General features: G+C 36.6%; 3 protein-coding genes and 1 pseudogene across 13 annotated transcripts; 2 read left to right on the top strand and 2 right to left on the bottom strand.

Moving 5' to 3' along the window:
• Nucleotides 1-10,870: 10,870 nt before the first annotated feature.
• Nucleotides 10,871-11,160, bottom strand: LOC308499354 (guanine nucleotide-binding protein G(I)/G(S)/G(O) subunit gamma-5-like; annotated as a pseudogene). The gene has a single exon. The product of its transcript is annotated as a guanine nucleotide-binding protein G(I)/G(S)/G(O) subunit gamma-5-like (transcript).
• Nucleotides 11,161-19,502: 8,342 nt separating this feature from the next.
• ABRAXAS1 (abraxas 1, BRCA1 A complex subunit) lies at nucleotides 19,503-35,702 on the top strand. 2 transcript variants are annotated; one of them, XM_081062230.1, is made up of 9 exons: nucleotides 19,503-19,615; nucleotides 21,526-21,616; nucleotides 23,625-23,661; nucleotides 26,128-26,194; nucleotides 27,485-27,678; nucleotides 28,434-28,553; nucleotides 29,300-29,384; nucleotides 31,643-31,757; nucleotides 32,139-35,702. In XM_081062230.1, exons 1-9 carry the CDS (start codon nucleotides 19,529-19,531, stop codon nucleotides 32,570-32,572), a joined length of 1,230 nt encoding a protein of 409 aa, XP_080918356.1. In that variant the 5' UTR covers nucleotides 19,503-19,528; the 3' UTR covers nucleotides 32,573-35,702. The 2 variants fall into 2 exon arrangements, with proteins under 2 accessions (XP_080918356.1, XP_080918357.1); XM_081062231.1 differs by having other exon boundaries at nucleotides 19,505-19,615; nucleotides 21,530-21,616; nucleotides 32,139-35,698.
• MRPS18C (mitochondrial ribosomal protein S18C) lies at nucleotides 34,679-39,292 on the bottom strand. Of its 4 annotated transcripts, none has more exons than XM_081062257.1 (6): nucleotides 38,419-39,292; nucleotides 38,255-38,286; nucleotides 36,556-36,639; nucleotides 35,468-35,525; nucleotides 34,890-34,949; nucleotides 34,679-34,805 (listed from the first exon to the last, which is right to left on the bottom strand). In XM_081062257.1, the coding sequence occupies exons 1-6, from the start codon at nucleotides 38,519-38,521 to the stop codon at nucleotides 34,729-34,731; spliced, it is 414 nt and encodes a 137-aa protein (XP_080918383.1). In that variant the 5' UTR covers nucleotides 38,522-39,292; the 3' UTR covers nucleotides 34,679-34,728. The 4 variants fall into 4 exon arrangements, with proteins under 4 accessions (XP_080918383.1, XP_080918382.1, XP_080918385.1 ...); XM_081062256.1 differs by having other exon boundaries at nucleotides 38,234-38,286; nucleotides 38,419-39,257; XM_081062259.1 differs by having other exon boundaries at nucleotides 38,234-38,286; nucleotides 39,116-39,236.
• A 118-nt stretch (nucleotides 39,293-39,410) lies between these two features.
• On the top strand, nucleotides 39,411-83,710 carry HELQ (helicase, POLQ like). 6 transcript variants are annotated; one of them, XR_013992026.1, is made up of 18 exons: nucleotides 39,411-39,814; nucleotides 40,870-41,584; nucleotides 43,078-43,256; nucleotides 43,808-44,008; nucleotides 44,426-44,498; nucleotides 47,800-47,897; nucleotides 49,033-49,131; nucleotides 50,379-50,524; nucleotides 53,788-54,027; nucleotides 57,234-57,375; nucleotides 57,732-57,836; nucleotides 65,146-65,277; nucleotides 66,509-66,666; nucleotides 67,637-67,735; nucleotides 75,595-75,768; nucleotides 77,894-78,007; nucleotides 79,249-79,383; nucleotides 83,137-83,355. XR_013992026.1 is itself a non-coding variant. In XM_081029376.1 (18 exons), the coding sequence occupies exons 1-18, from the start codon at nucleotides 39,428-39,430 to the stop codon at nucleotides 83,242-83,244; spliced, it is 3,432 nt and encodes a 1,143-aa protein (XP_080885502.1). In that variant the 5' UTR covers nucleotides 39,413-39,427; the 3' UTR covers nucleotides 83,245-83,710. The 6 variants fall into 6 exon arrangements, 4 of the variants coding, with proteins under 4 accessions (XP_080885502.1, XP_080885504.1, XP_080885503.1 ...); XR_013992027.1 differs by having other exon boundaries at nucleotides 53,775-54,027; nucleotides 65,019-65,277; nucleotides 83,137-83,352; XM_081029376.1 differs by having other exon boundaries at nucleotides 39,413-39,814; nucleotides 65,019-65,277; nucleotides 83,137-83,710.
• The last annotated feature ends 25,020 nt before the right edge of the window (nucleotides 83,711-108,730 follow it).

Raw genomic sequence — 108,730 nt, 5'->3', positions numbered from 1 at the left:
GAAGCTTTCCTTGCTTCTTCCAGCTTCTAGTGGTTCCAGCATTCCTTGGCCTGGGCCTGCATAACTATATCACTGCCTCACTCTTCACATATGGCCTTCTTCCTGCATCTTTTCTTACCTTCTTTTTAAAGACATTTACCTTTTTTGATTTAGCGCCCTCCCTAATCCAGGATGATCTCATTTTGAGATTTTGCTTACTCTGAAAAAAACTTTTTTCCAAATTTGGTTACAGTCACAGGTACAAGCATTAGTATTTGGGCATATCTTTTGGGAGGCTCCAATTCAACCCACTACACTTACCATCTCTGTAAACTGGGATTACATAACATACTACCTGGAGAGGTTGTTATTTGAGTTGGAGATTCTATCTTTAAAATGTAGCTTGTCATAAATGTTCAATAATGAGGTTTTTCAGTACAATCCTGTTTTTCACCTGTTGTCCTTCCATATACTTTAATAACACTTCCTTTCACTCTCAAAAATGTCCTGGTTTGAGTGGTAAATCACATGGTTCCTTTATGCCTATATAATTTCTAAGATCCCTTCCAGTCCTAAAATATTAGATTATTTGACAAAACTTACTGTCAAGTCCATGCATGACCCCTTGTCAATATCTGAGGCCAAATGTACTTGTATTGAAGAATGAAGAAAACGGATTAGCGTCTAGTCCAGAGTTTCTCAAACTTTACTGTGGGTAGGAATCCCTGGGGCTTTTGTTAAAACAGAGGTTCTTAGTCAGTAGGGCTGGGAGGGGGCCTGAGAGTCTGCATTTCAGTGAGCTCCCAGGTGATGCTGATGTATTAGTCTACCGACCACACCTAGAGTAGCAAGCCCTTAACTATGGCCAAAGAGCGGAGAGTTATATTTAACTGATAACAAAAGGCCCTGAGGTCCAGGTAAGTCTCTGGGAGCCAAGGTAAAAAAGAATTGATTCTGAAGAGCCAGCCCTTACCTGAGTACTTATATTATTTGTATCTTCATACCCTTGCTTTGAAAGCAATTGTAGGTAATGGGAACAGAGGAGATCAGGCTACAAAGCTCTGAGTAAATATCAATACTCTCATGAATAGATATCTATGGTAAATAAGATGTCATAGTTGGAGCCCAATGACAAATACTGATTCAATTTAAGAGGTAGGGTAGAACGGAGAAATCTGGCGGTAAAGCAGATTGCTGAAGCATTTTATTAAACAGACAAGCTTTGCATTTCTTGTCTCCAGTCCCTGAGACCTCTCTTTTCGCTGATTTCACACCTTTCTTGGGCCTTCATCGTATCCTACCTTGACTTGTATATTTGCTTCATTGTCCCACTGTAAAGTGCTTAATATCAGCACCCACATATTCATCTGTAATCCATGTCCATTATTCTACCCTTTCTCCACCAGCACAGAATTTTACTTCATGCCATACATTAGTTCAAAGCCAGCAGAGACTCCCCTAAATAGTCACAAATTGAAGTCCAAGTATTGAACATCTTAGGTTAAATTCTCGAAGCACTGCAACTTTAACTTCCATCCCATTCCAGCAAAACCTTTCTCACCTTCCCCTGGTTTCTGCAGGATTTCTTCTTCTCTGCGTCTCTGATCACATCACAATGTTCTCCCCGTACTTCCCGTACACCTCTCTCCTGATCTCTCATCCAAATATTACTCACTACACAGGTTAGGAATCCAACATGGGGATCCTGCCAGTTGCTGAACATGTCTATTCTAATTATGCATTCCAGAACTGGGGAAATAACCACAGGGTGGATTCAGGGCCTCATTGGGCCCACCGTTAAGTGGACCTGAGCTAAAACTTGATTGTTCACCATAAGTTCCTATTTTCACTGGTAGATCAGAGTGACATTTTGGGCCTCTAGGAGTTAGTGTCAGTTCAGAAACAATGTCCATTGATTGGTCCCTGAAAAGTTTGATTATCTCCCTTTCTTCAGTGTACAGTCATGCTGGCAAATGGCTATAGGTCCCTTTAAGGAAGACTAGGAGACAGATTAACAGTATAAAACTTTGGCAGTCCTCATAGGGACCCAGCCTCCCCTTCTTCCAAGTGGTTCCAGGTCTGTAAACTGGCTCAAGTTTGGCAATTAATTGAGGGACTGTGACTATCTGTTTTGTAATTCAAGTTAGATTTCTGCTGACTAAACCTAGACCTCTTCTATTTCTACAGAATACAAATGAGAATTCAATAGACTGCCATCTATTTCTTTTGACCACCTCATGGACACCATAGGTTTCTTTGAGTCAGACCATTTTGATTACTTCTTTGACTCTGCTGTCCATTACAGTCATCATACTCACCTTGTCTTTGGCAGTTACGTACAGCCACTTGGCACCTGCTTTCCTGGAGGCTCATTATCCCGACTACATTTAGGGATCCCAGTTCAATGGTTCAATGGTAGCAATTCCCACTATAAATTCTTACCTACAGAGAATAGCAACCACAGAGCTCTTCAAGGATGCTTGGGGTCTCCTCACAAATTTATTTCTCACAGATGAGGTAAAAGGTATGTCTTTGGACCTTCCCAGGTTGGTGATCGAGTCTTTCATGACATGTATATCCACTCTATCATTCCAATAGCCCTAAGCCTTTGGCTGTTTTCCTCTACAGTAAACCAAAGCTGTTCTGGCCTTCCAACTATTTAGTGTAGATCCATGTTTCAGACAACAAATCAAACTATTAGAGGCCTTTCTAATCCCGTGAGCTAAAACACCAAATCCAGGATTTCGGCTTAGTGTGTTCATCTCAATAAATTTCACCTTATCCAACTTTATATCCTTCCACCATTTTTACATCCTTAATATCCATCCTCACACATATTCCCCAGATTTCTCCCTGTAGAAATTGGAAAAATCATGCAGTTTTTTTGGAGCCTAGCATACCTCCTCATGGGTCACACTTTGTACCTCACCTTTCGAAGTCTGCTGGGACTTAAATTTAGTTACAGGTCTAGAAGCAAAGAGTGGTGGACACAGGGCAAGTACCTCAGGGGAGGCCATTGCAGGTTCTTCAGGCAGAGGTAGAAAGCTGCTTCTATTGGCAAAGAGGACTCAGCAGAATTTAGGGGTTCAACGTCCTCAGTTTCTTCAAAAACTGTCCATATGTCCCCATGACAATGTTCAGGATCCTGTTCCTTCCCAATCAATGCACTCATTTTTGTGTTGTAATTCGGCCATACACAGGTTGAAGCTCTAGGTTTGGTTTTCAGAAATCTTGGTCCATGGCTATAGAAGATAAGGGTTTATTGCAAAGCAGATATAGAAGCTTTCAGATCATTTATGTGGAGCTCAACCTGAGAATCTGAAGCCCTGAGTTTACCCTTTCCTTTCCCTACTACTGAAGTGCAGTAAAGGCAACCAGCCAACCTTATTATAGTTCTCAGTTTGACTAAAACATTCTAAAATAGCAAATACATGGTCACCCAGAAACTTGCCTTCTATTGATATTGATTAGGAGTATCCAATGGCCATATTTTGCATATCTCTTACCACCTCATGACATGGACTACCAGTGCCCTCTTTGTCACTGAAAATAAAGGCATTGGTGCCTTTAAGTCTAATCAGATTAGAACACCAACTCCAAAAATCGCATCCTTAAGATTCTGTTCCTCTATAACCACTTCTGCTACCACAATCTCTGTCAGGGTTAAGCCAGAGAAGCAGAGCAGCGAAAGATATATATTAAGAGATTAACTGCAAGGAATCATTTATGCACTTGTATCTGAAATCCACAGGGCAAGATATGAGGAAGGGTAGGCTGAAACTCTCAGGCACAAGAAGCGACGTCCACAGGTGCAATTTCTTCTTCAGAGAAGCCTCTCAGCTCTGCTTTTAAGGCTTTTGGGAACTCATTGACTCAGGTCCATGCAGGTTATCTAGAATAATCTCCCTTACTTAAAGTCAACGGACTGTGGACTTTAATCACATCTATAAAAGAACTTCACAGCAACACCTAGATTAGTGTTTGATTGAGTAACTGAGTACTGTAGTCTTTTCAGGGGCACACATCAGAAAGACCATCAATCACGTGTGAGAGAATAAGGGTAGAAAAGGAAAAGAAAAACTTAGTATTATTATAAAATGAGTTGCAAAGTCATGCACCCTCTGAAAGGGTCTCAAGACCTCCAGGAGTCCCTGTACTTTGAGAACAACTGACCTGTATAAAAGGTCCGCGTAAAAGTATTTGTCAAAAAATAATAATAATAATAGTGCATGGAGGCACATTATTTATGGTAGTTGCCTAATAGCTCGTGCTTCATACCTCATGCCTCATTTAACTTACATGAACTAATTATATAACTAAAAAAATAAAAAGAGCAAAAATGAAATGGTGGCCATTCCACTCAGGTAACATTTTGAGATGGGGAACAGAAATCTGCTTTTCCTTCTAGAGGTCTCAGTTGTTTTTATAGAAAATTTAATAGATTGCCCACATATTAAATATCCACACTAAAATTAGAATTTCTGGATTCTCTTATAATCAGGCAGAACTGAGCTCACATTCCTATAGGATATAACCTCTCCAGTGTAGTCTATCTCTCTCCATCTCTCTTGTGGTCTTTTGTCATCACTATAGCATTGATGTATTTTTTATAGGAGAATAGTTACGAGGAAAATGACATGTACTTTGTACTTAAGTACTTATCAAAACTTTTCTTAATCCCAACCTGCTTCCTCATTTTTATTACCTGCCCATACTCTTTCAATAATATTTGGCTGTGAATGTAGATAAACCTCAGCAAGCCCCAGTTAGTCAGAATTTCTTCTACCAGAAATTCTGTTACCCCATTACCACCAAAACTTTAGATTTTCAGTATTCCTGAGAACTGGACTTTATGAAAACGTAAGTTTTCTTTTTTCTTTTCTTTCTCCCCTTCCTTTCTTCCTTCCTTCCTTCCTTCCTTTACTTTTTATTTTTGTTAAAAAGATTAGAGTAGGAGTCTGATGGCCAAGTTCCCTGTGTTGCCAGGACAGTGCTAAGACAACAGATCCCACCGTACAGTTTGGCACCTCTAGGGAAGGAGAGAGAGAAGATGACAAAGGAGAATCAATTGGAGGATAACAAAAATGTTGGCAAAAATGTTCATTAGGGAACTGCTCACTTAGGAAGGGTCTTCTTCCTAGGTAGTGGCAATCACTTTATCCCCAGTAATGTCTACTTTTACATAATTTACCAATCTTCCCAAAATATTTCTCCAATTTTGGAATAACCTTTACATTATTATAATAACCCTAAAACCTTTAACAGATTATTTAAATTGACTTTATATTCAAATTTTCTGGATAATAGCAACATTTTGCTCAGATGCTGATACTGTATCTAGCCTTCTGAGCTTATCTGAAAGTGAGCAAAGTCTTTATCTCTCTAGTGAAAGGAATGCACAAATCTACACAAACACACACACACATGTGCGCATCTATATAAGTCTTGGTGGTTTATGATTCCAGGCATGATTTCATCATTTATAATTCTCTAATGGTATAATCAATCACACACCAAAATTCATTCATGATTGGAAAACTTGTCATAGAGAATGATTTTCTGTCTACTGTCCTTAAAATATTCACTTTTCAGGGAAAATAAAAAAAACTTTTAAAAATAAAAAATTTTAAAGACCAAATGCAGCTCTGAATCGTATATTAGGACAAGTGGCAATAAGTGGAAACTGGGATTTTAAATATTATTTAGGGGCATACCTTCCCTTCAGTAAAGCAGAATAAAAATAAGAAGATTAATAGTTAAAGAGAACAGTCAAATTTATCCCAGGATTAGTCTTGAACTCTTTCATTCTGCAAGTTCATAAGTTAAAAACCTTTCCAAGTCAGGAGACTTGCCTTTATTTAATGGATTGCTGTCACCACCCTGTAATATATAGTGCTAAAGTTCACTTCATTTTGAGCAGAGAGCAAGTAGCTGACAACAATTAAAAAGAAAACAATCTGCTGACTAATTAGTAGCTTCAATGTACTCTGGCCTCTGTAAAAAATAAAATCTCTTCAACTACAATGATGACTATTATAGCACATTCCTATTATTCTTTATTTGTCCCCTCCCAGTAACTCCTCCCTGGAGTCCTGAGGAAAAACACTCCCTTCCTTAAACCAAGGTTTAGCTGAACAAAGCTTGAAATATGTAATAGTGTCAAGTACTTCTCAGAGTGATTTTTAGGCTTCAGTTATTTCCACTATTCTTTTTGTTTTTTTTGACAAACAAAAATTTTCCTGTTTTACTTACATTGAAATCCATCAGGTATTGTTCTCAGTAGAAGAAAGCCAACAACATTTTGGGCGGAACCTCAACATAAATGCAAAGAAAACTGGTAACCCAACCTTGTCCATGAATAAACAGTCAGGTCCCTGGAACCACAGGGGCCACAGATATGTTTTTGGGATCCATAAGTCCTCTGTGAGTAAGAACACTCTTTAAATTCATTACTTAAGTTAGAGTATTTAGATTTCTTAAGTTAGAGTAGAGTACATCTCTTTAGAAATCTAAGAATTCTCTGGGTTGAGCATCCGAGGAAGTTGGTGATATGGTTCAGAATCTGAGGAACTTTAAGCTAGAGGAAATGATCTTTGGAGCCAGGAAAATCCCAGGCTGAGTCTGTCATTGAAGACCTTAGAAAACAGATGGTTCACCTACATATGTGCATTGAAAGAACATCAACTTGCTTACTGTCGACTTAAGTCTCAGCCTCTTAGATTTTCCTATTGACCTACCTTTACAAAAGTGTGTCTGGAGGACCTTTTCTCTGTGACCCCCTCCCTGGAAAACACTATGATCCAGTGTCCCCAGCATTCCGAAAGCCAAAGTCATGCTGGTGACTCCACAGCAGAGATTCTGCGAGATTACCTAGGAATGAGCTACCCTAACGAGGCAGATTCCGCCTATAAAATTCCTACGGGTTTAGACAGGGTGAGACAGAATATAAAAAAGAATGGGAACCCACTATTTTCTTAGTGTGATCATCACCATTTGAGATAGCTAACATGGCCCTTGCTTTTAAGATCAAAAAACTGGATTTGGTCAAGTTTTGTGGCCAGTTTATGCTAAGCTAATTTACAGAAGACTGAGCTATAAATCAAAATGCCACATGCTATATGTGATATTGTATATATTTTTCTAGTGACCAGAACATCTTCAAAATATTGTACCTCCTCCTTCACTGTGCCTAAGGAATCGAAGGCCAAATTCACAATCAAAGGATATTAGAGAGCAAGATAGCTGTACAGTGTGAAGGTTTCTTTCATCCAGGGCCAGGAGAAAGCTGGAGCAGGATGTGTGGCTGTGTGGCTGAAGGGTTAGTGGCCACCATATGATAGCCGCCCAGGTCAGTCTCTCTGCCTTCTCTCTTTTCCCTGATTCTTCCTGGAATCCCTGCCTTCCTTCTTTAAACAGGTTTCTACATAGTCTGTGTGATCACAGGTTCCTTTTGTGTTAATCATATTCTGGACATTCTGGGAAATTTACTCTAGTCACCTTCGTGGGTATTTTTTACCTCTCTTCAGTACACACATTAACTAGTCGTTTTGCTGATGGGGTTTTTTCACTAAAAATGACTCATTATGCAGTTTCATTCATCCCCTTAAGTCATTTTGGGAAAAATGTGTGAAGAAGTTATTAAGAAAAAAAAATGATGAGCAATGAAATAAATATATACATTATTCTAATTCTCCAAGGATGTTCTTATTTCCAAATTCTGGTGACTCGGGAATGTCTTACTCCATACTCTATATAATGTAATACTCAATAAGCAAATATATACGACATACTATGTATATGCCAGATATTTTGATAAATTTTGGGGATTGAAAGAAGAATAAAATTATGCAGTGCATGTGAAGAAATTAACTAAAGAAGCCCATAAATTCAGAATAACCTAGAATGAATCCACTTTTGCCCCTTCCAATCCATTTTCCACTCTGCTATTGGAGGAATCATTTTGAAAGCAAGCATCGGTGCATTTTGGTGTATTCAGCCGTATAGTCATGTGTAAGATCTCAACAATCCAGGATAGATTGGGGTGTGTCAAGCCCAATCTCATTTCTCGTTACTGTCTCTTCTAGAAAGGTGAAGATTCTGTGTGCTCAGCTCTGGGAAAAACCTCTGGGACAAGGAATTCTTGAATAAGTCCACACTGACCTCCCCAAGGGTAAGCCTCTTTTGCTGTACCATGCACTCCAGGATTAAATAAACTCAAGAAATATTTCTCACCACAGAAGCTAATGAGTCTCAGTGGGTAGTAATGATTCAACTGTACACAACTATTTAGAGTCCAAACATAGCACTGATTAAGACTTATGTCAAAAACACCTACATTCTTGTTTTTCTTTCAGTTTTCTCCTAAAAACAAAGGGTAAGTAAATACTTGCTTCACATTTGTGTAATTTAAAGGGTCCCTTTAGGTGACTTCCCAGAACAAAGAAACAATTCACACTTGACTCAAAATAAGATTCCAAAATATATTTTCGTTTTGTCTCTCAGCTCAAGTAACCCCTATCCCAAGTTTTGGTCAGAGATTCCAGACAATGTGTTCCTTTGGCTGGGCATTCTTACTTTCCCCACCACTTTTCTTCTCAAGCATTTAGGTCTTTGAGAAGACTTTCCCTGATCCCAACACTAGGGGGAGTAAGTACCTTAGTTATCCTTGCTTCTAGCTTTTTATATTTTTCCTACAAGGCATTTATCAGAATTGTAATTGTCATTATAGAAGAGATTATGTCGTTAATGTTTCTGTTTCCAACTAGATTATAAATTCCATCAGAGGAGACATTATATCTGTTTTGTTATTCAATGTACCTTCAGTAGCTAGCATGGTACCTGAATTAAAGCAGATATTCAATAGTTGTGAATTCATGAATACAAGGAAAATATAAAGCAGGATTCCTGCCCGCCAAGAACTCAGTCTTCCTAAGGAAATGAAAAAAGAAAAAAAACTCCAAGAAACACCTAATTATGCCCAGTAGTCAATAATTTAAAACCAAAAAGTATTCATTCCACAAATATTTACTGGATGTCAACTTTGATCTAGGCTCTCTTCTAGGAATTGAAAATAAAATGGGGGGGGGGGACAGATAAGCAATCTCTACTCATATGAAGCTCACATTCTGGCAAATTGGTTAATATTAGTGGGTTTTTTTTTTCATTCTACAGGAATAAAAGTAACTGTCTACAATCGAGAAGGATTCAAAGTGAGACAGGAACTCTTAATAGGTGGGATGGGGAGAAAAGACATGAAAGGAATTGCACTGGTCTGAGTATTTATGTGCCCCCCCACCACAAAATTTATATTTTGAAATTCTAATCCCCAGCTGATGGTATAAGAGGTGGGGCCTTTGTGAGTTTATTAAGTCATGAGAGCACAGACCTCAAGATTGGGAATAGCACCCTTATAAAACAGATTCCAGAAAGTCAGGTAACCCTTCCATGTGAGTTTATGGTAAGAAGAAACCCTCATCATACATCACATCTGCCAGAGTCGTGATCCTCGGTTTTTCAGCATCTAAAACTATGAGGAATGAATGTTTATTGTTAATAAGCCACCTTGTTTATGGTAGTTTTGTTATGGCAACCTGAACACACTAAAACAGAGATATGAAAAAATAAAGTTCAGTAGAGAAAGAGCATAATCTTGGTGGGAAGTGGAGAAAAGTTTAGGGCAGTGGATTAGACAAGAAGGCTTTTTTTTTTGACAATTATAATTTATTTATTGCCTTCTATGTTAGGGATGCTATCTCCTTGTATTCTTTTTACAATCTTCTTAGGTAGCCATTACTACTCATACTTCCAAAATAATAATTAAAAAAATTAATAGTGAACAACATAAAATAACCTGTCCAAAGTCAGATAACCAATACATGACAATTTGAGTATTTCCTGAAAGGTCTCACAGGTTGATTCTAAATGTTCTAAAATACTCTGAAAGAAAATGACAATGTCCCTATAACTTCCCATTCTTTAATTGTCATGGGACACTTCAGAAATGATTGAAGTGTTCCATTTGTTGTTGTTGTTTTAGTTTCAGGTGTACAAAGCAACATAATAGTTAGATATTTACACCCCTCATAAAGTGATAACCCACCCCCCCAGCTACTACCCCTCTGACAACTTACATAGCTGTTACAATACCATTGATTATCTTCCCTACGTTGTACTCCACATCCCGTGACTATATATACCTATATATTTCACATTCCATATTATAGTTGACATTCAATGTTATTCTACTTCAGCTTCAGGTGTGTAGCGCAGTGGTCAGGCGTCTACACCGTCTATGACGTGATCCCCCTGATAAGTCCAGTGCCCATCTGGCACCACACATGACCTTTATAACATTGTTGATGACAAGGGGGCTTTTAAGCAGCAAAGTAGTCTGTTTGTTTTTAGAAAATGTACTGAATTGCTAGGACTGCCTCAACAAAGTACCGCAGTTCTGGAGCCTGGAAGTCCAAACTCAGCAGGGCAGGGCTTGTTCTTTCTGAGGGACCTGAGGGAAAATCTGTTCTGGGCCTCTTTTCTAGCTCTTGGTAGTTTGTCTGCAGCCTGGCATTCCTTGGCTTGTAGCTGCATCACCCCATTTCTGCTTTCATGTTCTGGTGGTATTCTCCCTCTGTGCATGTCTTTTTTTTTTTTTAATACTAAGTAATTTATTCTATGCTGCTACCAGTGTATATAAAATAATTTCCCTTATGAAATAGAAATTCATGAAAATTCAGAGCGATAGATGTTAAGGAGTGACAAAAGCAGAAGTTTGTATACAGCATGGCTCATGTTATAGGCAGAAGCTTTTTGTACAGGCAAAAGATGTAACTCTCCTTTCAGTTTTCACTGGTTCATGAAAAGTGATTTAGAAAACCTCCAAAGATTAGTTTCACTACAAAAAGGAACAGTCTTTCTGGGGTCGGAAGGGATTTGTACTTGAAGATACACCAGTCAGCAGAGTCATGTTGAGATTTCTGCAGACAGAATTGTTTCAAATCTGCAGCTGCCTGGAAATCCTTCACGCGGTGGAACCCGCAGCTGCTGAACCACTTTCCTCACAGCGGTGACGCTGGAGGAACCAGACACGCGCACGCGAGAGCCTGGCAGGTTAGTCGGTTTGTGGGTCGGCAGGTTCTGGGTCCGCGGGGCCAGACGGCGGGGCAGCGAGGCGAGGCTGTGCATGTCTCTTTACATGGCATTCTTTTATAAGAATACCAGTCAAACTGGAGTAGGGGCCCACCCTATGAGGTAACTTCACTTTCCTCATCTCTAAAGATTGGGTAATGAAAGCACTTATTTTATAATCTCCTGTAAAGCAGTGGATTCCAAGAATACTATGAGAACCACCTTTTTCAAACATGCCAATGTTTGGGCCTCGTCTCTGATGATTTTGATTCATTAGCTCTGTCTTGAGGCCTGGGAAGCAGTTTTAAAAAGGTACTCCAGAGGTGCTGGGGGACAGAGATGGTAAGGAGACATGTTACTGTATACCTACCTGATAAAATTTGTATCATATGATGGTATACATTATTTTAAAATAGTAAACCAAATCTAAATGAAATAAATATAAACTTTAAGTGATTTATAAGATTGCAGTTTGGGAACCAGTGATGTGGGAACCTCTTGGCAGTGTGCCTCTCACACAATAAGCGCTGTAAAACATCTATGGTTATGAATTATATATTTTATTTAATTAATCCATTTTTATAAAAATAAATATTTGCATTTGTTTTCTCCCTACTTCATTTACTCATCAGTTTTGGTATATCTGTAGTATGAAATGGGTTCCCAGGAATGGAATTTGAATTTATGACATTCCATCTCTAACAAATAAGGATTGGAGAACTGCAAAAACTCTCAGCATGAACACTACATTCAAATTCCTGCCATAGGAAACTTGACTCAGCTTTTAACACAGCTTCTAGCAGCCTAAGGCGTGTCCCTGGGAACCTCCTGCACCCTATTGAGTTACTGTCTAGAAAAGCTCAGGGCTGTCCAAAGAATTTACTGTTTGTTCTAACAATCCCTGATAATAGGCCCCTGACTTCTCTTTCCTAGACCATTTCCTAAAAAAAGACCTGTAAATCCTTCCTCTGTCCCTTTGAGATGTTTGTGTATTTCCTACAATTTAGGAATGTCTTTCTTTAGAATCTGAAGGCCATTCCTTTGAAATGTAATCATTGGGAAGGATAGGCCTCTATTTCCCAGTCTCTGTGGGAGGGTAGAAACCTAACTTCAGATAATTCCAAACTAGCAGACACAGCTGGCCTGGTATACATTCACCAACGTGTGAGTGTAATTTTTTTTACACTCACCAACCTTTTGTAATTTTTCACTTCCCTGGCTTTAATTGAGCCACCCTCCCTATACCCTCCTTTTCCCTTTAAAGCCCCCAGTGAGCTCTGCACAAATTAGAATGCAACTCAACTCTTTCCACTGTCAATAGTTACTGAATAAAATCTATTATCACTGTTTTAATTAATGTCTGGCTTTATTTATCTCTGATACCTTGACCATGAAGAACTAATTAAGTTAGAAGTCAAAGGTTAAATGTATATCATGAATTAAAACAACTAGTGTTACTAATGTAAAATAGGGTAGGTTCTGATGAAGCCTGATCTGTCCAGGCCTACTTAAGCTCCCCAGGGATTGCACTTAAACTCTTAACTCTCTTGGTGGATCTAAGTTCTGACCAGCCTTCCTAGCATTTCCGAGGCTTTTCCAATGCCTGATATATTTCCCGTGTAATAGGCAACTTCTCTCTCAGTCACCTCTTTATTCTTTTTGTCTTAATAGAAAGGGCATGGCGCTGGGAGTCAGGACCCCAGAGTTTCTGTTCTGACCATGCTTTAAATTAGTATTTACAGTTCATTTCAGCATCATTAGTCAAGATATAGAAATACCCTAAATGTCCATCAAAGGATGAATAAATAAAATGTGAGCCCCCACCACACACAGAGGAATATTATTCAGCCTTAAAAAAGAAGGAAATCCTGCCATTTGTGACAACATGGATAAAAAACTGGAGGACATTATGGTAAGTAAAGTAAGCCCGATATAGAAAGACAAATATTGTAATGATCCATATAGTTGAACTCATAGATGCACAGAGTAGAATGGTGACTGACAAGAATTTGGGAGTGGAGAAAATGGGAAGATGTTAGTCAAAGGATATAAATATAGTTATGCAAGGTGAATAAGTTCTGGAGATCTAATGTGCAACATGGTGACCATAGTTAATAATATTGTATTGTATACTTGACATTTCCATAGAAGGTAGATTTTAAGTATTCTCAACACACACACACAAAGGTAACTATGTGGGATGATGGATATTTTAACTAGCTTGATTGTGATGATCATTGCACAATGCATTCATACATCAGAACTTCAAGTTATATACTATAAATATATACAATTATACATTGCTACTTGTCAATCATATCCTCAATAAAGCTGAAAAAGAAGACAAAAAAATTGATGGATCTAAATAAATATTGAGTATATAAAATAATATTTTAAAAATTACTACTTACAAACTTGGATGGTTTAATTAATTGCTCTGGGCTTCAGTTTCTCTGTCAGTAAAATGAGAAGAATTGACCAAATGATGTCTAAGATTCCCTTTGACTCATATTGCTTGATGCCTGCAACAAGGAGAAATGTTTAGTAAATCTATTTTTAGCATAAAATAAATAAGTTCAAAGGCTTCAGAACAAACCACCCCCAAATATGCTGCTTTGGCACATTGATTATTTTGAGCTGAAGACATTTGAAAAACAGCAGAGACAGGAAGAACATTCTGACTTCCCTCTTTCTACCAAAAAGCAGATAATAAAATTTCCCATGAGAAAGATGCCCTCTCTGTACCAGGAAGAGAACCAACTTTTAGTTCTATTGACTTTGCTCTATTGTTTTTCTGTTTTCTGTTTCATTTATTTGTGCTTTAATCTTTATGATTTCCTTCTTTCTACCAGCATTGGGTTTAACACATTCTTCTTTCTCTAGTTCCCTAAATTATAAAGTTAGGTTGTTGATTTCAGATCTTTCTTGGTTTGTTTGTTTGTTTTGTTGTTGTTTTTTTGTAATGGAACTGTTTATAGCTATAAATTTCTCCCTTAGCTCCACTTTCAAAGTGTCCCATAAGTTTTGTTATGTTGTGTTTTCATTTTCATTCGTCTCTAAGTGATTTCCTTTGTGATTTATTCTTTGATCCATTGGTTGTTTAAAAGTATGTCGTTTAATTTCCACAGTTTTGTGAATTTTTCCTGCTTTCCTGGTTACTGATTGCTAACTGCATACCACTGTGGTTAGGGAAGATATTTGCATGATATCTATCTTTTTAAATCTATTGAATTAATAGGGAAGATACTTTGCATGATATCTATTTTTTTAAATCTATTGAGACTTAATTGTAGCCTAACATATGGCCTATCCTGGAAAATGTCCCATGTGAACTTGAGAATGTATTTTCTGTTGTTATTGGGTAGAGGGTTGTGTATGTCTGTTAGATCTAGTTGGTTTATTGTGTTAAGCCCTGTATTTCCTTACTTATATTCTGTCTAATTGTTTCATCTGTTATTGTGAGTGAGGTATTGAAGTCTCCAGCTATTACTGTAGCACTATCTATTTCTGCCTTCAATTCTGTCAGTTTTTGTTTCATGTATTTTAATGGTCTGTCATTAAGTGTGTAAATGTTTATAATTGTTATATCTTCTTGCTGTGTTGAACATTTTATTAATATATAAGGCCCGTTGTTTCTTATGACCTTTTTTTGAAATAAAGTCTATTTTGGCTGATTTTTGTACAGCCACCTCTGCTCTCTTTTGTTTACTATTTGCATGTACTATCTTTTTCCATCCTGGCTCCTGTAAACTGTGTGCAAGCTACTCCAAGCACATCTGGCTGCCACTGGGCTAGAAACAGGGATGGGTAGCCGCTACTGTACTAAGAGCTGAAATTGACTGAAATTAACTCCAGATAGATAGTGTCAGAACTAAACTGAATTGTAGGACACCCAGCTGGTATCAGAGAATTGCTTGATATGTGGAAAACCCACACATCTGGTGACAGAAGTATTGTGTAGTAACAATATAAAAGGAGAAACACATAAGAAGAGAGTGTTTTGTCTATATATGTAAATATTATGGGCTGAATTGTGTCCCTCAAATTCATATGTTAAATTCCTAACCTCCAGTACATCACAATGTGACTGTATTTAGAGAGTGGTAATTGAAGTTAAGTGAAGTCATTAGGATAGACCCTAATCTAATATGACTGGTGTCCTTATAAGAAGAAGAAACTAGAACACAGATACACACACAGATGAAGCACAATGTAAAGAAATAGGAAGAAGACAGCCATTTTAAGCCAAGGAGAGAGGCCTCAGAAAAAAAACAATTCTGCTGATACCTTGATCTTGGACTTCTAGCCTCTAGAATGGTGAGAAATAAATTTCTATTGTTTAAACCACGCAGTCTGTGGTATTTTGTTATGACAGCCTTAGCAAACTAATACAGCTAGAAAGCATCTTCCCACAAGAGAATGTGTTTGAGCTTAAGAAATGTATTTAAGACCTGAAATGTTTCATTCTAGTGTGTTCTAAGGCTGACTTCTATTGGTGTCTCTTCTTACATCTCCTGGTGGTATGTCAAGGAAGGGTATGTCTGGTAATGTTCCTTTTGGAAATGTATCTCATACCTGTTGAACATTTACTGTGAAAATGATATTTTGAAAATACTTGACAATATTTGAATGTGCCAAAGAGGAATCTGTCATAGTAGGTATCAAAGCTTCATGAGCCTTCCTATAAAAATTTCACGTGGTGGGAGTTTATGGGGACTTTGAGGTAGAGACTGTGTTATCATTACACTGGGGTAGAACTGTAGGTGAAGGGAGATTATGCTTTTTAGAAAATTTAGACTTTTTAATTTTATAATAAATAATCTCATTTATCTTTTGAGAACTTGGGGAATGATATGGAGAGTAACATTTCTGATTCATGAAATTATCTTGCATAGTTCCTTGAGTATTTCACGTGTAAAATGCGGGTTTGTTTGTTTTTTTACATAGATCATATTAAAGAGATTCCTGAGGTTGGAAAAACAAAATCCACACTTTTTTTAAAGTAAAATTTAGAGCATGACAAGGAAAAGTTTCAATCTGACCAGAAAACTTACAAATTATTATTCAAACATATTCAAAGCTTTGCAATTTGGGTAACTGAGGGAAATCTATTTATAAATTTTTAAAGTACTTCTTGAAGTGGAGATTCCAGAGTTGCTTTATTTTTCAGGTTTTTCTGAGTTATATACTAATTATAGATAGATAAGGCAGAGTAAAAACGGGTAAAATTCTTTTCATCAATACTTCAGCATTATTTGAACCAATTTGTCCCTATCATTGTGGGTTATTCTACGCAGCATTTAGTTGTCCTGTTTCTTAAGTTTCCTTTCATTTAGAATAGTTCCTCAGTCTCTATGTTTCATGACATTGACATTCATGGAGTACAGGGCAGTTATTTTATAAAATGACCGTTAGTTTGAGTTTGTCTAAAGTTTCCTCATAGAAAATTCAGCTTATGCAAGAATATTACAGAACTAATGTTGTGGTCTTCTCAGAGCACTATATCAGGAGGAATCTGATGCCCACTTGTTTCTTCACTGGTGACGTTAACCTTCATTATACGGTTAAGGTGGTGTTTATAAAGTTATTTTTCCTCCTGTCATTCATAAATATCTTTTGGGGAGATACTTGGAGACTACATAAATAGCCTGTTACTAAAACTTTACACACTAGTTTTAGCATCCATTGCCTGTATTGATTATTATGATAATAATGATAGTTACTAAAAGAGATTTTCTAATTTCATGATTTCTTCTACATTTATTAGTTGATATTCTACTGTAAGGAGTAGTTTTCTCTTACCCCATTTACTCATTTATTCATGCATTTATATCAGTATGGACTCAAAGATTCCTATTTTATTCAATGGGACAAAATCCATTACTACTGTTATTTATTTGATACTTAGATTGCCTAAGATTTGGTCAGTATCAGCCCCTTCCATGTCAAGTTGATATGTTTACATCATTCTTTGAACCCATCTTTACTTTCTGGCACCACAAAATTATTTCTAAAAAGTCTTCTTAAAACAATTCTGTTGTTTGTATGGATCCAGTATTCAGGCTTTTGGTAATCAATCTCTGTTAGTGTTGCATTCAGCCAATGCCATTAGTCCACTAGTCTTAATTAGTAATTGCCTCCTATTCAAGAATAATGGTTATTATTGTAAAACAGGGAAGTCTTCCTAAACATGATACCTTAGACAGAAAGATTAAGGACATGAATAAAAGTTTTAAATACAAAGTTTTAAAGCTTCTGTATTAAAAATAATTGCCTTAAACACAATTAAAAGTTAAAAACAATCTAGGAAGAAAAAAACACTTTCAACATTTGACAGACAAAAGGTTAACACTTTTGATATATACTTTTAAATCAATAAGGCATAAAAGGGGAAAATATATAAATTGAGGTAATTCACAAGAGAATAAATATAAATGACCAAAAAACATGTCTCAGCTTCATGAACAAGCAAAGTAGTACCAATTACATCAAATGAAATTATCCCAGAGAAAATTTGTGATCCATAACATTGGCAAAGATTCTGTTTAATGACACTTCAGTTTTTCAAGGCACACATTTCTTATGGAATTGTAAATTAGAACAACTTTACTATAGGACAATTAGATGACATAAATTAAAAGCTTTTGTAGGTTTTGGTTTTATGGTACGTTTTAGATAGAGGAGATGTCCCCTAGTCAGATATAAAATCTATTCTCTTAAAGCATTCAGATAAAGGAGACACAACCTTTTCACCTAAAGCCTGTTTAAACATTACAAATTTCATTAAACTTTTACCTTAATCCTATTATCAACGCTTACACATTTCTATGGTCATGCAAACAGGTGTTGGTACAGTGCATGAGGCTCCTCTGTCAAGGAATCTCAGAAACTTCTCTTCTTTCTCCTCTTACCACTTTACCCACTCCTGTGCATTAGGTTTGGGGTCCTCACCCAGAGAACCAGGGCCCTTTTGTCAGTTCTTTATCTCAATTAATCTCACTATTGCTCTAGAGCAGGGGTGTCCAAACTTTTTTCAACATTTTTTACCAAGGGCCATATGCGGTAAAATACACAAACAGCCGGGCCACTCATTCGAGGTGAAATATTATTGCCTCACCTGGTTTATTTAAGTAAACTAAATATATTTTTGTAATTTGTTGAGGGCCAATTAACAATGGATTGTGGAGAGCAGTTGGCCAAAGGGCCGTGGTTTTGACACCCCTGCAACAATCCCAGGTTAGATCTCTCATTGTATTCTTTACTTTCCAGTTTTTAAAATTCCTCCAAACTGGGGTCAATAAAGCAGGACTTGTTTGAAGCATTTTAACGTTGGAGGACGAGTAAAAGGTCCATTGGCCCTCCCAAGCTTTGACAGTGCTGTATTAAGAGAATTTTTCAACCCCATCAATATTTGTTTTATTCATCACTTAAGCGAGGCTAAGCTACGAAGTTTCGAAAGGTCGGTATATTAAATGCATTTTTGCCCTAACATATTTTCAAGTTACAACGGTTTTATCTGGATGTAACTCCATCGTTAAGTCGAGGAGCATCTGCAGTCTGATATTTTGCTGTCTTTCAATCATTTAAAAACCATAGCTTTGCATATCATGTATGGATAATTGTCAAGCTCTGGTTTTCCCACTCTTACCATTTACATCAAGTGATACCTTTCATTAAACTGTTAGAACAATGTTTAAAATCTATGTATTCTTTAAATTAATCTGAACCCTGAATTTTCTAAAAGCAAACACTCAAAGAAACCCAACTCCTCTCCTGCTCCCCCCACCACCATGGAATATCGCTGGAGAGTTCTAGAAGAGAATCGCTGAAACTGCTATAACTAGTATGCTAGTAGTTTCAATGGGTAAAAGGCAGCATCATCCAGTTTGAAAACCATATTACAATGTCACTAAGCCATACTTCTGTCAGCAATGTTCATTTTTGAGTTTTGCACTTATGCTACGGATCCCATAGCAGCCAGCTGGCCATCAAAGCGCGCTCCTTGCCCTCCGCAGACGTGCCCAACACCGAGTGTAATTTAGAGCCAAGTGGTCAGGGAAGTCAGGGAGGCAACGGGAAAACGAAGCCGCCAGACACACGGCCAGACCCGGCCGACACAGCCACCTAGACGCGCCCATCCCAACAGAGAGGTCCAGTACCTCCGCGGCCTGTGCGCTGGCGCGGGCCCCGCCTCCTCGCTCGGCCCCGCCTCCTCGCTCGGCCCCGCCTCCTCGCTCGGCCCCGCCTCCTCGCGCGGCCCCGCCTCCTCGCGCGGCCCCGCCTCCTCGCGCGGCCCCGCCTCCTCGCGCGGCCCCGCCTCCTCGCGCGGCCCCGCCTCCTCGCGCGGCCCCGCCTTTGCGGGTGAAAGCTTGGGATCCTGCACGTCCCGCCCCGCCCCCTCGTGCGTCGCAGCGGCGGCCAAAGAATGGAGGGTGAGAGTACGTCGGCGGTGCTCTCGGGCTTTGTGCTCGGCGCGCTGTCCTTCCAGCACCTCAATACGGACTCGGACACGGTGAGCCGAGGGGCGGGGCGGGATCCGGCTTCGCCTTGAAAGAGGCCCGGCGTCGGTTACCTCCCCGCCGCGGCTGCCCGGGACCCCGCCTGCGAGCTCCGCGCCGCAGCGCCGGCCTCAGCCCTCCGGGCTCTGCCTGCTCCTGCCCCTGGACGACAGGAGATGTGCCTCCCTCCCGCCAAATCTCTTCCAGGATTAGCCCTCCCTCTTCTGACCAGTGTTTATTTACGTGTCCCTACCCGGCTATCCCACTCTCCCCCATTTCTTTCAACAGTCCCCCTTTTTTTCTGGTTCAACTTGACTGTGAAAGGATGGAAAGTTCACCCAGCGTTCTCCCGCTGTCGCTATAAAGTTAGCGAGTTAACTTTCCGTTTTTCCTAACTACCGACAGACGGTTTTAAAGACAACTGAATTTTGTATACAGACCAGCTACTGTGCACGTTTGTTGAAATGGTGGGGTGTCGGGGAATAAGAGATGTTGCACCCAGTGGCTATTTTCTGGGAAATCTTTGTGAATGAAAAAGCTTAATTTGGTCTCAGATATCTGACTTGTTTGCATTGGTATTAAATTGTACGGTCTCACCTAGTTCCTTTTCTGATGCTTTTTCAGTTATAATTTTCCTCAAATATTAGATACTTAAATGCTTATTTCATATTAATTGCCTAGGTTTAACACCTCTGGATGAAGTAGTGAAATAGTTTTTTTAAATACAGTGCCAATTTTATACTTTTATTTTTATGAAATTTAAAAAAAACACTGTAAAACTTTGAGCCCAAGTAATGTCTTAGAGTAAATGCTTAGTAACTTGCTAATATAGTTTAGAGAATACCGTACTGAACAAAGTCTAGTAATTTAACCTTGTAGATTAACACCTAGCAAAGAGCAAATATATGACAATTTAAAATGTATGTAGCTGTGGAAATTATTTTGCAGTGTCTTAGTGTAAATAGAAACAGAATGGGACCTTAAGTCCTCTGTAGCTTAAAATGTTAGCCCTTGGAAAGTACCTACTTACTGTTAGGCCCTTGTTTCTTAGATCTTTTTCCTAAGGTCTTTAAAGGGTGATTTTCTGAATAGTTTTACTTGCATTGTCCCTGCTTCCTTTCTCAGGGTTTGTCTAGAACACGACAGTGTAGAGTTCTGGATTGTTCCTCCTTGATTCCAATAAAGACATTGTGAAAACATTCCTTTTGTGCTCCTCTTTTAATGAAATGGAAAAAAAGTTCTTAATTATAGAGATGACAAGATCTTCATTGTCTGTCAAGCACAATGGGTCTTTAAATGTGCCAAGAGAAATAACTGAATTCTCCACAATTCAAAGAAATCACCACTGTTGTGGCAAAATGCATGTACTTTTAAAAGAATCGGGGCTCACAGCTCCCCTTTTGGAAAGCAGGCTCTGACACTGAATTCCAAATCTTTAATATTTTGCACAATTTTTAATCTAAAAACATCGATCATTGTGTCATTTCATAGCTCAGAAGCCTCCACTGGCTCCCAGAAGTACATGTCATTAATTCAGAGTCCTTGGCTAGTCACTCAGGATGTTCCATTATTGATGTTATTCCTACCTGTCTGTGATTTTCTTACAAAAGGGAGCCTTTAGTTCCAAGACAAACTGTTCTGCTCCTGGTTCCTCAAGCGTCAGGAGCTCATTTCTGGCTTTAAGCCTCTTATGCTTCCAGGTGTGCTAAAATCACAGTGATATTTCCAATCTCTTTTACTCAGTTTTATTTAACTGTTCATTGTTTCCCACCTAACATGGTAGTGCACCTGGTCTTTTCTGTGCCCCCAGTTGGTAGCATATACTGTATACATTGTAAAATACTTGGGAACTATTGGTTAGTTAAATTACTAAATGTAATTCTACCAGTGTATTCCATATACTTACTGCTGCTTTTATCCATAGGAAGGTTTTCTCCTTGGGGAAGTGAAAGGTGAAGCCAAGAATAGCATTACTGATTCCCAAATGGATGATGTTGAAGTTATTTATACAATTGGTGAGTCACTTATTTCTATGTCTCCTATTTTTGATGGTTTATGCTGAAAGGGATCAGCATAAGTTACTTTTAAAACGTTAGAAAAAGAAAATACAAATTTTTTTTTTTTTTTAATACAAATTTTTTAAAAGATTTTCAAATTCTCAAAATTGTGCCCATGGCGTAGTCTAAAGCAGGAAACAGCATGGGACATAAGCAGGTAAGATTATTGTGGGGAAATAAGGATGAAACAGTTCCTACATGTATTCAAATGGCAGGAAGATGACCCAACAAAAGGAGAAGGAACCAATAAGAAGGAACCAAAACCAAGAAAAAAAGATAAAAGTTTGGACAAAAACATTGAATGCTGCAGAAAATCAGAAAATGAGAACTGAAAAAACTTAGTGATTACATAATTAAAAATCTTATCAGTGGCTCAGGCAATTAGAGCTCCATGCTCCTAACTCCAAAGGCTGCGGGTTCGATTCCCACATGGGCCAGTGGGCTCTCAACCACAAGGTTGCCAGTTCAATTCCTCAACTCCTCCAAGGGATGGTGGGCTGCGCCCCTGCAACTAGCAACGGCAACTGGACCTGGAGCTGAGCTGCGCCCTCCACAACTAAGATTGAAAGGACAACAACTTGACTTGGAAAAAAAGTCCTGGAAGTACACACTGTTCCCCAATAAAGTCCTGTTCCCCTTACCCCAATAAAATCTTTAAAAAAAAAAAAAAAATCTTATGTAATTTCTGGAGTGTATGGAGAAAAGACCAGACTGCAAGGGTTTAAGGAATGTGTGGTGAAGCAGCTATAGCTGGTGGCAGCTGTTCTTTCAGGCGAAAAAAAGGAAAAGGGAGCTTTAAAATATAGGGAGTTTTCTGATTAACATATACAATTCTTTATACGCGTATTTTTACAAAATTAGTGGTGTACTTTATTAAAATTTGGCATCATGACATATTGTAACATGACCATTTTCCCATGTCAAATAATTCTCTAAATATCCATTTTTACCTTTATGGCTTTACTTAATCTTATGGCTCTATGTAATTTCAGCTGTCCTTTAAGTAAATCATAATCAGATTTATTTCCAATATTTCATTATATAAGTTATACTACAGTGAACATCCTTGTGCGTAAATATTTTTCTACATCTATTACAGAAATTTTCCTGGGAATGGTATTACAATGTCAAAGGGTATGAACATTTTTAAGGTTCTTGATCTGTAGGGCAAATTGTTTTCCAGAAAGATTATACCAGTTTATACTCACACTATTTATATGCCATTTTTTGTTTGCCACTTTAAAAGGTTAAAAATGAAAGTACATGTGTATGTGTGTATATATATAAATGTATATACGTATATACATTTATGTATATAAATTACATATATACATAGATGTATACATATATACATTTATATACATATAAATGTAAGATATATGTGTAAATATGTAAACTTACTGATTAGTCTCCTGCTGCAACCACTTTTGGTTTCATGAGTACTATTTTTACTCATTTACAATGTCTAAAGAGGATGATTGATCACTCACAAGAGAATAAAACTGACCTCTTAAAAGATGTTGGGGATTTCTTCCTTGATAGTCTGTAGTGAACATTGACAAATCCTTTGTGAAACTACTTAGAATAACAAGAGGATCCAATTAACAGTTCTTTTAATCAACTGAGTGACATTAGAGCACCACCTTTTTAGAACTCAATGAAAATATAGCAACTTTGAATTTATCTTTTGTGTTGTCTTTATTAGACCTTTAGAAAGAATATAGCATTCTAGTTAAGAGTGAGGATCTGGGTTTGAATAATGGCCCTATGGCTGGCTTGGGGATAACCACTTATTCTCTGTGCCTGTTACCTCATCATTAAAATGGAAGGAATGATAACATCTGTCTCATAGGTTTGCTGTGAGGATTAAATGAGATTATGGTAAAGTACTTCCTGGCATGAAGTGCTCAGTATGTTACTCAAATGGCAATTAATGTAATCATAACTAAAAATTCTTTTCTTCCAGACATTCAGAAATATATTCCATGCTATCAGCTTTTCAGGTGAGTAGTAGAGCAAGTAAATGATACACTGTGAACATTATTCTCTGTAAGTGAAGTAACTTTTAAAACTAACAAAATATCTTAGTTACCAGTTATACATGATGGTACTGATTAAAATGAAAAGACTGTTATTTAAATATATGAAAATTCATTTGTTCGTTTTAACTCTAATAATTCTTTTTCTGTAAATAAATACTTGCTTTAGTTGATCTCCACAGCCTTTCCCAGGTACCAGTTATCTTGAGGATTGTTTCCTTCTCACACCCACTCACCTCGTTGCTTACTATAAACTCAGTGACACATTCTCATATATCCATAGCAGCTCTTTTTCCTACCCTTTATTCCAGCTTATCATGTTTCCTCACTTACCATATTTTTTAATGTTGTCTTTTGCCTATTAACTGGTTAGATTCTTTAACCTGCTTCCTATTGCTTTTCTAGGATGAAAATTTGTGCTCTTAGTCCTACAGCTAGTAGTAGTACTGTTAGCCCTAATATAAGCTTTGCTACTTTAAAAAACTTTTTATTGAGGTATTTAAAAACTATTTATTATTACATACATACGGAAAAGTACACAAATACATGAAGTTTCATAAGTAAACACCTGTAATCACAACAATGTGGTTTTAATGAAATAGCTTTATGATTTACATAAACTGTACAGTAAAAGTCAGATTATCGTACAGTCACATTGTATGTACACATCACTAAGGTTGTGTAAGTTGCAGTGGAGCAAATGGTTAGGGTGAGAAAGATCTGTGGTAAGGGATGATAGAAATAAAGGTTGTGTAGTCTTAAACTGTTGTACCAAGAGGTACAGCTCCTATAGTGCCTATATACAATGGACATACAAAATATTTGTTGATGATTAAGGGATTCTTGGTGGAGACTCATAAAAAGTACTTCCTTGAAGGGACTCTGGACTAGCAAAGAATTAAGAGAAAGTCAAAAAAAAAAAAGTGATTCAATGTCTTCTGATAACTACCTTAAATAATTAGACCAATTTAATGGAATCTTAAAGCTGAGGAAATGATCTGACCCAGTGATGAGAACCCATGCCTCAGCCTTTTACCTTTATAAAATTAAAGGGTTGGGAGGTGGTCATAAGGAGAACCACCTGAAATGGCTCTTTCAAAAAGTTTTTTACATACTTCATTTTCCCTTAACAACAAAATAATAGGCCGGAAAAGTTCATGATGTAACCAATGCCACAGAACTGGTTAATGGTAGAGCTAGTTTAGAAGAATCAGGACTTCTTGTGTTCTAATCCAATAGCATATCACATTGTTTTTTCTGTTTTAAAGTAACATAGGTGAACATGTTAAAAACAGAGCCTTGTAATACCATACTTCTTGGAGTCCAAGCTGGATAAGTTTTAATATCCAGTTTTATGTTCTAATACAGAGGGTGACAAAGTATGGCCCTATGGCCTGTTTTTATATGGCACATAGCACTCTATCTATGAATAGTTAATACAATTTTTAATGGTTGTAAAAAAAGAAAAGGAATATGCAACAGAGACTATGAGTCCCGGAAAGACTAAAATATTTACTTTCTGGCCCTTTGCAGAAAAAGTTTGCCAACCCTACTGTAATATATTGCTTCTGTTTTCCACAAAAATACACTGGCTTACCTCAGGAAGTTCCTGGAAAACAGTCCATTGAAGCCTAAAACTTAAAGCCACTTTAAAAAATGCAATTTAACATGAATTCTATTGCACAATATATCTACTTCTATATTAAAATGCCTCTTCTTCCAGAAACCTCATGTTTATCTCAGTTAATGTTAAAGGAGGAAAATATTGCTTGCAATCCTTGTTATTGGAAGGCAAAAAAGGGGCAGTAAACACTTCAGAATCTTTTGAATTATCTTTCCATTCTCACTAAGTCTTTTGACATTCCAACTACAGAACAAAGACCACTAAACTAAATCAATACCTATTTCTTGCTCCTCCACCCTCTGCACACAAAAAACCCCAAACCAACCAACTCCTAAAACACTTCTCTTCATGTGATGCAAGTATGGCTTTTGGATAAACTGTGTTTTTATTATTATGCTTCATTTCATATATTATTTTGTATGTAGCAGTATTTTTTTAAAAGTTTTACTAAGTAAATTGTGAATGAATTGTGAACTGGCTATGTACCTGTATTTAATGAGTAGTTTTTGTTTTAGGTTTTGAAAAAATGTGATCCCAAATTTATCCCTTTAAGCTTCTTCACTCTTTTTCCTTTTTCACTCCTTATGGACCTCATAAGGACCTTATGGACCTCATATGGACCTTTCTGCCACTCTTAACTCAGTTAATTTGAGAACTTTCTCTATTTATTTTAGAACTTCATCTGACAGGCAAGTAGGTATACAGGTTTTGGTTGGGTAGTTGGGTTAGTGACTAAAATTAAAGGTGCTGATAAAATCCTTAATATTTTAGCTTATTTGAAATGCCTTTAATTTTGGCTTTTACAGCTTTTACAATTCTTCTGGTGAGTTAAATGAGCAAGCACTGACGAAAATACTATCAAGTGTCAAAAAGGTATTCCCTGATTAACTTTGTCTTTTATTTTCTTGGTATTGTAAGTATTACTTTCAGTTTCTAAAAATATATTTTGACAGGACTTTTAAGCAGCATTTATCCTATAAAGCAGACGAGGAAAGGCTTGTTCTTTCCAGAAATTCAAAGGGTTACTCTGAAAGCAAATTAGTCATTAAAAGTATTAATCTCATTCCTTCTTTTGACTGTCCTAATTGATCTCTTCCTCTTCTACAGTCCCACCATACCCTTTCCCAGAACCATTTATTCTAGCACTTAGTCCCTGACTGTTTTTACATAGCCAGTTACAAGTTTTTATAATGCAGGGACGGTGTCCTATACCAACACCTAATTTGGATCCTCCATAGCATACTTGCTGTTTAGTTAAAATTTGTTGAATGATCAAAATAGATTTTTTTTTTCTTCACAAAATACAAAATATTTTCTGGGTATTTTCTTTCCTCTTAAAACTTTTTGATCTCTGAGTTGACAAGTGAATTCAGTAAAAGAATTTTCTTTCAAAAAAAAATCCTTTGTTGAAAATGCTTGAGCTTTTCCCCTAATTATATTTGGGTATTTTAAAATGTACCTGCAAAATGTTTTGGTTTTAAAAAGAAGTAATTTTAATTTCCTCAAATTAAATGAGCAAATATAAAACTTACTTGCTGAAACTGTCACAGACAGATCTTTAAGCATATTTTTCTCTTTTTTATACTTACTAAGTTTTCAGCAAATGAGGTTTATTTTTCCAGTTTAAAAAGTAAAGGTTTAGTAATACAACACATTTGGTTAGCATGTTAACAGTTTACAAAACCCTTTCACATAATCTTATTCAATATTGAAACCAACTCTGGGGGGTAAGTGATACTCCCATTTAAATATCAAATTTGAAGGCTATTGGGTTCAGCTTACTTATTTTCAAACCAAGTATCCATGCAGGAAATTAACTTGTTTTCATTGATATTTTCATTTACATTTTTACTAAAGATTAAGACTTTAAGATAGCAAATGTCATAAAGAAACTAAAGTTAGTTAAAAATCTTTTTCTCTCTAATCTATACTGAATAAAATTGTTCCCCTGTAACTGAGTAGAAAACAATTTAACTATGTCAGTTTTCATACTTTACAAAAATGTAAAGTATACATTTAAGTGTATGCTTTGTTTATATATGCCTAAAATCTTGCTAAATACTAAGAAAGCCATTTTTTAAGGCTGTCAATTTTATTGACAGTAAAACAATAATTATAACCATTAAGGTATACACCTGACATTTTTTCTGCATTTTCTTTCAGGATGTGGTTGGTTGGTATAAATTCCGACGTCATTCAGACCAGATCATGACATTTAGAGAGAGACTGCTTCACAAAAACTTACAGAAACATCTTTCAAGCCAGGAACTTGTATTTCTGCTGTTAACACCGAGTATAACAACAGAAAGCTGCTCTACTCATCGGCTGGAGCATGCCTTATATAAACCTCAGAAAGGGTAAATGTTGACCAGACACTGGCTATCTTCAGCTAATAGAAAAATTATACCCAGTATTTTTATAGTACTTTTTGCAGCTTATCAAGTATTTTCATATATTGTTGCATTAGATTGTCATATCAATGCTCTGAAGTCTGTCTTACCATCTGTTCTTGATTGATGGGAAAATGAAGGTCAGATAAGGAAATTAGAAGCCCAGTATGGAATGTTGACTTGTTTCTGGCACTGAGGATTTCCTATTATTTACCATAAGGTGGAAAAAAATGTGTGCTTTAGATATTAATTGCTAACGGATATAATGTAGAACTTAAGCCTGGATATTTGAACAGCTTTTCTATAACGTCTGCAAGGAAGCAAGGTAGTTCTTAATGATCTACCAACCTGAGTTAACAGGACTCCCCAAAGTTTGTATCAACATTTTCATGGAATATGAGAATTAAGTTAAAAGAGTACCAACTAAGGTTAATTTTATTATTTATGGAAGATAGGATAAATCTCAACAGGCTTATTTTTATATGTGCCAATCAGTTAAAATAGCCATTAAAGTTTTTTCCCCCCCACATAATTATCTTACACGATGTACATTTCACAACTTTTAAAAGCTATTTTCCTCAAGTCAGTAAATTCTATCTTGGGTAAGTAGTAAGGAATGGATTGTTTTTTCATCTTGTAAGGGAAAGGTAGTCTATACTAATAAGTAGATACTAATTTTTCACTTTATTCTAAGTCCATGTTTTCAAATTTTATTTCTTCAGACTTTTTCATAGGATACCTTTAGTGGTGGCCAATCTGGGCATGTCTGAACAACTGGGTTATAAAACTGTATCAGGTTCCTGTATGTCCGCTGGTTTTAGCCGAGCAGTAAAAACACACAGGTGAGATTCCTCAGTTGCTTCCCCACTAAACTTAATCCTATTCAGTTTTTGAAATTAATTTTTTTGTTATACAACAGAAAAAAAAGGAAAATTGACTAATGACCACATCACTCAAATAAACCAGACTGTTTCTACTTTCTCCATTTTTCCTTCTAGCACTTGTCCATTTATAAAAAGTAAAAAGGGGGTTGTTGCATATCCTGCATATTTTAACATATTTTATAAGAATAAAGCTAGCCCCAAAATGATTTTCTAAGGCAGAAGTTCAGATTAAAGGAATGAAATTCACTGGATATTAAATAAAGACAAAAAATGTCTTTAGATAAGACACACATACTATAAACTGCTAATGTTTTTGTGGTCGTTAAAGGGAATAATATCAGAAATAACATTGGTTCTACAGGATACTTACTAGCGTGTGAACTTTATGAGAAAAGCAACTAGATTTTATTTAGTTTTGTGTTCCCATAGTACTTAACAGTGTCTTACAGTATTTTAATACCACATTTCATTGATTTTAAAATGCAGTTTTAAATTGATCTCAAATTGGGATGTTTTACAAACCAGAATGCCTTAGCATTCTTTCATGGAATATAAAATAATATTGCCTCTTTCAATCAATGGTGACTTAAAATCAATGAAATATGATGTATGATTCTTCTCTTGCTCAACCACAAAGGAGTTTTTCATCGTATCATTAAATGAGTTCTCTATACTTGCCTGAGGAAGTTGTAATTTTTTTACAGCGCTGAATTTTTTGAAGAAGATGGATCTTTAAAGGAGGTACACAAGATAAATGAGATGTATGCTTCTTTACAAGAGGAGTTAAAGGTAAGGTAACTTATCCAATACTTAAAGACCACTTCCAGAGTTCATACCAAGTTGATAACTGAAATATTTTAGGGATAACATATGATTAGATTTGTATTTTAGTTTATTTTAGCTTCAGTAAAAAGACTTCAATCTCAGTGGCCTGTAAATACAAGTTTAGTCTCACATTATATCTTGGCTGCAGCTCTGCTGCTGTTCTACACGTTGTCTTTATTCTAGGATCCAGACTGAAGGAGCAGCCCTTATGTAGGATATGCTCTTCTCGCAACAAAGGGAAAAAAGAACAAGAAAGCTAATGAAAATTCACAATAGCCCCTAACTTTGCTCAGCTGGAATGTTACTTCCACTCGTATTTCACTGGCCGAAGGACATCACATGACATTAGGCAAGGATATGTAATCCTCTTACAAGATGTAAAGAGAAGCAAATATTTTGGAACAAAACAATCTACCACAGTACCCCGTTCTTTCTTACTGGGAAAGGTCAGGTCCATTGAGAAGTAGACATCAAGATAAGGATTAGACAAGTAAGAGATTAGGCCTGAGAAGAATAAAGGGGAAGGAGCACCTGAAAAAGGAGACCGGGAAGGGAAGATGATTGGATATGTAGGAAATGCTTTAGACTGCAGGGCCAGAAAAGTTTCAGCCAGACTGATGGTAAGTCTTGGAGCAAAGCTGTCCAATAGAAATGTACCTGTAATAATAACCTCCAATGTGCTCACTGACTTAAGAGCAGCCTAGGGGAAGCCTGGCCTACACACAGACACAGTAGTGGACCCCAGAAGATGGCAGCTGGGGCTGTCAGTCAACTCTGCTTCCTTCCTTCAAACGGGGATCTGAGTAGTATATGCCTATGGTCACCATACTTACCAGTGTAGCACACTGAGAAATGAGGTTAATAGTTTTTACATGCTACTAATATGAATACAGGAATTTTAGAAAATAAAACATCCAGAATCCCACCATTGTAACATAACCATTTGCACTTTGCCATATTCTCCAGTTTTCCCTAATGTATATGTCCTTTGACATAGTTGACAGTGATGGGGACATATAAATTTGTGCCATTTTAATTTGATATTATCATTAAACATATTTCATGTTGTTACATATTCTTTTGTTCTTTTTAACAGCAGTGTATATCAGAGTAGTATATTAGAACTCTTGTTTTAAAAGTACCAACTTGGGCTAAAATAGAAAATGTAGGGGTATGTTACAGGAACTGTCAGTAGAAGGCAGCTAAGCTCCAGGAAGGAATTGGAACCAGGACTGGAGTGCCATCAGAATTCTTTTTCCCTTTGTGTCTGTGTATTGGTTTCCTTCATAGTATCTATAGATCTTTCTGTTTATTCATCCACTGGCCAATGAGAGAATGGCCAGCCCACAGTTCGTGCATTTAGATCTCTATTCAAGAGCTTCGGATTTGCCAATTTTCTGTGTAGTATGTCTGCTTTGGTCAGCTAAGGTGAAGTTGGTGAAGGGATTACTGGTAAACTCTTATGACAGAGTGAACAATAGAAATGGGCTTAGCAGACATCCTAAAAAGTATCCACTATAACTGGCTTTAACAACCTACCATGTTTCCCCGAAAATAAGACCTAGCCAGACAATCAGCTCTACGGCATCTTTTGCTCCAAAATACTAATTTTTGCTTGAAAAGATGCATTAGAGCTGCTTGTCCAGCTAGGTCTTATTTTCGGGAAAACATGGTATTACCCTATAATTAGTTACTTTTGATTTGATGTACTAAGAAACATCATCCTATATAAATAGTTTTGATACATACCCAAAGTGAAATCACTGAGTACTTCAAACTGATGACACGAGGCTAGTCTGCTTTTCAAAAGTAGTTTCTTTTACAGGAATTAAATGAAATTCCTGTATGAAAATTCTTTCATAACAGTAAAATGTAGTCACTTTTTTATAATATTCAATGTTTGCAGTTACTATGCACCTCTCAAAATAGTACAGTATTCTTTGTTTCAAAGTGAGTTAAATATTTGTTATCAAGAAAATAACTGGTATGGTAAAGCTATGTATAATGTACAGTTAATATATCTGGAAAGCATTTTATAACCTATAAGCCACCTATAAGGTGCTTGTTGAGGTTGAGTTCCTCCAAAAATAGCAAAATTAAAATTTTTATAAAGGCAATATTTGATATTACGTACCATAAAGAATTTTGTATTATTTGTGAACCTAGACTGTAGTACACAACTTGGAATTTTATCTATGCTCTTAAATTATTTTATTTTGCAGAGTATATGCAAAAAAGTAGAACACAGTGAGCAAGCAGTAGAGAAACTGCTAAAGGATGTAAACAGATTAAAACAAGAAATTAAAAAAAGAAAACATGCACAGATTCAAGCAGCACGTAAGTAAAAAATTCATACATCACTACTTTCTTTGCTTAAAAAATTCTGATTTGAATTATAGATGAGCTAGCTGCACTAGCTGATGAATTTGTCCACTTTAAAATTAAAAGTAATTGTTTTATTAATACTGTTAAATCCCACTGAACAAAGAACATGGTACTATTATAGCTATACTATATTGTTGATATTAAAGAATACAACTTTTAATTTTCTCAGAATGTTGTGGTGTATGAGTTGGAATTTGGGATTATGCATGTCATTTTTCTCACTTTAGATAATTTGTTAAAATTGTTAGTGTTTTTTACTCAACTTTACTAATAGATTATAAAAGCTTTGTTGAACAAATATTATATGTTGAACTGTTATTTTATTTTGTTTAGGAGAGAAGAATGTCCAGAAAGACCCTCAGGAGAACATTTTTCTTTGCCAAGCTTTACAGACCTTTTTTCCAGACTGTGAATTTCTTCATTCATGTGTTATCTCCTTGAAAAACAGGCATATTTCTAAAAGTAGGTGTAATACCAACCACCACCTCAATGTGGTAGACAACCTGACCTTAATGATAGAATACACCGACATTCCTGAAGCGAGTCCAGCTAGTAGTGCACTGCAGATGCTGAAGCGTAAAGCTTTAGATACAGATGACAGGTGGCAATTCAAGAAGTCACGGCTGTTAGAGACACAAAACAAGCCATCTAAAACAGATATTGATAGTAGTAACCAAGAAAAAGCATCCACGAGCAGCCCAGAAACAGATGAAGAGACTGAAACAATGAAGGGTTCTGGTGAATATCCACAGTCTCCAACATTTTGATCCTTTTAGTCCCAAAGATTTTTGATTCGCTGAAGGGTAAAAACCATTGTTTTTGCTATGTTCAGCCTACATAAAAAAATTCTAGTACATTTATTTTGTAAAGTACTTTTAAAAATATCAGATGCTTTTATTTTAAAACCAAAACCTTTTTTTGCTCCTTTTACTAAACTGTTGAAGGAAAAGCTTAACTAGATATTTTAAACTTGTACAGCATTCTTTAGAATTGGGAGAGACTAGCCTTATTTTCACAAAAGAAAGAAGTCTAAAGTTAGTATGAAAATGTACTTAATTTTTTCTGAGTCATTACAATTTTTACTCCTTAAGTTATGATAAATAGTACATTATGGCTAGGGTTGCCAGATAAAATGCTAAACACCATAAACCTCCCACTCCCAAACTTATTCAGTTGTCCTAACCACACCTAATTTAACAACTAATTTTTTAAAGCTATTTTTGTTGTCATTCCAAAGCATTTAGTTTTTATTGCAACAGGAACTTTCTTTTTAATGATTTTTCTTCATCAATGCAATAACAAATATAACTAACAGGTTAGGGTACAAAATAGCTGGCAATGCAGAGCTCAACAGGTACGAGAGTCACGGGCTTCAGTACAATTTTTAGGAAGGATGTAAAACCCATTTAATCCAGGGAGTTGGTTAAGTGGAGGTTGGCTAAAAGAGCTTTTGCTGTATTTCTTGTATTTGTCTTTTCTGTAATAGAATTTTCCATGAAGTGTACACATGACATGAAACCTTCATATTTCACTCACTGGATGAAATGCTGAACACACACTTTGACCATTGCTCTTCCATCTGTTATTTCCTAAGTGATAGAGCAAATTCATAGCCAGCATCAAACTATCATGTGTGTGAACATGCCTTAGTTACACAATGGGGTGCATACGAATCCCACATAATACCAGGGATGATTTGTGCAAATAATGAGTTTCTGCAGGGATTTTTACTAGTTACATAAGAAGCACTGTGGTATTACAAAGAGCAGAAGGAGAGGAAATAGGTTGTCAGTCTAAACCCTAATTTTCAAATAACCACAAACATCACCAGAGCACATAGAATTTACTACATAATGACTAAATGTAACCAACAAACGAAAACTGGGTACACAGGCTAAACTAGGAATGGCAGAAGCAATAAGCAGCCAACATATGCAAATGTCTTCTCTACATAATAGCTTGAGATTTTTCAAAGATGCTTACTTACTCAAACTGAAGTCATGCCTTCCATACAAAGTTCAATTTGCTAAAATGCTATAGAGGTACAAAAATATTTAGCTCATACTTTAGCATAATGATCCATCTTCTTTGAAGAAATCAATACTAAACTTTCAGTTATAGGAAGGTTGTTCAGGTTATTAGTACACAGCTGAACTTCCATGATTGAGTTTGATGCCCAACTTTCAGGTATTCAATAAAAAGGAGGAAAAGAGTCCTTATAGGACATTTCCCCCAGTTTCCATCTTTTGGCAGTTTTATCACTGGAGTAAGATAAGATGACATAATAGATTGCCTATGGATCAGTTTAAAGTATATTACCAGTTTCAGAACAGATTAGGTCCTGTGCCAGCACCACTCTCCATCCAATGTAACATTTCTACAAAGGGAAGACCCACAGTCCTAGCCAGGAATACCTTATTTGCTAGTTAGAAAATCTGCCTGAGCAGTTTCAAGTCCATAGCCTGTCTCGTGGATTTTACATTATACAAGCACTCCACTTTCCTGCATCCATGTCCCTAAAATACCATTTATAGAACAGTCTGGACCTAAAGTTAAATCACAATATAAGTCTCCCCATATTTCATATCCCTCTATCAGTGGTCTATTATTGTATGACCTATTAGTGGACCAGATGTAAGTGACAATCCTACAGTACCAAGTTTTAAATTCATCTATGTAAAACGTAATGAGTGTCAACATTTCAAATAATCTGCTTTTATTTCATGAACATTCAGTGGTATGGATAAGAAACACTACTTTTTCACTCCTGAAACACTCTCTTCATAAGATTTCATATTAAGAATTAAAAACTTTATGGTTTGATAATATTTAGTCTATTAATTTTTTAAAGATTGTTAAATCGTATAATTTGAGTCAGCAACCATTTATTGTAAAAATAAGTTTATTGATAACATTAGATAATTTACTCCCGATATCTGATGTTACAAACTTTAGGGTCTTTGAGATACACAGGATCCTTGTATGTAACTGGCATAAAACCTGTAAAGAGATAATTAAAGTTCTTAACAAAAGATAATGAGCAAAATTTTGATTAGCCCAGATCAGTTTTTCATATGCTCTTACCCATTATTTGAGCTCTCTTAATCGCTTTTGTGATTTCTTTTTGTTTCTTCCCACAAAGACCTATAAAAGAAAAGGCTTTCTTATTCATAAAAAGTGTATTTAAAATGCGTAACAGTTGTCTAAGTCAAGGAACAGATGGCAAACCTGTAAAGAGCCAGACAGTAAATATTTTAAGCTTTGCAGGCCATATAGTTTTCACAACTTCTCCACCGTTTTAGCTCACAAAGCAACCAACCATAGACGCTAGCTACGTAAACTATTTGCAAAAGTAAGGGGCAGATCCAATTTGGCCTATGGGAAACAGGCCCCTGTTTAAATAACAGTCTAGGTATGATTACAGTATACTCCAAAATAGCAACACAATTTTTTTAAGGCCAACTTTTGTACATGTCATCTTATAGTTAGTTACCTCTAAGTATAAGACATGCAAAATAAATACCCCTTTTGGCCTAAGATCCTTTCGTAAATACTAAGCTTTCTAACAGTGATTTATAGCACAATTTGAAAATTTGCCAGTAAATAACAGATTTACATAATTCTTATCTATGTTTAAGTTGCTATAAGGGAGAACACAATACCTGTTAGGTGCCTTCCATAAATGCATCCAGTAAATGGAGAAATAAACTGGGACAAAAGCTGAGTTTTATTTGGAGAGGAAAAAAAATTTGTATGAATTTGTTATTCAATCTTGACTGGGTAAATTTCAAAAAAAGCATACCTTATATTGTCACCTTCAAGTTATGTAAAGGTTTATTAATGAATTTCAGACAAACTTCATAAAATATGAATAAAAATACTGAACTATGTTCATCTTATTAATAGGTCATCTTTTTTAAATAACTAATTACTAGAGTTAACATCTCTTATCCAGAGCATTCAAAAAGTCTATACAACAGATTAATGAGCATATTCTTTCAGTGCTAAAGCTATTTTCTTAACTTTTTCAGAGGTACTTTTCTAAAATACTGCTGCTTACAAGGTACTAAACATTTCATCTATCATGATAGGCTATCATATAATACCAGACTACACTGAGGTCCTCAAGAGGTACAAGTACATCGGGCCATTTGCTATAATTTATGCTTTATTAATTTAAATTCTTTAGCATTTTCCAGGTGCCAGGCAGTGTTCTTGGCACTATGCATAATCCTAATATGTTACATTTTAAAATTTCTTGGTTTTTCTCCCTCTATGGCAGTTATCACTTTATACTATTGTCAAATACTTAACTCCAACATCATTCTCTACCCCAGATTTGCCACTTAATTCACTGAGTGCTGGACAACCAATAAAATTACATTTGAAGCAATGATACTGGTGAATTACAGCGATCAACTTCACCAGAGGTGCTTTTCCAAACTACTCAACTCCAGCAACTGAGAATTATAGCCATAGTGAGCTACTGTTAAAGACAGTGGAGCAGAGAGAAAAGAGGAAGAAATGCTGAGCTGAAATAATAGTAAATGAGGGACAACCAAGGGGCTCTGATTAGAATAGAGATGCCTTATACAAGGAAGTATAACCAGCTTTGAAATTATTAAGTTGCTCAAACAGTTGCCCCTACACAAAACCTGTTATAAAACTGACTTGATTATCTTTATTTAGGACTACTAACGAAGCAGAATCCTAAAATCAAGTATCACAGTGAAGTAAAACCAGATCTCACCTGCACATTCTTATAATCTACACGTTTTCCGCATAAGATACACTTTTTAAGAGGTTCCTTATAAGGATTTTCCATTGGAGTGGGCTAGAATAAAGTTTAAAAAAATGTGATAATATAGTTTAATGTGTTAATTTTGAATTAAAAATTAAATCCTAGATTTAAACATTTAAATCTATCCCAAGAATTAATACCTTTCTTACTGTGAAAAGGAATAAACACAAAAATCCCTTGGCTTTTCCTTGGCTTATAAAGGAAAAATCAAGTAATTCTGAAAAGGATTCACCATTATAAAGATTTCAGTGTGCTTGTCCATATTTTGTATGAGTTCTTTGTTTTAGTTTGACTAGGGAGGAATTAAGTCACGGAGGATTCTGGGATAAAATACAATTTTTAGAGAAAAAAGGGTTTATGGGAGAACAACATTCAAATCTGCAATAGATGATTCTCTCCTCAAATGTTTTGTGCAGACTGTAGGTGACTAAAAATTCTTCACTTAGATTTAAATTAAGAAAAACTTATAGCACAACAGATATCATATGTAATGCTTAAATTAATATAATCCCTAAATCCACCCCCATATTCTCTCAAATGTTTTACCACTATTTAGACAGTAAGACAATGCCCCAATGGCTTACTGTAAATACATGGTGCTTTGACTATAATTTTATAGCTCCCAGACTGCTTTATAAGTTTGTGTCAGCCTTTTTGTTTTTTCTTTCTTCACTACTGCCTCTAATGCTTCTGTCACAATGCCTTCCTCCTACAATTAATATAAGCATTTCCAGTCTAGAGAGTCTTCATGTAGAAATGGCTTTGAAGTCCTTGAACCCTTATAGTTGTATGTAAAATTTCCAATGAGTGGAACTGTATCCTTTTTCTGAGAGTGCCCAAAGTTTTCATTAGAGTCTCAGTGGGGTTTATGACCTAAAAAGGCACACACACAGTTCCTTTACTCTCTTGAACTATGGTGTGAATTAGATGACCAAGATAGATGGCTCAGAGGGACTAGTTCTTTTGTTTTTTCCAACTATTCAAAGTTTCTTTATCCAATTTACATTCAGCTCACATGTAATGACTATATTCCTTCCCTATACTTGACTAAGAAGTGCTTTGTATGGTCTGACTGGTGTCAAATTATCTTTGCAATGTAGCAAGAAAACCTATACTGCCTAAGTCCAATGCTGGTACTTAAAACCCATTAAAAACACATCTACAGGTGAGAAGAAACTATGTTTAATGTCTTGGTATAAAACTTTCATTTTAATCCCTCATTTATTAAGACAGTCTCCCCTACCTCCCCCCCCCCCACAAAAAAATGATGAATGAGACAAAGAATTTGAAATGGGGAAAAGAGCCAACCTATGGAGGTAAGCTTTGTTGGATTATCTGCAATTATTCCATCCACCTTAACTACCTGTTTAAATTCCCAAAGCACATATCCTTCAATTTAAGATCTAGGAAGAAAAACATGGTATTATAGGAGCTATGCTTCTTGCTAGGAATCTAGGAATGCTCTTACTTCAAAACTCAAGTAACTAATCAATGAATTATAATTTTCAAACTCAGACTAATGATTATTGTTTTGTCCTCCAGTTGAACTGTATTCAAATAGATAAAATATAAGAATTTGGTCATATTTGCTCATGCCTTATAAAAAGGAAGAAAAACAAATTCTTACCAGGTCCTCATTGCTGGTTACCTGTTTATGTTGTGAACAACTTCTCCACAGCACTGCAATTAAACAGAAACAGCAACAAGCCAATTCTTTTTGTTAGGTACTCGAGTAGCTGAAGAAATTGTTTTTATGGCGGCAAGACGAATCAAGGGACACAATATAAAAGACAAATTTTATATTATACTCACATTGACTGGATAAAAACTTTTCGATTTGAGACAGAGTTAGACTTAATATTGATGTTCCTTCCAGGGCTTTGGGGAAAGGGGCACATACACTTTCCTCACCCATACAACCTTTCACCCCCCACCCCCTTCTCCGAAATTTATTTTCCCTTCACTCCGTGGTTAGAGACATTTTTAATTTTTAGTGACTACTTAGGGGAGAAGCAACAGAAAGGCATTCGTTGTACCAACGGGAAAATGAGTAACAGAACCCCTACAGAGACTAGTTATCGACAGAGAAGCACACAGAAGATAAAGATGCAGAAATGATAAATTTGAGGGCCTACGTCACAATTTCGCCCAGCTTTGGGACCTCAGACATCTGGAATTCAACGGTGGATGACTCTGCAAATGTCCCTTTCTTACCAAGTTTACCCGGACGGAGATCGTAGGCAAATAAGTCCCTGCCTCTTTTTGATAATCACCCCGTTACTCTACTCGTATATTAAAAAAAAAAAAAATACTGGGGAAAAAAATCTCACGTCCCGTTCAGCTTTAAAATACTAGTCACGGGCCATTACAGATTCCCCTCTATCTTGAAGACACACTTAAATCGCCTAGAAACCGGAGTCGTTTCGTTAACTTGGCGATTCCACCAACCTATGACGGTTAAGGCAACGGCTGCAATGCTAAAACGGAGCATAGGATACGGAGACTTTACCCGCGTGATTTCCGGGATTTGGGATGCAGACAGTAGCCCTTACGAAGAGGGACAACTTTTTCCTCCCTAGACCACTGCCAACAGCAACCACAGCGGCCATGGTTCTTCGCTCCTTTTCCTTCCCTTTTCCTAAGTCGTCCTCACAGGTCCCTTCCGGTTCTCCTCCCCGGTTCGCCCGAGTGCTCCCGTCAAAGGTTCCGCAAGCCAACCCTGGGGACTGGGGCGGCTCGTGTGGGTGGGGTTGTCAGTGCCTGCGCAGCACGTCACGTGCTCACCCTCAGTCCGCCGCCAGCCCGCGACACCTAGGATTGGATGAGAAGAAGGCGGGCTCTGCGCCTGGTCTCCGCTTCCGGTCCGAGAGCAATTAGTTGGGTCTCTCCCAAAGGTGGATGGAGAGGCGAGCGATTTTTCCTCCTTTTGCTGCTGGCGCCCTGTCCTCCACTCACCCCTCCACTGGGGTTTGGCGGCTGGGTCCCGGGGGACGGCTTTCGGGCAGGGCCCTGGGCCCCTGCCATGGAGGAAGGTGGTTCCCGCATCCGCCGGCGAGTGTGTGTCCACAAAAGGAACCGTCTTAGTCTAGGGATCATTTTTGCCGCCCCCACCGCGGCCGAGCTCACGCCGCGCGAGGAGGAGGAGGAGGAGGAGGAGACGGTGGCTGGCAGCCCGCGGCGGAAAACGGGGGGCGTGCAGCCAGTCGAGGTACAGCCCCATCAGCTCTCAAGTTCCCCCGAGTTCCCGGTTCCACTTCCCACCTTGGGGCGATGTGCAAACCCAGGTCCCCTATTGCGCGTGGCCACTGAAAGTGGGAGACCTAGCTATAGAAGGCATGGTACTTGAAACTACAAATTTTGGGCATTTCGCTTCTCGGGTGTAAACAGTTTGCCGATTACCTAATAGTCTTCATGTGCTCATCCTGGCTTTGTTATGGCTGTGAATTCTCACGTGAGGGGTATTGTTTGGTTCTCCTCGTTTTTATATACGTGTGAAACGTAGAACCCGAGACATGAAAGTTGTACGTGCAGCAAGGAAGTGGCATGACTGAGACGCAAAGTTAGAGCTCGGAGTTATTGCTGCTTCTGTTGTACTAATAACATCTGCCATTTACGTATTGCACACGCATTATAGGCTGGGTACTTGAAGCTATTTACATTATCTAGATTTTACAACTAAGTGAAATCTCAGGTCCTACGTAGTCAAGAAACTACACTTTTCACTCCACATCTTGTGTTTTTAATCACTGCACTATACTGCTATCTCCAAATTTACAACCATTCTGTTTAGCAGACCACCCTGTCAGTGTGCAGATTCCCTCTCAAGTCCAAATTCCTCGGAACAGAAGCTCTTTGGAGTGCCCAGTAGTACAAGCATGTTTTTGTCACCGGCCACTCTGTAGGATGGAGTCTGGGAGGGGAAGGATAGGGCAGTTATCAGAACTTATAGTGAGATGGCATCCCAATAGCTGCCCATCAGTCTTGCTACTGCTTTAAGGATTTAGCACTAGCTTAAGAATTAGGATCCCAGCATCACCATACACGAGCAGTGTAATTTTAGGCAAATCACAGTATTACCCTCTCTGAGCCTCCATTTCTTCATCTGAAAATGCGGATAATAGTATCTATTTCATAGGATGATTTACATTTAGGTTTGTGATCTATATGTGGCCATTTAATTATATGCCCGGTATAGTTCTAGGCTGAAACTTTTATCCTTAATGAAGCTATAATTGACCATAAATATTTTTGTTTTCTTTCCAGAATAATGATAGTGAAGAGGACATGTTTGGTGACTATGATAGTTTTGCTGAAAACTCGTTTTTAGCTCAAGTTGATGACCTGGAACAAAAATATATGCAACTTCCTGAAAACAGGAAACATGATACAGACTTTGCCGCTGATAATCTTTGCTCAGAAAGCAGCGAACAGAAACTCAGCATTACTACTGTGGGCAGCTTTACTGAGTTAAAAACAGATGAGCACACAAAGAACCAGAGCGGGCATGAAGATGTCTCTATTGAACGTGGAGCCGATCTTTTGTACGAATTCCCTTCTTCACAGGTTTTATACTTTGAAAATTTACAGAACTCTTCAAAGGATTTTGGGGATCAGTCTGCTAAAGAGAGGGATTGGAACACATCCTCTCACAAGACGGTGAATGAGGAATTGCCCCATCATAGCATAGAGCAATTCCAGCAAACTGATCAGGCGTCTTCTCAAGTCAGAACTAGTTCAGATGTGAATAGGAGAAAAAGTCTTAAAGATCATCTAAAACGTACAATGACTGGAAATGCCAAGGCCCAAACACCAATATTTTCTAGGACTAAACAGCTCAAAGAGACTCTCCTATCTGAAGAAATTAATGTTGCTAAGAAAACAATTGAGTCATCATCAGATGACCTTGGTCCTTTTTATTCATTACCCAGCAAAGTGAGAGACCTTTATGTTCAGTTCAAGGGAATTGAAAAATTATATGGTAATGCTTTTTGCTGTAATTAAAAAAACTTTACCATCATTAACATAGTATTAGTGCAAATCAATAGGAAGCACATACTTCCATGGTCATGCATCTCATCTTAAAAACAAATTAAAATGTCAGTCCTCTCTCCCCCATCCCTATCCTGTTACCACTGAACCTCTTTCCTTCCCTTTGTGGTCACACTTCTCAAACCTGTTATCCTTCCTATCTCCCTTTTCTCACTCAAACAATTCCCAGCCCACTCCAATGCTGGGTTCTGTGCTCTCAGTTACGATTAAATGACTGGAGTGTCTAAACCCAATGATGCTTTTAGTTCTAATCATCTTACCTGATTTCTCAGTAGCTTATCTGGCAGAATTGACCAGACCCATTTTGAAATACTTGTTTCTTAACTTCCTGATGTTTTTCTCAGATTGTCTAGCTGCTCCTCAGTTTCTTAGCTGGTGTTTCCTTGGCTGGCTCTGTCTTCTCTACCGAAACTTAGTTGTTCAAATTCCTTTGATTGCGAGACATCTGGAGTGAAATACGTCAGTATTACTAATACCATTGATTAAAACTAAACATTTAAAGACAGCTGAAGTTAAGATTTAAGTACAAAGAATACTGGTAATGTATTGTGTAAGGTTTTTTAAAAATCCTGGGTTCTTGCATATATTTCAAATATGTGTCATTTTGGACAAAGAAAGGACAGTTTTTGCCACTCTGGAGGATCAGCCTATCAACCAATCACTTCATAAGTATTTCTGAAATTCGTTTGTTAGTATTTTATGAACCATATGAAAACATGGGTTCTCATCTCAGGGAAAGGACAATCAGGTTAGAGAAGTAGGACTACAGGAAACAAAGTCTAATATAAGACTACAAGGGATTAATTCTAAATTGTGAGGTTTATAGTTTAAGAACTAATGAATGGTGTGGATTGCTCTTGAAGTAGATGTTAACTTTCTGCCCCGTGCTTTTCTCCTAGCACCTTGTTCTTTGTTTAATCTTCATCTCCTACCAGAATGAGTACCCTGAGGGCAGGGCTCTAACTCATTTTTTATCTGTAACTAGTGCTATGCCTGGTACACTGGTATGTTCTCAATGACTGGAGGTTGTCGGCCTACTTATGAATTCTGGCCTTGTCACTTAAACACAAGTTTAGCACTCTGAGCCTTTGTTCCTGATTTATTAAAAAGGAATGATGCTAACAGTAATAATAATAGTTGTTTTGCAAACTATATTCTGTGTCAAGGACATGCCAAATTATACTTTAGTAGTAATTAGTAGCTTTGAAGCATCAACTTTGGTAAATAACAATTTTTTAAATTTTTACCTGTAAATCTGGCTTAATGACATGATGTGTGCTACTTTTCATTGAGCTAAAGCAGTGGTTCTCAAAGTGCAGTTCTTGGACTTTGAAGGATTTTTCCTTCTTAGAAAACTTTCTTGAGATTGAAATTGTAGAAGGGGAAAATAATGTTTGTTGTTTTTTTTTTTTTATTCTACAGAATGGCAGCATACTTGCTTAACATTGAATTCTGTGCAAGAAAGAAAAAATTTAATATATTCCTTGCCAACGAGTGGTGGAAAAACCCTCGTAGCTGAAATTTTAATGCTACAAGAACTGCTTTGCCGGCACAAAGATGTTTTAATGATCCTACCATATGTGGCAATTGTCCAAGAAAAGGTGTGATTGTTTTTTTTTAACAAGTGGTATTTGCTGTTATTTTGACGTTAAGATATAAAAAGTAGGATAAATATAACAACTTTATTGACTGAAAAGGTACCTCTGTTAATGATGCAGAATTAATATGTTTAGAATGTACAAAAGCAGTATGGAGGTACGTAACTGAAAATTTCTTCTGATACTGATGACCTATTGCAGAAAAATGTATTTTTTTCCCTAAACTGGTAGATTAAACTCCATTATAAATGTTCTATTGATATTTAGTTTGGTTTCAATTATTTCATCAAAGTAAATGAGTTACTCTGATTTTTTTCACATCTGAGGAGACAGTTGAAATTTATTTTCTCATTATGTAGTTTAGAAGTTGTATTCATTTTTCAGAGATCAACACATTAGTTCTGGAATTTCTTAGATATATATGTCTTATTTGTGATCTTGTTCCCACTGATTGGTGTTAAACAGTTTTAGATTTTTTGCATTCCTGTGTGCACTTAATATTTAGAGTTCTTATTTATCTGGGATATTTTTGTTTGTTTCAACTAATATTCTAGATTTCAGGTTTGTCAAGCTTTGGTATAGAACTGGGTTTCTTTGTTGAAGAATATGCTGGAAGCAAAGGCAAATTTCCTCCAATTAAAAGGAGGGAAAAGAAATCACTGTATATTGCCACTATTGAAAAAGGACACGGTCTGGTCAACTCGTTGATTGAAACGGGAAGGATTAGCAGTCTAGGTCTGGTTGTTGTGGATGAGGTGGGTTGCTACCTTTATAACTTATCAGCATTTTTATTATACTAACATTATGTGGATCTGCTTAATACCTCTGTGAGAATAAATCATATATATTAATACATAGACAGTACAGATGAAAACATTTCATGCTTGGTAATCTTAAAGTCAGTTTTGTGTCAAGTTTTTTTTGAGTAGTAAATATGTGTGTGTATTCAATTTTATAACAGTATTTATGAATTTCAGATGTGTCAAGATATTGCCCCCAAAATCTCATTAACTTAAAATATAAGTGAAATAATGCATATATATTCTAGCTGCTATATCCAAAGTACTTAAGAGTTACAAAGTAAAGATTACTTCATTTCATAAAATTTATGCGTGTTTGATATAGGCAATGTATGCAGATTTACTTTTTTTCCTTTTTTTTAAAATCTGAAGTTGCACATGATTGGTGAAGGAAGCCGTGGGGCTGTACTGGAAATGACCCTGGCAAAAATACTCTACACTAGTAGTAAGTATTTTTTTTTTTAACATGGTCACTAATTGATTTATAATCAAGAAAACTATAAAAGACTTAATTCTATCACTAGCTAGATTTTGTAACCTAGAGTAAGATATTTAAACTTTCTGCCTTAGATTTTTTATTTCTAAGGTAAGCTGATAAATTTTTGTTAGAAGAATGAAAGAATGAGGATAATTGTGAAGCTAAATGAAATTAACACTCGACGACATCCCTGTCATTATCCTTTACTTACTAGGTATGTGTGCTTAGGCAGGTGACTCAACCTCTCTGTTTCTTCATCTGTAAAATGGTCCTGACTTGATGGGATTGTTGTGAGGATTTTATGAATTAACTCATGAGAAGCATTCAGTAGTGCCTGGTACATGGCACTGAATAAGAGTTTGTTGCTACTGCCACCGTCAATATCATCATCAGCATACCAATCATGCGGGATATTCAAATAGTCACTTTAAGGAACTATTTTTTGACATCAGACATTCTTTAAAAGTACATGAAATACTCTAAATGTTTTCTCTACTATTTAATGACATACTATTACGATAACTTAGCTTATATGTGCAAAAACTATTTAAAGGTCAAATCGTAAGAATGATTTAAAAATTTTTAATAGCAAAGGCACTTAGACATATTTTAGCACTTTATAATCATTCATTCAAAAAATATTTACTTAGGAAGCAGCTGGTAACCACAAGATGGCCTCAGGGTTTTTTGAAAATTAATTTGGGGAACTTATTCAATAATGTTGTAAAGATTTTGTTGGGTATCCGATGGACATGCATCCTATTTGGGAGACCACCTCAGAGATACTGTAGATGCCTGATCATGGCATTGTACACCAGAAGCTAAACATTAATGAATGCCAACTATAATTTTATATATATAATGTGATGGCTCGGTGTGAGGTCGGAGGGATAGTGGATGGGGGGCGGGGGGTTCACAGTGTGAGGGATATAAATGATGAACGTCTAAGTATTACCTTGTCTTATACACCTGAAACTAATAAATAAAAAAAAAAAGATTAAAAAAAATATTTACTGAGTATGTGCCAGGCACTACTTTAAGTGCCAGGATGCAGCAGTGAATAAAACAAAGTGACTGTCTTCATCAAACATTTTAGTGAAAGTGAACAGACAATAAGCAGATAAACAAGAAGACTATGATGTATCAGATGGTGACAAGTTCTTTGGAAAAATACAAAGCAGGGATAGAGAGGAGAATGATCACCTTGTAAAATTTAGTGTGTGCTGACTGTTCTTATCTCAACTTTTCTTCAGCCTTTGTTTATCATTCTTTTGCCCTTCGGGTGCTGCAACATTATTCTATCTTGGTTTCCCTATTATCTCTGTAAGGGGGATCATGTGTTAGCATGGAAAAATAGCGTAGCATAATGGCTGAGGATAGACTGTGGAAGTAGATTCAAATGCTGGCTCACTTTTAACTATGTACATTATCTTGGGCAAGTTATCATAACTGCTTCTTTCCTTATGTCTCAAAAATGGATGATAGTAGTAGAACCTTCCTCACTGAATTGCTGTGAAGATGGCATGAGTTAATCTATGTCAAGAATCTAGCATAGTACCTACACGTAGTGGACATGTGTTTGCTGTTGCTGTATACTTCTTTTTTTCTTACTATCACCAGTACCTTACACTTAATAGATATTTAAATGAAATGAATCTCTCTAGTTTTTCCTTCTTGTCTCCTTTGTGACACTTTGTTCTAAGCATGCTCATTATGTACATTGTTGTTACCATAGATTCATCTTAGCCTCTTCTCTGGTTTCCTACTTCATACAGTTTCTGCTAATTCTCATCCACACTCATGACTTCAAGTGTTTCCTGTGTGCAGATGGCTCCCAGTCTCTATTTCCAGCTTACAGTTCTCTTCTGAGTAATATCATCTGCAAATTGGACATTCAACTTGAATATCCTGTGAACAGCTCAGATTCACCATGTCTAAGTCTAACTCTTTTCCTTCAAACTCATTCTTCAGTCTGAATTCCCTGCCACCATTTGCCAGCCAGCCAGCCAAGCCAGAATCTTACAATCTTCACTCTTGCATTCTGTCGGCAACCAAATCCTATCTGGGCTACCTCATAAATACATTTTTAAATTCTCTCCCTCCTGTCCCTTTTTAACTACTAAATCTTGAGCTCAGTACCTCATCCTTTCTTACCTAGATCACCACAGAAATGATGAAATAAACAAGGTCTTTCATCTACCTTCACTCGTGATCACTGCCCTCTCTCCGACCAAGTCTATCTTACCTACTGCAGTTAGAATATTTCCCAAATGCAAATTCCATTACCGTGTTTCCCCGAAAATAAGACCTAGCCAGATAATCAGCTCTAATGCGTCTTTTGGAGCGAAAATTAATATAAGACCTGGTATTATATTATATTACATTTTACCCAGTCTTGTAGTAAAATAAGACCGGGTCTTATATTAATTTTTGCTCCAAAAGACGCATTAGAGCTGATTGTCCAGCTAGATCTTATTCCTGGGGGAAACAGTAGTTTATTTTACTATTTACAGTCCTTTCACAGCTTCCCTCTGTTTCTGCATAAATTCCACATGTCTAAGGACAGCCTTTCTTTGTTTGGCCCTATGCTCACCTCTTCAGCTTTAGTCTACCCTTATGGAGTGGGAAGGGACAACACTTACTTCTCTTTCAGATAATACCTTGAGTGATAAAAGACAAAAGACAGCAACAATGAAGAAGCATTTGTTAAGAAGGCTTCTTTGTTCTTTCATTCAATAGCTAAGTCTGTAGAAAGCAGCAATTATGTATTTTGCCTAAGAAGTCAGGCAACTTCATGAATTTTACTCCACCTTTATTTTAAAATAAAGAAAAATTAACCTGATAGCAAGATCCCATAAAGGAGTTTTCATGTGGCAAGAGCTCAGGACCCATTCAGCCCTGCATCCGACACTGTACGTCTCTATATAACTGTACCTGTGGAACCTGTTGTAACTCTTCATAACGATGGAGAGCAACAAGCATATTTATACTCATTGTTTAGAAATCTTAATAAAGATGCTATTTCTTGCCAAGTTTGAAATTTTATATAATTCTAAATAGTAATTTTCAGGATATAAGAAAGTTTTCATTCTTTGATTGCTAGATTAATGCTCTCATAATATTCTTGCATTTTTCTTACCTCCTCCTTCCACCTTTCTCAAATCACTCAGGAGGAGTGTTTTAGAACACAAAAAGGTTGCTAAAATTTCTATCATGATATACTAAGTAACAAATTTTTCTCAATACTTTGGGTTTTTTTTTCTTTTAGAAACAACTCAAATTATTGGTATGAGTGCAACATTAAACAATGTTGAAGACCTACAGAAGTTCCTTCAAGCAGAATATTACACCGATCAATTCAGACCAGTATGTACCTGAGGTTTGCACTGTATTGATTTGTTATGTATCATTTTACTTAGAAACAAAAGTAGCAATGTACCATGTAAAAAAATTCTATAGAGTGGTGAAGGGCCATAATTCCACTCACCACCGTGGCTATATGCTAATAAGAGGCTGTGTATATAGAATGTAAACTCTGTGGGGTCAGGGATCTTGTCTTGGGTCACAAATGTATCTGTAGCACCTAGAACAGTGCCTGGCCCATGGGCCTTCAGTGAATGTTTATTGAATGAAATTTTCCAAACCCACTCTATTTTTCCACTTCTTATTTTCTGAGGTGAAATTTTCCATTCAGTCAAAATTTAGTGACTTACGTTTTGAGTTGTTGGCACATTAAAAAAGTTATCTTAAAGTTAAAATATTTATGTTTTGGTAATTGTAATGCTTTTAAAATAAGTTTAGACTTCATGTGGATTTAAATTTAAACTCCCCAATGATAGCATTCCCAAAATTCTCAAAGAAAATAAATAAATGTATCTGTCTACAGTATTAATATGCATGTTCTCTCTGTAAATGTATTTGTAGAAATGATTTTTGAGAATCACCAAATTTTAATTTGAAAGTTAATGTTTTTACATTTATGTCAAATATGAAAATTTTAAAGGATACTTTCTAACCTTAATTGTCAAATTAGACACTTCTTTTAACAATATGAATTATATTTACAAACACTTTTCTGTCTACAGATACTTAAATTAAAAATAGTATGGTGGTACTTAGAATGAAAACTGATGACTAATAAAACAGTTTTAGGTCTCGAATAATACAGATAACTCAATAAAAGATAAAGAGTGTAAATACTTAACTCATTTGTACTTCCTGTGAAAAATAAGAAAGTATATGGCTTCCATTTAGATATTATGGCTATTCAATTCAAAAGTACTTTTTTTAAGGATATTAATCTCTGTTTTCATTTAAGGGAGAAAAGAGATTTTAAAAAAAAGAAATGGTAAAGAAAATACTTTTAATTAAAGCATGTTTACATACCTTACAAAAGCTAAAATTTTTGTGTAGGTGTCCTTTTTTACATTTTATAAAATTTATAACTCTGGATAAAGGAATTTATATGTGTTATTAATTGCAAATGTCCTTTTAATTCAAGGTTGAATTAAAAGAGTATTTGAAAATAAATGATGCAATATATGAGGTTGACAGCAAAGCTGAGAATGGCATAACTTTTTCACGTCTCCTTAATTATAAGGTAACAATAATAACACTTGAACCCGAGGTTCCCAGACTTTGTGCCCAAGTGTCTTGGGGCACATAGAAAATTCACATGGGTGCCATGGAATTGTTTAGATTTTTGAGAGAAACCTCTGATGCTTGACATCTGTTGGACACCACACAAACTACTGGTTCATGGGAGTTTCCAGTTCAACTACATTCCTTTCTATGACATAATATCTTTATGAAGTAGGGGTGTTTTTTTGCTGTAACTGTAAGCAAATATCATGTGAAAATCAATGTGGGACAGGAAATGAGGGTAGCTATGTCCTGTCTTAATTCCAAGGTTTGAAAGACTTCAGTGCCCAGCTATGCATACATCCCATTAGTGGGCTGTTGTGGTTATTTAAGAATGAAATAAAAATATTTTTCATTCAATTGATGTATATTACTTATGCAGACAGCTACTTAGTTATGAGGAAATATGCACTTATTAAATTGTTTAGACCTAACTCCCCAATAAAACTGTTAGTTCTTTTGGCCTTGGGGCTCCATGAACCAAGAAAATTTTGGGACCTCTCCCTTAAATGTTATTCGTTTGTCAAGAACAGCAAAAACAAACATTTGTGGACTGTGTAATTCAGATATTGGTGTGTGCAAATGTTAATGTCTACTATGTTAATATTCTGTGACACGGAAGATATTAAAAAGTACAGAAAGAGGTTTTACAACACTTTTAGAATTCTACGAATTCTAATTCATAGTTTCAGAAAGTTGGAGGAAGTGAGATTTTAAATAACTACATTTTTCTTCATGTTCTTTGAGTTCCTTGTGTCTGCTTGGTAAGTATATTTCTTATTTTTGAAATTATGTCCTGTAGTATGATTGAATCTATGTTTTTTAAAACTATTAGTGATAGTCAAAGGTATATCTTATTTACACAGCCCTTTGACTATTATTAGGATCAATCTGTGTTTCTCTCTGTGGTCTTTTTTGTACTGCTTTGGTGGAGATGGGCATGTAATGAAGTTATTAATAACATTATGTATTTTCACTTCTTTAATTTAAAGCTAAATATACCTAATGAAATCCTAATAACCTAATAGAACAGTAGGACGTAACATTTTGATGTTTAGTATAGGTTTCATTTTTTTTTTTAATGATCAGGTGCATTAAATCAGAAATTTTAAATTATGGATGATTTGCTTACTTTTCAAAGCACACTGGTTAAACAACAGGCTCTTATGGTTGCTAACTACCTTGTTGCTACATCTTGTTGTGCAGTATTCTGATACTCTGAAAAAGATGGATCCTGATCGCTTGGTAGCATTGGTGACAGAAGTTATTCCCAACTATTCCTGCTTAGTTTTTTGTCCCACTAAGAAGAACTGTGAAAACGTAGCAGAAATGATATGCAAATTTTTAAGCAAGTATGTTTATCTTTTAAAAGTATTCTGCTCTACTTTTGTCATGATATCCATGCTGTGTATTCTGTTTATTTAACAAGCACTAATTACTTCTTGCAGAGCATTGTTACGTTGTTATACTAGATTCCCAAGGCCTTAACCTTGAAGAAAGTTTAACAGTGAAATTCACACATGTGAAATAGCCAGAGAAACTTTCTAAGGCTACATGTAAGAAAGTGCTAATATAATGACTTAGATCAATGGTTCTCCACATTGGCTGCACAGTGAATCCGGGCTTTTAAAAATGCCAGTGCCCAAGCTACATCCTAGACAAATAGGAATCTGTGGGGTGGGAGCCAGGCTTCATTCTGTGAAGCTCCTTAGGCAAGTCCAAGGTGAACCACTGGCTTAGATGGTCAAAGGACTAATCACTGCGGGTAAATCATATCTTCAGCTTAATTTTCTATTAAATATTGTTGCCGTACAACACTTAAGTTGTATGCACATTTGAATTGAATTTCCTAAGTAATTTAGAAATATACTGGTTTGTAATTTTATACTATTTTAATATCGGTTCAGATAAGTATAACATTATTTTAAGTATGAACAGTTCAGTTTTTCCTGCACCTGTTTGTCCCATGTATAGTTTTATCGTTTTTTTCATACTTCATTTTGCCCCGTTAGCCAGTCCTATGTCACTATTCATAGACCATTACCCTGGATTCTAATCTAGTCATCCGCCACCTCCCCCCAATTCTACTGTCGTGGATTGATCTAAAATAGACTTAAATTAGTGTCTAACTGTTACATTGTTTTGTACACCTGAAACTAATAAAAAAATAATAAAATAGAGTTAAATTTATTGAATTAGCATAACGACACAGATATTTGGGATAAAGTGTAGGAGTTTCCCATTTTGGTAACTAATAGTGTACCTTTACAGTGATGATGTTGATTCTAAAAGCCTAAGGAAATTAAATTATCACTGAAGTAGTCTCAGTAAATTGCTCATTTTTTTTAGAATAATTTAAGATAATATAACACTCTTTAAGTTATATGGAAATTTTCAGACTAACAGTTGACTGGAAGAGATGAGATTTATAAGTTATACCCTTGATTTATTTTGCTTTTTGATTATACTGTGTTTCCCCGAAAATAAGACCTAGCCAGACCATCATCAGCTCTAATGCGTCTTTTGGAGCAAAAATTAATATAAGACCCGGTCTTATATTATGTTAGATAAAACCCAGTCTTATAGTAAAATAAGACAAGGTATTATACTAATTTTTGCTCCAAAAGACACATTAGAGCTGATGGTCTGGCTAGGTCTTATTTTCGGGGAAACATGATAATAGTTTATTTGGGTCTTAAATGTTTGTGTTTAATATTGAAGCATTTAAAAATGTTGTTCTGCAGAGCCCTTAGTTAATAAATTGTAATGGATACTTAATACTTTTTTAAAGAGATAGGAGTTAATACTTTCCAAAGGAAATTTTTCTCTAAGATATATTTTCCATATTACTTGCTGCTTTTGTAAGCTGAATGTTCTGAGTATCGTGTAGTCCCTATTTTGTGACTGTTGACTAAAATGTTGAGTCATATTTAGAGAACACTTTTTTTATATTATTCTGTAATTTAGATGTAAATGAGTAAAATCTAGAGCTAAATGGGTTCTAATGTCAGTGGCTTTAAAACATGATTTTTTGAAAGTGCTGGGATATCAGCTTGTATCTTAATTATTTTGCCTCATCATAAATGTTGTGGGAAGCAAGTACAATAAAATCACATGGGAAGTAGAATATGGCTTTATGTCTATTTAAATACAAAGACGGAAGCAGATTTTTCTGAAGTGATTGTATCAGTCTCAAGAATATTATCTTTTTTGTAGCTGTTACTCCCTTTGATTTTTAGTCAAGAATTTCTTTTAAACACTATTTGCTGACAACTGCCAAAGTTCTGGTCATACCACTTTCCTAAAAATCTCCCTAAAAATGTTACCTTAGTGCTTCTTAGCCTAGAATTCAGGCTCATATATGACTTAGCTTACTTTTCCATCCTTATTTCTTCTACTCTTCATTCACCCTGTGATGCATCCAATCTGAACTCCTTCTCTTCTTTGTGCCTTGGACTTCCCATTTTTGTGCTTTAGGTCATGCTTTACCCTCCACCAAGATATACTGCCCTGAACCTTCATTGTCACCTCTCTAACACCTGTTCTTCAAGACCAGCTTAGATCTCAAGTTCTCCCACCAAAACCCGTCTCCATACAACCATATCTTATCTTGTCACTTCTAAATAATGTCTCCCTTCTCCAAAATTCTGTGGTGATTATCCGTATTCCCATTGCATATAAGATTTAATTCCTTGAGAAGGGTTCATCCTACATGGGTACATCCTTTTCAGGACCTTGTACACTGGCTGGGAAAAAGGAACAGAAAGTCTACTGCTCCCCTACTCAGCTGTCAGTTCTAATTCTTGCACTGATGAGTTTTGACCACTTTCTTCCCAATTCGTCATTGTTCTTTTGTCTTCTTGACTCCCATTTCTCAACTTCTTATGAAATTCCTGGCCTTTGGTGAACACCAGCCAGAGCTCTATTCTTTCCATGAAGTCGACCAAAACAACGTAAGGCTGTGTATATTATATCTTGGACGATGTTTGTTTGCTCCTGGTATTCAGAAGTTGTTGCTTTACACTCAATTGGTAATTAGTTATAGTCTTTCTTTTTTTTCTAAATAGAATTTAAAATAGGTGCTTCTTGATACAGAGACAGAATATTATTGAGGCTTCTAAATTACTAGTGTTTAGACAGTCTTTTACAGATAATCCATATGATTTAATAATATGTATGTTTCTATCTTAAGAGAAGAACATTTCTGATTTAAAATAAATCATCTTCAATAAAGATATATGATCTAGTAAAAAAAATAATCATAACATCTAGAATGGGGGTCTAAACCTGGTGTCCATGGATTCATAGGAAGTACAGGAATGAACTTTGGGAAATCCACAGACCCTCTGAAATTAAAGCGTTTATTTATGTGAGTATTTGTTTCTTATCCTGAGCTTTAATCAGATTTTCAGTGCTCTGTGATCCACAGAAAGGTTGAGAGAGACTCCCTAATAGTTAATGAAATCAGAATCAAAATTCTAAGGACATTTTATGTACTTATATCGATAACATTAATACATTTTTTAAAAGAATGTTTACATGCATGTACTAAAAATGATATTCACTTTGCTATTATAAGATCAGGGTTCGTAATTCTAACAGATCTTTTTCCTAGGGAATATCTGAAACACAGGGAGAAAGAAAAGCAGGAGTTGATTAAGAACTTGAGGAATATCAACAGTGGCAACTTGTGTCCTATTTTAAAGCGCACGATCCCACTAGGAATTGCTTATCACCATAGTGGTTTGACAAGTGATGAAAAGAAGCTCTTGGAGGAGGCCTATTCCACGGGAGTTCTCTGCCTTTTAACCTGCACATCTACCCTAGCAGCAGGTGTTAACCTACCAGCTCGACGGTGAGATGAGATATAAGTAACTGTTGGCCAGGTTCAAAACCTCAATTTCTAGCTTGCAAGGAGTTTTGTTGATTTATTCTTTCTCAGTAGTGGGTGAGAATATATCATTTTTTTTTTTTTCAGTATTTGCTGAGTTGATTGTTTGGTTTATTTCCTTGATATTATGAAAAATAACAGTAGATTTCCTGGTATTAGAATCCCTTCTTTATTGTATGTTCTCTCTATTTGGTTTTCATGTCAGGGTTTATTACCTAACTTGTATAGAAACAGTTAGGAAGCTTTCCACCTTTATAAAAATCATCTGAAACAGTGTATTTAACTAGGGCTTTCCTTGAAAATTTAAAGAACTCATCCAGAAAGACTTTTGAGTCTAGTATCATTTTTTTGAATAATAGATCCTGGATTATCTTCTCAGTTGTTACCAAAGCCATAAGCCTGCATAACTGATTTCTGTTCTTTATAATTTGTGGCAGTTTTTCAAATAAATGATCAATTTTTATAAATCATCCAAGAGTGTTAAAAAAAGTCATGTATTTTCTGTTTGGTATGCAGTTTTCTGTGTCTCAATGAGATCACTGTTATTAATCATGTCATCAGCTCCTATTTTCTTATTACTTGTGATTCCTTGATCTGTCAATTTCAGAGAGGTGTTAGTCCCCCACTACAATTATGGAGTTGTCAGTTTCTCTTTTTTGCATTTCTAGACGTTTTTGCTCTGTATTTCAAAACTAGGTATACAAAGGTTTACTCCAAATATTGCTGAATTATATCTTCTATCAATATAATAAGTCCTTGTTTTTCTACTTTAGTGATTTTACTTGGAATACTAGGACATTTTTTTGTCAAATACATCTTTTTCCATTCTTTTACTTTCAGCCTCTGTCACTGATTAATTTTCCATTTTTCAGACAATTGGAGGGGGAGAAATAGGAAGTTATATATCCTATTTCTCTTATTCCAATTGTTACTCTTAAATTTTTTGTTGTTTAAATGGACACTTTTTTATATCCATAGGTGATAAAATCCCATAGCTTTTCCAGGACCCATCAGCTCCAAGTCAAGTAGTTGTTTTAATCTAGTTGTGGAGAGCCCCAGCTCACAGTGGCCCATGTGGGGATCAAACCGGCAACTTAGGTCACCTGTGCTCTAACCTTAGAGCACCTGTGCTGTAACCAATTGAGCTAACCTGGCCGCCCCACTATTAAAATTTTAAAAATTGTAACCAAACATGTTTTTTATCGTTGTAGAATTAATCAATAATTATATTCTCTCCTGAATATAAGAGTCTTAGCATTTGCATATCCTCCTACATTGCCTCATATATATATGTTGCAATTACCTAGAATCTTAGTTCCAGGTTTTTAATTTTCTTTCATCTTATAATCAATAACTGTTTAACCTGTGTATTATACTTGTGTATTGTTTTTTTTTGCTTACCCACTACCTCTTGTATCACACATCTTCTGTGATTCATTTTTTATTTTGCATTCTTGAGTAATTATTGTTTAAATGCTGCATTAGGGGTAAAAATTTTTTGAGTCTTTGCATAGCTGAAGATGTCTTTATTTTCACCTCATATCTTAACACCTTGCTAGGAAAATAATTCAGTTTTTTTTTTCCTTTGGGGACTTGGTAGTATTGTTTCATGTCTTTTAAGAGCCAGTGTTGCTCAGTTTTGTTTTTGCATAGGTTTGCTGTTTTTTCTTCTCCAGAAGCTTTTAGACTTTTCTCTTCAACCTTAAAATGTCATCATAGTGTATAATAGTAATTGCAGCTATTACACTCCCTCCCCCATGTCATAACAGCTTTACATGCATTGGCTTAATAGAACCTCACAACAACTTTGTAAGGAAGGTCATATTTTATTAACCACATTTTATAGAAGGGAAAACTGAGACGCTGAACAATGAAAATAACTTGCCCAACTTCGCACCCAACAAATGAGTTTCAAAGCCAAGGTTTGAACCTGGGAAACTAATTCTACAATCCCAACTGTTCCAGTTTAGCTAGTTTTCATACATAGGGCTTAACACTTGGGTATTAAGTTTCAATTTCAAGTTTTATGCCTTTCTTCATCTTAAAGTATTTGTTTGGGTTATTTCTTTTATTATTTCTTTCCTGCCATTACCTCTGTTCTCTGCTTTTGTAACTTCATGTAGACAGAGTTGGAACTTCTTAGATTGAACTTTGGTATCTCTTTTCTTACACATTTTTCAGTCTCTGAGCTATGTGATTTCTTCAACTATACCTTTCATATAACAAAATCAGTTTTCAGTTGTATCCCATTGATTGTGTTCATTCATTATTCAATTCTTCTGTTGAATTTTTGAAATGAATTTAAGTTTTTTTCTTAATTTCGAAGAACTCTCTTCTTTTGTTGCTTTTTTTTATAGTCTGCTCTCATATTGTGAATACAATACCATTTAGAATTTTCTGTGATACTAATTAGAATTTTTTTAAGTTCATTTCTGTTCCCTGTGTTATCTGTTTCTGTCAGACATTTATTTTTTTATGTTCTTGTTGTTTTTCTGTTATGTCATTGGTTATCTTCAAGTCTTTGGTGATCTTGGCTGTCCAGTGAAATTTATAAATAAAGGAATAGGTTGATCGGTGTAGGTAAATGACAGTTTTTTTTTTTCTCACCTTTGAACAGGAAAATTGGATACAGACTTCTATATACATAAGCAGGATTGAAATCACCATATTCGTTGGTCAAAAACACTTGAAATCTGCAATTTTATATAATGGACAATAATACAAATACGAGTACATAAACAAATAGACATATGTTGGTGGTGCATGATTAGATGTTTCATTTGTGGAATATAAAATCAGAAATCTCTGGAAACTATTGGTATAGTGGATTGGTCCTAAACTTTGCAGCTAGGCAGACTTAAGTTCAAATCATGGTGCTGGTAATTACTAATTTTATGAGTTGAGATGAGCCACTCGTCTGTTCTTTAGTTAGCCTCTTTGTAAAAAACTAAAATTTAATTTAAGAGAATATTATTACAAAGAGTTTTGTAAGAATTATAGATAATGTACATAGAGAACGTACATCATAGATTCTTGGTGAATATAGCTACCTATTATTTTAAGTTACTATGTCATTAAATTTAATATTACATAGATATAATGAAATTAGGAATTTAAAAAATAGGTGCTGTTGTTATAATCACTTTTAATTAATTTTATCAATTCCATAGAGTTATTTTGAGAGCCCCCTATGTTGCTAAGGAATTTTTAAAGAGGAATCAATATAAACAGATGATTGGTAGAGCTGGCCGTGCTGGAATAGACTCTACTGGGGAGAGTATCCTTATATTGCAAGAAAAAGACAAGCAACAGGTAACACTCAATCTGGTTGTTGTTTGGTGGTTTTGTCTTCTTTCCTAGGTCTTTGGTTTATCCCTTTTATGAGCTCATCTTTAAAAAATTTATTCTTAATATGCCTTTAAATAATATTTCCTTCTCTATAATTAAGAAATAGAAAGAATAGTTTGAATACTTTTGTATTTCAGCCAATGAAAAGTGTTACCCTGTTTATCTTCCATTTTCACAAACACGTTTGCTAAATTCCTTTTTTTTGTCTTTGTGTTTGTCTCCCTCTGCCTACACAAGATCTATGCAAAATACAAAATTTTATATAAAACACCATTTTTTTTATAACAACACAAAACATAATACTGCTTTAACTTTTATAGGTATTGGAATTAATAAGCAGACCGTTGGAAAGCTGTTATAGCCATCTTGTTCAAGAATCCTCCAAAGGAATCCAAACTTTGTTTCTCTCTTTGATTGGTTTAAAGGTATTTTTTAGTATTTTTAAATCTTATTACTGTTACCTGAGATAACAGAGGTTAAAAAATTGTGAAAACTAAAAAATTGTTAAAAAATTGTAAATGTTAATTTCTAATCTAATATGGAAAAGAAGAGTCTGACATAAATCTGAATCTGGATTTATATGTGCATTTTTAATCTTCGAGTTATAAGGAGTATGAGAAATCATCAAACCATAACTGGGCATCATTTAGAAGAAAGAGACTTTGGTGGATACCATGGGAATACAAGGAGCTGTAAAGACGTGGTTCTGATGTGTAATGATCCATAATCTCTGCCCTTGATGAAGAATAAGATTCACCTATCCTCCTGTGAACATTCTAGGATATTATAAATGTGAGATCAGTGTAGCTTTTATCAGGCAGAAAATTAAAAAAAAAAAACACACAACAGGAAAACTTGCTTTTTTCTAAGATTAGAAATTAGCTCTCTTTTTTAGGTTACGCTTGAGTTAAACTTCTTTTTTAAGATTATTCTTAAGTAAAATTTAACTTTGTGCCCAAGGTCACCCTGCCACAAAGTGGCAAAGCCAGTTTGAATTCAGCTTTGTCTAACTACAAAACCAGTGCTCTTAACCTTTCATACAGCCTACCTTCATTAACCCGAACAGTTTAAGTGAAAACACAAAAGGTGATTGATAAAGATATCATGAGAAAAGTTTTGATTACCTTGCAAATGAATGATTTATAATATCCCCTAGCAATTTGGAAGACTGAAAGGCTATGAGGAAGCAGAGGAATTAGTGTTGGGTATTGATGGTGACAGAGGTTTTAGATAAGCAGAGGGAAGGAATAAGTCATTCCAGGTGCTGCAAATAGAATGAAAGATGTGTCCCGGCCCCAGCTCTGTCTCTTATTACCCAGGGTAAGTTACTAACTCTGTCTTCAACCTCACTCAGTTGCCTGATCTGGAAAATGGGGATAACAGCATGCAAAAGTATTGCAATTGTGGTAATCCATGTGTAATGTAATAAAGACCTACAATAGGAGGGTTGCTAAGGAATTAATGAAGGAGGGAGAGAGATCATGAAGATCCCAGTCTTCCACATTTATGTATTGGATAAAGTAACAGACTCAGAGAATTAGTGATAAGTTTAAGGTCGTTCAGTGAGTTATGGTTTAGATGAGACTATAATTCAGTTTCTTGCCTTGTCGGCCTAGATTGTTTCCGGTGTGTCCTTGTGTATGTGGAACATTCACCAAGTGCAGATGAAACTTCAACAAAGTAGACCATATTCTGAGCCATAAAACGAGTCTGAATAAATTTAGAAGGATTGAAATCATGTATAGAGGATGGTATCTAAGACAACAGAATTATAGTACATCAATAATGTATAAGAGAAATACCCAAATATTTGGAAACTAAATAGCGTACTTTGATGTGGTCAAAGTGAAAATCACAAGGGACATTACAAAATATATTGAGTGTAATAAAAATGGAAATAAATATATCAAAATTAGTGGCATGTGGCTGAAGAACTGCTTAAGGGGACATTTACAGGCTTTAAATACTTACTAGAATATAAGAAATATCCAAAGTCAGTGATCTAAGTTTCACCTTAGGAAGCTAAAAAAAAAAAAGAAAAGAAAACAGAACCCCAAAGTAAGTAGAAAGAAGGAAATAGTACAAATAAAAGCAGAAATCAATGAAATAAAAAATAGACAAATGAGAAAAAAATTAAACCACAAGCTAGTTCTTTGAAAAGGTCAGTAAGATTGTTGGTTGAATTGATCAGAAGGAAAAGAGAGAACACATAAATTACCAATATCTGGAATGAAAGGAGGGTCATTACTAAAGATCCTAGAGATAATAATAGGATAGTAAGTGATTATCCTTGAATAACTGTTCTTGAAAACTAAAATGTGAATTCAACAATTTAGATGAAATGGGGAGAATTCTTGAAGGACACAGTTCCCAAATTGACTGAAATAGAAAATCTAAAAAATCCTGTATCAAAGAAATTGAATTTGTAATTAAAACCTTCCCGCAAAGAAAACTCCAGGTTCAACTGACTTCACTGGTGATTTCTGTCAAATATTTAAGGAAGAAATAATACCAATCATACACATATTCTTCCAGAAATTAGAGGACAAGGGAAGGAGCACTGTTCATCTTATGAGACCAGCATAATTACTCTGATAACAAAACCGGGCAAAGATATTGCAAGAATTTCTCTGGTAAACGTAGATGCAAAAATCGTTATCAAAGTATTAGTAATCCAGCAATACATTATAAAAACAATTTATCATGATCAATCTGAGTTTATTTCAGTCATGCAAAACCATGCAAAGTTGGTTTAACATTCAAAATTCAATCAGTGTAATTACCCAGAATTCAACATTCATTCATGATGAAAACTCAGCATACTAGGAGTAGAAGAGAACTTCTTCAACCTGATAAAGAGTATTTATTTAAAAAACAACAACAAAAAAAACCTACAGGTAACATCACATTTAATGGTGAAAGGCTACATATTTTACCCCTAAGATCAGGAAAAGAAAAGATGTCTGCTGTCACCTAACTAGTCAACATATGTTAGAAGCTGTGGCCAGTACAATATGAAAAGGAAGAAAAATAAAGACATACAGATAGGAAAGGAAGAAGTAAAGCTATCTTATTTGCTATAATAACATTAAGTTCAAGCAAAATCCAAAAGAATGTACAGAAAAACTGGAGTATAATTAGCAGTGTCACAGGACACAGGGTCAATGTACCAAACGCAACTGTATTTCTATAAACTCACTACAATATAATTGGAAAAACATTTCTATTTATAATACCATCAAAAAACATGGAACACTTAGGGATATATTTAACTAATATGTGTCAGATCTGCACACTGAAAACTATAAAACACTGCTAAGAGAAATTAAAGAGGACTTAAATGGAGAGAGACACTGTGTTCATGAGTTGGAGCCCTCAGTTTTGTTCAGATGTACTTCTTGCCAAATTGGTCTATAAATTCAGTGCAATCACAATAAAAATCTCAACAAGAGTAGAAATTGCAGGCCAACACTAGAATTTATTTGGATATTCAAAGGAATAGAATAACCAAAAATAATTTTGTAAATGAAGAACAAAATTAGAGATTTCACGCTACTTGGCTGTAAAACTTACTGTAAAATTTCAATCATCAAGACATCGTGATATTGATGCAAGAATAGACATACAGACCAATAGATCAGTGAGTCTAGAATTAGACCCACATATGTATGATCAATTAATTTTCAACAAAGGTACCAAGATATTTAAAAGAGAAAAAGGATAATTTGAAACCGTGCAAAATCTGGCACTCCTCCTACATCCCTGCATGGTGTGCAATGCCTCTCCTCTCTAAGGGGAACTGTGAGTACTTTGAGCATTTTTGTTGTTTTGTTTTGTTTTGTTTTTGGAGGCATTGACCTCTGTATTGCTATTCAGTCGCCTTTATAAATTAAGACTCAGGCTTAGCCAAGTGTTAGCATTTCTGAACTCAGCCAAGTCTGAAGACAACAGATTTTTATTATGTTTTCCAAGAATTTGATCATTTCACTTATAAAAGGCGTACCCATGCAATTTCTAGTGCATATCCTGGTGACATTTCTCATGGATAAGATGACGTTATTTTTGCCAGAAAAATTAATAACATATCTAAAGGACGAATCAACAACATACATAAAACCCACGTGTACCTATATGATTGAAATTATTCTTATGTTTCTAATGAGAATGATTGCTGCTGCTATGCAAAAATGCTTCATTGTGAACACTGAAGAAACTGCATATTTCTTTAACAAGGAGCAGCTTCGTGAACCAATGTGTGCAGATACGGTTTAAGGAAATTAAATACCTATAATTACATTTCGCTACACTGGAAATGATCAACTTAATTATCACCATAAGTTGAAAATATCCATACTTCTGCAACAATCTACTAAGGTAACATCAATGGCTGTTGATGGAGGATGAAATATGAAAATAAATAAACATTTAACCCCTCCCACCCCAAAAAAGAAAAAGGACAATATTTTTTCAATAAATGGTGCTGGCACAACAAGCTAACCATATGGAACAGAAAAATTAACCTCTACTCTTTTACTGTCCAAAAAAATTCAAAGTGGATCACTGACTTAAATGCTGAAAAAAAAGCTTCTAGAAGAAAATATAGGAGAAGAAATTGTGTTACCTTGGGTTAGCCAAATATTTCTTACATGGGAAACAAAAAACATGAACCATGGAAGAAAAATAAATAGGCTTCATCATAATTTAAAAAAACTCTCTTCAAAAAACTGATAAAATTAGTGAAAAGGCTGGGAAAATATTCATAATGCATACATCTGACATATATATATATATATCTGTACATATATATATCTCGTGAGTTAGGACTGAGCTAAAGGCAATGGAATTGAGACGGAGTGGGGACTTCACTTAAAACCAGATCATAACAGAGAGACTGTGGGAACTAGACCACACAGGTTTGGTTTTTATGAGCCTGGAAACTCATAAAATGCAAGATTGCAGAGCACAACAGTTTCATTTAAATTCTGTTTTAACAATTGGTGTACAGTAGCAAGAAGTCCAGGTAGCAGTCGGATCAGATGAGCAGGTAGGCAGCTGTTTCAAGCCTGTCCATAGGAGACAACTCAAGCTCCTGGGCCCAGTCCTGAGGAGATCAAGCCATCAGGGTTTCTTCTACAGCTCGGGGTGAGGATTCACACCAGGGCTGTGGTTGTGGAAGGAGGCTGGAATATAGATAGGGTAGAGAACCACGAACATCTGCAGTTAGAGTTGAAGCAGAAGCCAAGTCCTTTGGACAGAAACAACAGGTAGAATAGAAGTGAGGGGCAAGCAAAGCAAGATCTGTGATTTGGGCAATGTGAGGTCAGGAGGCAGAAAGGTAGAAGTGAGCATCCCTGGAAGGCTAGGTCCATGCTTTGGTGGAAGAGAAAGAAATTCCAAGAATTAATAAAACAACTGCCTTTGGGGCCATAGCATTCAGGGAGCATCCAATTTTCGTTTATCACAGTGGTGTTTCAGACACCCTGCTAGACACTTTATATGTTTTATCTCTGACCCTCGCATACCTTTGAATTAAGTAATAGAACTCTCCTTTTAGAAAAAAAGAATCTCAGGCAACGAGAGGCAGGTTGTGCAGTCTGCTTTCAACCCTGTCTGCACTTGCACACGCTGGTCCATGCTTCTGCTATCCCGTGCCCGGATCAGTTACTGTCTCCAGCCAGGTCTCCTTGCATTCACTCTGCCCTGCCTTCCCACATCCCCTCCAAGTAATTCTTCTCGTAGATCTTCTCCGACTCAAATCTGCATGTGTGACCCCTTTCTGCTTAATATTTGTCAGCGGTTGTTTCCCATTGCTTTTAGGATTAAGCCCAAATTCCTCCTCATGATCTACCACAATAGATTTGGCCTCTGCCTGTTTCTCCGTCCTTATCTCTCCTCAGCCTTCTCACACCCTGCCCTGCAGACATACTGACTTTCTGTTTTCATTTCTCAAACATACTATGCCCTCTCCTACCCCAGGGCTCCCTATCCCTGGGACCCTCCCGTGTTACCTCTCCATCTCCAGTTTCACTCTCCCCCACAACTTCATCTAGTTAACTCCCACTGAACCTTCAGATTTTCACTGAACGATCACTTCCTCAGGGAACTCTCCCTATGCCTCTGAATCTATTCAGTCTATTGTTGTGTGCTTTGTAGAACCACTCCTTTAATAACACCTATCAATTTGTAATTGTATTCTTGTTAGTACAATTATTTGGCCAATAACTAGCTCACTGGAATGTAAGCTCTGAAAGCAGGGTCCACACATATTTTCCTTTATCACTGAATCCCAGTGCCTGGCATGTGGTTGGCATTCAGTATATACTTGAATTAATTAATGGATTAGCTTTGGAGTTGGGCATGGGTGAACTTGCAGGTTGGGGCCATGGTGGAGAATCCAGCTTTGAGAAGCTCTGGTGGCCCGAGGCAGAGTCTGGGCCAGTGGGTTTAAATCACTGTCTAAAAGTTTTTCACAGAGCGGGCAGAAGAGTAACATCATAGTAGCTAGAAGGATGAAGTAAATGTTTGTTTTTACTTCCCAGTGTTAACTGTAATTAACCAAGTAGAAAACAATATAAAAACTAATTACATTGATAATTTACAAACTGAATATCAGTTCTTGAATATCTAAAAAGTGAAATTTTAGCCCAATAGCATACTATATTAAAGAATGATTTGTATTAAAAGGAGAAGCAGTAGGAAATGTGTACACTCCATAATATTTTTTGTTATCCATTATGTTGATTTAATATGAAATGACTACTTAAGTTTTCCAGTTAAAATATCACAATTGTGAGAGAGAGAAATATGCTTACCGATTGGCTGTATTTTAGTGTACTGATGATTTCATTGAAATTGGCTAATATGAAACTATTCTAATTCAGTCAACTCTACATATGTATACCAAATGGAAAAAGAATAAAAAAGAGAATAAACAAAAAAAGAAAGAAAAAGAATACCAAATGGAGGGGTAATTATTACTTATGATTGCCATTATATGTTTTAAATAGTAAATGAGGGGAAGAAAAAAAGGCATAAAAGCAGGAAACAGAAATGGGAATGAAAGAGACAGAGAGGTAGAAAACTGCTATTTTTAGGTAATATATTGGGGAAAATATTGCCTGATCCTGTTTCAGTGGAGACTTTCAATTGTGTTTTCCATGTGTTTTGTTTTTCTTTAATACAATTTTTAGAACTAAAGAATGTTATCACCGGTGGCTGGAAAGGGGTGAAGGGGAGATTTCTGAAGGAGGCATAGTGGGAATTAGTGATAATTGGTTAAGGAGTAAGTAGTGCACAGCTTTGGAGATACTGTGAAAAATTGTTCAAAAACCTAAGGAATTTTTAAATGAAAAATGTGTAGATGTTTTCACAAAAAGTATGAATACGATAACTGTGATAACTGTCTTCCCCGTTAAAATGTTTTTTTCTTCATTTGAAAATGCTGTTATCAAATTGCGTTTATATGTGCAACTATGTAGATTTTATACTAACTTTTTTGTTTAAATAGCTTTGAGGTATAGAAAAGAATCATCATCTTGATTAATGTACATTCGAAATGATGTCTTGAATTAAGGAAAATGCTCCAATCATGTCCTGAATTGTTTCAGATTGCAACAAATCTTGGTGACATACATCGCTTTATGAGTGGTACATTTTTGGGTGTTCAGCAAAAGATTTTGTTGAAAGAAAAAAGTCTCCGGGAAATAACTGTTGAATCACTTCAATACTTGACAGATAAAGGACTCCTACAAAAAGACACTATTTTGACAGAAAATGGACTTATACAAAAAGATGTTATTTATAAATCTGAAGAAGAGTTCCAATATAGTTTTCGTATTACAAAGTTGGGAAAAGCTTCTTTCAAGGGTAAGAGTTTACCTAATTGTCACTATTTGTCTGAGGAAATGCACTGGAAAAAATAGAAATTACATTATTCTGTTACTTTAAATTGGATTTGTATTTTGTATTAATAACATTAATCTTATAAACTCTAGACTACTTCAACTTTAAAAAGATGAAAAATGTTTTTAATTACAAATAATTTAGAATACTGCAGAAGTATGTAGAGAAAAAGATGTTCATCCCTCCTTCACACTCCCCTCCCTCAGCAATCACACAAAGGTTAATATCCTACCAAGAATAGCAGTTTGGTTTATATCTTTCCAGATATTTTCTGTACATTTCATTTCATTGCATAACACATACATATAGAGAGGTTTAAGATTTTTTTTCTAAGCTTTTTTTTTAAACATTTTTTTTATTAGTTTCAGGTGCACAAAGCAATGTAATAGTTAGACATTTATCATCTAGGCTTTTGTTTTTAAATAATCATTTATATTATTCTTGAATTTGCTTTTCTTTTTTTTTGCTTAATAAATCATAATAGAGATTGCTCCATCACAGGGAATAGTTTCTTTCTTAATGGCTACATCATCATTTATTTAATGAAAAATAATACATGTCTGTTGCTAAAAAAAATTCTTAGATCTCAGAATTACGTAAAGGAGAATCCAGTACTCCTGTCCCGTTTCCACTTTCCCAGGAGCTACCACTGTTAACAATTTGATATAGTAGTAATATATATCCTTCCATATATTTGTGTGTGCATATGCACATAGTTTATCATTTTAAATGGAATCATAGCATAAGTATGTTTTAGCAGCTTGCTCTTCTCATGTGTAAAATATCATGAACATCTTAACCTCTCAATCTCTTTACATCTATTTCATTTTCTCTAGTACTTCAGTCATCCATAATATGGGTACCTTATTTTATTTAACCATTCCCCTATTAGTGGGCATTTGCACTGTCTCTGATTATTCTCCAGTATAAACAAGGCTCCATGAGCATCTCTATTTATGTATTTTTGGACATGTGTGGAAATGTTTCCCTGGATTAACTTCTCCAAAATAGAGTAGTTGGGTCAGAAGGTAAATGTTGATATTCTCAAAATGACCTACAAAATAGCTAAATTACATAATAAAAGATTTTGAAGACTTTTTGCTATATTTAGGTAACTTATAAACAAGACTTTCTTTAAAATCACCTCTTTCCCCCTTTGGTAATTATGAAAAATGGAATTATATCTTTCTTTTAGGAACTATAGATTTGGCTTATTGTGACATTCTCTACAAAGACTTGAAGAAAGGTCTTGAAGGCCTTGTGCTTGAAAGCCTTCTTCATCTAATTTACCTAACCACTCCCTATGATATGGCTTCTCAGTGTGACCCTGATTGGATGATATACTTCAGACAGGTGAGAATATAAGATTCTTCAGTACAGGCTACTTAGTCTATTAATGATGGTGTGATTTTTGTCAAGTGATTATTTACTTTTTTTCCTGTTAAAATATAGTGTTTGAAATTGGGCCTTTAGTTCTTTCCATTTTTAAAATAATAATATGACAATAGCGTTTTTGGTTTGTTTAACTTAAATATTACTTTTCCATTAAGTATAAACATGTTCATTATCAAAAAACATAAAGGTACAAAAAAGAAAAATGGGATCCTTGGTTCCATTCCCCCAAAGATAGTTACCGTTCTGATTTTTGTAACCACTACATTTTGTAGTACCTAGAATATAAAGAAAACTGTAAAGGCCATCTCTGATGATTGGGAGTTTAATTACATAAAAGCTCTGTCAGAGCCAAGCATGATGATACACCAAATCTAGTAATATTAATACCTGAAAAGGAATATCAGTTGTATTGCCCGTAGCAGGGTGGAACTGGCCCTTCTTGTTATAAAAGCAAGTGGTAGAGTTCAGTCTACTATGATTTTACTGTGAACGGGGTAGATGCATGAACACATAGTAGGCAAAAGCAGTGTGCAGCTTTTAATTGCAGGAAATTAACTTTCTTTTAAATATCATTTTTAAATTATTACTGTAAGTTTTCTTACATAATACTGTATAATGCAGTTACTTTCAGAAGCTTTCTCTCTTCTCCCTCCCCACAGACATCTCCAATATTAAACATAATCACAGTCAATGGAAACCATACTCTATGGTCACTGTGACCATATCTTTGAGTAATTCTACTAAAGTATGTTATATTTTAGTAATATTTTTTAAGTTCTCAATATTTGTAAATAAAATTTGTTGTTTTTTCATATCCTTTAAAATCATGAAAATGTGATATCACAGGAAATACTAGATTTGGTTCATATGGCCGATTTTTTAAAGTTACTATTTGATTTTTCTGTATATTTATTATTTTTCTATATAGTTTAACCAGCTCAGCCCAGCAGAACAAAATGCTGCTAATCTTATTGGAGTCTCGGAAAACTATATTGGGAAAAAAGCATCAGGTCAAGCTATCAAGAAGGTACCATAGTTTTGTTTTCCTTCCTGAATAACTAAGTTCACTTAACAGAATTAATGCTGTTGTATCATCTCCTTTGTTGACCTTTTTTGTTTAATTTTTTCTTTAAATCACATTTTACTACTTAAAACATCTGAGGACCAGAAATTTGGGATTTTTTTAAAAACAGTGTTGATTTCTGGGTGGTGTGATGGCTTTTTTTTTTGTATCTTTGTACTTCTGAAATATTCTGTCATGCACATCTAAGGCTTTCATTGTAGGAAGAGATAAACCTTATTAATCTATTTTCCTTCTGCTACTTATGATGTACATTATAAAAATTGTAAAATGTTTCATCATATTATGTAATCCTGAAATAAGTTCAATTCAAGGGAGAAATTAAAGTTTATTGGGGTGACAATTGTTAGTAAAGTTACATAGATTTCAGGTATATAATTATGTAATACATCATCTATATATCACATTGTGTGTTCACCACCCAGAGTCAGTCAGTTCTCTTTCCATCACCATGTATTGGATCCCCTTTACCTTCATCCCCCTCCCCTTACCCTCTGGTAACCACTAACTATTGTCTGTGTCTGTGAGTTTTTGTTTCTCATTTGCTTGTCTTGTTCTTTTGTTGTTTTTGGTTTATACACCACATATCAGTGAAATCATATGGTTCTCTACTTTTTCTGTCTGACTTATTTCGCTTAGCATTCTAATCTAAAGATTCATCCATGTTGTCACAAATGGTCCTATTTCATATTTTTACCACTGAATAATATTCCATTGTGTATATGTACCACAACTTCTATTTCTTTTTAAAATATCTTATAGTTTTCAGTATATAGGTCTTCTATGTCCTATGTCTATGTCCTTAAGTTTATTCCCAGGTATTTTGTTCTTTCTGTTGCAATTGCAAAAGCAATTGTGTTTTTGATTTCTTTTTCTGAGATTTCATTGTTAGTATATAGGAATGCAATAGACTTTTGTATGTTGATTTTGTAGCGGCAACTTTACTGTATTTGTTTATTGTTTCTAGTAGCTTTTTTGGAGTCTTTAGGGTTTTCTATATATAGCATCATGTCATCTACAAAGAGTGACAATTTAACTTCTTCATTCCAATTTGGATGCCTTTTATTTCTTTCTCTTGCCTGATTGCTCTGGCGAGGACTTCCAGTACTATGTTGAAAAGCAGAGGGATAGGGGACAGCCCTGTCCTGTTCCTGAACGTCCAGCAAAGGGCTTCAGTTTTTTACTGTTAATTATGATACTAGCTGAGGGGTTTGTCATATATGGCCTTTATTATGTTAAGGTATTTTCTCTCTATACCTATTTTATTATATATTTTAATCATAAATGGATGTTGTATGTTGTCAAATGCTTTTTCTGCATCTGTTGATGTAATCATACAATTTTTGTCCTTTGTTTTGTTTACATGGTATCACATTGATGGATTTGTGTATGTTGAACCATCCTTGTTCCCCTGGAATGAATCCCACTTGGTTATGGTGTATGATATTTTTAATGCATTGTTGCATTTGATTTGCTAGAATTTTGTGTAGGATTTTTGCATTTGTATTAATCAGAAGTGTTGGTCTGTAATTTTCTTTTTTTGTGTTATCCATACTTGTTTTGGTATCACGGTAATGTTGGCCTTGTAAAATGAGTTAGGGAGTATTGTCTCTTCTTCAGTTTTTTGAAAGAGTTTGAGCAGGACCGATATTTGATCCTCTTTGAAGGTTTGGTAGAATTCACTAGTGAAGCCATCTGGTCCCAGACTTTTGCTTTTGGGAAGGTTTTGGATGACTGATTCAATTTCCTTACTGGTGATCAGTCCATTTAGATTTTCCAGTTCTTCGTGATTCAGCCTAGGAAGGCTATATGTTTCTAAGAACTTGTCCATTTCTTCTAGGTTATTGCATTTGGTGGCATATAGTCCTTCATAGTATTCTTGGATGATCCTTTGTATTTCTGTGGCATCCATGGTAATTTCCCCTTTTTCATTTCTGATTTTGCTTATTTGTGCCTTTTCTCTTTTTATCTCAGTAAGTGTAGCCAAGGGTTTGTCAATTTTATTAATCTTTTCGAAGAGTCAGCTCTTTGTCACATTAATTTTTTCTATTGTCTTTTTGTTTTCTATTTCATTTAGTTCTGCCTGATTTTTATTATTTCCTTTCTTCTGCTGACCTTGGGTTTCAGTTGTTCTTCTTTTTCTAGTTCTTTAAGGTGTAACATGAGGTTATTTATTTGGGATTTTTCGTTTCTTGAGATAGGCCTGTAATGATATAAATTTTCCTCTTAAAACTGCTTTTGCTGCATCCCAAAAATTTTGGTAGGATGTATTTTCATTCTCATTTGTTTCTATGTATGTTTTGATCTCCCCTCTTACTTGTTCTTTGACCCAGTCATTCTTTAAAAGTATGTTATTTAATATCCACATATTTTTGGTTTTCCTGCTTTCTTTTTGCAGTTGCTATCCAGTGTCTAAGCCTTGTGATCAGAGAATATGCTTGGTATGATTTCAATCTTCTTAAAGTTACTGAGGCTACTTTTATATCCCAATATATAGTCTATTCTTGTACACTAGAAAAGAATCTGTAGTCTGGTGTTCTAGGATGAAGTGCTCTATTAATGTCAATTATGTCTATTTCATCTAATGTATCATTTAGGGCTGCTATTTCTTTATTTATTTTCTGTTTGGATGATCTATACATAGCTGTCAATGATGTAGGTCCCAGACCTACATCAATTGTGTTTTGGTCAATTGTTCCCTTTAGTTCTGTTAGTAGTTACTTGGTATATTTCAGTGCTCCCTGATTGGGGACATAAATATTGATGACTGTTATGTCTTCTTGTTGTATAATCCCCTTTATCATTATGAAATGTCCATCTTTGTCTCTTGTTACCTTTTTTATCCCGAAGACTGTTTCATCTGATATCAGTATAGCTATATCTGATTTTCTCTGGGTGCCATTTGCTTGGAGTGTCAATTTCCACCCTTTCACTTTGAGTCTATATTTGTCCTTATACCTGAGATGTGTCTCTTGGACGCAGCATTTGGTTGGATTTAGTTTTTTGATCCAATTTGCTACTCTGTGCCTTTTTATTGGTGAGTTCAGTCCATTTACATTTAGGGTGATTATTGATATATAAGGATTTCCTATCGTGCTATCTTTGGTTTTCTGGTAGGACTGTGTCTCCATTGTTTCTTTGTCTCTTTGTTGTTGTCTGTTATTTCTTTGTGGTGGTATTCTATGATTTTCCCCTCTGTTTCTTCTTTTATTATGTTATATATTTCAGTTCTCGATGTTTTTTGAGTGGTACCATCAAGTTTATGTAAAAGAAAGTTTCGTATTTGGAGTATTCCATTTTCTTCAGCATGCTTACCTTCTCCTTTCGCTTATGCCAGTTCAGACCTTTACTCTCCCCCCTTTTATGTTTTTGTTGTGACAAATTATCTCTATTTATGCTGGTTGAATAGCCTCTTTCAGTATTTCTTGTAGTGCAGGTCGTGTGTTAGAAAATTCCCTCAGCTTCTGTATGTCTGGAAAGGTCTTCATGCCTCCTTCAAATCTAAAGGATATCTTTGATGGATATATTATTTTTGGCTCATAATTTCTCTCTTTCAGTAGTTTGAATGTTTGAGTCCTCTCCCTCCTGGCTTTAGAGTTTCTGCTGAAAAATCTGATGATAACCTAATGGGCTTTCCTTTGTAGGTTACCGTCTTCTTTTCCCTGGCTGCCTTGAGGATTCTTTCTTTGTCATTAATTTTAGACAGCTTCAATACAATGTGCCTTGGAGAAGGCCTGTTGGTATTGAGGTAATTAGGTGTTCTATCTGCTTCTTGGATTCGAGGATCCAGTTCGTTCCACAAGTTTGGGAAGTTCTCGTCGACTCTTTGTTTGAATATACTCTGTGTTCTCTTCTCCCTTTCTTCTCCTTCTGGTATGCACATTATTCTTATATTGCTCTTTCTGATAAGTCAGAAAGTTTTTCTAGAGTTCTTTCGTTTCTTTCAACTCTTTAAGTCTCTCTCTTCTTTGATCTGTGTCATTTCCAGATTTCTATCTTCGGTATCACTAATTCTTTCCTCTATCTGGTCAAATCTATTACCTACGTTGGCTATTTCATTCTCCATTTCTTTTATTGAGGTCATAATCTCCAGAAATTCTATTTGGTTCTTTTTAAAAACTTCAATCTCTTTGGTAAAATGTTCATTTTGTTTTTTGATTGTGTTTCTGAGTTCATTAAATTGCCTGTCTGTGTTTTCTTGCATCTCATTGAGTTTTTTCAGAACTGTAATCTTGAATTATCTGTCATTTAAGTCACATGTTTCTATGTCTTTAAGTTCATTTTCTGGAGACTTTTTTTTTTTTCTGACTTTTCTTGTTACCTTGGTTATTCATGACAATTAGTGAATTATTATTTCTCTTCCTAGGCACCTACAGGAGTGGGTTCTGCAACAGGTTGGTAGGAAGAGGTCTTTCCTCTGCTTTCCAGTAGGTGTTGGTAGAATGTTTATTTTCTTTCCCACTGCAGCCTTTTATTCTCTCTCACACTGTAGTGTTATATTTTCACTGCACTGTTCTGGCTTCTTACTGTTCTTACTGGCTTCTTACTTGCACTGTTCTGGATTCCCTGGAAGGTGGTCTTCTCCTCTGTGAGTAGGTTGCCTGTGTCTCAGCACCACCTCCACAGGGAGATGTGGAGAGCTTCTGAAGTTTTAAAGCTCTTTCTGTACCAGATTCAGGTCTGTGTGTTTCAGTGTCTCTATTTACTCCTGCAGGGATCCACCCAGATAGGTAGGGGTGGTGGCGGAGTGGATTGTGAGAGGTGGCACAGAGCAATGGAGGCGACCACCACCACAGCCGGTCCTGCACCCAAGGCTTCCTCCCCTTCGCAGGAACTAGTTGGGCTGCAAGTCCGTGTCTGCAGACCACAGTTCTCAGAACTGCAAATATTCTGTCCTTTTGATCTGACACTGCTACTGTTCCACTTCTAGCACTGGGCATGTGGGGGCGGGGCGAGCTCTGGGAGGGTGGGAGTACCCAGCTATGCTCCATGCCTAAGCCTTCTATCCTCTGCTTGGCAGTGAGGGCTTAAACTGCCATTTTCACCCTTCTTCCCTCAGTCTTTGCTCCAAGGTCTCTGCCATGAGCGTTGGGTTCAGCCTATTATATGCTGATCCCTCGGGCCGGACTGTGGGCCATAAGGGGAGCGCTAGCAGTCCAAATTGTTCCCTCTTCCGCAACTGCTGTAGCTCCGGAATGCAGGGACCTCCGAGCTCCAGTCTGCGTCCTCCACCCTCAAGGCCCATGTATCCATACTTCCCGCTTCCCTCCTCCCCTGCTTGCCCAATTTGCCCACCTTTAGATGATTTCAGTTGCACTGCTCTTAGTCTTGCCCGTCTGCTGCACAGGGAGTCCTTTGTGGAATTATAGCTGTTCAATTTGTTGTAAATTCCAGGGGAGAGTTCAAGAGGCTCAACTCACGCTGCCATTTCTATTACATCTCCAAAAATTTTTTCTAGAAACTTTTTATTAGGCGTTCTGCTTGGTATCAGGGATTCTAAGATAGGATGGGTTTGGGGGTTTTATTGTTGCTGTTTGTTGTCCTCAAAGAACTCCCAGTCTAATAGTTGACATACACAAAGCATTCTAGAAGGTTGAAGTGGATAAGTTAATACTCTTTTGTGTGATATCTTATATTTTGGTTTTTTAACGTTCAGTCAATAAGCATGAAGCAAGTGTCTAATGCATACACTAACTTTAAGAGAAGTGGACATAATTCTTTGGTTAACATGCCTTAAAATTTGTTAAGTTAATATCATTTTCCTCCTCATAATTCTCTTTTTCATTTTTAATTTTCTTTGGTAATCTAATCTTCATTGAAACCTAATTATCTTACCTACTATTTCCCTCTATACCTTTTAAACTTGCATACATATTACTGATTCCATTTTGAAAAATGAAGATAGTGTTTACTTTCATTTGAATTTGAGTGGTGCAACTGTCCTATGCATTGATATATCATAAAGTTATCAATATCTATATTCAGCATTCATGTTATCTAAATATACAATATTTAGAATAGGTCTTTTACCTCAGAAATGGCTATGCTGTTTAGGCCTTCAAAATGCTGAATAAAAATTTCTTAAAACAAACTTTTTATATCAAACTCTAAAATATAAAATATAACCAAAATCATATTTTTAAAAAAATCATATTAATTTGGAACTCATTACGAAATACTAAACATTTATAAAATCTTATTAGAATAATGCGTCTTTTTAAACTTGAATCAGAATTTATTTTTGTTACATTTTGTGAAATATAGTCAATAAATGTTTGTTCAGTTGATAAATATTTAAAATAGTATGGTCATGAATTTATCTTAACTACAAATGTTACTAATTTAATGTTTGGAAGTATCTTTCTTTGTAATTCTAGAGAACATGATATTTACTTAAAATCTAATTGATTTCTCCACATTGAAAATGACCCCACCTTTTCTTTAAACATTTCATGTAAAAGATCTTGAAATTGGCATAAAGCATCTTATCTTACCATGTAATGTAATTATGTCATTTTTCTTGGCTTAGGAAATACATTCTAAACAAAGTCTACCTTGACTCAATAATTAAGGTACACTAAAATGGGGAAATTTAAAGTGATATTTCCTGCTTGTTATTCAACTACCATGCTGTTTAGCTTAATGCTTTTTAAAAGGTAAATCTTAACATGCAGTATCAACATGCAGAAGGATGTAATTCATACATCTTTCAATATGTCAAAGTTCACAAACATTCTTTTATGGTAGTAGAGGATATAATTGTATATTTTATATCTACTTTTTCTCTTTCAAGTTCATCCTTTTCTCCCCCTGATTTTAAGCATGAGTACTGAGTTTTTAGTTAGCTTTATATTAACTATGAAATACTTTACATAAAAGTAGTCACTAGATATCACAGGGAAAAGCAGGTATACATGATAGAAATTGTCAACTACAGGAAGCGTTTTCTCTTTCAGTGTTTTAACTTTGGAAACATTGAACATTATTATGATCATGTGGAAATCACAGAATCTAATATTTACTCTTTGTTTACAATATAGACAAGCTTATTAACAAATTTATCTGAATAAATACATTTGTCTAATTTATAATCACATTCATATCACATTCATATGTGTAGAAACTATAAATACCACAGGAAATGTAAAGGTCTCCCAACTCCTTCCCTTCCTGTATTCTTTTCCTAGGGCTGCGGTCACAAATTACAACAAGCTGGGTGTTTTAAAACAGCAGAAATTTATTTTCTCACAGTTCAGGAGACCAGAAGTCTGCAATCAAGATGCTGGCAGGGTTGGTTCCTTCTAGAGGCTCTGAGGAAGAACCATCTTGCCTCTCACCTAGCTTTCAGTGGTTGCTGAAATCCTTGGTTTTCTTTTGCTTGTAAATGCCTCCATCTTCACATTGCCTTCTCATCTGTGTCACTCTTTGCCCTCTCCTTAACTAATTACATCTGCAAAGATCCTGTCCCTAAATAAGGTCACATTCACGGGTACCGGGGTTAGGACTTGAACGTACCTTTTTCGGGAAGGACACAATTCAACCGTCAACACTCTCTGATAGAAAGAAGTTTAATTTAAACTTCTTTAAACAATTTGTCATATTTCTTTCTTATATTTTGAAAAATGATAATCAATATGAATTAATCTAAGGTATTTATGTTAGAACATAGTTTTATTTCTCTGGAATCATTCTCTCCTTGCTCTCCTGTAGTACAACTTCATTCACTTTACCTTTTGTCCAATTTGAATATAATGTACATTTTTAGCAGGTTCAATACATAAATTTATTTTATTGTATCTTTCTAGAAGGTGGACAAGGAGATTATCAACAGACTCTACCTGTCCTTTGTTCTTTATACCTTGCTCAAAGAGACCAACATTTGGAGTGTGTCTGAAAAATTTAATATGCCTCGAGGATATATACAGAATCTTCTCACTGCAGCTGCCACATTCTCATCTTGTGTGTTACATTTCTGTGAGGTAATTTCATTAAATAGATGATATATGCTTTGTGCATTAATTTTAACTGTTTCTAAACTCATAAACAAGTTGGTATTTTCTCATTATTGATTTATTACATTATTATAAACCACTCAAAATTTATTTAAAATATATTTTTGTTTTTATCCACTTACAAAAATATTATATACATACTTATGGTAAAGGTACAAAAATGACAGAATCAACTAAAATATTCAGTGAACAAGTAAAAAGCACCTAGTTATCCCTACTTCTTAGAATCACCATTAATAGTTTCAAATATTTGGAATAAATGCTTAAAATGGCATTTCTCCATTGATGTAAATTCTATGTGAGGGTCTTTCTCATCAGTGATAACCATGTGAAGTGTTTGGTTAGTATGTTACCAATATCCAACAGCTACTTTGTAACTACTTAGCACCATGTTTTTTTGATTGTCTCAGTAATTTACCATTTTTGCTTCCAGTGTTAAGCAGCTACTTTAGGTTTCTATAACAAATGTTCGTTTTGTAAAATAATTCAAGGAGAAAACTTTATTTTGACCATATGCATTTGGGCATATGGCAAACAAAATTTGTTTGTTTGCGACTTTATGAAAAGAAGCTTTCAGAATTTCCTTAAATAACACAACAAAGCTTACCAGACTTTTCTACTCATATAATGTTTTGATAAATGTATAAGCTATTTTTGCTGCATTTAAATTTATTATTGGATGACAATGTAATCCTTTCCATATTTGCTTCAATACTCAATATTTTAAAAACTTTTTCCCCATGAATTCTATTTTTAAACTTAAAATCTATTTCATTTCCCTATCTTAAATCTCCGTATTCTGTGTATGTATATAGCAATTAATTCTGTCATATGTACTAATGAGTAAATAATCCAAAATACTTGATTTTAGATTAAATGATAATTATTTTAGCAAATTTACCTTTCTAAATATCTCCTATTTCTACTGATTTTCTAACATTAACTTACATTCCTTAATCATACACTAGCTAAGCAGTAGACAAAAATTATGAGTAATAAGAAGGTAGCCTTTACAGTGTATTTTCTTAAGTTTTTTGTTTATTGCTCTTCATATTTAAAGGTGCTTTCCCCAATATTCTGTGCTTTTGTTTTAATTAAGGTTATAAGGACTTCAGCCTTGTGTAATAGTTCAAGTAAAAGAATCTCTATGTTGAACTTAAAAAACAACTACTATAATTTAATGTTTGATCCTAGGAAAAAAATCTATCTGACAACTTGTGCTTTCATGAATGTACTACTTTCAGTATTATGAAGTGTTCTTTCTCTTTAAATATTTTCTAAGTGGTATAAAATAGTACACAGTCATATTAAGATGCTTTTAACTACAAGTGACAACAAAACAAGATGTTTAAACAATAGGAAAAAAGATGCTTACGTAGCAGGAGACCTAGAGCCAACGCAGTTCCAGGGGTGATTGATTCAGTAGTTGTATTCAGGGTTATCATCTTTTCACTCTGCTGCTTTTAGTGCGTGCACTACTTTCCTAGCAGCCACAAAATGGCTAACTAATGGTATCCCATGCATCACATAGTCTCACAATGATACTGAAAGTTTAGAAAGGGGCTTAAAAAAAAAAACTATTATAGAAAATTTCAAACGTATATAAAAGAAGACAAAATAATATAACGAATACCCATTCACCCTCCCAACTTTAACAATTACTGACTCTTGGCTTCCCGTGTTTCTTTTAAATATTGTTCGGAGCATCATCTTGCACTTGTATCCTTCCATATTTAATATTTTGTCTTCTGGATAAATTCCCAGAGAAAGGAATTGTGTTCAGGCATTTGGGAAAGAAAAACTACGTATTCACTTGCTGGTGTTTTGATAAAAATGAATAGAACTCTTCCTATTGACTTTAGTTTTCAGTTTTCAATCTATTTCCTCATCTCAAAACCACTTCATCAAATTCATCAGAGTCGCTGCCATGTTTCCTCATAATAATTCTGCTTGGAATTATTGTTCAGCGCTGGCTTAACCAAAATCCCAGAACTTACATACGGGAACATCGTCTCTGAGCCCCCACCACGCAAACTAAACTTTGAAATAACGTACCAGATTTAATTTCTGTATATTTCTTTGTGTTCTGCAGGAACTTGAGGAGTTTTGGGTTTACAAAGCCCTTTTGGTAGAACTTACCAAGAAGCTGACTTACTGTGTGAAGGCAGAGCTAATTCCTCTCATGGAAGTGACTGGAGTTTTAGAGGTTAGTAGCTTCCCAGTTTCCCAACTGAGATGATTTCAATTAACTGAAGTCTTGTTGCAGGGTAAGTGACAAAGCAGTTTTATTGCTTATTTGTTATGGCAGTCTTTTTTTTAAAAAAAAATAATAAATTGCTGCCCTAGCCTCCTAAAAATCCCATCTTAATCCAGAAGCACAAATATGAAAAAAAATAACAGTGATGACTGTGGGGACAGAGCCCCAGAAAGCAGTTTCCAGGCTCTCGGCCTCACATAGAAAGGTGCTAAGAAAGTAAATGGCCATTAACTGTGATCAGGTGGCCATCAGCTGTGGCTAGTTGGCCGTCAGCTGTAACCCGTAAGCCATTGGCCACTAATATACCTGCCGTGGCTATGCTAGCAGAAAAAAATGGGGGCCAGCAAGGAGATGGTGGCTGAGCCAACAAGAGCGGGTTACAGAGGCGGATGCCACCAGCGAGAATATATTGGTTTGACTCCCCTATCTATGGCTCCGTGGGTGTTCCTTTTTGGCCTCACCATGTCCTGTGTTCTTATGTGGGGGGCGCGACCAGAGACCCTGCAGGCCGCCCCTCACGATATGACACTTACCAAGTATGTGGTGCTGCCATTCATCCCTAGTGTCTCTTCCTTCGTCCACAGTTTAGACAATACTTGTTTAAGGCATTGGTGATTTGATGGTAAGACAGCTTCTTTACATTTTTTAAGAGTGAGAAGAAAGTGTCTTCACCTGGTTTTTCAGCTTTCCGTTCTGATCAACCCTTAAGTTAATTCTCTGTTATTCAGTTCTTGAATTTAAAGGAGTTCTGCTTGGGAACACACATGCTCTTCTCTCTCTCTGTACCCACCCCCACCCCAGTAGATGGTGAGAACATTTTAAGGATATTGGTCTAGAACTTTTTGAGATGAATAATGCACCTAGCTTAAGTGCCTTAATGGATTTCTCATTGCTGCTTGCAACACACAGTTGACTTAAGCTGCACCAAAGGCTATTTTTGCAGTCAGATTGGAACCACCCAAATGCCTCTTTTAGAATTCCTCAGGATTCTGATGTGTATCTCTTCACTTTTACTTTATTTTAGTTTATTCTTCTCTTTTGCATGTGAAATTTGTAATTAAGATTAAGATATTTAATTTACTTAAGATGTTTAATGTAAAAAATAAGATATTTAATTTTTAAAAAAGGTATTTAGTTATTTTTTCCTAATCCCAAATTCTGATCCTACTGATTTTTGTAATACTTTTCAGGGTCGAGCAAAACAGTTATACAATGCAGGTTATAAAAGTCTAACGCACTTAGCTAATGCAAATCCTGAAGTGCTAATAAAAACAATTGATCATTTATCAAGACGGCAGGCCAAGCAAATTGTTTCATCAGCAAAGGTAAGCAAACCATTTTTTAACCTTTATGATATTTTGTAGTGTGATCTCCTTATACCTTAGACATAAAAACAAAAGCATTTAATCATAGACACAAAAGATACAATATGTGGATAAAAATAGTGCATCTCTTCTGATATAAGGCTTGCTAAAAAGAGAAAAAGGACCTCCTAAAAATAGATAATTTCAAGAATTTATTGAAGTAGAGAACTCTGAAACTCATTCTCCCTCCTCACATCCTCTTCACAAAAGGCATCTCCAACATCTGGTCTTCCCACCTTTGCACACCTTCATTGACAGGAGCTTACAACCTCAAAAATTAGGTAGTTCTACTTTTGGATGCTCTTAGTACTACAAAAAGCATCCCAATACAATGAAACTCAATTTTGCCTTCTTCAAATGTTGACCATTACATGGTAGTACTACCTTCTGGAACTATTCTGTCCCTTTGTTCATCATGGTAGTTTTTCACATATTTGAAAAACGGCTCTCATTGCCTCCAAGGGTTTCTCTTTTCTGTTTCTTTCATCCATGTTAAATCATCTGTCATTGTCCTACTTACCGTTTGCTAGATGCTATCCTGTTGTCCTTACCCTCCTGCTCCATGTGGGTGAAGCCATTATGCAGCAGTTTGGGATTATTTCCTTCTGGGTTTCAACTATAGTTCCATTTTTGTAGCCTGAAATTGCTTAGCATTTTTAAAAATTTCATTGTTAAGTATTGTCATACACAGATCGGCATTAGCTAAAAAGTAAATTTCCACCTTATTTTTTTGGATAGTGCTCACATTGTTTATATTACCTTCACTGATCTGTACAACAATCTTGGGCAGTGGTATGCTTTAACTATTCTAAAATTATTTTCAATGTATTCTAGAATTCAACAAAATAGATAAATATATTGATGGAAATAGGAGTCAGGTTTTGTTTACAGCTCTTTGTCTTTAGTCGAGTACATATAATTGAAAATGTGTTCAATTGTTACTTTTTTAAAAATCTGCTTCAGTGTGGTTATGTTATTCATCTGACACACAGATTCTGTTTGTTTTCAACTTCAGTTCTCTACCCCAATCTTCATGGGTTAGGGTTTTTTGTTGTTGTTTTTGAGTATGTAAAACATGCACCTATTTTTCTTTTTAATTTAAATTTATTTATTGGGGTGATAATTGTTAATGAAATTACATAATTTCAGGTGTACAATTCTGTATTACATCAACTATAAATCTGTGTTCACCACCCAGAGTCAGTTCTCCTTCCATCACCATATATTTGATCCCCCTTACCCTCATCTCCCTCCCCCCACCCTCCTTACCCTCTAGTAACCACTAAACTATTGTCTGTGTCTATGAGTTTTTGTTTCTCATTTGTTTGTCTTGTTTTTGGTTTATATACCACATATCAGTGAAATCATAGGGTTCTCTGCTTTTTCTGTCTGACTTATTTCGCTTAGCATTATACTCTCAAGATCCATCCATGTTGTCACAAATGTTCCTATATCATCTTTGCTTAACGCCAAATAGTATTCCATTGTGTATATATACCACAACTTCTTTATCCATTCGTCTTTCGAAGGACATTTTGGTTGTTTCCATGTCTTGGCCACCGTAAACAAAGCTGCAATGAACATTGGAGTACACGTGTCTCTATAGAGAAATGCTTTCAAATTTTTTGGGTAGATACCCGCACCTATTTTCTTTAGCTTTAAATTCAAATAGTTTTACTAGGATATATCTTCATTTTCTTTTAGTTCTAAATAACCTAAGTTTCCTTAGGTTATAGTTTTAAATATTACCTCTGACCTTTTGCTTGATTTTTCTTTTTTAGCAACTCGTTATGTGAATGTTGGATTTTCTTTGCCCATCTTCCATTTCAATTTCTCTGACTCTTTTTACTTCTTTCTTTATCTCAGTTTCATTATCTGATCGTTTTCCTACTTCCCCCTGCCATGACCCTAATTAGGTTTTTATTCAAATCTAGGCTTCCTTGGACAACTCATTATTTAGTTTTTATTTCTGATATAATTTTGCCTTTTTCTTCTATTTCCTTTCTGAGCTTATTCAACTTTTGTTTCATTTTTTTCCGTTTTTGGTCCATTTCCATTCTTAATTTTTAGACTTCTTATTCAGTATGTGTTTCTTTGAGACTATTTAATTCCATTTGGAGTATCGTGTTACGGTTTTTCTGCTTCATGGTTAGCTTTTCAGGGAAGGAAATTTTTATAAACTGAAGTACTTTTATTGTCGTTTCCTATTTTCTTTTTATAGTGTAGTCTTGTATAATGAGAACTGCTTATGCCTCTGCATCTTAGACAGGGATGGCCATCTGGAGTGGTTTATGAGAATCCTAGTTCAAGATTCTCTCTTTTGTCAGTACAGCAAAAAGTGTAGTTTCTTTAACGAATGGCTTGAGGTGGAAGAGGAATGCAAGGAAGAATTGTATTCTATGATGTTTTTAAATTTCTTTAATTTTCGTACAGGCTCCTAAATTTTGCCCTCATTTTTTTCTTCTTCACTGCTCAGCTTCCAAAGGGCACCTCTCCCTTTTTACCCATTCTCTCCCCTTGAAATACTGCCTTCCAAGACTGCCTTCTAGAGTACCACAGATTTTAAGTCCCTTTCTATAAACAGTGCTTTAATCTACCAAGATTGTTTTCTCAGTAGTTTTGTGCTTAGGGTAGCCTTTCTCTCTCTGGAGGTGATTTTATTTAATCTGAGACCATCTGTTTTCCTCTTCTCCTTTTCATGTAGCTTTTTCTCAACCTCACCTAGATCTCTGCAGACTGTTGGATTGGGAGCTTAAGAAATGGCTCCGCAGGAAATTGGTGGATTTTTTTAACTCCCAAGTAATTTGAGATTGATGATATTCTCTATATTCTAGCAATGCTGACACATGAGCTTTGTGTGGCTTACTTGTTGATCTGTATAGTTTTAGAGGATGTGTTCAGAGATTCATTTCACATGGTCACCATTATCTCAGCTCCTGGAAAGCTTACTGAATTACATTTTAGTCTTTTTGATATATAATGCTGTGTAGTGCTATGCTTTATATCAAATTGGTAGAGTGGGTTTTTCACTTTGTATCATGATTTTTTTCTTCTATGTGATTTTGCTAAACTTTTTGTTATAAAAATTTTGTAAGAAAAGTATAAATACTTCAACCCAATATACACAAAACCCAGCTGCAACAAATACCAACGTTTTTATTTCTGGTTTTTAAAAGAAGGGAAAATCATTATTCAGCAAATACTAATTTACATCTACTATGTGCCACGTTTAGAAATATTTTCTTTGCTCATTATGTTTCTTTTGAAATTAACCATGTTAATTTTAGGAGCTTGAATGAAACTTTTCTTTGAAACAGTGACAGGGTTTTAAAAGATAGCATATTAAATTTTGTGAAATAATAAAATATATATATAAAGAATAACATTTTCAAGAGCTAATTAAATTTTTGCAAAATTGTCTTAGATTTTATAGATTAAAAGTTAATTTTTAAGTGGCTGAGTCTTTAATAATACAAATCTTTGAGAGTATTAAAGCTCCTTTAATTTTAGTACACCAAAAGTAGTGATCAGCTATAATGGCTTTAACTAAATGCTTCAGTTTCATTTACTATAATTTCTTAAGTGACCATTTTTCAATCTCCTTATTACTTTCAATGTCTAGATTGCTGACGTGTAAGGATTCAGGGTGGTGAAACTGTTAGCAGTTCTCTAGCAATGCATAGTCTGGCCTCATGTCTTGATTCTTTATTGTAGATGCTCTTGCATGAAAAAGCAGATGCTCTGCAAGAAGAAGTAGAAGAGCTATTGAGATTGCCTTCTGACTTCCCTGGGACTGTGGCCTCTCCCATTGAAAAAGCGTGAAGCTATCTAATGAACGTTTTCATATGTGAATTATTTATTGTACATATGTTTTGTTAAAGATTCCATATAATTTATAAATGAAAAAATACATTTCAATTATGCATTTAGAACTATGGATGGTGTTTGAATATTCCTCTCACGCATAATTTTGGTAACTTTCCCAGTGGTAATCCATCTTCTTCAAAATCACACATTGTTGCTCTGCTCAAAGATCTCGTGTCCACCAGAAGATGAAATCCAATTTTCTCCACATCCCTGCAGCCTACCTCTGTAGCCAGATCTTTCATTATTCTCACCCATTTCTTTCATCAAACTGGACTATTTGAAATTCCAGAATTTTCCCTATGATTTCTAAACCCGTCATTTCTTAACTGCTTTATTCTGTTCCCAATGCATGGAAAATTACCTTTAAAATGTACCCTATACTCTAACGGTCAACTGAATATACTGAAATACTGTCTCCTCTATGAAATTGTCCAAAGTTCATTCTCATCCCCATCCCATACATGGGTTCTTTCCCTCCTGTAAGTATTGTGAGCCCCTCGTTTATGCCCGTCTTTTTCATGCTACTAGTTTGAAATCTGGAAGGCTGAGACCTTTTTTTTAAATCACTTTTGTATGCTACCCAGCACCTGCCACAGTTCACTGCACAAAGTAGAAACCGCTGTGAAGAAGGAACACTACCCAAATTAACAATTTAAAGATTCTCTTTAAATACAAATATTGCCTCTCTTCCCTCCCTTTTCAGATGTATAGCTCAAATGTAGGTGACTAGTTACCTCTAGGAAAAAAGGGTAATAGCTAGTGATATTTATCAGTACTGAGCTGATTTAGTTCAAGTTTTACTCACCTATCTGAGATAGCCATTGGGACTTTGCAAATAGATCCACTAAGTTCTTTGTGACTTGACATTTTAGACCATTATAATGTAGCAGTTGTTTACCTAGTGATTTCTGTGTGCCAGACACTGTTGTAAGTGCTTTATTGACTAATCCTTACAACAACACTATCAGGCAGGTATTATTATCCCCATTTTACAGATGAGTAAACTGAGACACAGAGAAATTAAAGTACCTTGCCCAAGGTCATGTGCTAGTTAGTTCCAGGACAGGGATTCAGACCCAGGCAGTTCCAGCCTAAAGTCTATGCACTTAACCATTGTACAATATTGTCTTGGTAGAATTTGCCCAATTTATCCCTTCCTAAGTATTCTTTTTCACCTGGCCTTGATTTTATCTCTAGCATTACATCTCATTCATACCCACCCTTTCATATGAGTCAGAGGAGTCAAAGTATGGCATCCTAATGTCTTAGTAGAACCTTGGGCATCATTGCAGGTATTTCATTTGTTGCAGCTAAAAAGACTGCACAAGAGCAGCTGGCTAGCCTGCTGGCTACTTGGCCCAGCCACTGAGGTGTGCGCACAGTGGTCCATAATCCAGTCTTCAGGGTTTTTTTAAAATCTAGAAACCCCAGTATTACCATGTTTCCCCGAAAATGAGACCTGGCTGGACAATCAGCTCCAATGCGTCTTTTGGAGCAAAAATCAATATAAGACCCGGTATTATATAATTATACCTGGTCTTATAGTAAAATAAGACCGGGTCAAGACCGGGTCTTATATTAATTTTTGCTCCAAAAGACGCATTAGAGCTGATTGTCCTGCCAGGTCTTATTTTCAGGAAAACAGGGTAGCAGTTTGCCCAAATAAGTCAGGCTGTAAATGAACCCCGGTTCTTGCAAACCAATTTATAAAAGCCTGTTAATAATCCCAATTTAGGGCCGGTCCGGTGGCTCAGGCTGTTAGAGTTCCATGCTCCTAACTCCGAAGGCTGCCGGTTCAATTCCCACATGGGCCAGTAGGCTCTCAACCACAAGGTTGACAGTTCAATTCCTCGAGTCCCACAAGGGATGGTGGGCTGTGTCCCCTGCAACTAGCAACGTCAACTGGACCTGGAGCTGAGCTGCGCCCTCCACAACTAAGATTGAAAGGACAACTTGACTTGGAAAAAACTCCTGGAAGTACGCACTGTTCCCCTTCCCCAATAAAATCTTTAAAAAAATAAACAAATAAAAATAATCCCAATTTAATCTATTAATTTAAGATTAGAGGTGGCAAGGTTGGGGGTGGTGAGTATAGAAATTAGAATAGCTGTGTCTGTAGCCCACAACAGTGTCCCATCGCCCCCAATCAGTGTTTCTCTAGGTCAGTTCATCTGAAAGGCTGTGTCAAGTGTAGTAATGGGGCATTAGCCCTAAAAGATATTAAAATGTAACGAAAAAAGCAGTTTAGAGAAGAAAAGTAGATCAGTGGAACAGAGTGGAGAATAAACATATACTTAAATACATTTAAGAATTTAATATATGTATGGTTTTTCGGTTTGAAGTGATAAAAATACAAGGATATCTGGCTTAAACAAAAAGGAATGTTTCATGGCCACATTTTCAAACCACAGCAGCAATAGAACAGCTTCAAGATCAAAGCAAAAAAGAGCTCTCTACTGCCAATTCCAGGTAGAAAAATCCCTGGGACGGATTCTAATTAGTCTGATTTGTCCTTTGCCTGCTGCTGGGGTTTTGTTTTAATTTTATTCAGAAAAAGTCGGGGAGAAGGGGTGGTAGGCAGTGGAACTGATGGATAATTCAGTGAATGAATTGGAACAAATGGCTACCTCATGTTTTAGAAAATTAGGAAACTGAATTTCGAAACTATCTCCTTAAAATTATAATTTAGGTAAATGAAAAGATTTGAATGTGGAATTTCTGATGGTGTCATCTCACTGCCCTGAAGCATCAAGGAAAGTACCGCAGTTCCTTCATATCCGGCTTCAAAACATTAAAATTTCAGAAATTCCAATGGTATGTCAGGTTTCCCTTTTTTTTAATTTTTTTCAAGCTCTGAGCCCTACTTTGCCCATTTCTAGGATGCTTAATTTCACCAACATCTTTCTAATGTCCTAGGTTCTTTTCATTTGCACCATGAGTTTAAGCCTTTCAAACTCCACTGCCCTCTCAACGAATCTCCAAACTGATATTTTTTCAGGAAGGACTGATGTAAACCCTCCTTTGCCTTATGCTTCCATTTACAAGAACCTTCTCACACAAGATTCACTACAGGTTTTGAACTTCATCCCATTATAACAAAAAGTAACACCAAGGGTATGTAAACGTTATTACACTTTTTAAAATAATTTCCAGTAATTTATAATCATATTGTTAAATGTTTCTTTTGTTACTCTCCATAATAAATAGTAAGGATAGCGATATACTCCTATTTATTGAGGGCTCACCACATACCAGCACTCTGTTAAATATTTAATGTTTAGTGTAATCTGGATGATTCCTTACATCCATCCAAGGTATGCGTTATGTTTTACTCTGTTACCAATGAAGAAAATGTGACTTCCCCAGGATTACCCATTAATGAGTGACAGAGCCCAGAATCACACCTGGATCATATTTGCATTACGAGGTACCTTATGTGTGTTTGGAAAGGAATCAATCAATATGGCAAATAGCATATGTACCGTGTTTCCCCGAAAATAAGACCTAGCCGGAAAATCAGCTCTAATGCGTCTTTTGAAGCAAAAATTAATATAAGACCCGGTCTTATTTTATTATAAGACCGGGTCTTATGATATGATGATATGATATGATATGATGATATGATATGATATGATATGATATGATATGATATGATATGATATGATATATGATACCGGGTCTTATTTTACTATAATGTAAGACCAGGTCTTACATTAATTTTTGCTCCAAAAGACGCATTAGAGCTGATTGTCCAGCTAGGTCTTATTTTCGGGGAAACACGATACCAACCTTTTCTCCTGCTTAAAATCCTATGAAATGATTAAAAATAATAATTTGATGCAGTGAATTAACATGCTTCATTTCCTTCATTTTTCATTTTTAAATTAGTCTTTTGATCCTTTTCTTCACAAAACAGTTTCCCAAGTGACATGAGGCCATTTGGAGTACTTGAAGATCTGATCATTGTCTTTCAGAACATAAGCATGTAGCATGTAAAAATTTTGCTGTTTAGAATTATAGCTGTCACTCTGGAGGAAATGAGTGGTTTTGCTCTAGCTGAACAAAACGTATTAGATGACTAAGACTCCCCAAAATGAGATATGTGCACAGAGATGGCAGTAGAAATGTAAGGGTGAAACTCGGTAGATCAATGTAATTAGACTTAGCCAGTTTACAGTTTGATTTATCCTAATATTCAGCTGTTTTCTCTTTGTTTCTCCCCTCACTAATTAACTAACTCCATTTGTTTCCTTTCTCAAAGCTACCCATACCTTACTAATTAACATCCTAACCTGAAAAAAAGGGCTTCTTTAATCTTCAGGCCCCAGGACTCATGATCTCAACTTCCTAGCACTTCGTAGTGATAACTTTCTGCCTGTGGACAGGTAAGATTTAAGACAACACTGAGACGGACCTGAGGCCTCTGAAGAGCCAGGGGAGGACATCTCAACTACCAGACCTGAAACCTGCTGTCCTTTGTTCTTTCCCATTTACCTGCCTATAAAACCCCTTAATCATTTTGGCTCTGGGAGGTGGTTTTTTTAGACACGAGTCTGCCATCTTCCCTAGCTGCTGGCATCTAAAATAAAGGACGCTTTTTCTCCTTACCGACCCTTGTCATTCTAGTGTTCTGGACTCTTCGGGCGGCAAGTGACACTGAACTTGGGTTCCGTAACAAATTCAAAACTGTAATCTAAAGTCTGCACTAAAACAAATGAACTTGGTAGCCCACGTTAATACACTGGTGGTATTTGCTGTTTAAAATGTGGTACATTATGCATTCAAGTGTACGTTTTGTTTCTTCTGAATATTTTAAATAATTTACCTGTTTTTGTTTTAAGAATTTCTGATTCAAAGACAGTGTGTACTCATTTGTATGTGGAATCTAAATAAGCCAGAGTCGTAGAAACAAGGAGTAGATTGATGGCTGCTGAAGTGGGGGTGGGGGGTGGGGTGTAAATGTTGGTCAAAGGGTATAAACTTCCAGTTAGGAGATGAGTAAATTCTGAGGATCTGTTTACAGCATAGTGACTATAATTAACAGTACTGTATTATATACTTGAAAGTTCATAAGAGAGCAGATCTTAAATTGTATCACCACAGACACAAGTGATTATGTGAGGTAATAGAGGTGTTAATCTTATTATGGTAATCATTTTGCAATATATACAAATCATCAGTGGTGCACCTTAAACTTACATATGTTGTATGTTAATATCTTAAAGCTAGAAAAGAAAGGAATTTTAACTCAATTGTGTATGATACCTGGTGTGGTAGACAGAATAATTAAAACCTCCACCCCCAAAGAGATCCACCTCCTAATTTCTGGAAACTATAACTGTGTCATGTTACATGGAAGGGGGGAATTAGGGTTAAAGATGGAATTAAGGTTGCCAGTCAGCTGACCTTGAGATGGAGAGATTATCCTGAATTATCTGGGTGGGCCCAATGTAATCACAGGGGAGCTTATATGGGAAAGAGGGAGCCTGGAGTGTCAAAGTCATGATGTAACGTGAGAGACTCAACCAGCCATTGCTGGCTTTGAAGCTGGAAGGGGGCCTACGCCAAGGAATGCAGACATCCTCCCGAAGTTGGAAAATACTAGGTAACTGTCTCACCTGGAGCCTTCAGAAAAGAATTCAACTCTATCGACACGTTTTTAGCCCATGAGACCTTATGATACTTCTGAACTTCAGGACTGTAAAATAATAATCGTGTGTTGTTTTAATCTACTAAATTTGTGGTAATTTGTCACAACAGCAATAGGAAACTGATATATCTGAAGATAGCATGGAACACAATTGGAAAATTACCATTCTGGAGGACCCCGTCTGGATCTAAGCATATGAGCAATCTACGTTAAATGTGTTATGCCCATAGAAGGGATTATATTGTATTTCTGAAAATATGAAATATTTTAAATAGATATAAAGTGTATATCCTGATAAAGAGATGCATAGAGCTATAAAAATGTAGGCTAACAGTAATGTGACTATAAAGAACTAGCTATTATAATGCTACGTTCTAAATGATTTTCCTTTGGAAAAATATATTACTGTGTGATCACACATAAAATTGGAAAAAAAATCCACCGGCAACAATCTATTCACTCTGTACAAAGTAAAGTAACACTGGTTTGACTCTATAAATTTGTAAGCTCTTTGAGAGTTATAATAACTCAATCTACTGCCCATCCTACAAACGAAGGAATTTAACATTTTGCTGGAATTTGTCCAAGCCATTTGAAAGCTCACTGAAAATATTTAAATGCATTTTACTGAATAGTTTCAATGTATTTAAACTGATGAAACAAAAGAGGTGGACTATTTGGTCCTTGTTTCTTTTAGTAAAGCATAAATACATAAACCATGAGCCACCGGTGGTAACACAATGAAACATACTGTACAGAAGATAAATATTTGTAGGCACTGGCAAGAGAGAAGTGGGAGGTGGAGTCTTTGAGAAAGAACAGGTGGAAGAGAATGACCGTGAGCTAGATGCTAAAAGGACAGGAGAATTGGCAATGTCTGAGACAAAGAGGGGGAAGGGTGTTGGGGAGGGGAGAGCATGAGAGATGACAGGAAGTTTCTCTTCTAGCTGAGCTTACAAAGTGAAGGCCAAAAGCCACACCATCTGTATATTTGAGCTCCTAAAGCAGTAATGAAAAATGGAAAAAAAGCAGCAGCAAATGGTTTGTGCTGAGCCATCTCTACTTTCTCATCTGGTGTCCCTTGTGATCAATGAAAGGCACTTGTGAAACACCTGACAGGTATACACGTGACATGGGCAGAGCCATATGGAGATCAACTTCATAACCTTGGCCTTGTTAGCACTGTAATCTGTCTGTCTAACCCTCCTGGGGCAGATACAAACGTAGATCTGACCTTTGTCAAAGACAAGCTGGATACTAGTGAAAGTGTTACGGGTAGAATTTCTTCAGCAATAGCCATTGCAATGGGAAGAGGGTCCAGTATGAACTGCTGCACTCAACTCTGACTAGTGCAGAGGTGATGGGTGTTTTGAAAGGAGAGTGAGGAAAGACGTGAGGGCTCCAACAGACCCGGGTTGGTCAGTTGGTGCTTATCTGGAGGAGAAGCCAACTTCTAGTCTCTCCAGCAGGAGGTGCGGTGGGCGTACAAGTTAAAGCCAGCTGCCCACAGCGTAGGAGGGGAGCAGGCGGTGTTTCCCTGAATGTTTGCATTTCAAATAGAGGCTCTCAAGTTCCTGAGAAGGCAGCTGTGTGTGGTGGAAGATTTGCATCTCAAAGCAGGGGAGAAAGGTTTACAACTGCCAAGTTTTCTAAAGTAACTGCTCACAGAAGTGGGGAGTGGGGGTTGTGTGGAGGTGATTAAGGGCCTATCTGTCTAGTACCATGCTTTGGCTGGAACGAGTAGGGATTCTCCTGGCACTTTTCTCAGGCAGACACCTTAAGGGCGGCTGGGGTCATACTAGGGCTGCAGCCTTGGGTTGTTAAAAACTGTGTTAATGTTTGTTAGTGGGGGCTTGAGGAGTGGTGGATGAAACCATTTGTGCTGAGAGTGTGCCTTTTTTTTTTTATAGGCCAAAGTTAAGGCCTGGTTAAAAAGGGGACTCACCTTTGGAGCCTCTCTGAAGTTTGGTCAAGAAGAGAATCTTTGTCACTTTCTAGTATTTGTTTAAAATGCATCATTTAGCTCACTTTTTAAAATGCCATCACTAAGATTGATGTTTAATTTTAGTTCTTGGCTCTTTTTCTCAGCATGATCACGGGGGACTAGGAAAAGGGTTTTATGTAAGTTATCCTAGCTCTTTATATAGCTCTTGCACGACTCCTGCAGCAGGAGAAAACCTTTGGAAATTAGACCGACCTGCAAAGCTGCCTCTACCCATCACTTGGGCCTGAGCAGGTGCAGTTCAAAATGACCTTAACAGGACTTGAACTTCTACAGGCTGTACTTTAGCTGATCCTGTGCAGACATACTAAATCCAAATTAAATGTTAATGATGGGGAGACTGCAATGCAGAGAAACAAGGCTCTAACAGCTGTCCATAACTGGGTCAACTGCTTTCCCCTGTGCCCTGGCTTCCTAGATTTATGCCAGCACCTACTATCATGAATGGTCCTGCTGGCAGAAAGACTCACCTTTGCCCTAACGCTAGACTGAAGGAACACGTGTTCTTGCAAGAGAAGCTGAAAGTCCTTGAGAGAAGTGAAAAAGGAAGACTTGAGTCCACACCTAGAAAAAGGTAAGAATGGCATGCTGCCTCATTAAAAAGTACCACATGCAGAAGGGCAGGCTCAGCAATGGCTGAGCCTGCCCTTCTCTTCCTGGAGGAACCTCCAAGTACAGGTGGAAACACAGGGCTGAGGAAGATTCGGAGAGCATGCTAAGAGCTTTTCGGAGAGCATGCTAAGAGCGCAAAGCTCTTCCACCTCCACTTCCCGGATCCATTTGGGAAGAAAGGAAAGCATGGAGTCTGAGTGCTGCGTGCTAGTTGTGTGCCAAATTCCCAGCCATGGCTTTGATGACTCACATTAACAAACTGAATTCAGAAGCAATGCTTTCAGGCAGGGATAGAGCCAAGGCTCGAATTTTCTCTCCAGGATACTGTCTCCTTTTATCTGAATTCTGCCTCTCCCTGAATTTCTTCCATTCTCAGTTAGGCTCCCTCCCCCATGATGGTGGCCAGATGGCTGCCTTCAGGATCATATCCTCACAGCTAAATAAACCATTCAACAAGAATTCTGTTTTCATCCTTTTTCAGGGTTGCTAGAAGGATGGATTATGGTGACCGCCACAGCCCTGGATACAAAACAACCCCTTGATCTACAATGATTTGGGTCATAACTCTCCTTCCCACATCGCAAGGACCGAGAAAGGTAACCACGGTGTTGTTAGCAAAAACAAAAACGAAGGAGACCCGCTGCTGGGCTGGTACAAGCAGATGTCTTCCCCTAGGAGGACTGACTGAAAGTCCCTCTGAGAATAACAGTATCCACTCCGGCATCAGCCAACGTCACTGCAGCAGGCATCAGACCAGCCTGGCTCACGTAGTGAGAGCAGAAGCCTGATTCGCATCCCAGCCCAGCCTCGGCTCAACTCTCTGTTTGGGCTGTGTGTTTTGATCATTTGTCTAGGCCAATGTTTTTCAACAGAGGGTAATTCCCACCCCCATCCTCCTGGGGTCATTTGGTAATGTCTGGAGACTTTTCAGGTTGTCATAAGTTAGGGGGTATTCCTACTGGTATCTAGTGGATAGAGGCCAGAGATGCTGCTAAATATTCTGCAGTGCACGGGACAGCCCTCACCACCGTTGTCTGGCCCCCAATATGTTAACGGCCACGGTTAAAAAGCCTACACAATCAGAAATGAGTATGTTTTCTGCTGTTTTGCCAAAAAGGAAAAATTGTGTACTTGATATTTACTGTATTACTTTCTCCGCTCATTCTCTGGCACAAATCAAGTACTGGTTGATAGGTTACCCCAAAGTATGTTTAAAGGCAATTAAGAGGCTTAATTCTTCTTGTTTGGAAATAAGCGGCAAGACCCTTTCCCTTTTCTTTCAGAATTTCTTTCTCTGTCCTTTTCAAATGTATGTAAATCTTTTTAATGGCTAACTAAGCATTTTGGCCAGTCTTACAACTCCGAAATGTTTCCTAAGGACCTGGGAGCCATTTCTAAGAAATCTAATCATCTAGGTAGATAGCGCCCTGTCCTGTTTCCTGGAAGGAGATGTGCCTACCTTCAGCTATCACGTGACTTCAACTGGCAAAACCCACCTAATGTCCTGGATTGCATCCACTCAGCTATAAGTGAGTGAGATTTTCTGTCTTTGCCATCTCTTTAGCTGATTGTCTGCGATATACATCACATTCTGGTTTGACGCTTATTCAATTATAAAATTGTTTTCTTTGTAGAGAGGTTTTATGTGTTGTGAAGAGATTTTGTTTTTATATTCCCCCAACAAAAGCCTTAAATCCAAAATCTATTGGAGATGTGGACACACGCATTTTTCCGTGGTTTCCTGTTAAGGCCATTTGACACGAATTTATTTTTATTTTTCCATTCATCTTGATTCAGTTCAAGATTAAGTTGTCTGTTGTTTAAATAATCTTATAACTTGCCCTTAACCAAATTATAATAAACATTACTATTATTATTTTCAAATAACTTGTATGTGATCTTAAAATCGCCTTTATTTCAAAAGGAAGTTTCGCTGTTTCATATTCCTTTCCAAAAAAACGTTCTATTCATTTTTATAAAATTTTTTACTCTCCTATTAATAGGCTTTTTTTTTTCAGTTACAGTTGACGTTCGATATTTATGTTAGTTTTAGGTGTGCAGCAGCATAGTGATCAGGCTTTTATATAATGTATGCAGTGATCCCCAATTAGTTTAGTACACCCCTCCACTGTCATAGTCGTTGCAACTATGACTATTGTTGCAATTATTGACTATATTCTCTATGCTGTACTTTTACATCCCCCTATTTTGTAACTACAATTTGTACTTTATCCTTTCATCTTTCTCACTCAGCCCTCTAACCCTCCTCCATCTAGCAACCATCAGTTTGTTCTCTGTATCTATGAGTCTGTTTCTGTTTTGTTTGTCATTGTTTTTTGTTCGTTTTGTTTTTAGATTCTATATCTAAGTGAAATCATATGGTATTTGTCTTTCTCAGTCTGACTTATTTCACTTAGCATAATACCCTCTAGGTCCATCCATGCTGTCACTGGAACTATGTTTAATAAAAATAATTCCCATAGCTGAGCTCTAGTAAGAAGTAGTGATTAGCTGGGGTATTTTTTGCAAAAAAAAAAAAAGAAAAGAAAAGAAAAATAAAATGAGTTCTGCTCTCGCAGATTGCAAAATCCCAGAGGAAGTGAGTTACCTTCTGCTCCCTCTATCACTATGCAAAAAGAAAGGAGTGCTGAATATTTAGTAAATGCCTAAAAAGCAATGTCAAATCTGGATTAAAGGAAAAAAGAAAAACCCAGAAAACAAGAATAATATAGAGGATATTGCCTATCGTATATTTTTAAGTTTTTTAAAATAACGTTTATTGTGGAAGAAAGAACTTTTTTATTTTAAAACTAATGTTCACTGCTGGAAATTTAGAAAACAAAAAAAAAGCCCAAGAAGGAAAATTTTAAATGTCCCCATTCAGAAATAACGCATGGTGACACTTTAGTATGTATTCTTTCTTTCTGCCCTTGCAAACATACATTTTAACAATGTAATTGAATGTCATGTTGCCTATTAGTCCTGCATAAGGGAGAGAAGGGTCACTGTGGATATTTGTGGTTCAGATAGAGTTCAGCAGTTGCTAGAAGCTGATAAGAGCAGTGGTGATCTTCACGCCTTTTTTGGCAGAATCATCCATCCTTGTTCAGATAATGTTCCAGGATGTTGTATTTGTACATAGTCAAGTCACAGCCATAAATGGGGGGAAAAATAGCTCTTTTTCTAAAGCCTTTGTAAGAGAGGAAACATTTTTTCCTCTACCCTCTTAGGGTTAGTGCCTGCAGCCTATGAATTAAACTAGCAAAAGACAGAGTAACAGGAGAAAAAGGTTTATTGGTATATACACATGAGCCAGTAAAAGAAGCAGTTGGCTAGTTAAATGTTAAAGTTAAAGGCTTATGTGTCTAATAGATTCTATGGGAAGAACAAATAGATTTATTTAGGAAAGGGTAATGGATTTTTAGGAGAACAAATGGGAGATAAGAAAGTTTGTCATAATGTTTGTTTATGCAGATGCAAGTAGTCTTTCCATGAAACACCCCTGGAGAGCGGATAACATGGTAGTTTATTTTTCTGTTGGTCTTTCCTGGGAGAAGAAACCATTCCACAGAGAATTTATGGCAGCCTCATTTCTCAGAAGTTTCTGCTTTTAATCAGATAAGGGAAGCTCCAAGAAGGCTTTGGTTCTTTTGAATCTGTTGAATCTCAAATGTCTTCATCTTAAAATAGTCTTTATACTAACTTGTGATTCCAAGTGGGTCCCCACACCTTCGAAGAAGGAAAAGAAACAAAAAGGATGAAAGCTAACACTTTTTGAATCAGGGCGCTGGGCTGAGTCTTTTACTCATAACATTTTCACTGGGCTCGTTTTTATTAATCCCATCTTACCAGTAGCAAACGAAAAGCTCAGAGTGATACAGGAGAGTTAGCATGTCCCTAAGTATACAGGGAGGTCCCTGGTAGAATAAACTAAGACAGTCATATCCTAAAACTTCAGGTTTTGAAATCACTCCTTCACTCCAGGACATAATGTAACAAGGCCTTGAGGTTAATCATAAAATTCATCTTAGCCTGACAAATGGAGCAGATCTGATAGATAAGAGTGGATTATTTTGCTAATTCCTTTAGGATGGACAAGCAGAACAAACCTGGTAGACGAATTTTATTAGAAGACGCCAGTTCCCTTCTTCAAACAGCTCCCCTTCCCCAAGCAGGCAAGGGAAGGTATAAAAGTAAGAGCTTTTGCCTCAGTCATGGGGCAGCCCCCATTCGGGGCACCCTCCTGCTCAGGAGCTGCAACCTCTTCTCCTGCCTCTAATAAACTATCCTCTTTTTAAAACTCCTTGCCTCTCGCTGGTCGGTGTTTCCATTCTTCGGCTTCACAAGACACGATCCCGGCTCACACTCAGAAACTGCTAGCAGATCCAACCTCACCTACATCAAGAGGAGTTAAGTAATGGACCCAATAATCTGAACCAAATTGTATTTGAGGATCTAGAACCATTCTACTTTTATTCAACAAACATTTGATAAGGGAATTCTATGTGGCAGATGTTATGCCAGACTCTGAGGACATCATATAATAAATAGCTCCTACCTTCAAGGCATTTGCAGTCTAAGGAAATCAAAGCAGGGATGATTTGTGTCACGGGGCACTGCTTTCAGAGACAATGCTCACGACGGAATGAAAGAAGCAAGATTGAGCAGAGGTATAAACTGAATCATGATGCAGTTGCAACAGAGGTCTAGGCAGGTCTCACATAAAACTCTTAAAACTAGGATAGGATGGCACTTCAAAAATGTCTGTCATTGAGCGTCTAAGTATTATTTTGTCTTGTGCACCTGAAACTAATAAAAAAAATGTCAGTCATTGATGTTGAGCATCTTTGCATATGTGGCCATCTGACTATAATCTTCAGAGAAAAGACAGAGAAAGGTCTGTCTTCTCTCAGTTTCCTCTTTGGAATGATCCTGCACTCCGAAGGCCTCCATCCTGTTCCCATTTTTTAATTCAATTGTTTGTTTTTCTGGTGTTGAGTTATGTAAGTTCTTTATAAATTTTGGATATTTATCAGATGTATCATTGAAGAATATTTTCTCTCATTCTGTAGGTTGTCTTTTTGTTTTGATGGTTTCCCTTGCTGTGCAAAAAATTTTTAATTTGATGTAGTCCCATTTGTTTATTTTTCCTTTTGTTTCCTTTGCCCGAGGAAATATATCGGAAAAAAAAAATATTACTAAGAGCAATGTCAGAGAATTTACTGTCTCTGTTTTCTTCTAGGAGTTTTATGGTTTTGGGGTCTTACATTTAAGTCTTTAATCCATTTTGAGGTTGCTCAATGTTACTAATCATCAGAGAAATGCAAATTAAAACCACCATGAGATATAAAAAAAAAAAAAAGCAGGGATGATTATTGTACAGCATAACAGGTGCTGTGCTAGAGACTGGCGCTCTCACACAGGTAGGGGCAGGGGCTGTGCCAGCACAGAGGAGCAACTCTGCGTCAGCCGGCTGACTGCCCTTTGGCTGAACCTGGTTCTCCCATGGATCTTATTTGAGCCGTACGTGTTATGGGATGAATTATGTCCTCCAAAGACAGATGTTGAAGTCCTAACCCCAGTACCCAGAAGTAGTTAATGAAAATGACCTCACAGCAGAGTAGTGTGGGCCTTAAGTCTAATGTGACTGAAGTCCTTATAAGAAGGCCATGTGAAGACAGGGGAGAGGCCACGACAAACAAGCCAAGGATGGCTCTGCTGACACCTAGATTTCAGACTTCTAGTGTCCAGGACCATAAGATAATGAACTTCTGTTGGTTTAAGGCCCCCAGTGTTACTTTGTTCCAGCAGTCCTGGGGAACGAATACAACAGTATAACATTTGAAAAATAATAATTTGATGACGTTAGTGGTGAGGTTTCTTCTCACTCCCGGTCTTCTCTTGGTGTGGGTGGACGGAGCTCTGCAATTCTATTTCTCCTGAATACACCTGGCTTCTCTACCTCTTCACTCATGTGACTGCTGAGTTTGGGATAAGGAACAGAGCTGGTATCCCAGGTCTGTCTTCTCTCAGTTTCCTCTTTGGAATGATCCTGCACTCCGAAGGCCTCCATCCTGTTCAGCTCTTTCTTTTTTTCTTTTTAATTAAAGTTTGTTGGGGTGACAATTGTTAGTAAAGTTATATAGATTTCAGGTGTACAATTCTGTGTTACATCATCTGTATATCCCATTGTGTGTTCACCACCCAGAATCAGTTCTCCTTCCATCACCATATATTGGATCCCCTTTAGCCTCATCTACCACCCCACTCTGTTCAGCTCTTTCATGCTGTGAACGTTATTGAGCTGACCTCTCTTTGGTGTGGGCCTTTGGTTGGATTCCTCGGAAGCAGAATTCATGTTCAGGTGCTTTATTGGGGAGCACTCTCAGGAGAAGCAGAATGAGGGGAGCCGGGCAGGAGAGTGGAACAAAGTGAAGCAAACATGTGGGCTCCCTGCAGCCCCGCTCAGTCTGATCCCACGGAGAAGCTCTGGAGTGCAAACTGCAACACAGAGTTAGTCTCCTTTGATGCTCTTACCCTCCTTCATCAGTCAGCCATTGGACAACTCAGGCGTGGGCGAGAGGGTGGCAGAGCCTCCTGGGCAGGAAAGGTAAGGCAGCACCTATGTGGCTGAGAGCAATTGTCCAGCAAAGGCAGCAACTGTGGGATGTGATAAGCCCCATTCACAGCAGCTGGAGGGTGGGTGCTCCTGCTGGCAAAGGGCATCTGTCCCCCTCAACCCTCCCCCATCCAACAACCACCTGCACCACAGGGAGCCTGCTGTGTCTGGTGCTACTTCTGCCTGGGTCAGCAAATGTGTCTAATCCTGAGGAATGCATAGAAGAATCAGAACCAGCAGGCGAAGCCCCTTCCTCTTGCAGTGTCCTTCTGGAGCCTTCTATTGACAAAGTCTAACAAGCGTTCGTTGCAAACGAGGAGTGCTTGAAGGGTCTGGCCCATCATCATGGAGCAGAAAATAAAGGATAGATTTTGAGTTGAGCGGCAATACACTGATAACTGGCACATCTACTAAGATCATGTTAGACACTAACCTTCCTTGCATTTCTTCTTTGTCTCCATGCTTGTGGGGTATTTATAATAGCCACCAAAAAATTAGCAAAAGAGCCTGTGCTGCCTCACTCTTTTGCTCAGGCCAGCGGTGCTAAAAGGATGGGCAAGTGTCACAGTGTTCATCCTGCCAGGAAGCTCTGAGCCACTGACAGGACCAGAAGTGGCATGATCGACTGTTAGAAGCAAACCCATTTGGCACAGCCAGCCCTTTGCAGGGACGGGAAAAAGTAGGGTCAAAGGCAAACCGCCAGATGTGCCAGGCATCTGCTCAAGCGGTGATGCCTGCTCCTACTTGATTGAGGAAAACGAAGTTCTGGTTGCGGGATGTGGTCTTCAAGGTCATACTGTTGATGACATCCCCGCAGTCTGCTTTATGGTTATCAGAGTAGCTGATGTCTCTCTTTTGGCCTTATGCAAAGGCCAAAGATCATACATTTTGAGGAAGCTAACATGGTAGTAATACATTTTCCTAAAAAAATGTTTTATAATTATATTAAAATATATTTGAAAATAAAATTCCCCCCCAAAAAAAAAAATTAGCAAAAGATAATAGAATTACCTTGTATTTTCCAAATGCTGTCTTTTTCATCATCATAAAGAGAACACATCGTCATTATTATCCCCAGAAGATAGAGGAGACTGTGCAAAGTACCGTGTAAGGTTTTTGCACCTTCTCTTGTCTGTGCGGATCGACCTCCAAAGTTAATTTCAAATAATGTGCTCAGCCTTAACTCACGACTTTAGAGCTGAGTGAGCCGTCAGGCACAGAGCTCATTTATACTTCTCAACTGGCAAAAAAATCCGACTTGCTCACCAGTATTATGAACTTCCTGTTCCTATATATCAGAAAATAGCTTTATATTACTAGTGTTGCTGGAATTTTTTTTAGTGTTTTAATTGTGCATTTACATGTATCAGAAAAGCTATTCATTTTTCCCTGTGATCAATAAGAAAATGTTCTGAAGATCAGTAAATGCCTTCATCTTTATGGGGTGGTTTTAGAAATTATGATAATGTTCTTCCAATTCTGGAAACATTACCATTTAGAGGATTAATAATAACTAGTGAAAACTATAATACAGTATATATATATATATATATATTTTGAATAGGACTTTATTGGGGAACAGTGTGTACTTCCAGGCCCTTCTTCTTTTTTTTTTTTTTTCCAAGTCAAGTTGTTGTCCTTTCAGTCTTAGTTGTGGAGGGCGCAGCTCAGCTCCAGGTCCAGTTGCCTTTGCTAGTTGCAGGGGGCACAGCCCACCATCCGTTGCGGGACTCGAGGAATTGAACTGGCAACCTTGTGGTTGAGAGCCCACTGGCCCATGTGGGAATCGAACCGGCAGCCTTCAGAGTTAGGAGCACGGAGCTCTAACCACCTGAGCCACCAGGCCGGCCATATAATACAGTATATTTAATACAAGATGTTATTGATGTTATTCTATTTATTTATGTCTACTTTTGTGAATGAAACAAAGGCTTTAATATGTTTGTCAATTTAATGGTATAGCTGTCTGGTGAGGAGATTGGGGAACATTGTGGAGTGTTTGAATTCTAGTGAATTCTCTTAGCCACATCCAATGGCCTGGTCTCAGTCCCCGTTCTGTTTACCTCTTTAAAGTGTGCCTAGTTCTGTCAGTCACTCCCATGCTCTTATTTAGTCTCAGGTGTTGTAAAAGACACTGATTGTCTTTTCTGTGCATGACTCCATACCCTCTGTTTGCACCTCTTGCCCCTTTGAGCCGGTGTACAACAGAGAGTCCTTACTTCCTCCTCTCCACTAAAATCATAGTGCATGTTGCTAGTCATACGTTCCACATTCCTGCCCCCGCATTACCTTTCCCCAAAGGTTTCCATGAACACCCAATGAAACTCTCCTTTATCTGCAAGCTTATAGCCAGGGATCTAGGAAAGCTGGACCATGAATCAGAAAACCTGAACTTAATCCCCACATTTACTCATTTCTTGTGTTTCCTCGAGGGCGTCACCTTGCCTTCCTGCACCTCAGTTTCCAAACCTGTAAAATGGGGACCTCCACCCTGCCCTGTGGAAAGCTAACATGAGATTTTGAAAGCATTTTTTAAGAAAATAATTCTTCTTTATCAAGATCTTACAAAATGCAGGTATTATTAAGGATATTTTACACTTATTGTATCATTTGAGTCTAACAACAACTCTGTAAGATATATATTCTTAATCTTATTTTAGAAAATAAAAGAAATGGGGGCTTAGAATACTTAAGTTTCTTGTTCAAGGCCACAAAGCTACTACCAGGATTGAGATTAAAACCTGTGCTTAGTTCTAACGTCCACCTCCGAACAACAGTCAGGGTTCTTAGTGGCAGGCGACAGAAACTGACACTAACAATTATAACAGAAGGAGAGTGGAGGTATGCAATATTGGTCTGATGCCTGAGGACCAGACTTGGCAAATCAGCTGGAACCAAGGCAGCTCCAGGGAACAGAAAAAGAAGTATATACACTTTATCTTTTAGCCATGACGCTGGGAGGGATGCTGTGACACCAGGCACTGCTGCCATCTGAACAGAACATCACTGCAGTTGCCAAGAAGGACTACTTGTTCCAGATTCAAAATTCCAGGTGAGCATCAGATTGAGGGAGCCTGGAGCATATGACCTGGCCCTGGTCCAAGGGGTGGGAGAGAGGCATCCTCCCATTTCCTTTCCACAATGAGAGGGAGGGCACTGTGACACGTCAGGCAGGGACTCTTCCAGTTTCTGCCCACACCCCCTCCCCAATTCACACACACTCACACACACACATACACACACGCACGCACTTTCTTTTCCTCCCTCCTCAGAAGGTGAAGTGTTCAGTCTCTCGTTCAAGACTAATATTTTAAATCTCTTTTTGAAGCAGATATCTTCTCACTTTCTCCATCTCGCCTCTGATTTCAGCCTCTCCACTCCTCTTGTTTTCAATCCCCATGAAAAGGAATTCAGATCTCTCCAGTCTCTACCACAGAGACTCACAGAATGGAGCTGCTGGATCCCACCATAAATCCATCATCGCCAGCCTCAAATGGGCCCCAGCCCTGCCCAGAATCATTCTACATTTCTCTGATCACTTCCCTCTTCCACTCATCAGAACAGCTATTTCACACCTCCACACTCATCAGATCTCTGAGGGATGGGAGGATAAGCTGCCCTCGAAGATGGAGAGAAAAGTCTTTCTTACCTGGCTCAGATGCAAAGGGCAAATCATTTCACAAGCCTCAACCACTAGGGGTCAAGCAAAATGGTGTCTGGACCCTGGGGGACAGCAGAAGAGACCAGAGCAAGGAGGGAAGTAGTGACCTTCCTAAGCTGCCTCCAGGCAGGCAGACTGAGGGATGAGCCAGCTGAAAACATAAAGAAATATTTTGCTGTTCTTTTAGTAATGGTCTGAACCTATACATAGGTCTTGGGTGCAAAACAACAGAGTTATATAAAAATACAATTTTAAAAAGGAGACATGATCACATATCAAATGAAAGGAAGGCATAATCGAAAGATGATGTTAGAATAATTAAAAATTTAGAGAAATAAAAACTATGTAGGTTCTCACTTGAATAGTACCAAAATATGCTCCAGATATTTTAAAGCTATATAAACACATAGAACAAAAAATAAAAAAGTATGTTTGAAGAATTGAAGGAAGGCTAGGCATATTTGACTACACAAAAAATTTTAACTCCTATATGTAAAAATAAAATCAGATTGGGGAAAAAATGTATTTGGTATGAAAAATGCTGAGCGCATGATAGTTGGCAAAGACATTGTCATGGGCTGAATTGTGTCCCCCTAAATTTATATGTACCTCATTATGTGACTGCATTTAGAGATAGTGAGTTTAAAGAAGTAATTAAATTAAAATGGGGTACTTGGGGTGGTTCCTAATCCGATATGACTTGTGTCCTTATAAGAAGAGATTAGGATACTATAGACACAGAGAGAAGACCATGTGAAGACACAGAGAAGGCGGCCATCTACAAGCCAAGGAGAGAGGCCACAAGAGAAGCCAACACCTTGATCTTGAACTTCTAGCCTCCAGAATTGTGAGAAAATGAATTTCTGTTTTTCAAGCCACCCAATCTCTAGTACTTTGTTATGACACAACTAATATAGACATATATAGATTTCTTACAGAAGAAAGTATAATTATAAACAAAAGTACTCAAATTCAGAAGGGAAATTCTCATAAAAGAAATGACTTTTGAGTTTTTCCCTGAAAAATGAAGAGAATTGTTAACATCCAGTGAGTTTAGAATCAATAGTCAGAGTTGGTTTGATTATTTTTAAAGAAAAACACTTCATATTTTTCCAAAAATGAGTAAATTTGAAACACCAAATTTAAGTTTGTAATTTTGTATAAAAAAAATAAACACAGACAACAAGCTTAGCCTTGTTCAAACAGGACTGTGTATCATACACAATCTAGAAACTGTCTGTATTGCTTTGATAGGGCTCTGTGGTGAGCTAATCTTAAGGTAACAGATGACACATAGATTACCCTGTTTCCCCGAAAATGAAAACTAGCTAGACAATCAGTTCTAATGGGCCTTTTGGAGCCAAAATTAATATAAGACCCAGTATTTTATATTATATTATATTATATTATATTATATTATATTATATTATATTATATCATATCATGTCATATCATATATCATATCATATCACATCATTTCATATTATACCGGGTCTTATAGTAAAATAAAACCAGGTCTTATATTAATTTTGGCTCCAAAAAACACATTAGAACTGATGGTCCGGCTAGGTCTTATTTTTAGGGAAACACGGTAGGTGCATTGAATCTATTTGCATTGAATCACTGTTGCCGTAGCATTTTTGCCGTGGTAAGCACTCACATGCGGCTGCCTCATTGGGATGGATATGGTAGACAGTCACATATCCACCATCCTGACTCTCTTCTCAGGTGCTGTCGAAAGCTGCAGAGGTGGGAAAACAAAAACCATGCTTTGCTTCCCAAACTTCCTTGCAGCTAGGGTTCTAGACATGAAATAGAGGACACAAATAAGATGCATGCATATCCCTACTGTGTGAATTGGATATGCTGACTCTCTTTTTACCTCAGGGCTTAATAACAGCATCTACCTCATAGGGTTGTTATGAGGACTGAGTTAAATCACATAAATTGCTTAGTCTGACATATAGTATCAGGAAGTGTTAGCTTTATGATAATTATCGTTGTTGTTATTTTGAAGGTAGAAGTGAGGTGGACGCCATCTTCGTGCTATGTCGCTTTATTCCTCTGGTAGGTACTGTCCTGGCATTTTCTGTATCAGGTCCCTGGGTCCATTATGAGCTTCATGGGTGTCCAGAGGCAGCTGGTCCTAGATCAAGGCTATGGAAGTGTGTCTTGGAAGTCAGCAGGTCCTGCTTTAGCCTCTGATTCCCTGGTGAGCCAATTCTGCAATATGTTTTTGAGAATCATGCCAGAGATCTAGGCTAGAACCCTCTCTTCCAGCCCCTGCGGCAAGTTTGTAAGTGTTTAATTCCCTTTTTAAAAATCCCTTTCTGTATAATATACATGGCGGGGCATCTGTTTCCTACAACTGAATCCTGGGTGATACACCCACGTGAGCCCCTTTCTCAGTTTCCCTCAGTGATTTTCTGCTAGATCAGACTCCAAGAAAGATGGTCTGTGTAGATCAGTTAACTGATCCTGGTGATCACGCCCCATCTCCCCCGGAAGCTCTGATAGCAGAGACGGGGAAAAGGGGGAACTTTTATTTATTGACATCTGCTTTTTATGTGTTGGGCACCCCTCTAGAGGCAAGAGACCAATCTTATTCATCCTGTATCCCCAATATTGGCACAATCTATTATGTGCTTTTAACTGTCTGTTAAAAGATCTGAACTGTTGAACAGGGTATATTACAGAATCTACAAATCTCCACTGGAAAATAAAAGATTCTGAGGAAATCCAGGGAACACGACAATGTGCTTATTTCTATGTTCACGTCGATATTTTAGGCTGAGCTTACTGTACACTGTATTTGCTTTAAGCTGGGAATAGAAACCCTAACACAGTAGAACCTATTAAAACTGTTTAGACCATGATCCTTCTTTCATTTAAGATTGCATTATTTTTTTCCTAAATTATTATTTTTAAGATTCAGATTCTGTGACTACTATTTAGTAAGAGGCCTTTATTTCTTAGTCAAAGTTTTTTGGGTTACAAGTAAGAGAAACCCAAGCAAAGTAACCTAGAATGATTTGTTATATTTATGTCTTTATTACGGGAGGATTTACTATAAAATGCAGGGTCTCTTCACAGATTTTAAGGAGAGGATGGGCACTCAAGTTCACAAGGAACTGGAAGCAGAAAGTTGTCAGAAATCAGCTGCTCTGTCTCTCTCTTGCTGCCCAGCCCTTGTTTACCTTTGCTTTGCTGCCTCTCTCTCCCTCTCTCCCTCTGCCCCTCTGCAGACGGCCCCCTGGGTTGTACAGATGTGTGGTGCAGGCTGACTGTCCCACAGCAGCAGCTTCAGAACTCTGTTCACAGGGCCTCCCATTTGCATACCAGCGGACACTCTTCCATATCTCTAAGTCTCAATTTCCCAGACTGGAATGACCACAAGTTTAGGTTGCATTCCTAACTGTGGCAGGAAACAGTGGCCATCACACAGTACAAATTTACTGCACAGAATCAACTCTGTGGATGGGTGGGAGGCATGAAGAATAGGCAAATGCCCTGTAGTATGTACCTAACAATATCCCAGGAAACAAATACTCACTAACTTTAATGTGAAATTAACATAACTGTTACACTGCCTCCATTTAGGACTATTATGACCTTCACATTTAAAAAAATGATGCTCTTTGCATATGACTATGTAACCCACATTAGCTCAGAGATTTTAGAATTTTCCTTATCCAAGCCAATATCATATGGCTACTCTGAGAATAGTTATCAAAATAACTAGAAAGTTAACTAATGAGATAAATAAAAATATAATTCTAGATTTTGCTGGGCGGCTACATCATGCTCAGAATGCAAATTAGGTCATGTGGACAGGGCATCCATTTACTCAGGCCACCAGGGCACCATTTAAGGAGTTATTATTCTGGTAAAGGAAGGTAAATAGGACCCTAATGACTGGAAAACTTTGAGGCTGCTTCCAAAAACTTTAATTTGCACACAGGGAGTACACAGAGGAATCTGGGTGGAATAAATAGCCAGATAAATAATGCAAAACTGGAGCATCTATGCCAAGGTGGAAGCTATATTTGAGAGATCAGGTACTGATGGAAAGACTTAAAGTGTGTTTTGTAGGAAGGTGACCATAGCAAGTTGATTGATACAGGGCTTTGACATTGGGGAATCAGTATCTAGGGCATATGCCATGTAACTTCATAGATATATGTTTGAGCTTGGAACTGAGGCCCAAAAATGGCAAATATGAAGTTTGGGTAAGAGAAGCAGGCTCCTACTTTCACTTGGTTCCTGGTATCCAGCTTTCCACAACCTGTTCTCTTTATTACTTACCTAAAATGGTTTCCTCCATTGTGGTGATATATATCACCTAAATGCATTTCTTTATGTCCTTTTGGGTGGTTTTTGTGCACTGAGAGAAAGTTATTTTCATTTAAAAAATTAGTATTCAAATGATTTAAAAGCTAATTATTTCTTGAGCTTTTAAAAAGTAAGTCATGGGGGGGGTTTAGATTTATTAAAAATATAGCTCACATATAATATTATATTAGTGTCAGAGATACACCATAGTTATTTAACATTTATATATCTAAAGAAGTGATCACGTAAGTCCAGCAACCATCTGACACCATACCACGCTATCACAATATTATTGACTATATTTCCTATGCTGTACATTATATCCCCATGACTTTCTTGTTTTATACCTGGAATTGTGGACCTCTTATTCCCTTTCACCTATTTCTCCCCTTTTTTAATTTTTCTTTTTTTTTTTTTTTCCTTGTTCCCTTTTTTAATTTTTCAATTGCAGTTCACATTCAATATTATTTTAAATCACAGTAATTCTCTTTATAAACCTAGAGAATTTTAACACTCACCTTAAAGAAGGATTTTTTTTAAAAAAAAGATTTTATTGGGGAGGGGGAACAGGACTTTATTGGGGAATAGGACTTTATTGGGGAACAGTGTGTACTTCCAGAACTTTTTTCCAAGTCAAGTTGTTGTCTCTTAAATCTTAGTTGTAGAGGGTGCTGTTCAGCTTCAAGTTATTGTCCTTTCAATCTTAGTTGTGGAGAGTGCAGCTCAGCTCCAGGTCCATTTCCTGTTGCTAGTTGTATGGGACTCGAAGAGTTGAACCGGCAACCTTGTGGTTGAGAGCCCACTGGCCCATGTGGGAATCGAACTGGCAGCCTTCGGAGTTAGGAGCATGGAGATCCAACTGCCTGAGCCACCTGGCCGGCCCAAAGAAGGATTTTTAAAGTGAGTAGTAGATTCCTTTAAATATTTCCAAACATATTTATACATTTTACATATTTGATTTTCCTTTCAAGTACTGCTTTAACAAGCAAAACCTTCACATTTTCTTAGATAAATTAAAACCTAATAAAATAAACATATAACCCCTCAACTTAAAATCATGAGCTAAATCAATTGTTCAATTTTACATTTAATTGGTAATTACAAAGCTAAAATATTACTCTAATAGGTCAAAAATTATAAACACTTAAAAATCAAATATATACAGTTTCTTTAACCCAAAAATATTCATGTATAAGTGTGATTTTTTTTAAACACTACTACACTGGATACTTTGTGAGGTTGAGAGATGCTTACTCACCAAGAAAAGCTGTCATTCCACGCACTTTGGGAACTACCGTGTTTCCCCGAAAATAAGACCTAGCCAGACCATCAGCTCTAATGTGTCTTTTGGAGCAAAAATTAATATAAGACCCAGTATTATATTATTATATTATAGTATATTATATTATGTTATGTTATACTATATTATATTATATTAAAGATCCGGTCTTATGTTAAAATAAAACCAGGTCTTATATTAATTTTTGCTCCAAAAGACACATTAGAGCTAATGGTCCGGCTAGGTCTTATTTTCGGGGAAACACGGTCTCTTCTCAGATGCTTGAAAGGTTGCCGAACACCCTGATGCTTCAGCTTGGATGTTCGGCCTGGTCTTCAGACTTCCAGGCCAGCTTTTCTGACAACCCTGACCTAAGTTGAGTTTCCCTTTATAATTCCTATAGTTTTCTTATGCCATAATTTAAGGAAGGGATAGTCAATGACAGGGCTGATTTATCCATTAAGCAGAGTGGCACAGTGTCTAAGACCGATGGTACTTTTAGGGGCTTACAACATGTTTTAATTTTAATTTCTTCTAAAATCAGAAGAAAAATATTAGTATAACAATGATGACTATGTAATACCAAATCTGCCTTGGATTATGTCCATCTTTATACTAACACAGTAGTAAAATACAATTTCAAATGTCTTCCCCGCCCCCTGCCCCCCTCCACCCCCCCACCCGCACAAAAACAAAAGTGCCCCAGGGCCTCTGAAAGTCATAATAAGACCCTGGTCACTTAGCCCACATTCCCGGTGTGAGTTCTATCAGGCCCTATTTCTTAAATCAATTTACAAAACTCTGGCACCCGACCCAGGCTGGTCCATCAAACCAATGCATTTTGTACTTCTTTGGTTCTAAATAATTACTAGATTTAAATATCTGAATTCACGGAATTCTGCATTTTTTTTTTTAAATTTTCACTATCTTGAAGGACATACAACACTTACATATGTTAAAATGCTACACAATCAAAAATTTGGACAGTCATTATCATAAAGGAAGCTCTTCAAATGGCAAATAAGAACATAAAAAAACATCATTAGTCATCAGAGAAATGAGATGAAAACCACAATGAGATAGGATTGTATGCCTCATATGGTCACGTAATGGGTACAGTTTTTACAACAGACAGTGTAAGTTCTTGAACAACCAGAACTCTGATACACTCTTCATGGGAGTGTGAAATGGTACTATCACTTGGGGAAAAGTTCTGGCAGTTTCATAATGACCTTATGACACTGTCATGTAAGAAACATGCAAACCTGTAGAGAATTTGTATGAGT

The sequence above is a fragment of the Rhinolophus hipposideros genome (genome assembly GCF_964194185.1).
Source record: "Rhinolophus hipposideros genome assembly, chromosome: 1".
NCBI lineage: Eukaryota > Metazoa > Chordata > Mammalia > Chiroptera > Rhinolophidae > Rhinolophus > Rhinolophus hipposideros.
The sequence above is the reverse complement of the archived record's forward strand: the minus strand, read 5'-3'. Positions and strand labels throughout refer to the sequence as shown.

Excerpts from the sequence above, each read along its gene's own strand:
- ABRAXAS1 (XM_081062230.1), top strand. The coding sequence starts at position 19,529 with ATGGAGGGTGAGAGTACGTCGGCGGTGCTCTCGGGCTTTGTGCTCGGC. Across the intron at positions 26,195-27,484 it reads TACTATCAAGTGTCAAAAAG|GATGTGGTTGGTTGGTATAA; the intron begins GTATTCCCTGAT and ends ATTTTCTTTCAG. Across the intron at positions 29,385-31,642 it reads CTTTACAAGAGGAGTTAAAG|AGTATATGCAAAAAAGTAGA; the intron begins GTAAGGTAACTT and ends TTTATTTTGCAG.
- MRPS18C (XM_081062256.1), bottom strand. The coding sequence starts at position 38,521 with ATGGGTGAGGAAAGTGTATGTGCCCCTTTCCCCAAAGCCCTGGAAGGA. Across the intron at positions 36,640-38,233 it reads TAACCAGCAATGAGGACCTG|CCCACTCCAATGGAAAATCC; the intron begins GTAAGAATTTGT and ends ACTTTATTCTAG. Across the intron at positions 35,526-36,555 it reads TAGATTATAAGAATGTGCAG|CTTTTGTCCCAGTTTATTTC; the intron begins GTGAGATCTGGT and ends AATAAAACTCAG.
- HELQ (XM_081029376.1), top strand. The coding sequence starts at position 39,428 with ATGAGAAGAAGGCGGGCTCTGCGCCTGGTCTCCGCTTCCGGTCCGAGA. Across the intron at positions 41,585-43,077 it reads GGGAATTGAAAAATTATATG|AATGGCAGCATACTTGCTTA; the intron begins GTAATGCTTTTT and ends TTTATTCTACAG. Across the intron at positions 66,667-67,636 it reads GGATGATATACTTCAGACAG|TTTAACCAGCTCAGCCCAGC; the intron begins GTGAGAATATAA and ends TTTTCTATATAG.